Source organism: Podarcis filfolensis (genome assembly GCF_964270895.1).
Source record: "Podarcis filfolensis genome assembly, chromosome: 7".
Classification (NCBI taxonomy): Eukaryota; Metazoa; Chordata; class Lepidosauria; order Squamata; family Lacertidae; genus Podarcis; species Podarcis filfolensis.
Genome location: NC_139603.1, coordinates 39,111,731 through 39,241,482, shown reverse-complemented (window position 1 = coordinate 39,241,482; position 129,752 = coordinate 39,111,731). Strand labels below are relative to the sequence as shown.

The following is a 129,752-nucleotide window of genomic DNA, read 5'->3' as shown; positions in this document are numbered from 1 at the left end:
CTTGTGACCTTTGCCTCTGAGATGGCCCTTCTTAAATAGGACAACAGTAGAATGCATTGGCTACAAGGAACAACAATGGCATTCTTTCCTTTTACATCAGATGAAATATCCAAGGGCTGCAACAATCTTGGCCAACATAAATTTAACTTTGCAATGTACCACCGTGAGAGGTGCACAGTTATTTTGATTTAAAGAGATGAACAGACTCCAGTTCAGAAGCAGGCAGAAGCAGTGCAAAGACTTGGCTGTAACTTACAGAGTGTTCAAAACTGTGCAACATTTCATCCACTTTCCCCATCATTTATGTTTTATCATGCTTAAATCAGATGACTATCCTTGCTTTTAATTTCTCTCTGAAAGATCTGATTAAACCCTGCAATGAGTCCTGATTGGAGGCTATTTCCTGCTGAGATTTATTTCTTAAACGTTCAGTCCCATACAGGAGACCGCAGTAAAACTGCAGTTTGATAAGAGATGTGCCTTAAAACAAAGGGCTGTAGACAAAGCCTTAAAAAGTTAAACAGGAACATCTTCTTGCTAATGTTTTGCTCAGAAAGAAAGCACTTGCAATCCCAGTGACAACACTGGTTATGTATTGAGAAGTTTAGATAGACATATTGCATCAAAACATGGGAAATTACCTTATATTAAGTCACTGGTCCATCTAGATCAGTATTGTCAACACTGGCCAGCAGCAGCTCTCTTTGGCTTTCAGATGAGGGCATTCCCAACTATACATAGAGATGCTGTGAAATGAACCTGGGGCATTCTGCATGCCAAGCCATTGAGCTACAGTCCTTCCCTTGTTTTGTTCCCATTGTCACTCAACAGATCAGTGGTGCCGAGTCTCTGGCCCTCTACAGCTCCCCATGTGGCCCAACAGGCCATTTAGGACAAACCACTCCAATCTGCTGCAAGAAGATCAAACCTATCCATTCTTAAGAATATCAGCCCTGAGTGCTCACTGGAAGGACAGATCGTGAAGCTGATGCGGCAATACTTTGGCCACCTCATGAGAAGACTCCCTGGAAAAGACTCTGATGTTGGGAAAGATGGAGGGCACAAGGAGAAGGGGACGACAGAGGACGAGATGGTTGGACAGTGTTCTCGAGGCTACCAGCATGAGTTTGACTAAACTGCGGGAGGCAGTGGAAGACAGAAGTGCCTGGCGTGCTCTGGTCCATGGGGTCACAAAGAGTCAGACATGACTAAATGACTAAACAACAACAACTCCAATCTGCCCTACAGCTGTGAAGTGTGAGGCACATAGAACATATATTTTGCAAGTGCAAACGGTCAGCTGATGGTTGATTCTTTCAAAGTGCTGTGCCATCACAGTGATGTCAGTTGACTGACAGGTCGGCAGCCATCCCCACCTGTCAAAGCTGGCCGGCATGGCATGGCGCAGATAAGAGTGCGACCCAGATGCAGTTCTCCACCCCTGCTGCAAACAGATAAATGGCAATTTACAAGAACCTGCTGATTGATTCGTTCTACACAAAACAAAATTTTTCCTTTTGTCTTCAGAGATGGATGTTCTATCCTTACCCATTCTTCAAAAACTCATCATAGACTTTATGAGCCCTTATGGCAGTTAAGAGAATTGTGTTACAAGACCGAAAGGACAAATAGCCACCATCTACTACTCAGTGCTCAGATCTCACCATCCTTTTCTATCTTCAGACACATGACTTGTACATATCAATATCACTTGGATATATGTTTAAATTTGAACTGATGGAATATTCTTCTTGATAATGTCAGCTGACAATGTTTCAACTTTTCAATGAATGTGAATTTATTTAAGGATAACTATGAAAAATGTTGGATGGAAGTGAAAAGGATTTAGAAATATGGTCAAACCTGAAGCTATCATTGCTAGGTCGAATTGCTGCGATAAAAATGAATGTATTGCCAAGGACGCTGTTTTTGTTTCAAACATTGCAAATTTTGGATAAAATGGAGTGTTTCAAGAAGTGGCAGAGAGATATTTCTAGATTTGTCTGGCAGGGCAAGAAGCCTCGAATAAAATTCAAGATATTAACTGATGCTAAAGAAAGAGGTGGATTTGCCCTGCCAGACTTAAAACTTTATTATGAATCAGCCCCTTTTTGCTGGCTGAGAGAATGGATGCTTCTTGAAAACACAGACATTCTGGACTTAGAAGGTTTCAATAATGTATTTGGGTGGCATGCATATTTGTGGTATGATAAGGTCAAAGCACATAAAGCGTTTAAAAACCATATTGTCAGGAAAGCACTGTTTAATATTTGGATAAGATATAAGGACTTGCTTGAAAATAAAACCCCAAGGTGGTTGTCACCAATGGAAGCGAAGGCTCAGAAAAAGCTCAATATGGAGGCCAAATGGCCGAAATATTGGGAAATTTTGGAACAAGAGGGAGACAGATTAAAACTGCAGAGTTTCATTATTACCAGATAATGGAGGCATATAACTTGGATAAAAAAAATTGCTTCCAGGTGGAAAAATCAAAATTGGAAACAGAACTGCTAGATCCTAAAATTAAGAATTTGTCAAGAATGTATAACTTGCTGTTGAAATGGAATACTCAGGATGAAACGGTGAAATCTGCTATGATAAAATGGGCACAAGATGTTGGACATAATATTATGATGGCTGACTGGGAACAGTTATGGACCACAGGTATGAAGTTCACGGCATGCAATGCCTTAAGAGAGAATATAATGAAAATGATATACAGGTGGTACATGACACCAGTCAAGCTTGCAAAAATCTATCATTTGCCCGATAACAAATGTTGGAAATGTAAAGAGACCGAAGGTACATTCTTTCACCTTTGGTGGACATGCCCAAGGATTAAGACTTTCTGGGAGATGATCTATAATGAAATGAAAAAGGTATTTAAATATACCTTTCTGAAGAAACCAGAGGCCTTTCTCCTGGGCATGGTCGGCCAATTGGTGCCAAAGAAGGACAGAACTTTCTTTATGTATGCCACAACAGCAGCAATAATACTTATTGCAAAGTACTGGAAGACACAAGATCTACCCACCCGGGAAGAATGGCGGATGAAGGTGATGGACTACATGGAACTGGCGGAAATGACTGGCAGAATCCGAGACCAGGGAGAAGAGTCGGTGGAGGAAGATTGGAAGAAATTTAAAGACTATTTACAGAAACATTGTAAAATTAATGAATGTTAGAAGGATGTTGGAATGATGTTATGTGACTTTAGGAGGAAGGATGTAAAGGATTTGGGAAAAACTGACTGTTAATTGGTGAAAGGAGGGAAAGTAAAGCTACATTATACTAAGATAAATTACAGGACTAAAATTTGAAAAGATGGAAAGGATTTGCTGAAATAGATAATCGATCTAGAATACAAAAAAGGGAGGTGTGAGGAGGTCAAGGAAATAAGCTAATGAAAGATAAGTAATGGGAAGATTTGTTGTATTTTTCTTTGTTTTTTCTTTATTGTTTAACGGATTTTATTTTTCTGGTTTTTTTTGTTTTTTTCCCTTTGTATTTTATCCTTTTTTCTTTACCTATTGTGATGTGTTGTATTGTTTTTTTGTTTAAAATGATGTTTTTTACTTTTTCTTTTTGTACCCCTTAAAACTTTAATAAATATTATTTTTTTAAAAAAGACAATGTTTCAACTTTTCTTTCTTTTTTGTTATACTGTATCTGCAAAATTTAAACACCTTTTTAAAAAAATCACCCTCAGAGCTCTAAATGTCTTGAGATCTAACAATTGGATTGCAGAGGGAATAATTTATTATTATTATTATTATGCATTTAATGTATTTCTAACCCAAGATAAATCTTTAGTGAAATTCTCATGGGGGTGATCAGGGTGTTTTATTGTGTTTATCATACTTCCAAAGTGGCCAAGGCTTTCATTCTACAAATTATTATCCCCAGTGATCTGCACTGTGCAGCCTTCCCAAGTGCCCTTCCTTGGTGAAAACTGTGGGACATGCAAGGCTGGGATGTACTGTAAGTGTAGAAGGCAGAGATTCTGTTTTTTAGTTAAAGTCTGTTTACTTGCAAAAAAAGGGTATTTTTTTAACTTTTAAAAAAGAGAGAAAAGAAAGGAATTCCCTTAAGACCAAAAAAAAAAAAGCAAGCACACCAGCCTCACGCATTATGTAGACATCCACCCCAGCTTCCCAAATTTAAAACGGAACTTGGGGGAAGACATTGTGAGGCAAGTCCTCCCATGGGGCTTTTTCAGATCAGTAAGCGTGAGAAGCCAGGGTGGCTGCAGAACTTTGAAGAAAAGTTGAATGGAAAGAAAAACACGCATCATTCACAGCCCCACATCTACAATAAAGTAAGTTCAATCCCACACCCACTAAAATTATAAACACATTCTAATTTGTTCCACACAAGAGATAGAAAAATGAAAGCCTATTTTACAGCCGAAGAAAAAAAAAAATTTTTTGGGGGGGGGAATGGAGTGCAGGCTTTGGCATGACACTCAATATTACAAAACACATTTAAGTAAAGCAGCATTCTACCATGGTTATACTCCTTAGGGATGAGAAATTATGTCCATTACAGTTTCTATCAGTTTCTCATTTTTCTACTCTTAAATTCTTCATACTTTGTGATTTGTTTTAAAGAAGTCCACAACAAAATACATTAACATTACTCCTAATATATGTAGTTTTGCCTAATGCAATTCATTTTTATATTATTTTCACTAAAATTGCATTTTTATGCATACTTTCCCCTCATATATGCATTTTTTTACACATTTGTTTCGTCGGAGAATTGCACTGAAAACTTCAGAGAAAAGTGTGAATTTTGAAAGATAGCTGTGTTTCTGCTGTGTATTGTTTTGGAAAGCGCAGATTAGATGGGGTCGCACTTTTAATTGGGAGAACCAAATTTCTCTCCCATCTGTAATAATCACAAGTGATATTTAATTCGCTATTTGATAACTGTGTGTCATCCAGCTTCATGGAGCTAGCTGCCCTCTTTATTTACTATATTTCTCTTCTTTTCTGCATGGAACATTTGCTGTTTGCGCTATTACTGTTGCAATGGATGGATTATCGTCAGATCTGTGGTTTTCACAGAGCAACCCACACATATTTCCTCTGTACATGGAAATTTCCTCCACAAGATGCAGAATATAGCTCGTTTTCACAAAAGAACATCAGAACTTGCCATTTGCCTTCTTAAATTAGGAACCCTGGCAAAAAGACAACAGTAACACTATATTGTTTGTTTGTTTCTCTCTCCTTACCTCTCTCTACTTTCAGTAAAAAAAATATTAAAAGCTACAGTTTAAAATGAGAGCTAATAAATTTTTGACCAGGCACCAAAGAGGATAGAAATGGGAAATTAATGCTCCGAAACCAACTTCCGTGTCAGGTAAAGATGCTGAATATCTCACCTACTAACTTACAAACATAAGTTCACGTAACCACACTTCGGGAGAGGGGCCATGTGTGCAGACAAGAGTCCAAAAGATGCAGCTTTCAGAATATGCTACACAGGCAACAATTTTATATCTCATTTATCCATAAACCCCAGTGCTAAATTCACAGGGAGCCCCAATGAACCTCGCCGCTTCATACAGCCAGTCTCCAACTCATGGAAAACAACAGAAATGGCATTCCAGGGGGAGCAGATCTGGTTTGGTCATTCCCATGCTGTTGCCGTCACTACCTTCACATACATGTTTAGTCAGCTCAGCTTCAGAATGCCTAGAAAGGGCTACAGCTTCCCCCTGAAATGCCTCCTACTGAAGCACCCTGCGAAATCTCTTCCTTCCGTCATGGCACTGATATTAGGACCTTGCCGCGCTCACTACTGAGATTACCTGAGCCTCCAGTGACAAAGATGGATGGAGGAGCACGTATGTACCTGTTTCTTCAGAGGGGATGCAAACCCTTGGAGAATCAATGACAACTCCCAGACCTAGGAACCACTCGCCTTCTTATTAGGATTCAGTCTCAGTATGTTGGTCCTCATCCATTGCACCTAGGCATCAGTTCAAAACAGTCTCAGCCTTTCCAGATTCAGATGGCAGTATTCTCTGAACCCGGCCCTGTACGTAGGCCATGCTTGCTAGGGCTGTCAGAAGTTGTAGATCAGAAACACCTAGAGGGTCAAAGGTTCCTCACACCTGATATATGGAATACTTAGAAAGGGCATAACCAGAATATTTTAGCAAATTAGAATTGATTTTGGAGTAAGCTTTATTTCAGTTCCTAAAACTCGTTAAAAATCTCAAAAGTGCTTTCAATTCCTGTACCAATCCAAAATTAGTTGGGGGAGGTCACCCATCTCTCATTTATTTAGAGCCATAGGATAAGAATCTAAAATATAAATCTAAACAACTCCTGAACACACAGATGACACAGACATTTCCCTCCATTTTTAAACCTGCCATCTTTTGAGAAGTATCACTCTTACAATGATTTTCTCAAGTTTCTTCCATAGTACTTCACATTTCCTCAAGTACACTTTTCTAGAAGTACTTTTAACAACCAGATGTGACAAAAATCTAGATCTAGGTGCAACACATTTTTCAGCTGCCTGAAAAGACATTTAACAATATCCCTCCAAGGCCTTTCTTCTCATTTAACACTCTATTTTATTAGTTTCCACTTACCTCACTGTATGAAAAGGATGGTGAAAGAAGTGAAAGCTGGAGTGGGAGGAGGGGATAAAGAGGTAACATTTATGGTACCTAGTTATTTGGCATGCAACCTAAAAAATAATACAAACAAAGCCATGAAAGTAGAATATGGATTTGCAGTTGATGTTTGTTTTGTCAGAACATAGGGATGGCGAACATCTGAGACAGAACTGCCTGCTGGAGAATCAAAGGAAAGCTAACTAACTATTATGTGGCATTGTTGCTATGGACACCAGTGATTCAAAACCTACTCTGGACAGATCCAAGACAGGCACACAATACTTAATACTCCTGAAAGGATTCTTAGTCATCGACACTTTGTTCTCTAAAGCCATTTGGAACATAACATAATAAAGGGAAGCTGCACTTCAATTTTTTTAGAATAATATGGAGAGTTAAAATATAATTTATGTTAAAAATGAGACCCTCATAAACCTCTTTAAAACCTAAATGAGAGCATGAAGAAAGATGAGTTTTATGCTCCCTTGGTACCTTGATCTCCATTTTGCCAAAAGGTGAGCTAGTACAGGGCTGTTTAAAAAGGAAATATTGTATTAAAAACATACACTAGCCAGTCCTATATGAATGCTGCCCATGTACTTATTCTGCCTGTCCTGTTCTTTTTCATTTATTCATCATGAGGTGCATATCAGAGCACACACAACTCTGGCTTGTCATCTCATTGCATGTTCTATCACCTCAAAATGCTACTTTTTGCTGTGGAGAATCAGGATGCTTCGCTAAAAGGTTCCAACACTGTTTGGTATACACGTGAGGGAGGGCCTGGCATGTGAGAAACCCCACAAGCAGGATTCAAGCATATTCTCCCCTTCTGTGGTTTCCAGATAATGGTATTCAGAAGCATCACTGTCTCCAACTGTGGCGGCAAAGCACGGCCATCACAGCTAGTAACCATGGATAGCCCTCTCCTCCATGAATTTATCTAGTTTAACTATCCACAGCTTCACTGAATGTCCACAAGTTCTAGCACTATGAGAAAAAAAACTTTTTCTATCCACTTTCTCCATGCCACTTCTATCCACTTCTATCATGCTCTATCATGTAGAGACATCACCTTGCCAACAAAGGTCCGTATAGTTAAAGCTATGGTTTTCCCAGTAGTGATGTATGGAAGTGAAAGCTGGACCATAAAGAAGGCTGATCGCTGAAGAATTGATGCTTTTGAATTATGGTGCTGGAGGAGACTCTTGAGAGTCCCATGGACTGCAAGAAGATCAAACCTCTCCATTCTTAAGGAAATCAGCCCTGAGTGCTCACTGGAAGGAGAGATCGTGAAGCTGAGGCTCCAATACTTTGGCCACCTCGTGAGAAGAGAAGACTCCCTGGAAAAGACCCTGATGTTGGGAAAGATGGAGGGCACAAGGAGAAGGGGACTCTCCCCCGGTTGCCCTTTTCTGAAATGAATTTAAATGGATCTATGGTAGAACAAGACATGATGTTAGCATTTTGCAGCCCAAACTTTTCTGAAAGCCTTTGGCTAGCACTGATCTCAGTGGCTTTTCAGCATCTGCTTCATGAGGGAGAGGTAACACAGCCTGAGTACATTTCCTTCCGTATCTAGGCTGAATCACTGTACAGTAACAGCCAAGAGGCAGTCCTCCTTTTCTCACTGCAAGTGATAGTGCCAATCAACATTTTGGTGACATCTTTATTTATACAAGTTCAGACATTGTGGAAAAAATGTTCTACATCATTTATATTATAAGTGCTATGCCTCCTTATATATAATTAATACGCTTCAGCAGCGTGTCTTCTAAAAGCAAACATGTGTAAAGACGCTGCAAAAAGTGTGTGTAAAATGTATCAAAAATAAAAATATAATGTACATTGTTAAAAATCCATGCTTTATATTCCATTCTTTCCTTTGCCTCTTATAGCATCAAGGCACTGGAACAGGGTTGCCACAGACAAACACATTTTGTGGAGTTTCTGTGGCACAGGATCCTCAGTACAAAGAATTAACATAATTCTTTAGTGGTAGATTTCTTCCACTCAGTGGATTTAAGATTCCATTTGGGTTCTGGTGTCCTTCAAAAGGGGAGGGAACCAGCTCTGCAACACTGCTACTGTTAGCTATTGAGAAGCAGCACAAGGGCTTCCAGGCATTTGAAGTGATAGGCATCTTGCTGGTTTTCTTGTTGTTGCTGAAGAGCTAAAAGAGAGAGAGAGAGAGAGAGAGAGAGAGAGAGAGAGAGAGAGAGAGAGAGAGAGAAGAGAGAACCGCACACATCACATCAGGTGTTTGCAATTTATCTATCTGATAATTAAAAGTAACATTAAAAAGGCAGGTCCTTCTAAACTTTTGTATTTTTTTTAAAGCAACAATCAGTTCTAATAAGCCTTTGGTTTCAGAAAGCATACTACCATAATTGGTTTATAGCAGCACATGCCAGATCACTGATTTATCTGGCTCATTGAGGTAGGTCTACACTGATTAGAGAGGCTGGGGGTTCCCACCCCTGGCCTATACAAACTAGCAGCAACTCTCCAGGGTTCTAGAAAGTGAGTGTTTACCAACCTTGCCTGATGCCAGAGACCGAACCTGGCGCCTTTCCCATGCAAAGCATATGTTCTAGTACCAAGCTAAACTCTTCCCCAAATCGCCCAACAATAATTTTATATAACTAATGCTGGAAATCACATTTGAGATCATGACTGGCCCCCTTGATCAAACTACTGTAAGCAGAGCTCTCAAAAGCAGGCTCTGTGAAAATGTTTATGGAAGGAACTTTGGTCTAGTGAAGGCTCCCACTGGAGTACAAGGAGACTCAAGAACTACCACTCATGCTTCTCCCCTGGGCAACCCAACCCTACAGAGCAGGCTTCCATGTCCACTAAAGGAAGCTTAGTAAGGGTCTAAGCCAGTCTGAGTCTTTCTCAGAATTAAACTTAATATGCTCATGACATGCAAGATTCTATTCAAAAGGCTAATTTTGACTGTGCCTTTTCTCTAAGATTTTAGGCAATATGCAATGGGGAAAAGCTATGGCAAGTACACAGATATATCCAATATTCAGTACTAACACACTAAGCTAGTTCATGTAAAAAGGTTTTTCTTTTTTCTTTTAAGGCACATTATGAATGTCAAAAGTACAGTCCAAAGAACACAAAGCTTCAGGAAGTTTGTTGACATTGCTGCAAACCTGTGCGCACTTCCTTTTGGAGCAAGCTCCACTGAACTCAGTGGGATTCATTTACAATAGTACTGCATACTATGTGTTTGTTTCTGTGGTCCACACTGAATATTGATGAGCTGTTTGCAAAACAATCCCCGCATCAGCTGCTACTCCTTTTGAGATGGAAAACCAAATTTTCTCTATTAAAAACGTACTTTTCTTGACTGAAAGGAAGGCGTCGTCTATTCTTCTTTTTATTGATGGGTTCTTCAAAGTCACTTTTGCCTGTAGCACAAAGAAAGAATAATCCAATGACTGTATTAACTCCCCCGTGCCGATGCTCTTAAGATCATTCCTTCTCCTTGGCAGTCATTTATTGGCAGCAGGCCACAAAGCTATGACATTCAGAAACTTAAGAATGCAACATGTGAGCACACCATTGTGCATAGCGCTGTGGGGCAGAGGAGGGGGGAAGAGACCAGAGTTCAATGAAATGCAGCCAATAAAAGGAGCCACAATCTCCCTGAACATGGCTGTTTGCAAAGCTCAGCATAACAGAAAGTTCCTCTTTGAATATTAAGATGCTGTGTGACACACTTGCCAACTTCTTGCTGGATGCAGTGGTGCTGGAATGAGCATAGGGCTGTCTGTTACATGACAATAAGGAGCGTATTTTAAAGCCATGCATCACATAACCTACAATAAGATGCATTATGCTGCCATTTATCAGTGATAATTTGATGCATTATGTACCTCGCAGCTTGCATTCAGAGGCTGAGAGCGGAGGAAGAATATGTGCTTTCAGAAACAGACACCATTTCCTTTTTAATAGCATTTGGAGTTCCACTAAGTGTAATTGGGTGCAGAACAGAAATGTTTTTTCATACTCTGGCATAAACAGGAAAACGGAACCCAGAACAGGGTTCTGAAAACAGGTAATTACAGTACTTAGTTCTCAAGGATTCTGTAAGCTTCAGGGGTGCTTAACAGGTGAGGGTGTATCAGAACCACAGAGCTGAAGAAATTATTAAAATGCTCTACACTTCTGCATCAAACTTCTTGAAGCTTTAAAGAGTTTGAAATGGTGATCTTAACCTTATTAGCTGCCATGCAGTGGATGCTTTCTTAGAGATCACTGACCTGGACTTCCTTAAACTTTGGCCAATGGCTTAAGATGCATGATGCTAAGGAATACTCACAAACACTCCAACTTCTCAGGAAGAAGTTGTCAGAAACAAAATGGCCCTAGGACCAGTTTCTGTGAGAAGGCAGTTTTCAGTATGGCTGGGATTAAAGCATCCCACACGCTAGTTCTACTATACTGGCAGGGCAAGGATGGATGGGCAAGGTAAACACTGGGAAGCTAACTGGTAGGCAGAAGGTAAGCACCCTTGGGGAAAGATTGTAAGTATGGCAATAGAATAAAAAGAGAAAGTGGGATACAGGCTGAATGGAAAGAATCCCAATGTAAGACTTGCTATTTCATGGGAATAAGGAATTTAACAATTGTCAAGATTAGATCCTGTGCTTTTATGCAAAACACAGAAATGAAGAATTTCTCCAACTGTGGCCTCTCTCATTATAGCAGCATGTTGATTGGCAATCCAAAGGGGTCATTGACTTGGGGGTGCTAAATATGTATTAAATGACTGAAGACCTGCCAATTTTGCTGCAAGCTTTCATTTTTAAAAATGATGTACAGTCTTATTGACCATGCTAATGAAAAGGTAAGATATATAATGTAAAACATAAGAAAAAGCTACAAAGCTTCGGTGAATACATGTCAAAAGAGAGACATCCAGTCTTTTTTTTTAAAAAAAAAAAAAAAACAGAACCCAGAACACTAACCTTCTGATAATTGTGAAGCAAAGCCCAAAGTGCAGATGCTCCTATTCTTCGAGCTACAGGATTATCACTTTCTAGACAGTCAGATAGCAGTGCAATGGCTTTATCTACAAGGAAGACAAAAGACCACACATGCACCAAACAAAAGGACATTATATCATCGTTTCAGCTTCTCCAGTTCACTCCCGTGGATAATTTGTCTCTTTTTTCTCTGGTAAATATTACAACTGTACGTACAGTAGGTTTATATCATCAGAATAATTTATTTTCAACTAATCACTCCTGACTTCTGCCATTAGAAAGTGTTCTTTGTAAAAATAAATCTGAATTAAATTTCATGTAAAGCCAAGAAACTGCAGGTATCTTAATTATGAAGCAGGCATTCTAATTAGCTAGGAGACCCAAAAATTGTGGGAAAGAGATGGGTACATCACTGCTTTTATTACAATCAAGCAGCATATAAATTCTGTTAAATAATAAAAAAAATAGTATATGCTTTAGTAAAAGCCAAGCGGGTAGGAATTAAGACACTGACAATCTTAACCCACCTGCACTGGCAAAAACCCATTATTCTGCTGCTTCTTGCACATGCTTTTCTGTCTTCAAAACGTACCTACACACTTGGCATTCCATTATCACCATGTTCAGAATATTAGGATTCTGTTCTATTATATTTAAAGCAGATTATGGAGCTGAATAATGATTGCCTAAGAAAGGTTTCCAAGTATGAAGGTAATTGTAGATCGAAACTGTTAAGAGTTCTGTTAGAAAGTAACATGTAGCTTCATCTGTTGCCCCCTCCCCCTATGAGAAACCTTGCAACATATAAAAAATATGTTTCATTGCATTGCTTCCACTACATGTGTGTACACACATGCACACACACACCATATGATCACAAAACATGTGCAGGTTTCTTATGGATCCATTTAGCTGGGGTCTAATTTGCAGTGACGTAAGAATGCTTTTTCCATTAAAATGCTAACCCCTATCTAGGCACAATTCAAAGTGACTATCTATGACAGGCCTAGGCAAACTTGGCCCTCCAGATGTTTTGGGACTACAATTCCCATCATCCCTGACCACTGGTCCTGTTAGCTAGGGATGGTGGGAATTGTATTCCCAAAATATCTGGAGGGCCGAGTTTGCATATGCCTGATCTATGAAGTCCTAAACAGCTGAGGACCAAGTTATATGAAGGACTGTGCTGTACCACTGCACTTCCTAACCTTGGGTCCCCAGATGTTATTGAACTACAACCCACCTCCCCTCCTTGAGCACTGAGGTTGATGGGAGTTGTAGTCCTACAACATCCAGGGAACAGAGGTTGGGAAAGGCTGTGGTAGAGGACAGCCCTTATTATCACATGAGCCTGCCTAGTCATTCTGGGTGTTCCTCACCAAACATAGGCAGCAGGTGATTCGGTAGCGATGGTCCACATGTGAAAAGCTGCCTGATGCCAAGCAAAGTACTTTATAATACAAACACTCAGGCATTCCAATATGTTTCATAGTAGGATGTAACTTGTTTTTCTAGCTGGGTTATTTTTTTCTAATTTTACAGATTTTATAGCCACTGTAGTGCAACTTTATGCTATTCTTTCACTTTTACTGTACATGTTTTCTGATTTTAAGTTGCACACAATTTGGAGCTTAGCACTAAAGGGTAGTGCCTAAGTTCTTTAAATAAATTATTTGTTGGCATGCCACAGCATATGATAAATTTATTTCAGGAGTGCCCTAGCCAACTCCCTGCTCTAGAGTTCCAAAATGCTCAATTAGCAACTGTATAAATTTAATTAACACACAGTTCTCAATCAAGTTTAATCATATATAAAATCTGACATACCGTAGATTCCGGTGTATTAGGTGACAGGGCGTATTAGACGACCCCCCAAATTGGCAGCTGCAATTTGGGGGTTTGTCATAAAAGCCCAGTCGCCTAATACGCTGGGCAGCTCCACGCCGGGAGAAAGCCGCCCGGCGCGGAGCGGAGCCCGCCGCCACTGCTGCTTCGGAGCCACCACAGCAGCAGTGGGAGGTGGGCTCCGCTCCGTGCCACCTATACCCAGCGTATAAGACGACCCCTGACTTTTTAACCTCTTTTCCAGGGTTAAAAAGTCGTCTTATACGCCGGAATCTACGGTACTCACCAAGGTTAATATATATGGCAATTTATCATTACCATAAAATAGCATAGCTGTATCATGGCAACACTTTAAACAATCAGTACCTACCATTAGCCAGTATCTTGGATTTGTTGACTGGGTTAAAGCAGGTGTTGTGCAGAATCAGAAGGATCGTATATGGATGGCTTCGGTGTTTGTACTTGGCCATCTCTATAAGCTGATCTAAGCTACCATTCAGCTTCACAATCATTTGCTGCCCATCTTCTCCAAATGATAAATTCAAGAGGAGTTTCAGCCAAGCAACAGCCAGGGGACCAAGGCTTTTGTTTCCTCCTTTTGGCAATGATAGTGACAAAAAGTTCTGCAGAAAGTTACTCTAGAATATGACAGGGGCAAAAGCATACCACGTTATTGAAGAACACCATTTCACAGTTCTTCTGTGAAACACATTTCCTCCCTCAAATAAGCTATTTCTCCAAAACCTTTGATCTAGAAACACTGTTCTGCAGTTTTGATAAATTAGCTCTTCCTCCCAAGTGACCCTTCAAATCGTAGCATATTTTCATCTATTGCTTCAGCCTGACCATCGCTTCAGTGAATGACCTCAGCCTACACAAAACAGAACAGAATGAACATACGATTTGCCCAAACTTCCTGAAATTATGAAAAATGCAACACTAGCCTGAAACTAGAATGCTGTTTTCATAACAGATATTAATAATGCAGTCAGTAAAAATAAATAAATAAAATCCTCCTCTTCCTACACTGTTCAGTCAATCCAGTTTATGCATTATACTCTGGGAACATTATTGCCATCAGATGTGTTAATACTGAGCTATACTCAACCCTCATGGCAGACAAGTGTCATTAAGCAGGTGATTAGTACATACTAATTTAAGACTTAGTTACTTCAGCAAGCTTAACATATGAATCATTATTTTTTAAATAACTTTCTGATCAGCTGACCCATTTTTGTATTTCTGCCTCTTTATTTTATTCTGTTACATTTCATTTGACATTCTGTAAACCGAATTTTTGGTATAGAAATCAAGCAATAATACTAATAGCAAAGTCAAAAGTAGTTTTAAGTGTGGAATGCTGTACTATGCCAACCAACTTATCGAGACCAGAAGGAAGGACACAATCAATTCCCATTTCTGCTCTGCTTGATGGGCAAAAGGAATAGAGACTATTATTTCCTTGTTCCACTCATTGTCTTGCTCTAAGAAGCAGTAAAGATCGTGAGCTCACAGATGAGGGAGGGAATTGCCCTAATGATTAAGTGCTTTATAGTTTCCGACAGCGTTCATCAAGCATAAGCAGGAAATTACTGTATTATTCAAAAGAGAATTATTGCATCAAAGCAAGCCAATCATTTCTGGAAAAAGGCACATCCCATGCTTTTCATTTTTGAGATAACAATACTGACATTTTTTTCAAAGCAGCAAAGAATGTAAATGAAGATCAAGGGATAGAGGCCCACCTTTTTACAAAAAGCAATGTTGACACATGACAAAGTATATTGACAGTGCATATAATTAATGTCTAAATGTATTGGAGCCGTATGCAAATATTGTCCTAATTATTTTACTTTACGATGTGCAACATAGAAAACTGGTGAGTAGGGTACAGCAGTTGAAACAGCAGCTAGGAAAACAGTGTGCACAATATAGCAATGAGGAAGCAATCCTATAGCAAGATATTCCAGGATAAGGGTCCATTAATATCAATCCATTAATTTCAATGGATCTACACTGAGCAAAGTTAGTTGAATACAACCCATAGTCTTTAAATTAGGCTTGTATGCAAAATCAGTAACTAAATTATGCCTATACTACAATTCTTTTCTTTTTTTAAAAAAATAAATAATGTCCTGTGACAAAAAAATCATGTATAGTAGTTGTTGTTGTTTTTGCAAATTGTCATAACCAACAATTAAATTACATGGATGAATAATAGAAAACAGCTTTTTTTTCAAAACTTCATTGTTGTTGATGATAACTGTATCATCTTACAATCCCTATATGTGGGCTTTTGAGGAGTGTGCACTAACATACTGCTTATTCACTTTAAGCCATAATTTAAAATAAACTATGGTTTAATGTGATGTATGAACCAAGCCTATGTTTGCTATGCCTTTCCCCATAACTTACCCTCCAATTCATCATCCTAAGCATCATTCTTCTGTTCACAAATTTTTGCTTGGTTCAGATCACATAATTGTCTTAACATCTTCACTTGGGTTTGTGCAAAACCTAAACTTTTTTGTGAAGTTTAGAAATAAAATGTATGCATACCTTCTGAAGAACACCCTTGCAGTCATGAGATACAACGGCGTTAGCCAGAAGATTAAAGGTCATCTGCTGGATTGTGCTGTTCTCGGCTGGGGTTTGGGCAGCCAACTTCACAATGCTATGCATTAGAGAGTTTCCAGCTGCTGTTCGTTGGGCTGTTTGAAGAGGAGACAATCCACTGCTTGCCAAACACAGAGAACCACAGCCTTCAAAGATGGAACCACAGTTGCATTTAACCATCAGGAAAAACATATACATATACAGTTTCCATAAATACATGTATCCTTTTCGTATAAAAATGTAATCTTATCAATTTCATTATGATTTATGAAATATGTATTTTAAAAACAACATACCAAGACCTATGAATGAACCATTGAAGTACTTATACAGCCTTTTTTATCAGCTTTCTACTAAAATTATTGTAAGTTGATCAGAGAAGAAAATTTATGCTTCAAGCTTCTTCTCAATAAGAAGTACATTAAATTTGGGTCAGTTAAAATAACCAGAAACGGTTTGTGCATGTACATATCTAGATACACTTCCATACAATAAAGAATTACAAATAGGATATTTAGTTTTCATGATAATACTGGTGATTTTGTAATGTTTCTATCACATTTGCTTTTATTTTCTTTCTTCGGGTTAGAAGTATTCGGACAGTCCATGGACCAATAATACCCTATTTAAAATGTCTAGATGTCTTTAACAGAATTCCGAGAACAAATTGTATTCAGTTTTTAGAAGATGGTCCTTCAGAACAACATTGCTGTTTGTCCTTGCCTTCTGTTTCAGGGGATCAAGCCAGCTGCTTCCTGCAAGCAGGGCATTCCATCACATCCCCACTGTTTCCTAAATCACTCTTCCCAGTAATCTGTGGCTACAAAACATGATCAGTTCTCATCAGGCTACTTAGTCCTCTTAGGGTTTCTTCCCCCACCTGCAGGGTTCCCCTCAGCATGTTGATATTTCCCTTCTCCTGTTCCAGTGGCCCCAAGTCCTTTTGGCACACACCACCTAAGTTTGGTGTTAGAGGGAGCAAATCATGATTTTAAAAAGTAGCACTGGAGGTGGAGAACAAGTGCTTTTACAATTGTATAATTGTAACTATACAATTTACTGCCAGAATATTTAGTAATGGGATTAGACATTAGAGAATAGATATCCCAGATGCTGTTAGATGGGGCAGCTAAATGTTCTCAATGTCCAGAGGCAGTTGTCAGGTGCTGGGGACAAACTGGGGTGGGTGGATGGGTGATGTCTTCATGCCGTTTTGTGAGTACTCCTGAGACACCTCTGCACTGCCACTGCCGCAAACAGAATTTGGACTAGGTGGAAAGTTGGCCTGATCCAATTTTAAGTGCATTTTGGATAAAGCATATATTAATGCAATCTACAAATTTTATTAGTGGCAAATATAATTTATCTTCATAAAACTCTTGACATAAATGCATTAATAATTTTCCACCATCAAATCTTGGAAATCTAATCACGTAAAGCTTGTTAAATAAAGAGCTGCAAAGATGAGCCACTTGAGGCTTCAGTGAGAGGCAACAAATAAATTGAAAACATAATAAGACTTCTTAAAGAGATCACACCCACTTAATTTTTGCACTGTTTGAGCATGAACATTGTTTAATTATAACCCAAACAATTTAGGATGCTGAAACTCACTATTAGTGGTTTCCTGCCCACACAAGGGTCCTTCTGTGCTTTGTAAGAGATTCTCTTTTTAACTGGTAACTGCCCCCACAGTACTCCTCAAATCAGTTTAGAATAAGCAGAGCAGTTTCTTCATCCCCTTCCTTGAAACCTGAAAGCCTCTCAAGTTATTCCCAGCCAAATTGACCCCTGGTGTACCTCTGGATTTCAGGAAAACTGAGAAAACTACATTTCATAATTGCTCCTGATGCTTGGATTCCTACCACAGCAGTATCAAGCCCTGGAAGGGTGTGAGGGGGAAAACAACACACAGAGAACAGATCTCTCCTTCCCACAACCAGTAAACTGGTGGGTAGTTGGGGACTTATAGATGGGTAAGATAAAGCTGGAGTGAAGTTATTTTCTGAATCAGATTAAAATCCAAGCCAGAGAAGAACCTGAGGGTCACAATACTCATCTCATATTTGAGGTGAGCATTTTGAGTTGCCAAGGAGTTATAAAATTCAGAGACATCTCTAGTAGTAATAGTTTTGCACTGGTGCACTTTTGCACAGGAAAGGTCCCAGAATATGCCTTGAGGAACGTAATTTGGCTTAATGTATGAATAAAAATTGGTTTGCAGACATGGGCTCCTAGCCATGGCCATGACCCTAAATGCTATTGCAAGCATGCTTAAGGTAATGGCCTGCCCAGTTGAATTGAAGTATTTTCTTTGAATATGCTCTGCTGCATTACAGTCTGTGTTTGAGTGTCTTCTCAGTTTAGTTTGAAAAACTGAAGGCTGTTGTTTGAGAACATAAGTCTAAAGCCCACCTCAGGCATGCAGAACCTTGGACATGCACAGCTCTTCATTGCAATGTCTAGAAAGATAATTTAAATTGACTTAATGTTTTATAAGACTACCAGGAAATTAAAGCTACTTCTGTAATGATGTGCCTAGAAACCAGTCTTCAGAATCTATTCACAACAGAAATGGAAGGTTGTGTGTCTTAATATTTCAATTGATGTTACTGTATTTTGTATGCTGTATACCACATTGCTGAATTGTTATGATAGTGTGGTTTATTTAATATATAAAAGGCAAGGCTGTTTTTAAACAGAAATGCATTCATCTTCTATGACAACAGATCAAAATAAAATTTTCCACTCTTCCCAATCATGCTTTCAATTTAGATATATTCATACAAAAGTTGTCATAAATAGAAATATAAGCATCAACCTCATAGATACTAATTATAGGTTTATGTGGAAAACTGAACCACAGGAGACAAGAGTTCCTCATGTATTCACATACTTTAGATTCACTGAGCACATCAACTCATCACCCACATTAGAAAGTCAATGCTGCTATATGCAATGAAGTTCACTGTCCTTCTCCTCAAAACAATAGATGTCTGAAACTTTCATAGCCTGGGTTTCCTCCTATTCTGAAGCTATGCAGATGCCTACTCATGGTATTCTTATTTCCTGTAATGTAAAATCTAGCCATGCTAGGTGTAGGTATTTAATTTAGCAAAAATTATTTGGCTCTCCATACAGGTTCAGTCAGTGTACATCTCAAAAAAAGTATTATGAAAGGTATTGCTGATTGACAGAAAATTTGGTTGTTAACAGAATGTACCTATGGATGCTGTGTAGACACACTGTGCTTATATTACTATTTTGTGCTTATTCCTAAAATAAATTTTAAAAAACTGCTACGAGAGGAGAAAGTGGGTAGAAAAAAAGAATAAATGATATCAAAGGGTAGCCATATTATATACAAACACAGGGCCATAGTCAACTAACTTCTATACATAGTAGACCTACTGAAATTAATGATCATTTGGTCCATAAATTTCAATGGGTCTACTCTGAGCAAAAGTTAGTTGACCAAAAGTCAGCTGATGAAACAATCTCCCGGCATGCTATTGTGGGGTTCTCCCAACCCTCCAAAGCGGTGGGGGGTGGGGAGAAGGGGAGGGCCTGTTGCACTAGTGGGAGCCTTTGCACTGGGTTCTGTTAGCAAACAGGGTTAGTTGATTCCACTTTACAATATCTACCTATTCCTTTAAGGAAGTAGGCGTGCATGTTATATAAGTTTTCCAGTCATGTTTAGTAGGGAATTTGAAGAGGACTTTCACTTGCATAGCACAGGGACAGTAAAGGATAATGCACAAAACAAATGTTAACTGTAGTTTCCCCCTCACAGCTTTTGCTTGGATTAGTATTTTCTGGCGATTGTTCCAGTACAAAATATACCCGGTGGCCACACCACCAACATGTGCCCTTTGCCCTGGGAGGCATGGGGGCTCCCATCTCTGTCTTTTAAATGCTGAGGAAGACATTTTTATTACCAGCAGACTTTTCCTTGCAGAGGACTTGAGGTGTTGTTTAACTGTGATGTTTTTTCTGCAGCTCTTGCCTCTGTGGCATTTTTGGTTTTATTTTGAAGTGTTGTTAGCTGCCCTGCATAGCGTACAGGCACTAGAAGGGTGGAACACATATTTATATACAAATAAAGAAGTAAACAAAAGTCTGACTCGTCACCCACCTAAAGGATAGTTTGCCGTGTAGACACAGAGCAAATGCAGAGCTGTTTGCATCAGTGAGTCATCCATTAAAAGCCACGGCCACAGAGCGTGCAAAACAGAGATAAGGTGAGTTCCAAGGGCTGCTGCCTGTCGGACAGAGACAAGAGGACAGTGTAATACTGAAAAGCTACTTTCATAAGAGAAACTGTGAGTAAAAGTTAAAACCCTCACAACTAATGAATAGAAGCAGTGAGATACGGTACTAAAAGGCATACAATAATGTTTCATCTTGTGGCTAAGGAAATCGGCAACTGCATATTCGACCAAGCGGAGTATAGAGGCCATTTTGAGCTTACCACACTCAAATACAACAAAAAGTGTAAGTTCAGATTTACTGGGGGAGGGAAGGCCCACACTGCAACTTACATTCAGTAAAGAGAATCACCCCCCACCACCACCATACATCTTGGAATTTGTTGAAATTCCAGAAAATGGAATCCCCTGGATGTAATAAAGACAGAAGGAAGATTGTTCCAGAAGCTTCTGCTAGTGCTTGGAAGAGGTGCCTCCACCAACATTTTCAGCTGAAAGTTGCATGTGCCCCCACATCTCTTACTTTGCAGGATTCATTTCGAAAGAAGCAATTTCTTAGGAGCTGCATGACAAGCTTTATTTCTTTGCTGAGGTTATTATCATCCTAGTAGAACAAAAAGAAATAAAGAAAGTGATTTAGCATCAATATCTAACCAGAAACTGCTTTATATGACATATATAGCACCTTTTGCTTCTGGACTTATTTACCACACTGGAATTGCACCTGACCACCTTGCTTTCTAAGATGCTGGCATTCTAACTGTCTGTGGAAAAGATTATTGAATTTCAATAAGCTCATCTAACGCAGAAGAAGCATTTCAGCTCTACTGAACATAAAGGAAGAGCGATACAATATGGAATCCATAATGGAAGCTACGTTTTCAAACACAGCAAATTCACTGCATGGCAATAAAAGGGTTTGCTCTCAAAAGTGCAATGGAAAGGAACGAAAGTAAGGTGATAAACTGGGTAGGGGAAAGGACAAACAGCAACTTTCAAAAGGGCTCAACAGAAGTCTGCTCTTGCTCTTCTCTTTACATGTAATAAAAATGTAAGAATGTTATCAAGCAAGACCACACTGGGGGATTTGTAGTGCCACATCACAATCTTGGATTTCTATGAAATCAGGGCGGGGTGGGGGAGAAAAAGTGAAGACAGGTTGTTTAACAAAAGTGGCAATGGGGTGAGAGCTAAAAGGGAGAGACAATGAAAAGGATAAAGCATAAAACATTAATAGAATTTTGAGTAAAATTGACATGAAGGAAACTGAGAGGAAAATGGTGGCTTTAAACAATGGCAGAAGCTTGAATAAAGTACCTTCATTGTACAAAGGCACTATTTTATTTATTAAATTTCTATAGCACCCATCATCCAAGGATCATAGGGCAGTTTACAATATAAAACCATGAAAAGATTTAACAGAGTAACAAACAAAAACAATAACTCCCCCCCACCAGTTTAAAAGGCCACAGATTGTTTAATTAACCAAAGGCCTGGTATAAGAGGGATGTTTTCTCTTGGAACCTAAAGATATGTAGTCCCCAAATAAGCTTCACGGCCGAGTGTAGATTTGAACTCAAGATTCTCTGATCCCAGACCAACACACTAACCACTATGCCACACACTCTTTCTTAAGCCCCAAACACATTTACTCAGGAGTAAACCCCAATTACCATAGTGGGATTTACTTGTGCATAGACATGCACTGGATTGTACTCTGCAACATCAGTAGGAGAAACTCCAAACTTTTAATATCAATTTTGCAAATTTTCTTTTTTAATTACCTTTTTCCTTGGGACTGCTTTTCCAGGCCTCAAGGAGTCTAGGTTCAGTTGTGCATGAATGTGCTTTATCTGTTCCAAGCAGGTTTCTATTAGGTTGGCTGTAATGAAGAATGCACTCTATCAACAAACCTGCCTACACTCACATACAATGGTTATTCAGTTACAAACACTTTGGGTTACAAACTCCGCTAACCCAGAAGCAGTACCTTAGGTTACAAACTTTGCCTCAGGATGAGAACAGAAACTGTGCACCGGCAGCACGGCAGCAGCGGGAGGCCCCATTAGCGAAAGCGTGCCTCAGGTTAAGAACAGTTTCAGGTTAAGAACGGACCTCCGGAATGAATTAAGTTCGTAACCCAAGGTACCACAGTACTTGCAAAATGTGGAAGTATCAGACATTCTATCAGTAACCAACGAGTCACATTTTCTATTTTATTTTATATTGATGGAAGTACATTATATTATTTCTAGAACAACAACAACAACAAAATGTGTTCAGGTGACATACTGCATGCAAAATGACAAGCTTAAGTACCCAAAGCCTAATTAACATTTGAAGTTACTACATTTGAATTTAACTAAGCAATCAGTCCCCCTAATAGCAGACTCTAGGGAGGCATCGTCATTCTCAGGACATCCTGGCATTTGCAGATGGGTGGGAGAGAGAGTTAAAAAAACAAATAAAAATGGGGAGCCCCTCCCTAGTCCACAAAAGGAAACTAGACCATTGAGGAATGAGCATGCTCAGGGGCCAGCAGGAACTGTAGACTGTCCAGTGGAAATCTGTTTGCTATAGCCCCTAACAGCTTATAGCATCTTAGAGAAAGGTATGGCTAGCTTGCTGGATAAATCCTGTTACTTTGGGAGCATTTCAACGGGCAGTTAATATGTCTCACTTATTTTACAATTAGCTCATAGTTTAAAGAGTGTGTCTTCAATGTACAATTATTTCTTTTCTACGGAGTCAACTGACCAAGACACAACGGTAGGTTGAGAACCTACGCAACTCAGGCTCAAACCATTCACATCTTCGGCCCTGACATGAAAGTTTTGGGACTTGTTTTTTTTTACCACACATCTGGAAAGGGATTATTAAGTAAATTGCTTTGGTTCTGTAAATATGGATGTTATTGTTCTGTATGATTTTTCTTTTTAGAGACACTATGTAATATTTCGCTGGCTTTTCCTTAAACATGCTATCCTTATCAAATATTTAACCATACAAAAATGACATCATTAATTATCAGCAGGTACGCTGCTCAGTGTTAGGTTTCATTCACAGTGGAGTGAGGAGCTAGTCGCAGTGTGTAACTTTTTTTTTTTTTACCAATTCCTCCTTGCAGCCTCCTGTAAAGCCCCTTTGGCAGGAGGGGAGACCCTCCAGGACATGGGGAGGTGGTACAGGGGATCAGTAAAAACCATCTTCCACCACCCCCTTTCCTCCATTGGGGAGCTCTGCTGGGTCCTGGTTCTCTCTGTGAACTGAAGGAACCCATCCATCTGCAGAGGCACAAGTTTGGAACCAACCCACAAGGAATACCAATAACTGCTTTTATTTTGTTCTTATTTGCTCACTTGCAAGCAAGAGGAACGGCAACCCTCTGAGGTTGCTCAGGCATCAATAAATACTAGATCTTCCTGCCTGAACCTTAACATTGGTGCCACGGGAGACCTTTAAAATGGTTCTTCAAGTTTCTGAAGTAAACAGAGTGCTAAAATACATGCCGACATCAACCTTGTGTTTTCCCACCTAGACTGTACTGTCTAAATGCAAGGTTCTCCACAAGGGATTTACTCCGAGGCTCTCATAGATTCAAGGGCATTCAAAATGCACTGCTTGGTTATGGTGTGTCTATAAACAGGTTATTCAGGGCCAGGAGAAGATAATGAACACTTACAATTACAAATATGGATACGATTTTGACAGACTTTTTACATACAGAAACACAAAAGACACTAACGTGCATAAATTCAGAACTTCTAAAAATATCCGTCATTGAACCAGAACCACTTGAGCAGATAAGTCTGTTTAATGGTACCTATAAATGCATGACAAAATGAAAGCCAACTGTTGTGGTGCCATTTCTCTAGTAATGCTCATAACCAGCATGTTCTAATGTTGATTGTGATCCTGCTCTTGGTTTTGCATGTCACCAAAAGTAGACCTGGGAACACTTTTTTTAAATAAGATGTGTAAGGCTGTTTTTGCATTCCCTACACAGTAAGGACAACCTCAGTGTGTGCTATAGCAAGGCAGCTCACCTTCCAAAGCACATTTCTGGGCACTTTTACTGACAGCCAAAAGGGGAAGCAAAGCACTGGCAGCAACTCGCTTCAGCACATCCTGAGAGGATTTTCCTTCATAGCTCTACCAATAAAACAACATTGGTTACCACATAGAAAATTCAGAGGAATTTCCTGCAGGAAATTGCACGTTAAATGTCTGCAAATTCCATTTACACATTTACTTACCGGTTTTCTAGACTGTCCTTCATCACACATAAAATGCATTCAGTACAACATAATAAAATTTAAATCTCAATGAAACTTAGCATCACAGGAACCCTCCCCCCAAAAAACCCGAAATGCCTCAGGTGGAATCTACACATATATAAAAAAACATTCTGAAAATGCTTTTAAAAAAATTAAAGTAAAATACACTGAATTTTACATAATGCTCACCATCGCCATCTAGTGTCACATTGTATATTGTACTTGAAACACACTTAAAACATTTTATTTGCAGCTGTATAGCGGAGTCCTCAGTGTTGTCTGGAATCAGGCACAATTTGATGGCCTTCTTCCAATCCACTGGCCGGGCAGGAGGGTGTCACTGAATCCTTCCCTGCCCCACTTTTTCCCCCTGGAACGTATCCACAGCAGCTTCTCTCTTGGCAAGGAATACTCCCCATCTTACAGTCCGCACCAAGTCTGGGGGAAATGGCTGCAGTACCCCTTCTTGCCTTTAGTACCCTCTCTCTCTTTATAGGAGCTCATTAACATTCTAACACGTGGACCTTCAGCTGCCGCATCTAGTTTGCCCCTTGGCAATATCTGCAAATTAACCCAATACTTCTACAGAAGTGACTGGATTGACAGGTTCTTCCTATTTTAAGTGGCCATCCTTTTTATTCCTGCTGATAACCAGTGAGTGGAAAGGCGATGATGAGTTATCTTTTTGTCATGACACTTATCAAATCTTCAATGTAGATGATTTCAAACTATTGTTCCCCTTCTCTAGATGTGAACTTCAGGCCCTCTTTGGTCTCCTTTGTTCAATATACCTGGCTCTTACATCAGTGCCTGCTTTGATTTTGCTACTCTAACTGCTTTCTCTGAAATTACATGCTTTTTTAAAAAGCAGCATGTGAATCCAGCCACTGCAATAGTGTCACTTGCCCTTTTCAGGAAACTTCTTTTACAGAGACAGAGTTATTACCAAGCTGTCAAAGAACCTGCCAGCCAGGTAGGCTATATTTTCATTCCACCCTCAAATTCCCCCCTTTGACCTCTGATATCTCTGCCTCAGTGGAGCTGTGGGTAAGTCTGCTCAGATGTCATAGCACAGGCATAGGCAAACTCGGCCCTCCATATGTTTTGGGACTACAACTCCCATCATCCCTGACCACTGGTCCTGTTAGCTAGGGATGATGGGAGTTGTAGTCCCAAAATATCTGGAGCGCCAAGTTTGCCTATGCCTGTCATAGCAGATAGGTTAGCCACAGTTCTCTAGCCAACTGGATACTAAGGGGAACTTTAACACCAGATGTGAGTTCCAAGGCACAGAAGCTGAAGAACTAGTGATGTTACATGGGTTACATGGTCACATAGCAGGGGAAAACCCCAAGTTTTCCAGGGACACCTTAAAAAGATTTTAAGATTTTCATGGGAGCCCAACATGGGCTCTTCTCTTTCCCTTAAGCTCTTTTCACTCATGTTCCAATTTTCATCTGTGCTTTCCTTTACTACCTTCTGTGATAAATACATACTTCTTCATGAGTTTCACTTTTGAATATGTGTCTGTGTGTTCTTTTTAAAATTATTTTTATTTGCTTTTCTGTTTTATCTTATCGTCAACACATACTGTGTTACAGTCAGACACAGGATAGCAGGAAAAAACAAAAAGAAATATACAACATATATATATATATATATATATATATATATATATATATATATATCCTTATGTGAAACTTCTGAAACCCTCCTCCTGTTAGTCTATGGATGAAATTACTGACTATCGCAAGCATTTTGTCTGCACAAGCATATCAGCTTGCTATTTGGAACAATTCTGGTGTTTTCTCCTGACCCTCCAGAGCCAAAATTGGGGGCATGCGGGTGCACAGGGGGATAATAAGGGGTAAATCTCCTGTTTTATGTATGTAAATATAATAAATATTCTTTTTAAAAAATCATTTTGCTGGATATGCTGTTATTTCGTTATTTTATCACTTAAGAAATGCAAGCAGAGAGAGGAAGCAACACGGCAGAGTGGAAGAATGAAGAGGACAGACAAACAATTGAACGTGCACATTTTAATTCACCGAGTGCAAATAGGAAGTAGTGCCTACAGAAAATAAAAAGATGCATTCCCAATAAAATAAACTGGATCCGGACCTGCTGCCTCAAGAACATTGATTCCCATTAAAATAATCTCCTCCTCCAACACAATTAGGATCATCGTTAGACTGAAGATAGCAAACACAGAATGGGTCATTTGAGAGGAAGTTATTTTAGCTTCATTTAAACTGAAGCAGGTCATATTAATGGAAAGAAATTGGAAGAGGAACAGGCTTGAGGCCCTAGCCAGTTGATGAATATAACATCCTAAATAAGATCTGCTTATCTTCTGACTTCTATTTGGTCCTAGACAGTAAAGGTCTGGTAGATTTTTCAGACCTGTACTTGAGCAGAAGTAATATTTTCACCAGAGTCATCATCTACAGAAGAACTCACTGCAAGAATAAAAAGCTCAAAAGAAATGGGTTAGAAGCCCAGTCCGCTGGGTAACAGAACTATAGGCATTGACTTGGTAAAAAAGGGAGCTGAGAATAGCAAGGCATGAAGTGCTTCAGTATTTTACTGCTATTCCATGGCTTAAGAGCATGATTTTGATGGCAGTAAATCAAATAAGAAAGAATTTACACAGGGAAATAGAGAAGTAAAATACTTCAGGAATTGTTTCTGCAAAGATATCAATCAGCAGTACGCAAGAGAATATTTTACCAAGGTCTCAAAGAAAAAGAAAAGATGGTGCTTATAGATAGCTATAATACCATTAACAGCACTGTGGCTAAGATGGGATGGGATTATCCTGTATCTGATGCCAAGAGCCTTGAGTCCATAAAGCAATCAAATTTAGAAGACACTGGCTTCAATATTTTGAGACCACTTGAATATTGCAGTTAAGGGAACTAAAGCTAAGGCAAACACACTGCCATGTCTCAGAGCAAAATTTCATTTCAAAGGGGCAAAAAGGGGTGGGATAACAAAGGAGATTTTCAACTTACATTTAATAGGAAAATAAACTTACATTGAAAGCCAAATAATGTTCCTCCACACCCCTAGCTTTAGCAGATATTCTGAGGGCTTGATTCAGACTTAGCCTGAAAACCTACACTTACTGGCAGTATGCTCCACTGAATATTGTGGGATTTACTCCATGTAAATACAGGACAGTACTGTAATTTATGAAGAACTCAATAGTCACGTGTTTTAATATAGTATTAAAATGTGCCACAAATATATGGGCAGGTTAGAATTAGAATAGAAAAACCATTTATGGATTCAGTTCTTCTTTTTCACTTATGTTTAATAAGAGAAGTATGCTCAAGAGTGTGTAAAATAGAGGAATTATGTGGTCCCAAACAAAGTTTAGTGAAACTGATATGCATCTCTGGAAGGAGATGCATCTCTAGAGACAGCTGCCACCAACCCCTCTTATTTCTTCCTTTCTTAACAATCCCTCTTATCAGAGCCGGCATCAGCACCTCAAGCAGCTGCCATAACCCCAATGTCTTGGTAGGGCCCACTGCAGATGCCTTCCCTAGCCCCACCCCTTAATTCCCACCCCCCTGGTCCAGCATTAGAGTAGCCCCATGTGGTTGGTTCTAAGCCAGCCTTTGAGTTTCCCACAAGCCTTCCTCTGGACATTTTGGGAAACAAACAACAATAACAAAAGCACAGTTAGGCCCTGCTGTTCAATGGTGCCTCAAACACTTCCACAGCTAGGAAAGTCCACAGAGCCCACAGAAAGAAGAATGGGCCCACCAGAGGGTTACCTCAAACCTGGAGCCAGTTCCGCCTCCTCCCATAATCTTATTCACACTATTCTTCTGCCTTTCTTCAAGAGCACCCATAACTCTGACACTTCTTTTCTGCATCACCTTCCCTTCCTTTCAGATTTTCAACTTTTCCAGTCAAATTACTACTTGCTTTATCTTCCCCCACACGTGCTGACACCATGGCAAATATCAATGATACATAAGAACAGGGGTCAACAACCTAAGGCCCATGGGCCAAGCGGCCCATGAGGGTCGTTTAACCAGCCCATGCACCCCCGCGGCCCACTCGGGGACCCCCACGGCCCACTCAGTCGGCTCCCATGCGCCATGCTAAACTGGTGTGGAGCAGAGCAGAGACCGCCTTCCGTGACGCTGGCCGGCTTCCCATTGGCTGCAGGAAGCTCCTGCAGCCAATGGGAAGCTGTGTACACCTCCTTCGCACCGGAAATAGCGTTTGCGCATGTGTGCGTGCGCACTCTGGCCCACCGCGGCATCTGCGGGACCGTGAACCGGCCCAAGCCACAAAACCTTTGCCGATCCCTGCATAAAAAGAGCCTGCTGGATCAGGGCAACGGCACATCTAGTTCAGTATCCTGTTTGCAGAGCGGCTAACCAGATGTCTGTGAGAAAGCAGAATGCCTGCACTTACAGCGTCTTTACAATTAGTTCCAATGTCTTTACAATTATAGTTACTTAGGAGCACAGTCCACTGAACCAATAGATGTTACTTCCAAGTAAGCAGGTGCACAACTGGGCTGCAACTTTTTAAGCTACCCTGGAGGCTCTGCTGCATTAGCCTCACAGGCTGAATCTTTTCATAGAGTCCCTTCCCACTGAGAGGGGCAAAAAAAACCCCCACACATTGTTTTGATTAACTTAAAATGAATAAGCCAGCAAAGTATGTGGGATAGATGCCCATGTAACTAGTAAGACTTAAATGCACCACACTGAAATTGGATTATTATAAATTTCTACCTGAATTATTAATTCACAGAGTTTGGCCACAGAATCTCGGCTCCTCTCATCCTCATCTAGAAGGAAAACCACTGTTGGGTGGTAGCAAGCATTCTCTTTACTGTTGAGCTCTCTTTTCCCCTCTTCGGAAAACAAGACAGCAAGGAACTGCAAGCAGGCCACACACAGGTCAGGGTGTCTGGCGGAGAATTGCATACATTCACATATTGTTTCTAAAATACAAAAAAAAAAAAAGATAATGCGTTTTATGTTGCAGTATTTACAGAAATAAATATATTTAACTATATATCATGGCACTGGGTTCAAAAAAGCATATGCAAGGCAATGGGTAAGAAAATTGCTTATGGTTGTTGTACATAAAAATATCTGGAGGGCCACTCATGTTCAAGTTACACCTGTCAGTAGTCCTTCCTCTACACAATTATTAAAATATACAGAAGTGCTACCCTCCTATTTCATTTGGTCCTCATGCCACTTTGGGAGAGGGAGGAGAAATGGCACTGGGCCAGTTCATCCCATTATCACCAAGGACTAGAATCACTATAGAAGCACACAAATACCTAGGTTCATCTCTTTATGAGCTGAAAATGAGTTCTGTTGAGCCCCGAACATGGCAGACAAAAACAAATAAGGAAACTTACAAGCATGCAATCAAATACCAGCAAAAGTGGTTCCAACACATTCCTTTGAAAATTTCACATTCTGGTCTTAAGTTATCATTATCTGTGCAGATATCAAGGCACCTGAAAAATAGGTCTTACCGATTACTGGAATCCAATGCTTTGCAAGAGCTGCAGTCACAAATGGCAGAGAGACATGGCCACATTTTCTTAACAGAGTAGTGAGAAGGCTGAATGAGTCTTCCCAAGTTTGGTGAACTGCAGCAGTTATCTCTGGCCCTGCCAATTAAACATACAAATAAAAAAACCCATAGTTCTGATCAGTATAGAAAGTACCCATATAGAAAGCGAGAAGGGATTACTACTTTCGGACGTTGGCCTTGTTCACATGCAAAGCTAAGCCAAAATATGGTTTAGCATGAATGAGCAAGAGTGCTGTTGTAGTGAGAAAATATCAGTTGCTTCACTCCTGCTGTGTTACTTGAAGCTAAGCCATGATCTGACTTAGCTTTATGTTTGAACCTAGTCTCATGATTTGTCTCACTCCAATATGTGTAGAACATAGCACTTAATTCAAGATTGGAGGGCGATAAGAGGAATAATAGAGAAAGATGGGTATGACTCCATTTGGTCTCAATTTATATCATTTATTTACAATAGTGCAGTAATCTGCTTACCGCCTCAGTCACAGCAGCCACTATAGAGAAATGATCTTAATGCTCTAGACTGAAATATACCCTGTGGATGTGAGTTTAATCTGTAACGCAAAAGATTTCCCATGTCTATTTTGATGCCATGTGGATGACTGAATACAATACTTAGCATCTGTATTTCCTCTGGAAGACAACACTTTATGCTTGGTCATTTTTTTTTAAAGAATCATTAAAATTTGTAATAAAACAAACAAACAATGAGTGGTAAACCAAGAACAAACCATGGTTACAGCTTGCGGTTTGTTTGAAGCAATAACATGAACTTCCCAGGTTAGGAAATATAACTAAGCCAGACCATGGCTTGGTTCCCTGTAGCAGGGAAGCAGCAAAGCAGCCATATATACAAGCACACTAAGCTGGGAGGAAATCTGGCCTGGGGCAGCCCTTTTTTGCTGTATGACAGTCATGTAAAATCTCTGTTTCCAGGCAATAGGACACAGAGATGATATTGCCACTGCTAGGGCCCATCAGCAAAATATAGAAACAAGATTTCAGGGATCTAAACATCAAAAATAACTCAACTTTGAGATCTACCAAATGACAGATCTCATGTTCAAAGCATTTCAGTAACATACTCCTTATCACACAATTACCTAAGCCATCCTTGCAGCCAATGGAAAGAACCACAAAGGTATGAGCCAAGAGAGGTGTCAATAATGCATCTTGCATCACCAGGCGAGTGTTTACCAGCAAGCAAGACTGTAGCAGTTGGGACAAAGATGAAACAAACTGCAGTAGAAACAAAACCTGTTTGAACAACAACAAAAAGATTTGGCTCAGATACTTGTAGTACGTTTCTGCAGCAATTATTTTTGACAATGAAGTTTTTTTAAAAAAAAGTTAAATCAATATAAGAGATAAGAAATTTATAAACTGCATGTGAAATATATGCAAATATTTCAACAGTAAAGATGCAATATTCTTAGAATGCAGTCCCATGACACTCACCTGGATATAAACACCATTGCATACAGAACAACTTGCTTCCAAATAAAAATGCAAAGGATTACACTGTTAATATCCAATTGAAGACTGTAGCCTGCAATCCCAAGTGCCAAGTATCTGAAATTAAGTCCTACTGAATTTTGTAAACAGTCATGGGGTTGGGTTATTACGACATTTAGCAGAAGGTTGTGTGGTATTTTGGGTCTCTTGTACAGAAAGCATAACCAGAACCACATATTACCACCGCATTTCTATTTCACAGAAAGCATGATGAGAACCAGATATTACTATCTCCTTAGTGACTTTGCAAGTTTACAAGGAAAGGTAGAAACTGAAGGCGTTAATAGGAGTAAAATCCAAATAACTGTCATTAGTCACTAAGAACAAGAATGGTATTTTAAAGCCAAGGTCCATTCCACATGAGAAGCAACAGTGCCTCTTTAATAATACTGGTACTATTACACACTTGTAATAGTAATTGTCTTCTTGCTTTGGTGATTGATGTGCAGCATAAGGTGTCAAGAATCTGATGGCTTACTTCCTGTGGTTTTAGTAAGTGCTGTGCTGAAACCAAAATGTTTCTTCTCCTGTTGAATGAAGTTTTCAGTTTTCTGCCTCTTTCTCTTTTGAATTTCCTAACAACTTTGGTGGGTGGGTGGTTGAGCTGACTTTATTTCTGCAGCTGGGGCTTTACTTCTTCCTGTTAAACATCTCTCCAGCCCTAGGCAACCTCAGGTCTGCCCACGCTTCCTGATCCGAAAAAGCCTCATGGGAGATGTTACCTCATGATGGTTTTACTCTAACCTTTAACTGAAACAAGGGGAGCCAGGAAGGCTGGCTACTGAATGCCTGCAATTAGTACACTGATTCCTTTAAAAAGAAAAATACTGTGCTTAAAAAATAAAAATAAACAGTTGTTAGGCACATAGGCACCTTCCCATGCTTATAGGAAAGCCTAGCTGAGCATATAATGAGATTTTCAAGAAATCTGGGTACCTAGGAAGGCTGCAAAAGGCAATCCACCAAAGAGATGGCAATTTTCATTGAGACTACAACATGCAAGGATGGGAGGTTTGACTCTTCGCTTCTCAGTTCTGTTTCCAATGGACAACCAGTCATCCTGGAGCCCATAAGCAAGTAAAGAAAGGAAAGGAGAGAGAGAGAGAGAGAGAGGGAGAGAGAGAGAGAGAGACAGAGAGAGAGCTGCACCCTATGCACTGAGTGTAATCTGCACCATGACCCTTGTTCCATTTGCTCCCGAATACTTGCCCCTTTGAGAGTAGTTTTGTTCCTTTTCACAAAATGGGGCTAGAAAAGGAGAGGCCTGATTCATTATGGGTTCAAGGAAATTGTCCAAAAACCACCATACCCATTTCAGTTCTGTACTATTTTCTTATTTGGTATCTGTTAACTTAAGCACACATACTCAAAGGTTTCTTTCTCAAGGATCTAATGATAAAACAATTTTCAATTGCAGCGCAACAGTTTCAATATATGGCATTTCCCATTTACTTCTGAAAAGCTAGCGGGTAGTCATCGTGTGAAAAAAAAAAGGTGATTAAACTGCAGTTGATGTGGCACATTATTGATCTAGCTCGCACTTTATCTTTCCCTTCATTCACAAAAAGATTCCCATGGAGAAGTGAGATCAAAGGAGCTTTGATGCCACTGCTCACGTTCAGTTGCACAGCATAACCCAGTTACCGGAGTTTTACGACTACAGAGCACCCAGTCAAGGCTCCAAAAGTTCCTGAATAATTGACGGAGATGAGCTTTCACGGCACGTGGTTGTGCAAGCACACCAGCTCTCTCAGCTACAGCAAGCAAGCGTTCACATGTCTTTTGGCAGTGTGTGGATGTGTGTGAGAAGCTGTTGCTACCCAGGGACACACACCTTTCCATTCTCCATCTACTAGACAAACATGAGGCATTATCACAGTTCAAGATCCCATTCCAGCAAGGAGGACATGGAGCAAGGACAGTGAAAGACATGTCCTAGGACGACAAGGGTCCTGGAGGACCACATTCAGCTATCGGGCCTGAGATTCCTCACCTTTGTCTTTCATGATTAAACCGCCATTGATTTCTTTCTAGCTGAATTTGCTCTGGTAACTGAAACCAACAGCTGCTAATCACGTATTTTTAAACCTCAGTTCTGACCAGAATTGGTGAGCTTTGAGCTAGGGTTGTGCTCCAGATTCAGCCACAGCCCCAATCCTGAAATGAATTTGACTCATTCGAGCAGAACTGGGCTTTGGTCGAGTCAGGTCAAAAGAGTCCTGGACTGGGTTGCCCGGAACAATCTTGGCCTTACTAGCTTCACCCTCCCAAACCATTTCAGGTCTGGATTTGTGTCAGGTATGCAGAAAAATCTTGAGACTACTGTTCTTCAGAGTTTCTAGCTTCCCAAGTATCCCCCAAAACTTACATTGGTGTCAGAAAGGTGTACAGAATCCAATGTGGCTATGAATTAGGCTAAAGGAGGTTTAAAAGGATTGTGTGTTGGAGGAGGGTTGGCCTAAATGCTTTACTAAAAGACACAAAAAACCCAGAAACATGATGTCAAAAGGAGAGAAAAAAATAATGGGGAAGGAAAAGAAAGCAAGGGTTCAAACAGCTGCTCCTTCACTGGCCAATAAGATGGTACCATGTTGGTCTCCCCCTTGACCCTCTTCCTGGGAGCAAGGGTTAGAGCCTCCCAGAGGAATTTGGTCTTCTTGCTGCTGGCTAAGGCCAGAGGATGTTTCCTTTTGACTCTGTAGGCCCAGGGTGACTGGCAGAAGGAAGCCAAACCTGGAAACGACTGCTGCTTCTCCACTGCAGCAGAGAAGTGGTCTGTCTGAGCCACAACACTTGTCCTATGGCTATCTCTTGCTTGTTACCTTCCAGATGTTTTGGAATATAGCTCCCATGAGCCTCAATCAGCATGACCAATGGTCAGGTCTGATGGGAATTGTAATCCAAAACATCTGGAGGTCACCAGGTTGGGGAAGGGCTCGTTAGGAGTGGAGTAGCATTCAAGGAGAGAAGCTGGGAGATTAAAAGGGGAAAATGTTTCTTCCACTTCACCCTGCCCCCTTCTGTAACTCCCACCCCCTCACACACACATACATGTACAACCACTATACAAAATGCAAAATGCTGTGGGTTTGCATTTTAACACTCCCACTAACACCTTTTCTTTCCGACAATGAGTTGTACGTAACTCTCTTACTCAATTATAATTGTTTTCCCTTAAGCAAAAACACATTTTTCTCAAACAAAAAGAAGCAGCACCTTTCATGGGGTTCACTGAATCAATAAAATGGATTATTAAGGATGCAACCCTACAACTCACTGACTTGGAAAAAAACACGCTCCACTCAACTCAACAGCCTTAACTTCAGAGTTGATCTGTATTTTTAAAGCACATTTAGGGTGTAAACCTGTGCCTTTAAGTAATTAAAACATGTGCTGCATCCTACCCATGCACTTCAAGAGAATGGAATAGAAAAGAAATATGTATGCCACCAACCTGAATTTTTGTGTAGTCCATATGAAAAGGCTGAGGAAGAGGCGCTTTCATTTCCAAGATACATCTCTCTATCAAGCTGGAATTTACTAGACTACCATGAAACAAAGACAACTGTGTTAAGGACACAGGCATTAACTTAACATTTTGACACGATGTGGAACTGTAGCCTAGACCATAATACCCTTCATATGCTTTTGGACATCAGCTCCCATCATCCTGTGCCCAGCATGGCCAATGACAGTGGTGATGAAATATGTAGTCTTTAACATCTGGAGGGCACCACATTGGCTACCCCTGGCATGTCTGAAGAATGTGTGAGACAACAGATACTTCAAAGATAGTAATTCCCACCCTCAACACTTTGCCCTCACTCATATGTTACCTGGGCTCCTTGCCTTGCAAAAGCCTAGTGCACCTCCTTCCCTCCACTATAGAAAGGACAATGTAAGTGGGTTTTCCATGTTAACATGATAGGCTGGACATGCAAAGAAAAGCAATTTCTCTCCCTTTAGAAACAAACAAAAATTGGGGGGGGTGAGGTGGAGAAGACAGGACAAGTCACACAAACAGGATGTCTAAGTCAGGGATGGAAAACTGCAGCCCTCCAGATGATGCAGGGTTGCAACTTGCAGGAGCCACAGCTAACACGGCCATTTATGATGGATGAGGGGACTTGTCCACAGGTTTCACACTCCGGCTTGAAGTGATTCAATGTTCAGCTGGAGGCTGCAGTTCACATTATGCCATCTGCCGGAGGGAGGAGAGCACAGGACTTCTACCCACTAGTGAAAGTCTTAGGTAAGACATGACTGGGAGATAAAATAGCCCAAAATGACAGATGGAAGTAGGGAAAGTGGTGTGGGGTTTTTGATCAGGAGCGTAAGGCAGGAAGAGACAATTAAATCAGTCCAAGTCCCAAACAAAACTGGTACCCTGCCTTCATCACAGCTCGTGATCATTCCCCAACCCAGTTAACCCTTCCTTAACCCGCGGAAATCTGGTAGTCTCCCATAAAAGTTTGTTTCAGTGATGTTTTGAAAGGTTCAGCCTGCCATCTTGATTCAAAATGGCATCCAGTTGTGTCCAAACAGACGAAAGCCTGTATGTGTACCTGAGGAAATGTCCACATACATAGTGAACATTCTAGAAGATGTGGTAGGTTTAGCAGCCGCAGCAGCCTATTTAAAAGTCTAATTTAAGCTAGGATCCTAATGATTCCACCTCTCATAGTCCTCACTCAAACGATGTTGACTCTTAAAAGGCTGTCCTACGCTTATTACAGAGAAGGGAAGTGCAATACACTGCAGTCAGCTGTGGGATGTTGTTTCCTTGGAGACAAACTGTAAGTTGCTACAGTTCAGCCAGGATGATAAAAATAGCAATACTCCTAGCATAAAGGCTTTAGGTCTTCTCACAAGTCTGTGCTCAGTGGTAGATTTGAACTGGGAACTTCAGAGCTATCAGCTCTTGGCATCTGTCGCTATGTTATTAGCAGACTAAGCAACTAAGGTTTCTCTTGTCCCTCTTGAATAATGATGCTAATAGGGTATAAATAAATCACAAGCACATTTCCCATACAACACTTGTTTCACTGCCTATAAACACCTTAAAGATTTACACCAATGTATCTGCCAGTGCTTCCAAAGTACACTCTTTTGCAAGTGTTCCAGTTAGCATGACTTATCTATGCTTGTAGCATGCAATCCGAGGACTTCATCGTCCACCGTAATAAAAAGACAAGTTACCGCTTGGCTCAAAAGTCCAAGTAAAGTAAAAGTAGCTGAACTATAAAGAGATTTCAAATCTGCTCTACTTTCTGCAAAATGCTGCGGTTCTCCTGGTTCGATTTTAAAAGGATAACTTTGAATTCTCAGAATACTCAGCGGCTCGATCAATATCTGTAACAAAGGCTTTGGGTAGCGCTTGTCCCATTCAGTCTCTCGTCTGTGACCTCAATAGCTATTGATCTCTTACCTACTGAGAGCAGTTAGTGTCTGTGCTTGCTGAAGAGCAACGCCGGTGTCTTTGGGAGTGACAATCAGCAGGTTGTCCAGCAAGCCGCACACCGCTGACAGGAGAGGGGGGGTGACCACCGCACACTGATTGGGTCTGATGGTAGACTGCGGGGAGTCATGCGTACTTGAAGACACTGTCGTTGTTGTTTCACTCTGACCTACAACACACAATTTAGAGAAAGAACAAAACAAGCAGGTAGTGTTGCTACTTGGAAATGGATTTACATAAAACAAGGCGGTATATGTCTCATCGGACACGAGTTGAGGAGCCGAGCAGGAGAAAAGGCAGAGCTCAGTGGCAGAGCACCTGCCTCGCATGCAGAAGGTCCAAGATTCAATCCTCATCATGTCTATGTAGGGCTGAGAGAGAACCCTGCCTGAAAACCCTGGAGAGCTGCTGCCAGTCGATGCACACAGTACTGAGCTAGATGACTCAGTGGGTTTGACTTGGTATAAGGCAGCTTCCTATGTTCCCATCAGTTTCGTCTGAAATCATAGAAATGAAAATTATAGAACTGTAGAGTTGGAAGGGACCCTGAGGATCATCAAGTCCAACCCCCTGCAGTGCAAGTATATGCAGCTGTCCCATATGGGGATCAAACCTGCAACCTTGGCATCATCAGCTCTATGCTCTAACCAACATCATATGTGAAACGTCACACAAGACCTGCTGATGTGCTATTGAACTGAATGCCTCTCCTTTGGGATAAATATGAGCAGTCCAAGTTAGAGGCCACAGGAGTGGAGAGGACAGGGTTCCTAGATATGGGTGGGACGCAATACAGTTTATAGCAGAGGTTCCCAATTTAAGGTCTTCAAGCTTCATTCAGGTGGTCCGCAGCATGTCCACATCAAATAGTCACAGTGGTTTTAAACTGTATTTTTATTGCTTCCTTTATTTCTTACATTGTATTTTATTGCATTGCAATTTGAATTCTATGGCATGCAAATTGCCGTACAATAAAATACAATATGTAAGAAACAGAAAAAGCAATAAAAATACAATTAAAAATCATATAGCGTCTAGCACAGCACAATTGCTATAGACAGAAAAATTGTTAAGTGGTCCACCAAGGCCTTCAGCAATTTTTAAGTGGTCCATGGGGGGGGCAGGGAAATTGGGGAATCACTCGGTTTAGAGCTCTTCAAAATTAAACTGTGCAATCTTGAGATATTTGAAGGAAGACCTGTGCATTCAGCTATTACCTTATCATCGTCTCCACAGCTTGAACACTGTGAGACTTGCAAAAGTGAGCAACAACATGGGGCTGAGTGGAGGTTACTGTTAGGTAAAAGATAAAGGCAAAGGATCCCTGGACGGTTCAGTCCAGTCAAAGGCGACTACGGGGTTGCGGCGCTCATCTCGCTTTCAGACCAAGGGAGCCGGCGTTTGTCCACGAACAGCTTTCCGGGTCATGTGGCCAGCATGACTAAACCGCTTCTGGTGCAACAGAACACTATGACGGAAACCAGAGCGCACAGAAATGCCATTTACCTTCCTGCCAGAGCGGTACCTATTTATCTTCTTGCACTGGCATGCTTTAGAACTGCTAGGTTGGCAGGAGCTGGGACAGGGCAACAGGAGCTGACCCATCATGGCGATTGGAAACGCCGACCTTCTGATCGGCAAGCCCAAGAGGCTCAGTGGTTCAGACCACATTACCACCCATGTCCCTGTTAAGTTACTGTTAGGAGTGGGTTGGTAGGAAAGAGCCCCTGGCATGCATCAGGACCATGGTTAGTGATTTGTTCCAAATGAATCATTTTCATTACATCTTCTTACCTTGCGCCATGAGCCGATTAAGTGGCACATCACAAATTCTAGCTATAGGTGGTGAGGTGGGCAGCTGCAGTTCCACAGCACAGCCTGGAGATGGCGATGAGGAAATGATCTAGGAAGCAGAACCAATAATTACATTGCCTCCTGTTAACAAATGTCCATATATATTCACAGAATCAGGGTTGGACGGGACCATGAGGGTCATATATTACAACCTCCTGCAATGCAGGAATCTCTTGCCCAACATGGGGATTGTACTCACAACCCTGAGATTGAGAGTCTCATGCTTCTACTAATGGGCAACTTTCATTTGCTGGAATCCAAAGAGCGCCATGTGTGAACAGAAGAAATTGATGTGGGGGGGGGAGGGGGGAGGGAAGAACAAACCAAATTGTGTTCACTGATCTCCGAAATGCAGCCTAAATTTAAAGCAATTACCTCTATCACTTCAATGGTTAGGTATATAAAAATAGCTGGCTCTGCCCAGCTTGTGCTGTTAGTAATTTACATAATTAAAAACAGAAGGATGGGATATAATAAACTGGATTTTTTAGGCATTTTTAGTGAAAAGGACTTACTCCCAGAAAACATCACAGAGATACAGAGTTCTTTATTCCTAAATTGTGCTACTTGGATGTTTTGGATTTTTAGAGTTCAAGGGAAACAAGGTCTTAAGATACATAAAAAATCAATAATAATTTCAGCTAGTTATAAAAATAAGTCTTGTTAGCTTCTTGCACCAGCTAAGCCTTTTCCAATAATGGCTTGCCAGTGGGACGGAGGCTGAACATAGAAATTTTCCAGTATCTAAACCAGAACACTCACAATACACATGCAAATTCTTCGCACCACTGGTGAATAAGAATTGCCTCCAGGCAAGCAGGTAGAAAGGATTTTGGAAACTGGGTAAAAATGGGTTTTTTTGGGGGGGGCTCTCGATATGTCATATATGACACAGCAGCCTGTCTATGGAAGATCAAGCTGTTTGTGGACATTTTTTTTTACAAGACAGCAACACAGTTAACACATTTTCAGAATGAACTATTTTTCAGGATGAAAGGGCCTTCCTCACATACCCTTCCTCACAGAATTACTGACAGTCATAGAAGTCACAGTAAGTTGTGCAATACTTCTATTATTACCTGGTGAAAACCCGTAGCTTTCAATTTGTTAAAATTGGAACAAACACTAGGTAAAATAAGTAAGATTAGAAACCGAAAAGGAAACATGAGGAGGGGTTATGTGACTAAGTGCAGGTAACTTGCATCTTATGTGAGGTTCATGTTTCCGGCCATCACATGCATCAACAAAACCACATAAATCTACAACGACCCCCAGAACAGCCCTCGCCTCCCAAGATCTGGCTGTTAAGTCCTCCAAGCTTGCTTCCTAGGGTCTTAGGAAGCACATAGCTTCGCTTCTTCTCCTTCCCTCATCCTTTCTCAATCTTTTGCCAGCTGCTGAGGCCTCTCCTCCACCAACTCCTGCTGCACTTTCTGTTCTCCCCCTGCAAACTTTTCTCTCTTTTTAAAGAACCTCTCTCTCCAAATTACCCCAACTGCCCCACTCCACTTTCTGGGTTTTCCTGCTCTCTTTCTATTTAGAAAACTCAACTCAGAGGGAGCTGTTATACCCTCCAGCTTGCTTACAGTACCGGACCTCTTAACAGGTCTCTCTCTGTGTGCTGAGTTTTCCTTGCTGCTGCTCAGCTGCTTCCTGTAGCTGCTGCTGCCGCTCTCTCCCCCTGAACAGAGGAGCCCAGTCCAGCCCCACAGAAAAGCAGAGAAGGAAGGTTGTAGGGAGAGGGGGCCTAGCTGCACCCAGACCACCCACCAGCCCTTCTTTTGCCCCCCCCCACCTACTTTCTATTTTATTAATTGTTCCCAGCCAAGCACACAAAGCTGCGGTTGTGTAAGTGAAATAAGCAGCAGAAACGTGTTACCTGGAAAATGGGACCTCTGTTTTCCCAACAATCCAATTAAACAGTATTGAGCTCCCCGTACAGTGGTAACTTGTCATTTTAGAACTCACCACAGTGTCAGAGGTTGACTGCGAACTTGGAGATTGACTTTGAGTAGATACAACTCTCCAGAGAGAAAGTGAATCGTCAAAATCTGGAGGGGGCGGGGAAGAAGAGAGAAAAAGGCAGCCTTTTAAAACACCTTTTACCAGTGGTTCTCAAAGGGTGTGATGCACCACACTGGTATGGCAGGAGAGGATGGCAAGTGTGGCAAGGACAATCAAAGAAACATTTAAATATTTCAGTGTAGTATAGTTATCTATCTACCTCTCTGTCTATCTATATATACACAGAGAATATAGAAGGCTATATTTTCAAAATCAAGCTCTGCTATGATTTGTTTCTTTTTGTTTTCTGATGAATTTCTTATCAATTAAAAAATCAAAACGGCACAAGCAATTTTTTATTCTGAAAGTGTGGCCCAGAGAAAGAAGTTCAAGAACCACTATATTATATGCTCACCTCTTGCTTTGCTGGTGAATCCATTAGCAAAGAAAAATGACAAAAATCCCTTTGTTTTTTTAAGAACAAAAGGGAGGAATCTCTCAAACATTCCACAAACTGCAAAACACAGATATTTTGCTGTAGAACAGGGCAGACAGAAGCCATTAGACAACATAGAACTATGCTTCAGAGGGGGGGAGGGGATGAATACATATAGCATAAATCTATGTTGAAACTACATTGATTAGAGTGATTTTGCAAATTCTCTGTTCCATTTATTAATCAATATGACTAAAAAGTGTGACAAGTAAGCTGATGGGTTCCAGTTTGATCTTATGAAGTGATCAGGTTCTGGAGCCACAGGAAAGAACTAATCAATCAGTAACTGAGAACTGTCGAGTCCTTCTTCCCACTGCTTGCCTCCGCCAAGCTGCAATAAACTGTCCTGATTTTTGTTCACATCCAATTTTTGTGTTATGTTTCCCAGCCATAAGGGCTAGAAATAGGCTTCCACATTTTTTGCTCACCATGGCAACTGTGCCCTCGACCAGCCTTCTTTTCAGCCTTAAAGCTTTAGAAAATGAGCAGAGATTATTCTGGTCGTTGCACAACGAACCCTGCTTCCTCGCCAGCTCTGAGAGGAAGAAAGGCTGGAAGTGGTATCTGGAGCACCTCGGCCACAGAATGGCCACTCTGGCAACTCTTCAACCACTTCCTAGTAAGAAAGATGGTAGGGAGTTCCTTGGGCAGTGATGCTAAAGTACCTGGAATTCCCTGGCTGCAAATCTGTCAAATCAGGTCCAACCAATGCCAATTTTGTGGCTTGGCTAGCCAAAAATGGCTGACCCGTAGCTATAAAAACTTGTTGCTTGTTTTTAACAACAGAAATAAAATAAAATAAAATAAAATAATAAAATAAAATAAAAATTGACTGCAAGGCATTCCACATTGGAATTCAATATTTTTCCTTCTAACTACTGGCGATGGGGGGAACTGAAGGGCAACCCATAAATAAATTTCAAGGAAGCACTGCTTTCTAATCTAGCTTCTTCCTCTCAGCTTTCCCCAATGCTTCAAAATCTTAAGTGCTGAAGCTCAACCGTGAATCAGGCATCATAAATGCTCGCATAAATTCATCCTATGGGCCTTATTAAGGAATCAACACCCCCACTATTCTTTACAAGCATACGTCCCTGATATATTGATTTATGCAACAGCTCACTACTTCCCATCCCACCACAGTGGAAAGAAAGCTGTTTTTCAAACTGAGCAAAGCAGCAAAGCCAGAAGGCTCACGCTGCTGTTGCCCCACGTGGCATAGCAAGAAAACCAGGGTCACCACCAAGTGGGCCCTCCACAGGGAGTTGCAGCCAGTCTGGTTCTCTGAAGAGCGTATCTGTAGGATACATATGTTTCCAAGCACCCACTTCGCTGCATTAGCATTTTCTATGTTTCAGCACATGAACTTCAAAACTGTACCTATGAAGCAGACTTCATTCCCTATGGAGTGTTGGCAACGCTTTCTATGATCTGGAAGTAGCCTGTTTCGTTATCCCCAATATGGAATTATTCACAGTGCATCACTAAGACAACCGCTTAGAAACAGAAAAGTGAAATGCTTGCACATAGTCGTAACAACCCACGTACTGCCTTTTACAAATTCTTACCATTGTACTGGAGATTCATCCTTCTTGATGTTCTAATTAGATTTCTGTTTTCTTTTTACATTTCTCCTATAGCCCATTATTTATCCTTCACTAAGGAAGGAATGGGCTATCTCTAATATGCTTCTTCCACCTCCGACTATGAACACATTTAAAAACATCATAATTGCTTCTCGGATACTGAACCAGATGATGTGGTATTATATTTTCAAGAGACTGGCTGACTATTTTAACTTTGAGACACAAAAGGATAATACTTTTAGAAGACTCGCACAGAACAAAACAAAAAATCACAAGGAGAAAATGTATTGAGAACACATAGAACCGCAACCGAAATTTAAACCAAATGAATTCTTTGAAGTGTCACTTACCATTTATGCTACTCTTTTCGGCTGCCTGGCTGCCTCCCAAGGAACAATGCAGATCAAATGTATATCGACCTAAGTAGCACTGTTTCACCATCTCATTCAAATGCTCGTAGAAGCGACAATGATATAACAGAGCCTGCAAGGCGGTTTTTCCAGTGAGAGATAGACCAGATTCTTCATCATGTACACAAGGTCCCTGGAGGAAGGGGGTAACATATATAAAAATATATAGTCATTAAAAAGACCCTCATAACATTGGTTCCCAACCAATGAGAATGAACACCTCTTCCGTCAGAGCAGGAAATAGCAAGGGTTGATGCCATGAATCCATGAAAATGCAGGAAAGCATATCCACAGAATTCATCTCTGAGAATCTCAGCTTCATTTTAAACAACAAAATTGCTGCCAACTTATGCCAGGAGAATTGGGACTCAGAGAAGCTGCTGAACAGGGTTTCAACTGGTCAGAGGTAGGACATTGCTTGTCATGAAAGATTTGCACATAATACTAACGTCTGGGAGAAATCACGCAAATCCTGATAATTTATACAGTTTGCATAATTCTTTCCCGACACTCCTACCTTCACACCTGATCATTTGTGGGGCTGAACGCAGTGCAGGGTAAGAAAGAACTTCAATACTGGTTTGAGATGAAATGTAATCAGAATAAAAAATAAGTTTTATAACTCTGTGAAGTTCTTTTTAAGTAAACTTGCATTACAAGATGGGAATCTACATGCAGAAGATGTCAGTAATGTGCATTCATTGACTCAAGCATGACAACTACCTACTCAGGGAATTCTGCTGACTTCTAAGCGTGATGACATTGAGTCAAAGTTTTTATATTCGGCCCCATTGATGCCAATTTACAATTTCTATGCCAAGCATTTCACAGCCACAGGGGTGTGCTAAAACCCACTGGAGTCAGTCACACCTTATAATCTGTGTGTGCAGTGACTTCAGTCACCTTGAAAGTACATAACATCTTGTGATCTGATGACTTGGGATTACATGTGCTGATTTATTGACTGCAGAAAGGATTTCAATTTCAAAAGCAGGGAAGCTAAGAATCTACTGAACTGTGATAACAGAAAAAAATAACTGCTGGGATGGTAAAGCAGTGAACATTTTAATCTCCTTATCTTGTGTACTATTTGGTATACCACTAAATAACACCATATAAAGTTCCCTTCCCTTTCTGCAACATTCTCCATGGAGATAAGTGTAGTCTAAACTGGCTTAAGCAGAGAACTATGATATATCTACCTTTTTATTTTTAGCCAAATCACTGCATAGTTATCAATGTTAATCAACCTATTTAAACAAATACTGAAAAACTGAGGGGGGGATAAATTATATCAGATTTCATAATCTCTCTTACAGACAAATAATTTGTTTCTTGTAAAATCATCCTAAATACAGGTACACATTTGTTTTACAATTACGGCGTTTGTATCAACACTTGTTCCAGACCAACAGCTCCAATGAAAAATTGTGTATGTTCAATCTGTGATAAGATTTAAATCACTGGATTTACTAAAATCTATTCATGTTTTTAAACTGTGATTTCCCATGGAAGTCTTGAGCCAAGTGGCCATAGATTATAAATCAATATAAGGAAATCCATTCCTTTCACACCACAGAGTGTCAGGGCGGTTTACTACTAAATCAAGAATATAATAATATTATTGCTTATGCCAATAAAGGCCAATATATAATAAAATATATCTGTAAAAACTTATCAGTAAAATATTAACCTGAATTACAATCATCAAGGTGCTAAAAATGGCCAGTTTACAGGAATGGCCCGGGGGGGGGGGCATGCCAAGCATAATGTAGCACCATCTACCCCTGAAAGACTAATCAAAAATATATCGGCATCTTTTGAGATGTCTCCCACAATAAATTACTTATCAGAACACATATATGGTAATTCCATTGAAATAACTTGCTTAAAATTGAATGAGTATAATTATGGGTAGTTTAGTGCTAAACCTTAGTGCGCGTAATCTCATCTCAGCTACTTCAAAACTGTCCAATTATCTTCTAATCTCCTTTACAGGAATGTAAGGGAGCAACCCTGAATATATTCTGTTATTAAAATAAAGAAGAAGAAAAAGCAGGAGCTCCTTTTGAACCACCCCTTTCTAAGACACTTCTGGTATATTTGAAAATCCTTTGAAATACATGAACGGCATCTGGGAAAAATAGATGTGCCTGGATATAGCAGCTCTAAACTTCACACCTGAACTTTACACAGAAATACGCTCCCCGACCACCCATGACAAACAGTGTTCACTGAGTATATTGAGGTTGTACACTGATTGTAGGGATCATCCCCACGAAAGAGAGCAAAGTAGCATTAGAGAAGGAATCCAACAGAGACTCTGCAATGCATTTGATCCTGCCAATGTCTTCCAACTTCCCAGCAGCTTGGATCCCAAGATAAGTGAACGCAAAGTTCATGGAAGGAGTTTTCCATCCACTTCTCCTCCCTGCAGCTCCTGACGTATCAGAGAGGCCTTCTGGACAAAGTGGAGTGCAGGGAGCTGCTGGCAGGAAAGAAGAGTAATCCAAAATCAGGTAGGGACACCTTCCAGGCACTTCGCCATATTCACTTATCTTAGGATCCAAGCCACTGAACATGTGAACTTTTCTGTGCAATCAAGTTAATTGGTTATATCAGACAAGCTACAATGCTATAAATAGAACGTATATTAAAATATATTATTTATATTATTCAGATGTCACCTAATATAAACAAGTCTCTAGGCAACCTACAAACAGAATAAAAATACAGTTAAAAACAGCAATAATTAATGCACTAACAAAAAATAGAATTACATCAAGAATAGCAAATGGCAAAAACATCAGCAGTCTTAGGCCAGGATAACTCATTACACTCCATCAAATGCCTGGGAAGGTCTTAACCTGCTGTCAAAAATATGCTTAAAGTCAGCTCTGGACCATAAAAAAAGCCCCCAAACTCATTAACTGCATGAATTATTTGCTCCCGGAAAACTCGCTTTTGTTGATGATGGTTCTTCTTCCTTTTTCTGCAATTGGAACTCCATTAAAGAAAAACCTATGTCAGTTCAATAGTATCCCATGGAGGTATTTAATATAGGTTTTCAGAACTATACTGATCTTCTTTCAATGTTAAAATAATATCTATCTTCACTCTGCCAGAACAAGTAGGTTCTAGAGATACAATTCACATAATTATGGATCTACTGTACAAGACGGAGAGTGGTCTGCTTGTTGCAAGAAACTCCCGGGGAAATAGGTTCTAAATAACTCCTGCCAAGTTTATCCTCCTGCCTTGGCTAAGCCACACAACAGTATCTAGGCCACAGAGAAGTGTTTGAACTTAGCATCCATTTTAAGGCTAGGGCTTGATATCTCCTGCTCACAGGAGGATTATTTTACATTTATTTTAAAGCACCAAGTGAGGATGAAATGAAACCTAAAGATGTCCCTCTTCTACTTGTGCGGGTCTTGCAAAGCTGTGAAAAGTGTTATTAGTGCCTGACCAAGTGCTGGTAGACCACACTGCCAGTGGCTATTTCCTTTCTGCTCATGGTTATTTGAATCCAATCCATTTTTTTAAAAAAGATCAAAAGGATACATTTACTATTGAAACAGTTCTTTTTAAAAGCATTCACAAAATGTTTAAAAGGTATTTCACAAACCTATTAAAAACGCTTTAAGATGCAGCTTCAAAAGAACTGACAAGCTCAAATAGGCAGTTTACCAATTTTTTCTGTACTAATCCGTGCTGGCATCGTTCCCTCCTATGAACAGGAATTTCATTTCCCAAACTAATCTTTTTGGGTCCCTGAAGCTGCTATATAGGGATGCTTTAAAGTCAATTATTCCAAAAGCTCTTTAGTACATCGAGTACCTGTAAATTCCTGCTTCCCTTTGCTACCACTACCTTTGAGGGGAGCATTGCCAGGAGAGACAGCTGCTGGCCATCAGCCCATGTGAGGAAGTCCCGCCCCAGGGAGACCAAAAATAGGGTGTTCTATTTCCGACTGAGTCCCATTCTTCCCACAGCTGCTGCCGAAGAGGCTGGTGAGGCAGCAACAATAGCAAGAGGGCTGAGGAGCGGACTGAGACCTCCTCCCCCAAGATGCCCCACAAGAGTTAATGCCCACAGTGACAAGGGCTGGGAATAGCTGGCGCCATCTGCTCAGACTCGCAGGGGTCAGCAAACTTTTTTGGCAGGGGGCCGGTCCACTGTCCCTCAGACCTTGTGAGGGGCCGGACTATATTTTGAAAATAAAATGAATGAATTCCTATGCTCCACAAATAACCCAGAGACGCATTTTAAATAAAAGCACACATTCTACTCATGTAAGAACACGCTGATTCCCAGACCGTCTGCAGGCCGGATTTAGAAGGCGATTGCGCTGGATCTGGCCCCTGGGCCTTAGTTTGCCTACCCATGGCTCAGAGCAACAACATCTGGTGATCTAAGAAAAGGGCTCCAAACAATTCCTCTTCCATAGTACCTCCCATTTTCTGCCTCTGACTTTGAGGGAGGAAGAGGCAGGAGCCACATGGCACCATCATTTGATCCCACGATGGCACCTGGTATTCTGCAGTCAGCTTTAAAGAGGACACTTGTTTCTCTCATCTCAGGAATTCTCTCAGACAAGCAGGACAGCAATATTCCAGAAACATTTTTTTCCAATGTTTGCATGCACCTTATTGGTTCAGGGTAATTGTGAGGGCAGTATCATCAACCAACACATCAGACTTTGCTGTTGTGAACAACTCTTAAAACCATCATAGTTGAAAAACAAATATTGTAAATAAAATGCATCAACAAATTACATCCATCATCTCTCCAAACATAAGTCACACACTTTGATCCCATTATGGTAATGGGAAAAAAGATTAAACACATCCCTCAAATTAAAAGCAAGTGAAATTGGCAGTGTTCTTTAACTAGCTGAAGCCCTAGGTTAAGTTGCAAGTCCACTCTGTAAGGCTAGAATAATTTGAGAACGATGATATTTTGGTTTTATCCAGTAAAGAAAGAATGTTGGGGAAAGAATTGTTTTGCTTGTCCCAATCTTTACTGAAAACAGGGTAAGAATGTTCATTATTTTCACTTCTAAAGTACATCTAAAGCAGCTTGTACCCTTTTCTTTCCTCTAACAAGGATATAAAATATTGGACGCAATTATATTGATGAGCAATGGAAACTCATCAAGTCAACTAGTCACCTGCCAAATAGAGTCTTTAACCTCTTCAGTGGGCAGTGGAATCACCAAAAGATTCTGAAGAATAAATGCAGCCTGCAAAAGAAAAATCAAACATCAACAGTGCCACCTGGCTGCAGCTAAATAATTGAAGACAAGAAGGCTGTTTCAGATATACACTATTATCATCAAAAGTAATGTTCAGGCCACTTTCACCTTCTATTTTAAGGAATTCAGAAGCTATTTGGATTTTGATTACTCAGTGAGTCATTTAAAAAAAATCAAATGTTATGCTGTCTTGTCAAGTTGAGGGAGGGGGAAGTGCCATTTTATTTTTAGGATAAATTTTCACTGAGGACAAAGCATGAATAGCTGAAACATCCATTACACAGAAAATACACAACTACATGTATTTGACTTATTTTTAGTATAATTTTCTTCAATTGCTAAGATTTTCTGAAAATTGATTTCTACGTATTACTTTCTTTTCTATCATGTCTAACCTTGTTTGTTTACATAGTGCAGAAACAGTAGGCTTCCACTGTGTTGGGAAAAATTAAGAGAACTCATGTTTGTTCCTCTACGTTTCAGTGAGGATGTCTGCTTTGAATCACAAAATAAAGAAGTGTGACCAATAGCTGAAGAGCTTCTTTAACGAAATTTAAAAAAGAAAACGCCGAAACATTCAGCATAATAAATTCTATCTGACATATCTAAAAATGCCATTATAACAGCAGGAATGAGGAAAACCTTTTTTTAAAAAGAGCAAAACTGAACTGAGTTTGGGATTCAACTGACCTGTTTTGAAGTGACCATCAATGTAGGTTATAAGTGATATTCAACTAACCCCTTTCCTCCTGTGTGTGCCCCACAGCATCCCCAGATATACTCCAGAGGGCTGGGAGAACCCCCATAAGAGATTTAGGGGAGTGGGGTGGGAGGAGGAGAGGGGTGAGAAAGATTCATCATTCCATATGTTCACCATAGTGCTACAGCAGCTACACTGAATACAACCCTATGAAGTGTCTTAAGCCAATCAGGGGACATGGTACTTTTAGTCACTGCTTCCAGGCACACCCAAACAAAGCACGCTTTCTACCACTTTGCCTTGGCATACCTAGATACACTCTAAATAGTGTTAGAATGATGGTCTCTCAGAAAGAGAACCAACACTATGCAAGATTGTACTTCAAAGGGGTTGAACAAGGCTGTCCTGGCCCCCGTCCAAAACCAGGCAACAGAGGTGTTTACTTGTACATAGAGAAGTAAACTTTTATTATGGCAGTCCAACAAAAGAAATTCTGCATCTACGAAAGAGCAGAATCTAGCCCTGGTGCTCTTATAGGGTGGATGAATAGTTTCCCCATCTTCCTGCCAAGCTTTAAACAGAGGTGGAGAAGGATCAGCTACTTGTGCAACTTATCTGCAAGCATGCCATCCTCCCTTCATTGAGGGAGATGAGTCTCTACTTTTGATGTGCCATCTCTCCTTGGGAGAGATCTTCGGAACTATTCTGTTACAGAAGTCTGAACTCTGCTCCTCCATCATCCTCCACAGTCTGGGAAGGGGCAGCCCCTGGGTCTCCCTCCTTTGAATTCTGGGTGCAGGGTGGGGGTGCTTCATCAAGCAGGCTCTGCTGCACCCCTCTTCCCTTCTGACTCCCCATCCTCAAGTGCTCCAGATCAGAATCAAAGCGCCCAGGGTGGACCATGACACTGACAGAGGGAGAACTGTTCAAACTCAGTTTAAGAGTCTAAATGTGAACCTGCCCTAGTTTCACCTAAATTGTAGTTAGGTTTCAGATGACAAAAGCAGAAAATATATGTGTACGCAATCTTGTTTTGCTGATGTTGGGTATTTCTTCCTCCTCTTCATAATCTTCAGTACTCAATACACAGGCTCAAATGGGGAGTGTGAAGGGAGAGATGATACACATTTATTGGATTCCATGCAATTTTACAAGCACGTCAAAGTTATCTCGAAGTTTCCACAATAAGAAAATTACAGAACAAGTCAAGTAATGCTTGTTCCGAGAAAGTGACATAAATGATTGCAACCTTGTATCCACTTATCTTAGACTAAGAGCTATTGAACTCAATGAGACTCACTTTTGAGTAGACACCTAAAGGAAAGGAGTGTGCTGTAAGAGAACTTCAGAGAACTATCACAGAACAAACCATTTTTACAGGGAGCAGAATTTACATACTTCTCTTCGGACCATGCTGCATTCAGACTGGTCCAGAAGGATGTTAATCACTGTTCCCCACAAGCCTCCTGATATGTTCTGGCAGCTTTCAGCCAACGCGAAGCAGCCTACTTCGAGGGATGTAAGTGCTGATCCTATGGCGAGGGATGTGAACTTTACCTAGAATTAACGAAAATCAAAACCATTTACACATTAAAATCCAACTTTTCTCCACCCTCCACATTGCATTTTAGACCATGTTCCCCACCATTTAGAAGTTTATTGAAAACCCGCAAATTGATTCTTAAAACCAATAATCTGGTTTTAAAACGTTTTGCCTCAAGGCTGATATGGAATATTTTTAATAAAAAGTTAGGTCACAAAGACCTAACAGTTTATGGAAATGTAAAACTCGCTCATAAAAGTATTTAGGACAAGCAAAGTTTTAAAAGGTACAATACGGTAATGTTCGATACAGTAATAGTAATGCATGTAAGGTGAACACAAAACCATTCATTCATTTACTGAATCGGTAAGACTAATAAAAAAAAAACCCCACACCTTTGCCCTGCCTTCCTTTTCCTCCATACTATTGTTAAGATAGCATGGGGGAAAATCTGTTTCTTGACTGAATTATTCTGAGATCAAGAAGGAAAGATAGCACCCTTCATTCAAGTTCTGTTGAAAGCCGCCCAGAGTGGCTGGGGAAACCAGGGCGGGGTAGAAATAATAAAATTATCATCATCATCATCATCATCATCATCATCATCTCAATAGAATTTGAGGGTTTGATTTTTTTTTATTTATTTTTTTGAGGGGGGTAGAAAAACTGAACAACTGTGCATGCATAGATGCATTGCTACGTGGAAGAAAATGGAATGCCTGGTTTTTCTTCCCACAAACAGGAGATTACTATGCTTAGGAAGAATGGATGAGGAGCCCCTTAAGGTGAACAATGACACTGCCATCTGCGAGAGGTGGCTGGCTTACACTGCAGCAAAATATGCAAAATTCCTTTTGGCAGAAATAGGCAATGTATTATAGCAGAAAAGGTGAAAGAGGCTTTTGTTCTGCAGTTCATGTTTCTCATATTGATCCTTGCACTGAAAGGCAAAAGAAGCTGTTAACAGCAGCTATTCTCTTGAATGCCAACTTAGTTTATAAGTAGCTAAGGTACTGTTGGAACGGAAGAAATTATTTCACCTCTGCCCTCCCCACTTTTCTTGTCTCTTGGAAAAAAAACATATATTGCTATGAAAAATTGATATTTTCCTCTGCTGTCGTCTCCCTTTTCTCCCATGTTCAATTTACCCAGGGGACAAATGTTTCAAGAAGCAAAATGTAGAGCCTTTAGCCTTCATTACCCATTGTTGTTATCCTCCAGGGTTGAGCAATTTGTTAAGCGCCAAAAGCCGCATCAAAAATACTACAGGTGCCAGAGGACAAAAGAAAGCTTATATGAGTTAACTATTAGCTGTGTACAATTAACAAGTTTGCATACAGTGTTCATTAATACTGACAGATGCCATAATACAGCTTGTCAACATGTTGCAGTTATTCAGTCAAGTCCTTTGGGCATCTCTACAAGTGGGACTTGGGAGACCTGCTGTAGTACAGGTGAGTGTACAACTGGTTGTGAAGCTCCTTGGTGTCAGCTTCCTACTATAACAGCTCACGTTGAAACCACAAAGTAATTCCAGTCCCCAAACAGTCACCCCAGCCTTCAAGTGGGAGGAATCCAAAGGGAGAGAGGGATAGTGGGGGGAAATGAAATGGTTTGAATGTCGTCCTTGATGGAAATCAGTTTCCCTACTCCCTGCTATACAGGAGGAGAGTTGGACATGAGGCAAAGCAGGATGGGTGCAACACTCCTTGTACTCCAGTGGAAGCAATGCATGGAATTTTCTCCCAATTTTAGCACAGCGCAATACACCTTCCCTGCCAGGGCTCTTATGACACCAGAGGGCAGAGCATTTCACTCTGTACTGAGCATCCACTAAATCGCCACAGAACTGCTGGGACCATCTTCATCTGCCTCCACACCTCCAAGGTTGGGAGGAAAGTTGGCTGCTCAAACTTGCCAGGCGGCAACGGTGCACTTGCCATGAAAAATGCAGAACTGACCTTGTGCGGATTGGACAACATCATCATATTTGTTGTATTGCAAGCATGAAGCAACAATTCCAACAGTGAGGGTTTTACTGACCTCTGGATCTCTGTCTACCCATAAGGGAATCAGCCAAGCCAAGCCTTGCCGAGAAACAACTTGTTCTTCGCTGTTATATGGCAAGAACCAGAGAGGTATCCAGTCCTAAAAGATAAACAGATGAATCCTTAACCTTAAGGTAGCCTTCGTATAACACAATCTAGTCATTATTTATTCCAGCATTTAAAACTGTGCATTAGTGTACACTTTTACAATAAGGAGCAAAGACAGGAGACTCTATCCCAATGGTAAGGGCACCATAAGGCACAGTAAGGCCATGTGTAATCTGGTAATGATATCTTGGAAGGAAATTAAATAAATAGTCCTCAATTGCTTCTTGTTGGTTACAATGCAGAATTTTCATTTGACATACAACTACCTATTCAAAGTTTAAACCTGTCTGAGCCACATGAATGCCGAGAGTCATTTGAGCTGCTCGGGCTGAAAAGTCACTGCTGAACAGACTAGATTGGAAATACAATTTCATGCCAAGGGAAGAGTAGAAAATTGCAAGGAGCTGAAATGCTCAGCTGCTCTAGCCTAACTTCCTCCAGTATAGGAGTGACATTGCAGTGGGAACAATTTTCCTGTTATTTATTCCAAGTCTTAATTGGGATCTCAATATTTATTTCTTGGGGGGGGTTAGGAGCTAGACCCCTACCAGGCCATGTAGGGGTTGGGAAACACCAGGGTTTCCCAAACTTGGGTTTACAGCTGTTTTTGGACTACATTTATCTTCATTCCTGACCACTGGTCCTGCCAGCTAGGGATGATGGGAGTTGTAGTCCAAAAACAGCTGGAGACCCAAGTTTGGGAAACCCTGTACTAGTTTCCAAGGTTTACCCTTTCCTACTTCCACACCAGTGGATTTCAGTATAGGGCAAAGAACCCATAAACTACATATATTAAACAAGTTGTGCCCCACATTCTATAAATGAACATTAACATCACCAAGTATATAATCAAACCCTCTTCTGAAAAACATTTTTAACACACCGATTCTTCTCCTCCCTACAACCGTTATGACCTCACTTGGATGCTACTGCAGCAACACATTCCTGTCTGGAAACTAAGGATTGTATTTTGTTCCATGAACGCACTTGTGTACAGCTTGAAGAAGCAAAGGTTGACCATGGTGCTCATGTTAACACTCAGACTTACAATTGTTTACCAAGGACCCCAATAACAAATGCACCCATTGAAATGCAAATCCGCTATCACAGAGTACTGGTGGTGCACAGAGTTGACAGCTAATTAGAACTGTCAGTAACTGCACGTTATCCGAGTAGCTTAAGCTAAGAGACAAGGGCCGCTGTTATTCCTCTTACCGCATTTGGAGCCTGAGACATCATTTCATGGGACAAGTGAAGCAAACAAAGGATGGCGCTCTTTGTGACACCTTTCCCCATGAAAGACATGGCATTTCCTCCCCATTCGACATAAAAAGATGAGATGACCTGGAAAGAAAAACACAGAACGGCAGCTTAACCGCAAACTATTGATGTATGTATGATGTATATAATCTGAATTGCAGATGTGAGTCAATGGCACCCACAAAGACAACAAGTTCTTAACTTCACTAAATAGACACTTTCCCATGCCGTTTTCAATAGCAGTTTTATAAGCAGACATTTCTAAATCCTGTTCCTGTGTCAAGCAACTCTCGTTCACACTTTATGTCATCTATCTCTTTCTTCTGGATCGGTAATTCCCCCATCTTACTATTACATTCAACAGGTCTCCACAAAAGAAGCAAAATTGTAACAAAATAAGGTCAGCATATGCAGGGGGTGGGGAAATCTATTACCTAAGTCAGATAATATTACAATATCTATGGCTGTCTCGGGCACAAACATAATGAAGCAGTATGTAAGGTTCTGGCACGATAAAGACTACAATTCTGTTGCTAGTTACAGGAAGAGTGAAGTACATATGTTTAGTGTAGGAGTGCTGCACTTCAAATCTATATTTCTTATGAGAAGTTTGATATTGCTTCTTGGCTAGATACTTTGGCAAGAGACTAGAAGGTTATTTTCATGACAAAATCCTGTTGTTTCATTTCTAGCTCGGCATCACACACACTGCACTAAGTAATTTAGGGTTTCAATAATTTTTAGACTATTTGTGGATTGTACAAATATAATACAGAGACGCTCATTAATTTTTGTCATTTTGGGGATATGTGAAGTAAACACACAAATTTGCTTTTAAAGCGGTTAAAAGCCTGTAGTACAAAAGCAGAAGCAGTCACCATCTGTTCAGTGACCATTTCAGATGGAAAGCTGTGTAAGAGCTACTAGCTTTCTTTGAAAGAAATACAAAGCAGACAAAAAAAACCCCTCAATTAAATGGCTCCAATTTCAGAAGCCACTCTACATTGAGATCTCATCTGATTTAGTCACCAATTATAGATGCATCACAGCATCCCATCCCATTTTTAATTTATGTAATCAGCCATCAGCAGGACTTCCACATCTGCACTCCGTTCGGTGCTAACAATTACGTAAAAGGCCAGCCCTTTCTAGAAACAGCCCTGTTATTAGCCAGCAATGACATTTTAAGAGCTGAATTTAGAAAGAAAAGCAGAAGTCTATTAAATAATATTTTATTTATACTTCTAAGTGACATAGAATCCAAAATCAGATTTAAACTCCCACTTCTTCCCCATTTTACCACAACAGATTATCAAAAAACATTAAAAATGTTTGTTACATAATGACAGTAATGGCAACATTTCTGCCCTAAAGAAACTCTTGCTTCATAATGAAAACCTCCAAAGAGTTTGGAGACCTAAAAGACTAAGGAAGCCCACATGCTTTATTCTATTGCATTACTTACAAACTTCTGCCTAGCTTTAAATGCCAGAAGAATTGCTGTGGCAAAAAGACATCAAAAGAAAGCTACAACCAGCTTTTATTGCTTCTTATCTATGGGTTTATCTATCGTCTTTCAAATGCAGCCTAACAGCTTTATTGTATAATGAAATGAAATATTCTTTGCTGTACAGTATGTCAATACGGACTGCAAGAAGATCAAACCTATCCATTCTGAAGGAAATCAGCCCTGAGTGCTCACTGGAAGGACAGATCCTGAAGCTGAGGCTCCAATACTTTGGCTACCTCATGAGAAGAGACGACTCCCTGGAAAAGACCCTGATGTTGGGAAAGATGGAGGGCACAAGGAGAAGGGGACGACAGAGGACGAGATGGTTGGACAGTGTTCTCGAAGCCACCAGCATGAGTTTGACCAAACTGTGGGAGGCAGTGGAAGACAGGAGTGCCTGGCGTGCTCTGGTCCATGGGGTCACGAAGAGTCGGACACGACTAAATGACTAAACAACAAATGTCAATATAAACGAGTTCATTCAAAAGTTGTCCCATCAGTGCTGTTTGTGGGTGAGCAGATGGGTGATGGCAATTGTAGTTCTTCTAGCTTGCAAAACTTCCTTGCCTGTTGGTATCTTTCCTGCCAAGAGTTCACAGTCCATCCTGTGGTTTTTCTCCCTAGCCCCACTTCCTCAAGTTCTACATCTTATTTTGCAATACTTGCTGCACTGATGCCTTTTTGAATAAACACATACTTTCCCAATAGCTTTACAGTGTGGGGAGTTTCATGGGGAGGAAAATAACCCATGATCCTGTGCCTGGATGTCACACTAAGCCAGGGATTTATTGCTTCCAAAGGAACAAAGCAGCAGCCTCCTGTGTAATCATTATAAGCTATAATTTTATAACAGTATTTTTAGAAGTTCCATATCCATTAGTAAAAAAAAAACCCATAGACGTTAATGCATAGGCTTGGATCCAGACTTCCTGTGAGCAAAACGTTGCTTACAGCGTAAACCCACTGAACATGTGTTGAGGAGGGGGTGTTGGTCATAAAATCAATCCTTCCTCTTGAGGTTCCAGAAAAGCTGCTCTGAAGGACTGGAGGATGCATCAGAATGGCATAGGAGGAGGCTAGAAAAATCACCTCCTCTTCTACCTTGAGCGGGAGCATCTACTGGATCTTACTTGCTGCCACAAACAGAAGCAGCCCTTCCATTTGTGGAAAGGGCATTATGGATCCAACCCACTGCATTCTGCTTACCGGTCGCATTGAGATCTGTATTCATAATTCACTAACCTCAAGAAGCCCTGCTAAGTATTTCTTACAAATGGCGAATGGCTCCATTGTAACAGAGTATGAACTCCAGCCTGGGAGTGCAGTGACATGAACCATGCCTCTTAATGTTCTTTCCAGAGAAGGTAATCCATAGAAATGGGGGGCATCTGTTACTCGTAAATACTGCAGAAGTTTAAGAGCGAGTTCTGTTCGGAAATAGCCAGTAAGCTCTAGGTCTTTCCTGTAACAAAATGTAAGATTCAAGGTTCTAGCATTATATATTAATTAATTAGTTCACTCACTGGATAGCAACAGTGACTATTTAAATCTATAGTTCATATAATTTAAGTTCAGATACACTAATGTACTAGAAGAAGAAAGGGGGCATGCAAAGGAGGTAGATATGAATGATGGCAGAATATGGAAGCCTCACCATATTGTGGCATTTTATGTTGCTGGATATAACAGGGACCTCACTATAACTGAGAAAATGCTTGAAGAAGCTGGAGAGATGTCCAGCCAATACATGGCTGTAGAATCTCCAGAGCTTCAGCCCTGGCATTAAATAATGTACGTAAGGTAAAGGTAAAGGGACCCCTGACCATTAGGTCCAGTCGTGACCGACTCTGGGGTTGCGGCGCTCATCTCGCTTTATTGGCCGAGGGAGCCGGCGTACATGTGGCCAGCATGACTAAGTCACTTCTGGTGAACCAGAGCAGCGCACGGAAACACCGTTTACCTTCCTGCCGGAGCGGTACCTATTTACCTACTTGCACTTTGACGTGCTTTCGAACTGCTAGGTTGGCAGGAGCTGGGACTGAGCAACGGGAGCTCACCCCGTCGCGGGGATTTGAACCACCAACCTTCTGATTGGCAAGTCCTAGGCTCTGTGGTTTAACCCACAGTGCCACCTGCTGATTCACAAATAATAACTCCTACTTGCAAACAGTGGGAGAAGAGGAGAAAAAGCAGACAGATTAACCTATCTGCCACAAAACAAGAGTTCTGTAGCTTGCATTCAAGCAGAAGGTGCTTAACTGCTACAAGAATTTTACAAGCCAAAATATTGGCGCGCTCTTCCTTCTAATAGTTATGAGCAGGCACCTTACTGTCCAATCTTCAGTTTCGTCAGGCATCATCCTGCCTGTGAGCCTTAAGGCATGCAGTTGACTGCAAACATATTGGCCAAGTTCAAAAAGTCTTTCTTACTTTTCATCAAAGCTCTGGCCCCTAAATCACCAGTACAGGCCAACAGTTTTCAACCTGTGTTCCAGAGAGCCCCAGGGTTCCTCAATGGAAAGATCAGAAACAGCTGACAAAACTTATTTATGTAACAAAGATATACCTTGCTCTTCAGTCTGAGAAACCCTCAAAATATGGCTTACAAAGAATCAAAACAGAACAGAAATAATAAAAAGCAGCAGTAGCAAACAACCAGCATACATTAAAAGTCAGCACAACACAAAGCTAAACAGAAAGGAAAAAAAATCAGGGCTGCTTCAAGTGGGGTCACCACTGAAATGATACCTGCCAGTCTAATGGACCTTGATGGAGGACCAGAATAAAGTAAATCCAAAGCAGAAATCAGGCAGGCAGCAGCAGCAGAAATGTGTTGGATGTGTTTTAGGGGTCACTCCCAGTTCATGCAGGTCAGTACTTAGGCCCAGCTGGCCATGTGAAGTGACTGCACATTTCATAAAATGCTTTGGGGTCTCTTCTGCCCCCCACATCCCAAGCATCTCAACAGGTCAAGATGGATCCTGCATGAATGTCAAATACTCTTCTTCACAAACATGTAACTTTCCAGTAAAAATGAAAGCTGGTGCTAACAGAATTTTGGAAAAAGAAAACAAATTGGGGGGGGGGGTCACATTCCATGCAGCATGACCAACACCTGATATATTAAACTACCTCTCCATGCTATATAGCAACAATATTTTTAAGAATAAAATGTCTTATGGATAACTCTTTTATGCTGTACCTGTCAGTAGCGGACATGAAGCTGAGCAGAAGTGTATTCAAGAAAGCAATCAATTCTTTCTGCAGTTGTTGCCTGACAGCAGTCTTTAGGTCATCCATTTCATCTTGTTGCTGGGATTCTGGCTGCACTACAAGATCGAGTAGAGACTTTGGATTCTGCAGAGAAGATCAGTGAAATGTTATCAGAGCAGGTATTTCATTATTTATTCTCCACCAGAGCTGGGGAATCGGACTGTCATACAGAGGAGCATTTCAAACTATGTTTTACTTAAAGAAAATAGTGATAATGAACTGTCCAAAACAAGCTGAGGAATAATTAAAGTTGTTCCATTTCCAGTAAGGCATAAATTTCAAATAACTAGATGGTGGCAAGACTCCTGGCACAGACAGAAAGGATTAGAGTGGCTTATCACCTGGAACAGCTTCTAGGGATATCACTTTCCCGACACAACAGGTATCTTATTTGGGGGGGGGGGGAGATCTTCTTTTTATGATATAAAAACTTATCTGTTACTCATTCACTGCAAGATGCTCAAGTATCTTGCCAATTCTATAGTACACATATCATATTTCCCCAGAACTTAAAACTGCAACATTTTGTTGCTCGGCATATGAACTCTGTCCCCTAATTTGTATCTGTGTTGGGACTGTTTTGTAGAATACGACTGTGCAGCCTGAGCAAGAGAATGGCTTTGCTGCTGTGCCTGCAACATCCAAGCTCCTCACCAGTTCCTATATTGCTTACCAGCAGAGACACTCAGCAAAGGGAAGCCAGGTGAGCAAAGGCACGTCATCTGCTACTGAGCTTCTCTCTTTCCTGCTGTTTGAACCAAATGAATGAAAGAAGTTGCCTTAGACCAAGTCAGACTATTGGTCCCTCCAGCCAAGTGCAGGCAAATTCTCAAGGTGTCCCACAGAGGCGTTTCACGCCACTGTTACCTGATCTTTTCCAGCCTCATCTGGAGATGCCAGGCACCTTTCAAACCTGAAAATGTTTGCCTCTAGCACTGCGCTGGTCACCATTTGTAACTTGTTAGAAAATTCAACTGTGCCATTGAAGTCTGGAAATATGATGGTAGCTGGACCAGCTGAGGATCCAGCAGATTGTTAGCCAGGTAAGCTCCATTGCCCTTGATGACATGCCTTGTATATGAAGACAGACACCTCTATCTCATCTAAACTCCCTCCAGTGTAGTAGATTAGGAGGGTTGGATTGTTCTGCCTGCTCCCCAATTAAAAAATCAGTTGTTAGTCAGGGTCTTACATGCTTTAGGATTACATCCAGGATCCATTTTAGATGTTCTACATCTGACATAATCTTCTGTTCCTTAAGAAACTTGTTTAGGAAACATACGATGTCAATCAAGAGTTTCTCATCCTCTGAAGAAGCTGGAAGCACCTGAAGAAACCTTCAGTATAAGCAAGAATTTAGCATTATCACAGGTGTATCATAAGCTTTGACTGATATTTCCCATTCCATCTTTCAGGCTTGAATAACAGTGGTACCTCAGGTTACATACACTTCAGGTTACACACTCTGCTAACCCAGAAATAGTGCTTCAGGTTAAGAACTTTGCTTCAGGATAAGAACAGAAATCGTGCTCCGGCAGTGCAGCGGCAGCAGGAGGCCCCATTAGGTAAAGTGGTGCTTCAGGTTAAGAACAGTTTCAGGTTAAGAACGGACCTACAGAACGAATTAAGTACGGGTACTTAACCCGAGGTACCACTGTATACAGATACACTCAGATATGTGAAGAAAGCTAGCAGTAACATACAGATGGCAAGTGAAAATGCTCAGCACAAAATGCCAGCATGAAAATGTTAAAACTTGTTTTGACTCATCATGAGCTGCAGTTACGAAATTTCATGTTGTCCACGTGACAGTTTAGCAGAGGAGAAAGCAGACCACCCACCCCTTTGTCTATCCCACTGTCTCTGTGAGATACCTCTATGTGCACTGACAGACAGACCTGGAGACACCAACAACAACAACCATCTAACTGCCCAAGGATCTACTTGCGTCCAACAGGCTGGCAGGAGGTGCACAAGGTTGAAGGGGGAAGGAGAAAAGGGGCAAACCACTCACTGTTCAGCCCAAGCCATTAATGCAAGCTGATCTCCGATTATCTGCTGGGGGCTCTGATTAGGTTAGTACTGTACAGGGATGAGAAAGCAGCCAATGAAACTGAATTCATTAGCTGGGGGAAATTCGTCAGATGTGGGGGCAGCTGATTACTATTTTTTAATAGTAGATATTATGGGCAGAGAAAGAGGACCGTGACTCAGTTGCATGCGTCCCATTCTATCCTTAGTCAGGCTATGAATCTGAGCACTCTCCCCCTCTGCTTGCTGCTAAACACAGATGGGTTTACCACTTTAAAGGATGTTTATTCCAGTGCCAAATGCTTAGAAGGACTCCAAAGAGTCTGGATATCTTTGAAACTTTCAAAGCCAAATCTACTGTGACAGGCGGCTTTGTAGCCAGTTATGCACCTTGCACTTACACACTGACCTGCTTAATGCTGTTTGCCAAGCCAAGCACTTCAAAGTGGCCCCACAAGGGCCACTGCTGCAGATTAATGCCAGCCTGTCATTCAGAATGTAAAAATTCATTCTCGTGACGGCGGCACGAACTTCCCTGTGGGACACTGCTCGAATGATGGAATTAAGACAATCTTGCAGCCCACTGGTTGCATGAGTTATCTTCAGGGTAATAATATCCTCCGAGGAGAGCTTTAATGTGTCTGGAAATCTGAAATGAAAAAGGAAATCAGCTGATTGTTGAGGATTTCTTTTTTTACAAGAGACTACTGAATGAAGCAAAACAAACATTTTGTCTTCTCTGATCAAATTGGCTTTGATCCAATTATTTTTTTCTTGATTTGAAACTTTGGGCAGCATGTGTCTTGTTTTAAGAGGCTGTCTGCAAAATACAAGATCTATCACTGAAAGTACATTTCATTAATTAGCTATTATTAATAAAGTAGTATTTCACAGAAGTATTCAGTATCTTCTTTGGGAGATCCCAGGATATATAATTAATTATAGCACTCAAGCACCCTCATCCTCTATCTGAATCTCAAGTCTAATTTACAAGGACTGAATCAAACTGGATTTGGAATCAGGCTTAGTGACTTCTCCCATCAATTGCCTCTCTAGTGTTCTCCTTCCATTTCCCAAACTTATCCCGTTGTGCGATGGTGTTAGTAGAGAGACCTTTGGATGGCAGAGGTCTTGTCTTTAAGGAACTGATATGGGAAAGCTTTGGGAACTATATCTCTACGTTTCGTAGCCTTAATGGACATTCCTACGACATTTGTGGGACCATCCATACTTTTAACACAAGTGGTTCTGCTGTAGGAAGACTTTACCACTAATTTCCCCTCTTTGGAAAAAGTATGCAAAAGGCAGGCTAGACAGTTGGGATGGCTGGTTGACAGGATTGGTTGAGCTAATGGCTGACTGAGAGCGACTGCACTAATGTCATGCACATGGGGTTCCTCGGGGGCAACTGGTTGGCTACTGTGCGAACAGAATGCTACATGGGCCTACAATCTGATCCAGCAGAGCTCTTCTTAAGTACTTATGTGCTTCCCACAACTTTGACTTTGACTCCCACAGTCTCATTGTACTAATCATACATTCTAACTAGAAGCAGCATCCAGAGTTAACCCAGTTTTGCTCTCCTTACATTTACAGTCAATGGAAAGAGGATAAGACTGTACAGTGCTGGAGGAGACCCAATCCTTCACCCAAAATAGTCTTCCTGCTCCAAATTCTAGCACATGAGGGGATTCAAGAGGGAATTTTCAATGAAGGTGAATAGCTTACTCTTTGGTTCCTGTCTCATAATCAGTGAGTTTCAGTAAATTATCCACTCCATGGAACCAAGACAAGTTCCAAGCCATTTTAAGCATGTCTGACACCGGTTTTGAGGCCCAGAGTTCACAAGGAAATGGTAACACCACTGAATTGGGGCTCACAGCATGATGAGCTTTGACTCTGACAGGCAGATGATACCTTTAAGGAGAGAAGGGGGGTATGGCAAAAGTTAAAATAGTTCTTTATCATCTGAAAACTTAATAAATCTGCTAATCTTCTGGCAATAACTGTTAATCTGTATGTATATGGCTTAAAAGAAACTTTAGGTGTTTCTTCTTGTTATAATGTTATCCCAGTCTTACACACGATCTACTGTGGTCTCCTATCCAAGGAACTGAAGGGCCCACATCTTCTTTGCTTCCACAACACTGTGGTGTTAAAATGATCCTATATCATTCGCTAGGCCCTAGCTTAGAAGCGACTTAGAGTAGAATACAAAAATTGCATATTGCAATTCCTGAAGATACACTCCGAAGACCTTGCTGCTACTTATTCCATCAGCTGAAGAATGCTTCAGTATGAGAATATTCACACCTTTCATGATGTGCATATGAAGTGGCTTCCCTAGGAAGTGGTCTGTTGGTGGCACTTCCTGGTGAGGCACTCCACAACACCAGGGATACAACTTTCTTAAAGATGCAGAGAGGAGAGTCTTACCGTCTAACAACAGAAACAGGCAAACTAAAGGGAAGAATGCTGTAAGAGTCACAGGGGAAAGTATCAGCCCTATGAAAAAGAAAACAAGGAAGATAGCTGTATTAAAGAAGCACTCCATGGGTTAATCAATTAATTAACTGCCCTGTCACTTAAACGAATGCATTGTGATATGACACAAGGGCCTTAGTTTAGAACAAACTCACAGTGTGCTGATCCACACTGCCAAAATTGTAGCTGCTTCACTCTTCTCCCATTACCACTGTCCCAACTCTCCAGAGCTGGTTTTGGAGGGCACCCAGGGAGCTGGAGGGGGCAGGAGAGGAAGCTCTGTTGCATAGATGGAAGTCAATTGCACCAGCAGAGCTGCAGCACTGGGCGCAGTTTTAAAAAAACAATTCACTTTTAAAACATTTTACTTTTGAAAACCAAGCAAAAGATACCAACCCCTTTTGAGAAAGTGTGTGTGTGCATAAGTGAAAAACAAATTTATTTTACTGAAAAAGAGCATAAGATACTCTTTAAAAATGGAAAGTTTAGATCAGGCATAGGCAACCTCGGCCCTCCAGATGTTTTAGGACTACAACTCCCATCATCCCTGACCACTGGTCCTGTTAGCTAGGGATGATGGGAGTTGTGGTCCCAAAACATCTGGAGGGCCGAGTTCGCCCATGCCTGGTTTAGATGGCTCTAAAGTTGTTTACCATTAATTGTTTAATAAATCAAAACATTAGTCAAAAAGGGCTTGTGCAGTATCACCAACAGTAAAAATTCACAACACATTATTCCTAACAATGCATTTGACCTTTGAGATCAAACTCCAATATGTATTAAGCTACTAAAAGCTTTGTTAATGCATTAACTGCTAGTGTAGGATCAAAACATTGGGCATGTGTTTTAATTCTGAAATTGATTACAATGGTCTTTTAAAAAAATCTCACTACTGTATGTACCCTATAAGGCTATTTTGGTTAAAGCCTGCCAAAAACTTCAGTTCATTTGGGCAAAACACTTAGTGGGCCGTGGACTAAAACCTTAAGAGAACTTCTTGGCATTAGGCTTCCAAAATTAATGGGCTTAGATGCTAACAAAGCTCCAACCAGCGGGAGCATCCTGTGAGAAGAGTTCCACTCATAGGACTTCCCTACCAACAGAAGGGCAAAGAGATGTGGCTCCCTGCAGTCTTCGATTTATAGCCACTAGGCTCCTCAAAGATCCTCTTCAGAGTATCAGGGGACTCTCTAGAGCTGCAGCGTCAAGTTTCAACCTTTCTGCCACGCCTGGCATCGTATCAAACATAAGGTGCAATAAACTGGATGTGGTTTGCCCCAAACGGCCCGGTGGGCCAATCTTCATGACTTGATGAGCCTAATTAGACCAACGGGTCAAATATTGCTCAGTTCTTGCTTATAATTTACATTTAACTTTGCTGGAACAGGGAGAACAAATACAGTGGTACATCGGGTTAAGTACTTAATTCGTTCCAGAGGTCCATTCTTAACCTGAAACTGTTCTTAACCTGAAGCACCACTTTAGCTAATGGGGCCTCCTGCTGCTGCCGCGCCGCCAGAGCACAATTTCTGTTCTCATCCTGAAGCAAAGTTCTTAAGCCGGGGTACTATTTCTGGGTTAGCGGAGTCTGTAACCTGAAGCGTATGTAACCTGAAGCGTATGTAACCCGAGGTACCACTGTATTTTGCTTGGTAGAAAAATAAAGGAGCATAAAAGCAGTCACTATAAATCCACCTACCACATCTCTTTTCTTGATGCCTCATCAAACAGTAGTAGACAAAGCAATGCTGCTGCTTCACTCATGACAGCACCATAATCTTGGAATAACAAGCAAACTAAGAACAGAAAAAAAGAATTAAAAATATTTCTCCAAGCAGCATTACCACGGGGTTATACAAATATTCAAGTCTGCTGACGACACAATCCCATGCATCTCTACTCAGAAGCAAGTCCCATTGTTCAATGAGATTTACTCCCTGTTAAGCGTGCAAAGAATTGCAGCCTTAAAACTACTAATTACAGTAGAACTGCCAAGTTTGGATTTGCTTTTTAAAAGTAATCCATCTCCGAGAAGTACAAGAAATATTAATTCATTATATATAGCTGCAGGCGAAGTAATGAATACATCTTTAAAGTTTTTGGAAAGAAAATGCTAAAACGAAACAGCATTTAGAAATAGCATTTCTCCAAGGGCTGATTACTTATTCAGATGTTTAATCTGAGGTTCACAACAGTGAATCAGCAACCTCAGAACACAGTGAATCAGCTCAAAATTGTTGACAGAGTTTTGGAATTCCAGACCATTAGTAATCGTGGCCAGTGGTCCTGGGGTCAAATAAATCAGGAGGCAGCAATTTATTTATAAGACCAATGGAGTTGAATTCCAGTCATCAAAAACCATTCAATGAGTATGTATATGAGAAACTGGTACTTAAATTACAGTATTCTTTGAAGGAAACAGAGGCTGCAGTCCTAAGGACTAAGGAGCAAGTCCCTTTAAAACAGAATAATTTGTTTCCAAACAAACATGTGTAGCAGGAACGGGGAACCCATAGTTCCAACACTTAGAGGGCTACGGTTCCCTGACAACTGGCTAATGGGGGCTGTAGCCCAACATCTGGAGGTTTCACAAGTTCCCCATCTCTGACGTGTAAGATTGTGCTGTACAACAGAAACAGATTTTAAAATAAAGAAACAGGTCCACGTAACATGATAAATCAATTCTATGTAATTCATTAAAAACTAGTTTAAAAGTAAGCTTTTGATCAAGGTGTCTCCCCTGCCAGGTAACACTTCCGGAGGCGGCGCGACCGGTAATGGCTGCCTTCTCCGAGTAAGGAGAAGGGAGCTCCGCTGTAAACGGGTCGTCCGCTACGGCGAAGCGGAGACCCATTCAGGAAAACCACAGGTGGCAGAAGCCTGTGGTCTCGGGACCCGGCGGGCGCCAGAAGCAGCCCCCAAAACGCTGAAGGGACCCCGTAAGGGGCTCCGGATCGCGGAGGGGGTAGCGGCGCTGTGGGTCGTTGCGCAAACAGCGAAGTGAAGCCGCGTTGCTGTTGCCGGTCAGCGCTGTCCTTTCTTCCTGCAACTTTTCTGAACTTTGGAAACTACAACCCGTGAGTAAATTTGGACATTGAAAACTTTCTGAAACTTTTGTCAACTTTCTGAAACTTTTTGAGAACTTTATGAAACTTTTAAAACTTTTTTAAAAAGTTGAAATCTGGCTGAAAACGGAGTGAGGATAAGCAGGAAGCCCATCTCCCGCTATACTGAACTTTAAGCAAAGAGCAGGAGGAGTGGAGACAAAAAGTTATGCGTTAACTAAATGCTGGCACCCTGTTAAAGCAGTTTTCTGAGTGAAAGACTTTGAGCTATTGACTTTTGCTGGTCATATTCGGGGTGCATTGATATCCTTCTTCTGTGGCACCAGTGGATTATAAAATAAATAAGAATCTCTGGTGCTGGAGCTGCCTGGATGAGCACCAGTTTGCAACTTTGGATACATTGAATTCAGGTTTTGAAACATTCTGAGTTGGAACTGGATACTTTGAAACTGTTGCAGTCAAGGCACTGTAAGAAACACTGTTTTGCTTTAAGTTTTACTCTGCTAAAAATAATACATTGTGGAGGCGATAGACATGGATTTAAATTTATAAGTTTAACTTGGATTTGATCTTTTCCCTGAAGACGTATTAAGCTCCCTCTAGAGGATTTTGGACTTACAGCAGTGACTTTGTTTTACTTTCCCTTTCCCGGCCTCTGTTTGACTATTGTATCTGGGACTCTGCTTTCTCATGGGAACAACTTGGATTGACCTTGGATTACAGATAACTTTGGAATGAGTGGCGCAAGGAGAAGAGGAAGGACTAAACAAACAACTCTAACTTTATCTGCAGCCTCACAGCGTAGATCTTCTGTGCCGGCCTTGCCTTCCACTTTGCCTCCAGACATAGAGGCGGCCTCCCTAATACAGGCAGGGGAGGGTGAGACAGAGGAGCTGCACCTGGGAGATATGGCTTCAGGGACAAGTAGCTCTGTCTTGGAGAAAATTTTGGAGAAACTGGAGGCTCTGGACAAGAAGGCTGATTTGCATACAGCTAAAATTGAACAGAACACAGAAAGCTTGAATAAGCTGACTGGACAAGTTGCACAGAATGCCCAGTCTATTGGAGAATTAAAGGAGGCTGTAGGTGAAAATCGTAAACTGGCTGAAGATACTAGTCAAAGATTGGAAGAACTTGAGAAAGAAGTAAGACCACTCAGCAAACAAGTTGGAGAACATCAGATTTACTTTTTGATGACAGAACTGCGAAACAGGGAGACCAACTTGAGGATACGGTCAATACCAGAGGTGGAAGAAGATAATTTTATTGAATTTCTAACTAAGGAATTTGCCAAGTTTTGGAAGTTAGAGGAAAAAGACTTTAAAATTGTATCTGCTTTCAGGCTTGGCAGAGTCAGAAGGACAGAGAAGCCCAGAGATTGTTTGATAACACTGAGATCAAAGGAGGAAAGGGACAAGATTTTGGGCCTGCACTACGAAAAGTCACTAGACATTTTGGGCAAGAGAATTGAAATCTACAAGGACATTCCTAAGCAGTTGCTGGACCTTAGATCTAACTACACGGAATTGGCAAGACTGTTGAGAAGCAACGCAATTATCTTCAGGTGGGAGTTTCCACAAGGATTATCCTTTACCTACAGAGGGAGAAAGATCAAAATCAAAACAGTGGAAGATAGAGACAAGTTTTTGGGAGCACACGGAGAAGACCTCCACAAAGGACTTGGATTGCCAGCGCCAGAACTTCCAGGGGAGCCCGCCCCCTCGGATCCTCAAGGACCGGAGAACAAGGTACCACCCCAGAAAGAATAACCAGACCTATCCAGGATGTCTCTGCAGCTTTTGAGCTGGAACATAAATGGCTGTAACAGTCCCGAAAAAAGGTCTAAAATTTTTCATATTTTAAAAAAGGAACAATTGGACATTATATGCTTACAAGAAACACATGTGATTAGGCTCCATAGAAAGGTGTTAATAAATAAAAGGCTTGGTCAAGAATTTATATCATCGGATACAGTTAAAAAGAGAGGTGTAGTGATCTATGCAAAAGAGAGCCTTTCACCAAAATTTCTCTTTAAAGATGAAAGTGGAAGAATCCTCGCAATAGAAGTACAGTATCAAGGAGAAAAAATTTTGATATTAGGAATTTATGCTCCAAATGAAGGAAAATCGGATTTTTATAAGAAGTTGCACGAGACCATGCTGGATTATCTGGATTACAACAACGTCATCATGATGGGGGACATGAACGGGGTCGTATCAACAAATATGGATAAGTCACAGAACCAGAACATTACTAAAGAGGGAAGACTACCTAAGACCTTTTTTGAAATGACTGACAATATGGACTGGGTTGACATCTGGAGAGTTAGAAACCCCCTGGGAAGAGAAGGAACATTCTTTTCTGAAGCTCAACTGATTTGGACACGAATCGACCAAATATGGATAACTAGAAGTCTGGCACCTAAGGTGAGGAAGGTGGAAATCTGCCCCAAAACATGCTCCGACCATAACGCCTTGAGAATGGATATGACATTGATCCCAATCGGCTCCTTTAGATGGAAGATGAATGATGGCCTGTTTAGAGACCAAAGAATTGTAAAGAAGGCCCAAAAAACCTTAAAGGACTATTTTGAGATTAATTTGAACACTACGGTGGAAAAAAGAACTATCTGGGATGCAAGTAAAGCTGTGATGAGAGGGTTCTTGATTCAACAGAATTCCTTAAAGAAAAGACTGCAAAATGAAAAGAAAGATAAAATTCTGGAAAGTATCAAAGAGTTGGAGAAGAAGTTAAGATCTAACCCGAAGTCCCAACCGATTCTGAGAGAAATTAAACTTTATCAGGCGCAATATTCCAAGCTGATAAATCAGGAAATAGAATGGAAGATTAAAACAATGAAACAAAAAACTTTTGAATCGGCAAATAAATGTGGGAAACTGCTAGCTTGGCAGTTGAAAAGGAGACAAAGATTAAATACAGTAACAAACTTAGAGGTTGAAGGAAGGAACATTCAGAACCCGGGAGAGATTAGAAAGTGCTTCCAGAGGTATTTTAAAAAGTTATATACTTAAGGGCCACAAGATGAAATAGAGATTACACAATTTTTGGAGAGAAATGGATTAGCAAAGCTGTCAGAAGAAAATAGAACAATTTTAAATGGCAAAATAACACGACAAGAGATTGAACAGGCCATCCTGAGTCTGAAACAGGGCAAATCACCAGGGCCAGATGGACTGACCTCTAACTACTATAAGACATTGAAGGATTATTTGATACAACCTTTGTTGGAGGTCAGTAATGAAATAATGGAGGGGAAGAAGGCGCCTGAATCGTGGAAAGAAGCATTTATCACATTGATTCCAAAGTCAGAAACTGAAAAGACACAACTCAAGAATTACCGTCCCATCTCCCTTTTAAATGTGGATTACAAAATATTTGCAGATGTTTTGGCACGAAGATTTAAGAAAGTTTTAAGTGAGATAATCCATAAAGACCAGGCAGGCTTTCTCCCGGGCAGACATATGTTTACTAACACAAGGAACATCATAGACATATTGGAACTTTTACAAACAAACATAAACACTAAAGCAGTTTTAATTTTTATAGACGCGGAGAAAGCCTTTGACAACATATCTTGGAAATTTATGAAGGGGAATTTAAAAGAAATGGGAGTGGGACGGGGGTTTGAGAACGGGATTGAGGCAATATATTCAGAACAAAAGGCTAAACTGATAGTTAACAATGTGGTTACAGAAGAGTTTAAAATTGAAAAAGGTACACGACAAGGCTGCCCGATTTCCCCATTACTGTTTATTTCGGTTCTGGAAGTGCTCCTGAATATGATTAGGGGGGACCGGTTGGTGGAAGGGATTCAGGTCGGAGCGAAACAATATAAACTTAAAGCTTTTGCAGATGACCTAGTTCTGACATTACAGGAGCCGGAGTCTAGTTTGAAAAGAGTACTACAACTGATTCAAAACTTTGGTCGAGTGGCAGGATTTAAGTTAAATAAGCAAAAAACTAAAGTTTTGGGGAAAAACGTGACAGATATTGAGTTGGAACAGCTTCAGAAAGAGACAGAACTAAATGTGGTTAAAAAAGTTAAATACCTAGGGGTAAACATAACAGCAAAAAATCTGAGTTTATTTAAAGATAATTATGAAAAATGTTGGTCAGAGATTAAGAGAGACTTGGATAGTTGGTCAAGACTAAAACTTTCTTTGTTAGGCCGAATAGCTGCCATCAAGATGAATGTATTGCCAAAAATGTTATTTTTGTTTCAGACACTGCAGATTGTAGACAAGACAGAGTGCTTCCGGAAGTGGCAGAAAGATATTTCTAAATTTGTCTGGCAGGGCAAAAAGCCCAGAATCAAATTTAAAATATTAACAGATGCGAAAGAAAGAGGGGGCTTTGCCCTGCCAGATTTAAAGTTGTATTATGAAGCTGCAGCTTTCTGCTGGTTAAAAGATTGGTTACTTCTTGAAGATACGGATGTCTTGGATTTGGAAGGTTTTAATAATGCGTTTGGATGGCATGCATATTTATGGTATGATAAAGCTAAGATAAATAAGGCCTTCAAGAACCATATTGTCAGAAAATCAGTTTTTAATGTCTGGACAAAATATAAAGACTTACTGGAGAATAAAACTCCGAGGTGGCTGTCACCCCTGGAGGCTAAGGCTCGGAAAAGAGCCAATATGGAGGCCAACTGGCCAAAATATTGGGAGATAATAGAAAAGGATGGTGACAACTGGAAATTGCAGAGTTTAGAAAAGATGAGAGACAAAGTGCGAGACTGGTTACACTATGCTCAGATTAAAGAAGTGTTTAAAAATGACAAAAAGTTAGGATTCCAAGTGGAAAAGTCAAAGTTAGAAACTGAACTGTTAGAACCTAAGACTAAGGTACTTTCAAGAATGTATAACTTGCTGCTGAAATGGAACACACATGACGAAATGGTAAAATCAACAATGATAAAATGGGCGCAGGATATTGGGTATAATATTATGTTTGAAGATTGGGAAAGGTTGTGGACCTCTGGGCTGAACTTCACTGCATGTAATGCGTTGAAGGAAAATGTGATGAAAATGATGTATAGATGGTACATGACCCCTGTTAAACTGGCTAAAATATACCATTCGTCTGATAGCAAATGTTGGAAATGTAAGGAAAATGAAGGAACATTTTTTCACCTCTGGTGGACCTGCCCTAGAGTGAAGGCCTTTTGGGAGAAGATATATAATGAATTAAAAAAGGTGTTTAAATACACCTTTACTAAGAAATCAGAGGCCTTTCTTCTGGGTATTGTCGGCCAGAGTGTGTTAAAAAAGGACAGAACATTCTTTTTGTACGCAACAACAGCAGCAAGAATATTAATTGCCAAGAATTGGAAAACTCAGGAGCTACCCACTGTGGAAGAATGGCAGATGCAACTGATGGACTATATGCAATTAGCCGAGATGACCGGCAGAATTCGAGACCAGGGAGAAGAAAGGATGGAAGAAGACTGGAGGAAATTTAAGATTTATTTACAAAAATATTGTAATTTGGCTGAGTGCTGAATTGGATGCCAGTGCAGACAATTGTCTACCATTAAATTAGATTTAAGGCTGAATTATATGTCAAACCAAATTAAGATTATTAATTAAGATGAGTTAAATGATAATTTGTTTGAAATTAATTTAATAATGATGTAAGTGTATGCGGGAGGTGTGGGGGAGTCCCATGTAACAATTGAGAGATGTTAAATGGACAATGATAAGTGGTGCTTATCTAATATATGCTTTATTTGAAAACTTCAATAAATATATTATAAAAAAAAAAAAATAAAAGTAAGCTTTTGGGGCCATCCTAGCCTTTGAAGCAACAATGTGATGTTGGATATTTAAGCCACTAACCGAATAAATAAAATGCGACCCTCCGGTAAAAATCCTACCCTCTTATAGCTTTTGCATTTTCCTCCTTAATGGACCGACAAGGCTATGCGCAGTTTTAGTTATAATTCTGTAAAGTTACCTCTAAATAACACCAGCAAGACAGATGGCTGGTTGGCCAGGGAGAGCCGCTTAGCTGGATCTGCATATATAAGTTTCCGTAACAGGGTAAGACATGGCAACATCATACACCCCATAACCTGCCAAAGCCAGAAAACGTTTCGTTAGCATCGATGCATTATGCCATCTGGCACTTTGCGTACCTTCTCTCTTTTTTCCCAACCCTCTCTGCTTCCCTGGAAACTTAAAAAGAATTCAAAAAGCCTAAATAAGCCCTAATTTTTTCACTTTTCTTTTAATATACAGGTCCATTGTCCCAGGCCTAGAGGACCAATGACCATTTTTAAACTCATGCTTGAATATTCAGGTGTAAAGGTATAAATGGAATGGAACGAGTTGTCTCTTCTTGCTGTGGTGGGGAGTCTGCAACTGGGACGTGTCTCAGTCACAGGGCAGAAAGCAGACATAACCTGGTTCAGTAGTAACATCTTGGGTGGGATAATTATTACAAGGATGAAGTAAGACTACTCATACCTTTACACTTGTTCCACTCTAAACAAGGAAGTTTGCAAATCTGAATGAATAGAAGCCTCATATATCACTGGTGCAATTAACCCATAATCCTAAACAACGGTTCACATTCATATCCCGGTTCTGATAACTATCTGTGACTCGTGCAAACCACGAAATACTTTCCCATATTTTGAGGAAAAGGGAACCTATGGTTTGTTCAAAATTGCAAGACAAAACTTCAAAAGTTCTCCTTTCACATGCAGAGGGAGGAAAGCACAATGTGGCTAGTGACCACACCAGAAAAACAAAACCTGTTACTGAGACTTTGCAGACTGTTTATGTCTGATTTTTTTTATTAGATTACGTTTAACTGGATTGTATTATGCAGTATTTCATTGTATTTTTGCTGTTTTGTACATGGTTTAGCGCCCAAGGATTACAAACATAGTGTTTCTTCTTCTACTATATGACAAAGCCAAGAATGAACATTCTTCAAAATACTTATTTTCCCTGCTATACCTAATCAAAGTCTAAATAGTATTTTTATCAGATTTAAAAAAAAATGCCCACCAAGAATATTGAAGGCACAAACCTAGAAAGTTATTTGATAAAACTATTGTGAATTCTTAAATTGCAAGTCTCTTTCCCTAGATTCAGAACTATGGTCATTGGTTATTTTTTGTTGTTACATACAGACTGATGATAACAGGTTTAAAGAACAGGAAGTTAAAAGATATCTTCCAGTGAATTGCATGTGCTTAATCACTATGCTAAGGTAAGAGCCAAATAACTCAATTAGTTTTGCTCATCAAGTGGAAATACTAAAGTGGGGTGTTCAATTGCCTATTTTTACAACTGAATTTTTAAAGTATCTAATTCCTATATGAAATATTTTTTATCAAACATACAGTAATTTGAGATGGAAAGAGGAGGCTGAAAAAAGTCACATCCTGTTGTTATTCTGTTTTACCTTGCCATCCTGGTCAACACATTCAGCAAAGTAGGAAAGTATTTTGTCTATGATACCCATCTTTTTGATGATTTCATGCATTTTAGAATCTAGAAAGGGGAGTAAGACAGAAATTAGCAGGCCTCAAATGCTGGGCACATGTATTATACACATGTACTGATAATTTAGCACCGTATTTTGAAGACACTTGTGGGTTGCCATATTTCAAAAAGTAAAACTCAGGACACCCTGAAAGCGTGCCTCTTCCCTGCAATCATTAAGCTAGAATTGGCTGTTATGATAACCATATGATTCCACTGAAAACAGAAGCCTTGCCTCTACTGCTATTACTCACTGCCTCTAGTTTACATCACCGTTGCCAACTTTTGGGGATCTAGCAGCACATTTGCAAACTGTGTGAACACCAAACAACCACTGCAACCAAGGACATCACTGCAACCTAGTCTACTGCCCACAACAGTCTCATTTTGGTGGGGGAGGGGACCTGTGGGTGCCATGTTGGAAGCCCCTGCTCTGGACCACGCAAAATGTACAACATCGCATCATCATTATAAGAGTGATCCCATTCATTAGTTGCTACTCACAGTGAGGGGAACACTCAATTGCAACAAAGCCATGTTCAATGTTTCAGCTCAGCTAGGACCAACCTTGGCTCCTTATCCCTCCCTTCCCGCAACTGAGTATTCTATCTGAGCCACAAAAATGTGTGTAAATTTTATAATGATTTAGAATTACACTCTAGCTCCCAGTCCCATGCTGATGCCATTTTACCTCTCTAATAGACTCTTTCAGGTAAGACAAGTACCACTAGTTGAAGGAAAGGCCACAGTGGAAATCTCAGCTTTGGCCAGAGGGGCAGAAAGCTACCATTGTTGAATGCCCCACCAGGCGTAACAATCAGAAAGTATGAAAACAGGGTGTTTCAGAGAAGGATGTGGCACCTTTATGCCCATTGCAGTTTGGGCCCCTCAGTTACATCAGCTCAGAGCTGCCTAGCAAAAAAAGTTACAGGAAACCACCCCAAACATCCTCTGCCCTAATCAGTGTGAACTGGCAGGGTTTGGGATGTGGTAGTGGGTCTGCAGCTCCACCCCTCCATAACCTAAGTTACAATTGCTTCTGTAGTGTCTGAATTCGCTTGTTTTCTTGTTCCCTGCACATCCTTTTTGCTATTGTGATAATAATATCAAAATATTGTGATGATAATAATATCAGTCAATGGGGTGCATACCTATTACAATTGTCAGAATAAATCATTCATGAAATAATCAATCCAAGTCAAAAGATTACCTCAAAAGGGGTTAGATGGAGTATCCATCTTAAAACATTATGCCAAAACTACTCCCAAGGAGGAAGCAACTCTGTGAACTGCTGCTGGTAAAAGTATGTAGGAAAAACACTTTACCTTGCATAATTACAGCTAGCTGCTCAGCTGCTGACTTCCTCAAAACTAGATCAATTGTGTCCGAGATAAAGATATCATACAGCTTTTCAACAGTCTCAGCCTAAAAATAAAATGATACATACCATTATCTATCTGGAAAAATATTTGCCTTCGTAATCCCACCAGGGGCAGAGACACCTTCAGCTCAATTGTATAAGGGTTATTTGATCAGATGTTTCATTCTGCCTAATGTTAAATGGCTAGAGGGGATCGTTTGGGCACAAACACAGTATCAATTTAGTGTATTTTATACTAGGGCAAGGGAACATGTTGTTGGACTCCAACTTCTATCGTTCCTGATCAGTGGCTACACTGGTTGGGGCTGATTGCACAGCAATTTGAGGACAAGAGGTCTTACAAAGTCCCTAAAATGTGGTGAACGTTTCGCCTGCCAGATGTTGCTGAACTACAACTCCCATCATCCCTGGACATTGGCCACGCTTGCCAGGGCTGATGGAAGTTGTTGCTCAGCAACATCTGGAAGGACAAAGGTTGTCCATACCTGCTCTTAAAGTACTGATGCCAAGGTGTTCGTTTCTGCATATGCCACAAACTCCTTCTTTAGCTTTGCTCTACAGGCAAACTGTACAACGTGGTTGTACAGAAACCTACGGTCTGCAAATAAAAACATCCTGAAGGTCCTGAAAGAAACCTACGGTCTGCAAATAAAAACATCCTGAAGGTCCCAGGCCTCAGAGAGGTTAGGCTGGCCTCAACTAGAGCCAGGGCCTTCTCGGCTGCGGCTCCAATCTGGTGGAACGCTCTGTCACAAGAGACTAGGGCCCTGCGGGACCTGACATCTTTCCGCAGGGCCTGCAAGACAGAGTTGTTCCACCAGGCCTTTGGTCAGGGCGCAGCCTGACTCCCTCCTCTGGTAACCTGCACAGAGTTTGCTTAATGGTTGCCATCAACTTGATTTTAATTAATTTTTATAGTGAAATATTTTTAGAATGTTGTTTTATTTGATTGTTTGATTATTTGAATGTTGTTAGCCGCCCTGAGCCCGGCTTCGGCTGGGGAGGGCGGGATATAAATAAAATTTATTATTATTATTATTATTATTGTACGTTTTGCTGTGCTTGGGGCCTCATTGGAAGTAAATTTAGTTACGATGTACAGTAATATAAAAAGTATAAGAATCCCAGGTGGATACCAGTGCCTAATTCTGCACCAGATCTCTTTGCCAGCTGCCAAGACAAGCTTGATCCTACGCTTGGTCATTAATTAACCATGGTGAAAACAAAAGCCTCTTTCTTGCCTCAACTCACACTGTCTTATCAATAACTATGGACATTCCTTAAGAAACTCCTTTACCCCTGCTTTGTACAAAGGAAACTTGTCACTGATTCCCAGATACGATCTGGACTAAGGACACTTTGCCCCACTTGGCTCAGAACCTTCACCTTTAAGACCACCCAAACAGACTGAAGTTAGAAACATGGACTAACATATTTCATTGGTTAGCATTACCCGAAGTATCCCTCAACAAGTGCCAGTTGACTGACCTTCCGCCTCAGGAACCCAATTTTTTTAAATTGCTTATACAGTCTCCCTGGATCTCTTCCTCACTCAGGCCGTTCCATGCTTCATTCAGTCTGCTCGATCTCTGTAGGACCCCATGACAGCAGATTCTTTCACCCCACAGCTTGTTCTCTCCTTTAACCTGTTCCTTTCCCTCCTTTCCATATCTATCATTTTCCTCTGGATCAGTCACATCCCTCAGGTCACAGTGACTACCAGGAAACCCACGCTTCTCCTCAACGCTGGCACAGAATATTTTCAACAGCATCTTCAACACTAGAACCCTCTTGCATTGGGGGATACAGCTCCAGTTCAATGCTAGCAATCTCTGTTAAAAGGCTCCTTTGTTCACCTTAAATACTGACTCTCTTGCTGAATCTCCCAGCTTGAGTTCAACAGTCTTTTCCACAATAAGTAAGTTAGGGATGCTTGAAAGGACACTACTCTGTGGTAGTGGGTGCCTCAGGGTTGCCTCTTCTTCAGTCGTAAGATGAAACATCAAATGTTTGAGCACCGTGGAACGGACTCTGAGGAAATAAAATGTATGCTTTGAATTTTCCCTAGAAAACATTTCCTGCTCTTCAGTTTATACCCAATGCCCTGAAATTTTAAAGTAGACACATATATGCAGAAATGCTTGGTGTTCAGTCCCCATCCCCTTCTAAATAGGATGCAATGTTTTCAGTACACCTGCTACTTGAATTTCCCCAATATCTTATACCACACTGGGCTGAAGTAGTGTTTGAATATATAAAGAACCAACCAACCAGATTTAAACAAAGAGTCTCTTCAGCTGCTCACTCTACTTCAGTGGCACCTAACTATGTCCCCCTACTTATTTGCTCCTGCGCTTCAGTGTGGTGTAGTGGTTAAGAGCGGTGGACTTGTAATCTGGTGAACCGGGTTCGCTTCCCTGCTCCTCCACATGCAGCTGCTGGGTGACCTTGGGCTAGTCACACTTCTCTGAAGTCTCTCAGCCTCACTCACCTCACAGAGTGTTTATTGTGGGGGAGGAAGGGAAAGGAGATTGTTAGCCGCTTTGAGATAAAGTGGGATATCAAATCCAAAATCATCATCTTCTTCTTCTTCTTTAATCAAGTGTCTGGAGAGCTACGGATAGGCCTAATTTATTTAATTCTGAGCATTTTGATGGTGCTACTTTTCTCTGAGAAAAATTATTGAGTGGCAGCATTGTCCCTTACATTTCCCCCCCTTTCCTTGCTTAAAGTAGTCCAAATTAAATTTCCATAGAAAAATTGCTATTGGGGTGTCCAGTACCACCTGCACTTGAAAGTCAATCTAGTTCATCTAGAATTCTCTGCAAGAAGCAGGTCATAATGACAGATGTAATGCCAGTCTTCCTCATACACACACAAAAAAATTGCAGATATACTCACAATGGTTTTTTTGAGAACAGAAGACGCAAGGCAGCTTTAAGTCTTGTAGTTCTGGGGAGAATCCCTTCTTTTTCAGCATTTGTTTCACTCAGTGAGAGGATGCAACTACCCAGAGCGTCTTCTGTGTCTGCATAGCCCTAAGTGTGCATTTAAAAGTTCACATCGGCCATTTAACAGAATAATAAGTCATGCATTGTAATAATTTTCTTGGCAACAGTAAATTCACCCTGAGTAATGGGCAATTTCAAGTTTGTAGGCCAAATTCATTGGATGGGTGGTTGCTCAACACCATCAACACTATATGAACAAGTGCTCCACCAAATTTTCGAGAGGTTCAGTTATAATTTCAGAAGACTGGAAATGTTTCATTATTTAAAAAGAAAAAGAAAAAAAGCCTTTGTACATTTTTCATACCAGTTCACAACCACTGTTCCCTTGATTGGCTGCTGCATCAGAGGGGAGTATGAAAGGGTATATGGTTCCATTGCCCCCCATCAATCCTGATTTGCCCCACTGTTCTGGCAGTTTCTTTATTTTATTTTATTTTCAATTTTCAAAAGATCACAAACACACACGTTCCAAACTGTTCTGGCAGTTTCACTACACACCAAAGCTGTGTGGTAAACCTTTCACCCCAATTTGTATTTCATGAATGAGTGAACATGTATGCTCACATGTTTCTTAAACGTGACCTCTGGTGTTTCGGATCAGCACTACTATTCTCATGGTCATAAAATGGCTGGGATTAATCTCATGAGATAGGAGGAGCAATGATTCTACAGCAAATTGAGCTACCAAGAAACTTCAAGATATACAAGGAAATCTATAACTTGTCCCTCGAGTCAGGATCAATGTGGATTTAAGATGGTTAGGAAGAATAAGGTTCTGAAGAACTATTCAGAAAAATGCTGGATAATCCATTTGAAATTAAGCTTTCCCATTTCGAAATAAGCCTAATGCTACATTGTTGTCCAGCATTCACTCAGAATATCCAATGAACAAGTATATTGATTGCTCCTCCATTCCTTATTTGCCTGGCCGTCATGTTTATAAATATCCATCTTTCCCTATTGTGTAATGTCATTGCTGCTCCTATTGGCAAAGCAATTAAGCTTAGTTCAAGATAAACTGTGCTCCGAGAAGTCGAAATTACCTGAAGAATTGGAACAACAGGATAGAGGGCCTCAATAAACTTGTTCCAGGTCACTGCTGCCATCATCAATCGGCCCTGAAGAAGATACATCAGCATAAAAGTGGCGGCTGAGCACACCTGTTTTAATGAGAGAAGGCAAGGTAGCAGAATAAAGAGTGGTCAAACCAATTTGTTGGCGCCATAAAGGGAAATTAGGCTGTGCCTTGGAAGCTTTAACATCAAATAGTTTTGTGCTTTGTTTTAAATCCAACTGTGGTGAAATACTATCATGAGCCTACTGTTATCAAATAGTCTTCAAGTAGAGTGCAAGACTCAGCTGCCTTGTAGCAAGGCATCCACCCAAAAATGGCAAAAAGAGCTTCCGTGCCTTAAGGTTTAGGGCATGTTTTACAACTGGTGGTTGGCTTTGCTTACATCCCACAGAGCAGACTGACTGCAATGGGGGGATAAATCTCAGCACAATACCTGAACTTTATTCTATCCTTTGAGTACATGTCAACAAACCTGGTACCGAATCTCTGGTAAGAAATCTCTGATCTGAACGTTTCTCACATTCAAAATGAAGAACGAGCTTGAAAAGGTATGGAACCATTCCCTGAAGGCTCAGAAACCCAACAGTATGATGGTAGAGATTGACTGTGTCTCCTTCCACAACTCAAGATATAGAATAACATAGCTGGGTCCCAGATGCATGACAACAAATGTACTTTCCCACACCAGTCTACCTGAGTGCCTAGACCACTTCCACATAAGATGGACTGCATCTTGTCCACATTTTCAGGTTGAAAATACTGGATGGTATTCAAGTCAGTTTTACTCAAGAGTTAACCTATTGAAATTAATGAATGTAACTAATGTTCATTTATTTTAACGGGTCTACTCAAAGTAAAACTTACTTTAATACCACCCTTTGAAAATTATCTATGACCTGACAGTGCTCTGAACACCTTTACAGACACTAGCAGGTACACTGTCAAAACAAAGATAGAAGAGATTTTATTCTAGTAATGCCTTGCAAACTTGTCACAACTGTTCCTCTTACTATCAACACACCACCTTATTCTCTATATACAGTAGCTGCCATAATAGAATATTTCCTCTGCCTGAAACAACATAGTGCTGCTAGAAGCAGTTGTGTGTTGTTTTTGACATGCAACATAAAGCATAAGCTCCAGATAAGGAGTCTTCAAGTTCAGAAAGCATGGTTACATATTAGCTTCAGTGAAACTTCATATTAGCTTCACTGAAAAACAGCAGGGACAGTTAACACTATGAAGAAAAGGGCCACTTGGCAAGGCCCCATTTCCCAGAATCCAAGTCCCTTGAATGGGAGAAGAGGTTATGATGACATCCTTGGGCTACATGAAACTTAGTCACATAAAAAAAAAAATACAAGGTCTTCTTCAAATTCCCCACCATTCTTATGACTCAGTTGAAACATTCTGAGGTAAATTCCACTAATGAAAGAAAAAACTTTGGACGTTTAGAAAGTCCTTTGGTGTATGCAATACCTCTCAACATACTGATTAACTAACAGAGGATAAGATGAACAAAATGTAGTACCTCATGATGGGAATCTTGAAGGCCAAAACTACAGATTTCATAGAGAACTTTGGGATGAAGCAGAAAATGTATTCCATAGCTGACTGAAGAAACAGGTTTAGTGGCATTGTGAATTCCTAAACATTCCTAGAAAGAATACATGAAAGACAGCTAAGTATTGTCTTGACAATATTGAAGCCATGCACAAACAGTCAAGCTATTTCCAGCAAGATAATAATGACACCATTAACTAAAATGGATGCTAAGGGCTGGGCTGTTGGCTCTGTTTATCTGCCTTAAGCGAGCAGCTTTTTATATACACCAAATGAGAAGAACTATAATAAAGTATGATTTAGCAGGTGGACAGGGAATAGAGACAAAGAAATCGTGTAGACACATCCCTCTCCTCTGTGAAACTCAGAAAAATCTGAACGTGCTCAGGCATAATTCATGCCAAGCAAGCTTAACAATATACAGCAAAACGCTGGGTTTTCAGCCCAACACGACTAAGGCAGCTTTTGAAACAGACTGTTCCTATGAGATTACTAAATGGTAGGGAAGAAAAAGAAATCTTTCTTTAGCTTGGAAGTAAATTGCAAGCCATTTTAAATGCTAACCTTAACAGTTTTGAGGCAGTAGCGATAGGCTTCAGTTCGTATATTCGGCAGAGGATGGGACAACAGATGGAGGAGAACCTTCTGACTCTCTGCCTGCAGCAACGGGCTAGCTTGGGCAGACTTCCAGCTACAAACAGAAATAATTCAATACGAAGAGAAATTAATTGCTCTGAGACATGGGCAGCCAATTCGTTAAGCCTTGGAGTGCAGATTCCCCCTAGCCAAGGCACTCGGGAGCTTACAACTAATTCAGTTACTTCCTCATCTTTTGTAGCTGTATGGTTAATTGTTAGGCTGTCGACTTTGGCCACCTCCACACCATACATTTAAAGACATTGCTTTAATGGCCCCGGCATCTCCCAAAGAATCCTAAGAACTGTCATTTCTAAGGGCGCTGGGAACTGTAATGTTGTGAGGGGCTTCCTAGTAAATTTCCGCCTCAACAACCCTTAACAAAAGTAGAGCTTTCAGGATTCCTTGGGTGAAGACATTACTTTAAATGTATGGTGAGGATGTGACTGATTTCTGAAGAAACATATGCTACAGTGCACTTTCCTGTGTCAATATGGGGACAGTGGTACGGTGTTGGGAGCACAACTCTGCCCTACCATACAGGCTGCTACTGCTTTATACAATTTAAAGGGTGCCTTTTAACCAACATTCTTAAGGCGGACTTAGGGATGGCGGGATTCTTGAGCAGGAGCCTCCTTCTTCGCATGTACGGCCCTGCAAATCATCCTGTGTATCTATGGCACTACGTAAGACAGGACTGCAATCCTATACACACTTACCTAAGAGGACAGGATGGCAATCTTACTTCCAGATAGGAGTGTATAGGATTGTGTTGTAAGCCAGCACTTACTACTGGCTAAATTTATTACAGACAGACAGCGTAACAATTTAACTATAGCCCCATACTTTTAAAAATAGCCCTGTACTCTTGTCTCCAGCATCATGACATGGGGCTTTTTTGCAAGTTAAGTTGCCATATGCTTACATGTCTGAGCAAATGCTGAGGAATTCCTGAAGTAGAGGGAAGTGCTGATGATATGGGAGACTTTTTAGGGCCTGTTCTACCATCTCCAGTAGATCAAGAAGATTATTTTCTCCCTACAAAAGAGTACATATGAATCACAGAATTTAATTTTTTTAAAAAAATACTGAAACAGGTCACTTAAGGGTTAATGAACAAGCATTATCTTTCAAACAAGTAATCATTTTTTAATTACAATGGATGCAACTAGGAATAGTAGCCGTCAAAAATGCAACACGTACACCCAGAACCAGTCTACAGCAGACCCATTAATACCACAATGTAATACACTTAAATAACACAAGACTAAATTTTATTGGCAAGTAGGACCAAGGATAGATCAAGCCTGCCTAAGCCTGCCCACATTGCAGCATGATTTCACTAAGTCGTACAATCCAAGAGGAGTGTACTATTGAAATACCATGGGGCAATAGATGGTTCTCTCAAAATACCTCCAATAACCTTAGTGCAACTCATTCTATGGCAGGGTGTGTGGCACTACGGGAAGATCATTTATGTCAACACAGCTAAGAGAACTTCTAAGGTTGTTCATGAGTAGCAACGTGATTATTTTTCCACGCAGAGGGAACAGTAGAGACAAGGAAGTGCTTTGGATAGCGATGGCAACAAGTAAATAATATAATCTGTAAAACACAACCAACTGACATACCCATTATCATCATTATCTTGATACATCTTAGAAACTAACCCTATTGTGAACAGGGCTAGCTCTTGAGATGTAACAAGCATATATAAGATTAAAACAACTTGATGACATTTTTACCCATGCATCAGTCAGGCCAAGCTGTCCTCTCTCCCCCAAAAAGGACACTTTCTCACACTCCTCGCTACCCAAGGATGAAAAGAACTCAGAATGGTAAAACGTAGACCTTCACCCTCTTGCCCTTATTATGGAACACTGATGAAATAATTCTTCAACAAAGGCTATCACCCCATTACACAGTTTACACTGCCAAATCACTGAGGTCTTAAAGAAAGTCACTATTTGTGGTTCCCCATGGTTCAGATGCATGGCCTGTATCCACCAGGAGCTTGGCATTCAGTACTGTGGGCCCAATTTTATGTAACTCCCTTCCAGCTGAGGTAAGACAGGCTCTCTTCCTGCTGGTGGCTACTGAGACTTTTAAAACCTACGTTCTGATTTTATAGTTTTGACTGGAGTGAGGGGGAGAGGGTTGCACCGAGATACTCATACACTGCTTATGAGAGCATTATAATTAAGTGGTATATAAATTGTCAAGAACAAATTATTATTATCATTATCATCATCATCATCATCATTATTATTATTATTATTATTTCATTTACGGGTCGCTTCCCATGAAGCATCCTGAGGTGATTTACAATACAATAAAAACACACAGAGCAACTGCATATATAAGAACAGCCAAAACATTTGCATATATCAAAACAATTTTAAAACTATGTATATCCAAAAGCTATTTAAAAGGACACCACCACAACATATATGAAAATCAACTGGATTAAAATTCCCCACTTGGGTCACTGAATTCAATGTTTCCTACCTCCTTGTGGACTTCTGCCATAAAGTTACAGGTACACTCAACAGAATAGGCAGCCTCTGCAGCTTGTTTATAGATGCTGTAGTTTTCTGAATTCATTTGTTCCAAATAAGCTATGACAGAGTCATGAATACTTGGATATTCCAAGGAGAAAGGCATGTCCACGGAAAGGTCAAATAAAGCCGCTAGTAAACTCTCTGGTAAAACATGGTCAGCCTTAAGAAAGGGAGGACAGAACAGACTGAGAGTCTATTTGAAAATAAGTACAAAAATTAGGTATTATTTTTATTATGTTATTTATTTGTAAATAATTTTTAACACAAACAATTCCCTCAAAAAAAATGAACATTTATCTGCAAGTGTGCTAAGCTAATGTTTTCATTCAAAGCGATGTGTCTGGTCATGAGGTGGTACCTATAGAATTTGAGCTAAATAACAATGCCGAAAAGTGATCGACTGGCCAAGGCAAAATCCTATATGAGCTTACAGTTGCAATCTCTGAATTAGATAAGGCTGTGTATTTTGAGTTCAAAATGCACTGCACAGGGAACAACCCCTAAAACCATACAGAAACTGCACAAAATTTGGCAGCCCATCTCTTAATGACAGAAGTTCACCAATATAACACATGGCACTATCAGTGAGCTTCTGAGAAGAATTTAAGGCTTTTCAAATTCTGGGCCTAGCATGCATTACTCCACCTCCTTTATTACTTCTCTTCAGGTCATTAATCTGAGGGTATCAGATTCTACACATTCTGGTGTAGCAGGAACTGTTAAGCGATGGTATCCTAAGTACTGAACTTCCCCTCTAAAAAGGGGAGAGTGCACACACAATATTCTGAACAAGACCTTTCTTACTTCAAAAAAAATTATTGCAGAACCCCCGGTATACATGTTGTAGCATTGCCTTCCAGATGTTCTAGACTACAGCTCCCATGATCCCTGAGGATCAACAGTAATCACAGTCCACCAGATCTGAGGACACCACATTGGCTATCTACTCCACCCACAAGTTACCTATTTTAGAAAGTACAGTGATACCTCTAGTTATGAACTTAATTCATTCCGAAGGTCCGTTTTTAACCTGAAACTGTTCTTCACTAGAGGCGTGCTTTCGCTAATGGGGACTTTTGCTGCGTTCTCATCCTCGGGCAAAGTTCTCAACTCGAGGTGACTCTTCCAGGTTAGTGGAGTTTGTAACCTGAAGCGTTTGTAACCTGAGGCATTTGTAATTCGAGGTACCACTCTAGTGGCTATGACAGCTAAAGCTTCTGAACCAGCAAATAGCTGTTTAGGGTGGGACATACAGCACCTGAATTTACAGCAGCTGGATCCACACAATGTTCAGCCAGCATCTTTGCTGTGCTTTTGCAGCTACAGCTATGCTTTTATTGGCCCTTACCATTATCAAGAAGCAACAAAATTAAAAGAGAAGGCCCGCCCCATTCCCCATCAGGGTGGGTATAAATAGAACTAAGGCCTGCTTCACATGATATTTTAAGTACGTAAAAATTCTCTCTGTGCAGGATACATACTGTGTGCATCAGCCCTAAAGCACATCTGGATTAACTTGGATGTAGGCTGAGCAACGTTATTTTCTTTAACCACCAGATGGCAGACAGCACACCTAATCCACATTTTAAGATTTACTGTTCCTTTATAATGCTCCAACACCAAATACTTTAAGACACAGCGGGGTGCTAATGTTTTATCCCAGCTTCATGCATGCATAATCTGCATGAACAGCACAGTCTTTTGATAGTTAACCAATGTAATAAGGATTTCCCCCCCAAAAAACGGAACTCTTCAGAGTCACTTCTCTGTACTGAATAAAATCACCAAGCACCTGCTGATCCCATGTCAAAAAAACCCAACCACACATAAAACAATAGTATCAGCTAATTATTGCCTAAATGCTTTCAGGAACTAGGGAGAACATATTATTTGGTTATCGCTAATGAAATTTTACCTATTGATATGATCTAGCTTAAACCACCAGCTTCCGGGAATGCATTTTAACCTTTTAAAATTAATCTTGTCTACAAGGAAGTATTTATGGAGCACATTTTCCACTTTTTTCAAATACAGGCAAACACATACGCACATACAAATTATCAGATGTCTGGTACTGACTGTAGCAGACTGGACACTTGTCATTAGGGAATAAAGCAGGAATTAAAGTTCAAATTAGATGCTTTCATTTTTTGCCCCAAGTGAAGTTATAGCGCATATCACTCAAAAGAATAACTACACCACATTCCGCACTGATTTTACTGATTTTCTTAATATGTATTGTGTATTTGTAATAGATCTTTATTTAATCTGAAGGACCATATAAATCTTGAAAAGTACTTTCTACCCAAGTAAGCTTTTTTTTTTTTTAAAGTAGTCTTTCAAATAGGGAAGAGTCTCACCTTTTCCACAGGGATAAGTGAATGCAATAGTCGAATGGTGAAAAGTGAAACACTAACATACGCCATTCTGTGGTGGATGATCACAAGCTCAGGCTGCTCTGAGCTTGCATTATTTTTGTGGTAGGACATGGTTTCACCCAGGGTATCTAGGACTCCAAGCAGTTTTTCCTTCTGCAAATTAAAAGGAAGTTCATCAAGTTCAATATTTATGAAAAGTATATGACAGGGATGTACTCAGTCATTACAGGAGATACTCTTAGAACAAGATAAATGACATCCAGTGAATTTCACACATGTGCTCTCATCTTTTTAAAGACTTTTTCAGCTTGTCCTCATGCTGTAAGATGGCTCCCTATAGCTCTTTAGAAATACGGTATAAAGTTATTTTAGTCTCCTCAACTGTTACAATTTATTGGAGAAGTCTGTTGCACAAAGGGATGTGGTACCTCATGGGGGGGGGGGGAATGGGAGGAATCCTGTGTCTACTCTCCCCCAAGGACTTCTCCTCCCTCCCCCCAAAAAAATCTGTTTCTGCTGCCTTCAGTTTTCCACAAAATTTCCATTTTTTCTTGCATGGTTTCAAAATGTTCTGAAATTTTGTTTCTCTCCTGCCTCCATATAACTTTTTCTGGAAAAGTAAGACCTGCTATAGCAGGGCTCCCTCAGGGGTGGCACCCCCACTGTGAAAACTCCTTCTTTCCATAAAAGTCCAGCAAGCCCATATGTTATCTGCTTCTCAAAAACAAGTTTATATGTTTGATTCAAGCAGAGCATTCTTACACAGATTAATTGATGAATTTCTGCTTTAAGAATGTTCAGCTATTTTGGACTTCTAAGGATTTGTCAAATTATTATATTACTAGCCAAAATTGGGGGGGGGTATAGTTTCTTAAAAAATATATGCATATGCGGCCCATTCTAAATTCTAGACATAAAATGGACTAGAAACCGATATAAAGGAAATGGAGGTTTCTAAGCCATGTCTACAAAGGGAGACTCACAAATCCAAGACACAGATATCAGAGATACTCACAAGTTCCAGCCCAAAGAGACTGTTGTCTTCCCAAACATCTTCAGACACAGCATCAGAAATAAGCAGCAGGTCCTCAGCCAGACACTCCAGAACATGCATGGTCACTTTCTTACTACCTGAGAATTTACACAGGTAAAGGTAAGGTATCAGAGAAGGCTATTACAGTAAGGAATTTCTATTAATTAATTTGGTTATTGAGATCCACTACAATCTGGGTTAAGACTCGGTTTCAGAACTGAATTAGCCATGAAAACCCTGATGGATAGCCTATATAATGCAAGAGACAGGAGAGCGTCACCCTGTTACTTCTGCTTGCTCTCTCCACAGGTTTTGATACTATTGACCATGGTGTCCTCCTGGAACAACTCAGTGCGATGGGCATCAGAAGCATCATATTATCTTCTGAGCTTTAGGGCTATGTTCAGCACTGGACTGAGAGAGTAGCACTCCTCAGCCTTCTGGCACTTGTAGTCCATGCTATATCATTGTTAAAACATCTGCACTTGGTTGCCCATCTACTGAGCCAGGTTCAAGGTACTTATATTAATCTACAAAGCCCTGAACAACTTAGGTCTAAGGTACCTTAAGCACCACCAAAACCCTTATATCCCAGCTTGATCATTGTGACCATCCACCAGAGGTTGGTTGTCCCCCCAAGTTGGGAAAGGTCATTTGACATCAGCCCGAAAGACACCATTTAGTGTCATCGACCCAGTCTTATGGAACACTCTGCCAATAGAGATACAGCAGGCACCTCCTGTTTCAACCTTTTGTTCCCTGCTGAAAACTTTTCCTGCTACTTGCTTAGCAAACTCACTTAGTGACCTTGGTGAAGTCACTCGCTCTTGTCTGGCATTTATTTGGTTATAGTGGAAAGATCACTCAACTAGATGGTCAAAGCTATAAAATGAGTGTAAAGCAGAGGTGAGGTCGGTAGCAAACACAGAAATTGATTTCAAAAGAAGTTTGCTTTCATGATGGCTGCTGGACACATTAATAAAATCTAAGTTGCTCAGATTCCTAGCAAGAGCCCACAGAATGCACAGAGATTCACAGCAGGTAAATATGTTCAAAAGCCTTCTGCCGAGTATCCTCGTTTCACGTATAAAAATTATATGTGCATATATATATATATATATCTTAACATTTTGAATGAATAGAAACTTCAGCTATAGAATACCTGGCCTATTATAAGCCCATAATTCCTTTTTTTAAAAAGAATTACCTGTTCTTAGAAGAGGCACAGCATATTCCAAAACGGCTACACAGAACTGAGGAAGGCTAAGCTGTTGGAATTGTAACTCTAAAGTATCCTCATTCTCCAGTTCTGGCAGGTCAATATGGCCCATATCCAAAGGTGAGTGAACTCTTGAATTCGCATTAGCATGAGAACTGCTTCCACTGCAAAAAGCAAACAAACAACCTTATTGATACACAATACAAATTATCCTACTATTTGTAAGTAGCAAAAAGCAAACTGCATAGGAAATGTTGCATGGCAAATGCTGTAACTGGAGGACTACTTTTAGATGTCTGGTGGCACTTTCTTCTACCTTCTCAATCCACACCTCAAACCCAACATACCAGTGGTGTAGTCTTCTCAATGCACCACTGTGATGCACGACATAGGCAGAGTGTTCCTTTTACTCAGCTTCTCCAACTTTTGGTGAAAAACCTTGCCCACGTTGCTTCTATAATCACTGCATAAATTGGGTGGAAATTACCAGAAAACTAGGCCAAGCTATCACAATACTGCAGCCTTCAGATAGAAGAGGTTGAATACAAGAAGTCGAAGGTACAATCACAAGGCTATGTCCCTTTACCTTTTTTTAACAAGATGGCACTGCATCTCTTTGCTGGTTTACAGAGCCTGGTGTGTATTACTTTTTTTGGAACAGGAGTACAGTGAATATGTATTCTTCATATTTAAAACGAAACACTGCAATTCCAAATACTACATTTTGCATGCTGTCTGCCAAGGTAATTTGGGACATTCAGAGTTGCGTTGCTTCTTGACTAAGGGTAGTGATTAACGAGCCAGTCATCAAGTCTCTGAAAAGAGACACGTTTTCTTCTACCTGCTTATTAGCTCTGCAGTTATTTTCGTTCTTGATGAAGACTTGCTTCACACAGGAGCACTGAGCACCCTTCAGGTGAATTCGCAGCTATCAGTTACAAGACTCCAGCTGCTCTGGGAAGCCCATGCCAGTTGGCATTCATTCATTCACAATAACAGTAAGCAAAAAGAAATGAACTGAATTATGTGGTTCATTCAGCATGCATGACCCTCAACCTATTATTGCGTTAACCCTGCATGTATGGGGATCTTAACATGTGGTTTTCTCAATCAGTTCTAAGAAGACGGCTCTATATCTGCACCCCTTTGCCTATGCACTGCTGTCACATACAGGAAGTCATGGTCAATACTTACAGTGCTGTCTGACATTTGTAAAGATTTCTAGACAGGAATAATAGATTTTAAAGTTTCAAGCTTCGTTCTATAACACATGAGGCTAGTAACACACATTTAAAGTACAGATGCTCCAATCTTTAATTTGAAACAAACAAAGGCTACCGACTGAAATAGGATAACAAGGATATGGTATACAACAAAAATGTTACTGGCCAACCTTGAAGATACTGCATCCCAGTCTTGACCATCACCTCTGGGACGCTGACCTGTACGTCCTATCACGGAAGGTCGAGGACTACTACTTCCAGGGGATGCATTCTGAGAATGAACGGATCTTCTAGCATCGTGGCCATAAGACACTGGGGAATTCTGGGAAATGGTACCTTATATGACATTAATGACAATCAGGCTTTTGTGTGCAGCAAGCACGTAACAAATAAGATGGACAACACTTCAAGAAATTTACAATGTTTTCTATCCAGTAGAATACAATTGAATATAAGCCAGAATTTAGGTCAACATTCAGAATGCACTTCAGACCAACACTGGAAAGACTGCTATTTTTGCTACTAAAAAATTATCTAGAATAATTCTTATTTTGGTAGGTTTCCTTCCACTATATATTTTTTTAAGCAATGGAAATGTTTTTTTAAAAACTTGTAAAAAGACTTGCTTTAATGAATTATGCTGTGAACTTTGATCAAATATTTGTCTTCAGATGCATTCCTTCTATATTCAAGCTTACTTAGTGAACCTAAAAACTTGTAAGGCAGAGACAGGAGGCAAAATCATGCAATAGCTTGAGCTGTGGATCTGCCAATTTACACATCAACAGCTATATTAACATCCTATGTGAGGCAAGCAGAACCAAACTAATTATCTTTGCACTATTTGCCTCAACAACTCTCTATTCTCTGTTGCATCTTTGTGCCAGTGCAACTATGTATCAACACTAGTTGGATACACTATCTCTTGGGAGTCTGAATCTCTTACCAACTACCTGTCAGTAAATACTTTGATTCCCAGAAAACACACTGTTGTTTCAAACAAAACTCAGGTAAATATGAAAAATATCTAAGGAGGAACAGGCTTCCTAGCTGCAGGAAGCATAAATAATATCGGAGAGGGGTTATGGTTTTGTTTGTTATTACGTTTTGTATTTTTGTATTTTTATACTGTAACCACCCTGTGATCCTCAGATGAAGGGAGGAATATAAATTTAATAAATAATAATAAAATATGCAAGGCAAGTCTAAATCCTGACCACCTGTGTTTTCTCTTCCTTATGTTCACCCCACCTGGTATTAGCAATGTGGACTGAATAGCAGTCTCCAGCAAACAGATAAATAAAGCATGTTATAGATTGGTATAGTTGGATACCAGTAAACATTCATCTATATATATTGTTTGGGACAGCGTAAGATAATGGAATCATCTGACATCTCAACTTGTTTATTGCCATGATTTCTCACCACCACCGCATCTGATTTATTGTTACAATGATATAAGTCAGAAATGTATTCCACTATGTCTCTCAATACTTGGAAGATAAAAACATGAAAACAATAACACACACACAAAAGAAGTGTGCAACATTGTGGTAGAAGAAACCTGAGTGGCATCTAATGGTAACTTAACTGCTTTATGAGATGTATTCGTATGATACATTTGGAGGAAGTATGGGGTTAAAAATGCAAACAAACAAACAAGAATGGAATTATATATACAATTTTTACTATAACTATAAATTATTTAATGGATAGAGGGGGAGAGAGAAACAAAATATTTGGCCAATGTCTAATCAAGAGTCAATTTATCCTGATTTAGCTATATCTTTTTGTTGCCTATCCTTTTCCGACCAAGTAGGGATTTTTAGTCCAGTCTGAATCTGTGCTGAACTGTGCTGAAGTTGGCATTCTTTTAATATGTGTTTTTATTGTTGATTTGTTTATTATTCAATTGTTTCAGGAAACTTTATGGGAAGCAATTCATCAATGAAATGAAAGAGAGAGGGCCGGGGGGGGGGGGAGAAAGATACAAACCAGTTTCACTTGAGACAAAACTTGGATCTCTATGGAAGTTCAGTCTGTTTCTTAAGAAGGTACATAATTGCTGCAGACATAAGACAGCTTGTAAGGCTAAACGGTGTTGTCCATCTCTTCCAAAAGCCAGTGTTGTTAGTGACAGAAGACTCTGAGGTAAATGAAAGTCATCCATTATTAGAACTTAGGCCTAAACATATATGCAAGCAAGGCAAACCAAAAACCGCTAACACTTCTAAATGAAATATTTTAGTTAAAAGCATTTCTAACCTGAACAATCCTTGGTCTCTGAAGAAATATCTCAGCAGGAAAGTCTTGCATGATGACATCTTGTAGAAGCTCACAGGTATTCCAAATTAAACTGTGATTTTTGCTTCTCAGAGAGCTGTGAAGTACATTTGAACTTTTACTAGGAACTTGCTTTACAAAGCTATAGTAATCAACTCTTTATACTCCATCAGTGGCATAATTTTATATCTGATTATATTCCACCCTATCACCAAGGCTCAAGGAAACTTATTTTTTAAAACAACACACACACGCTGGGTGGGTGGGCAGGGAGGAGAGGAGGCAAAGAGGTAGCGCTTTCATTAATAATTCCGTGCATTGCTCCAGAACAAAAGAAAACTGCCACAGTTCTTATAGAACTTGCACTTTAAAGAAGAAATGTAGCAACTTTTATTCCCTTTCACAGAACACAACAAAGCTACAATTAATTTCACATACCTTTCACTTGATGAAAGAACATGTCTATCTGTTGTGGTCAGGGATAACCATGGAAATGTAGAAAATTTCAAGGATTTCACGCCATGTTTCACTGAGGATGGAAGAAAGGCTATTTTTACTGTGTGCCATATACTGAAACACAGAGCAAACAGGTATCATTCAGTCATTCCATTGTAGAAAGTGATAAGCACTCCTATAGGGATGAGTCTTATCTCATTTCCCCATCCCAATATACCTTTTTCATTGTTTGAAACCTACAATGTCCAACGCTAATTTTCAAAGGCTTAAATGGTAAGAAATATGAGCTAGAGTATTGTTTGTTTTGCTTCGCCCTGGAGCCATTTTCTAAATGTAAACCAGATGGGGGAAGCTAGGGATGCAATCTAAAAGATTATTAACAGAAGCCTATCAGAAAAGACTAGTGATGTATGGAAGTGAGAGCTGGACCATCAAGAAGGCTGATCGTCGAAGAATTGATGCTTTTGAATTATGGTGCTGGAGGAGACTCTTGAGAGTCCCATGGACTGCAAGAAGATCAAACCTATCCATTCTTAAGGAAATCAGCCCTGAGTGCTCACTGGAAGGACAGATCATGAAGCTGAGGCTCCAATACTTTGGCCACCTCATGAGAAGAGAAGACTCCCTGGAAAAGACCCTGATGTTGGGAAAGATGGAGGGCACAAGGAGAAGGGGACGACAGAGGACGAGATGGTTGGATAGTGTCTTTGAAGCTACAAACATGAGTTTGATCAAACTGCGGGAGGCAGTGGAGGACAGAAGTGCCTGGCGTGCTCTGGTCCATGGGGTCACGAAGAGTCAGACACGACTAAACGACTAAACAACAACAACAACAATCAGAAAAGACAAACTGGTACATTTTCGACGAAACCATTTTGATCCATGGTTATATTTTGGGGGGAAAAGAATACTGTAGCTATTAGTTCCACCTGCCAATTAGGGCTAGTATCCAAGCACTTCCTTCTGCTTGCATAAAATTCCAACACTGGTATAAAACTTACTTCTAAGTTGTTAATAAGTTCAATTGCTGAAGATCCCCTCCTCCTGGATTAACTCTTTCTCGGGTGTTAGTTTTTCTGCCTCCCCCTGCCCCGCCCCATGCCATCTATCTTTTCTTATACACCTGATTCTCAATCCGTTGCCCAGGGGCATAGCTAGCTGCCCTGGCCAGTGTGGTGTAGTGGTTAAGAGTGATAGACTCGCAATCTGAGGAACTGGGTTCGCGTCTCCACTCCTCCACATGCAGATCTTGGGCTAGTCACACTTCTCTGAAGTCTCTCAGCCCCACTCACCTCATAGAGTGTTTGTTGTGGGGGAGGAAGGGAAAGGAGAATGTTAGCCGCTTTGAGACTCCTTCGGGTGGTGATAAAGCGGGATATCAAATCCAAACTCTTCTTCTTCTTCTGGCACCCAAAGTAGCAGGGGCGGTGCGAGCTGCCCATGGGGGCAGCGCAGCGATCCGCGCATGGGGGCGCCACAGAGATCCGCCCACGGGGGTGGCATGGCGAGCTGCCCACGGGGTCCGCCTGGCAGACGGAAGCTGCACTCTGCCATTTCGGGCAGTGCAGGGCCCCAAGCCACTACATCACTCCCAGAAGAGACGCGTGGCTTGGGCATGCTGCAGACCAGGCCCTGCAGTAAGTGCCGCCCCCGCGATGTGCCATTTTGTCACCCCCTCAGGGATGACACCTGGGTTGGACTGCACCGCCCGCACTCCCCTTCCTACGCCCCTGCCATTGCCTAGTCTGTACCTTTCTTTCAGTCACATTGGCTCTGGGATCCTCTCCCTTAAGCTCTCCTACATTAAGGATCTTTTCCCTATCTTCATCCTGCTGCACAGCAAGGCTAGGCCTATCTTTCCCCTCGATGTGAGGTTTTAATCTTAGCCAGACTCACAATTTGCCAAGGAATCAGGTTCCTTCCTTTTATCAATTGTCACCTGGCAACAGCTATGCTATTAGTATGGACATGAGAAATCCTTGCACCCAAATTTCCTTATTTTCTCCTGACTTCCAATCTACTTTTCTTGAGTGTTTTGTCTTTTAGATTGGAAGCAAAGGACAGAACTTTTTTTTTTTAATGGCTCTATAAGGTGCTCTGGGAGCCTGCTGAAAAAAACATTAAAAGTCTTAAAAAATAAATACGTATTTTCCCCTTCCTTCACCCAACTGAAAACTTTGTTCCCCCAATTGCTCTGAATGTTCATAAACATTCCATGATATATCAGCTCATCTAACTGGTGTCCAAGGCTTCCACCACCATAACCACAATACAGGTGGGTTTACCTATTTAAAAAACACCAGTAAAACAAAAAAGGAAGAATCTTTAAACAAGGTTGAAACTTCATTCCTTCTCAATGGTGTTCAACCACACTAACAAATCTAGAAAACTGTCCAACACATGTTTACTTCATTTTTATAAAGTTACCTACCAGATAGCTGTTTTGGTGGTATTCCCATCTCTTGCAAATTATTTCCCCCTTGATCAAAGTATCCAGCATTAGCTTCTTCTGACAATACTTAAAAATATAAAACCATAGTAAGTAGCAGCATTAACTGTATTAAATAGCTTCATTTTTTTTAACTCTATGAATCATATACAGTCATTTTTCCTTTTTAAAAGTAGATCTGTTTCCTTCCAGTATTTTCATTTTTGAAGATTTATACTTTCAAATCGCCAATTCTCTCTCTGAAAATCACTGAAGTCACAAACACAGATACCATTAACAAAGGTTTAGCATCTGGGCTAAATAACTTGATATTTTCAATTGCAAAATAAAAATAAAAATGCTGTGTATAAGGTGTAACTTACCTATATTAGTCACTGCTGGCAAGGGCGTTTGATAAGACACTTCCTGATAATCAGCAGAGATTTCTGAAGGCAACACAAATAGCCCATCCAAAATCCCATCAATCACAGCCTGTAGGTTTGGATCCACATTTGGACGAAGTTGAGTGAAAAACTCCACTGCCCCAATCCCAACCAATTGTTCCACAGCAGACGGGTGCTAAAATTAGAAAGATGATATGAAGTTAAAAAAACGAAATGGCAAATTCTCCAAGCTTTTATTTATTCAAATGTGGCTTGCAGGAAAAAGCCCATCCAAGGCAGCATACAAAAGATAATTAGTTTCATATGCTTCTAACTCCTGGACCCAGGATGGATTCAAAATTCTGGAATGGCCAGGCTAGCTTGCTGGTGAGGTGATGGCCTAGGTACGGGTTGTTAAGCTAACAAAGCAAATGGTTCCATGTTAGAGAGCAAATGGGTGGGCGCCACACCCTTAAATCGCTGGTAGGTAGAAAGACAAAGGCCAGAGTTGAGAGTTGAGTTGTGTATGTGAGCTAGAAGGTAGAAGCAAGTGTGTAGGGTGGGCAGCTGAAAGACAGAGCCACGCTTGATTTCTGTTGGAATCCAAGGCTATAGCTATGGGAGAAGCAAGAACCTCTTGGAGTGTATATATGTGTAAATAAATCATATATCATAAAGACACCACAGTCTCTGCTGTTCCTCATTCCAAAGGAAACACAAACACTGGGTAAGGGCCTTTAACCCCTGGAATCTTGCATTGCTCAGAGATTGGGGTGGTGTGCAAAAATCATTCAGCTTCATATGCATAGCAGAGGATCTCAGAAGGAGCTGTATTTAGAAGATAACCATGTACTGAGCATCTCATTCAAGTCACCTTTCAAAAGAAATACATCATGGCATATCATTTTGCTTTCCAATGTTCTTTTAATGCCAAAGCAGCATTATATTAAGTGGGGTAACATGTAAGTACTTTTCAGCATGGATATGGACTGTAGATGGTTTGCCGTTTTCAGGAACATATAACAAAACAGATAACTGTACCTTCACCAGGTTGCTCACTAAATTCAGAACCTCTTCTTTCATTGGTACTACAGGAAAGTTGAACCACTCCAGAAGACTGAGAAACAGGAGTTTTTCTTGAACCAAGTCATCATATGTAACCAAGTTGTGATCCAATTTACACAAAATATTTCTAAGAGCACGTTCTCTAATTTCAGCCAGCTGATGACCTGTTCATAAAAATGAAATGAAAATGGAAGAAGTTTCAGAAGTTCAGCTGATACTTTAAATCAGATGCACTGGTTATTCCCAGTAAGTTCAGTTCAGAAACCAGCTTCCCAAGTCTTTACTCCCAATACGTGTTAAGAAGAAGGTGGACTCTCCTCTACTTCATGGGAGGTTTTAAAGCAGAGGTTAGATGGTCATTTGTCAGGGATTCTTTAGTTGTGGTTCCTGCAGTGCATGGGGCAAGACCCTTGGGATTACTTCCAACTCTACAATTCTATGATTCTAAGACTTTAAACCTTTAAACAAATAAATCAAGAGAGGCAAAAACATTTGGTAATGGTACTACACGGAAAATTTCAGTTGATCCTCTACTCCGGACCACAAGACATACCATATTTTTTGCTCTATAGGACTCACTTTCCCCCTCCTAAATAGTAAGGGGAAATGTGTGTGTGTCTTATGGAGCGAATGCAGGCTGCGCAGCTATCCCAGAAGCCAGAACAGCAAGAGGGATTGCTGCTTTCACTGCTTGCTGTTCTGGCTTTTGAGATTCAGAATGTTTTTTTTCTTGTTTTCCTCCTCCAAAAACTAGGTGCGTCTTGTGGTCTGGTGCGTCTTATAGAGCGAAAAATACGGTACATATCTGCTCTTCCTTTCCATACCTCTGTCACTCACATACTGTTTCCCCCTTCCCACCCCCCCACCCCATAAACCATTTTTTATCTTTCTTCATGAGCAACAGCAACTTGATTTGACCTTAAAAGCTGCCACTCAGAAACTAATCTTTTAACAAAACAAAAAAAATAAAACCAATAGGTTTACATATGCCTAACTCTGCATCAAACTGGAATATATAAGCATCATGGATCTAATTCAGAAAACTTTTAGATGGTAAAACTATAGGTGAAGACCAGCAGCATAGTGTCAGTTGTAGGCCACTGGGGTGGGCGCACTCTGGGCAGCAGGCATCAGCCTAGCCCTCTCTGCTGAAGTGACCCCACCTCCACCAAAGCAAAGCAGGGCATCCTGAACCACCTGCACAGCCATGCAGAGAGGAGCCCAGCTGGCCAATGCAGCCATTGGTGGGCAGAGAGGAGCATCAGGCCACACTGGGGGTGCCTGGTTTGCCCCAGACCTCCTGGCACTCCCCACACTATGACCCTCGTGAAGACTTTGATTATAAAACTAAACACACTTCCTACAGTGCCCTATTTACTTCAATGGTAAAAATGCCTAACGAGACGCAGGATCGAGCTGGGTATTCCCTAATCAGAGTCGCTGGGATGGGATAAAAATAATAAAATTGTTGTTGCTGTTGTTAGGTTTGTTTTCAAACACAACTCAATAAGCACAGTTATGTAATGATCTTTTGCTCACTGCATCACGCTGTGCAAACTCCTGTACACAATTTGATTTAACTCAAGTCATCGCATGGGGATGAGGCAAGAAGAGAAAGCTAGTGAGCATTCATTTAAATGAACAGCACAGAAAATACGCTCATCAAATTTACAGATGACACCAAACTGGGAGGGGTAGCCACAGAAGACAGAATTGGGATTCAAGAAGACCTTAACAGATTGGAGAACTGGGCCAAAACTAACAAAAGTTTTTTCAATAGGGACAAATGTCAGGCTCTGCACTTAGGCAGGAATAACCAGCTGCACAAATATAAAGATGAGGGACACCTGGCTTGCCAGCAGCACATGTGAAAAGGATCTAAGGGTCTTGGTAGACCACAAGCTTCACATGAGTTAGCAGTGTGATGCAGCAGCAAAAAACCCCTAATGCTATTATAAGCTACATCAGCAGATGTATAGTATCCCAATCAAGTAGTACCACTGTATTCTACTTTGGACAGACCACACACAGGGAGAACTGCATAGCATAGCTAGGCACTGCAAGGGGGCTCAACAACTTTGGAGAGGGTTTCGACCCCACTGGAGAACTGTGTCCAGTTCTGGGCACTACAATTTAAGGAGGATATTGAACAGCTGGAACGTGTGCAGAGGAGGACAAGCGAGAGGATCAAGGGTCGCTTGAAGGAGCTGGGTATGTTTAGTTTGGAAAAGTGGAGATGCGATAGCTATCTTCAAGTATCTAAAAGGCTGTCACACGAAGTTTGGAGCAAGCTTGTTTTCTCCTGCTCCGCAGGGTAGGACCAGAAGCAACGGATTCAAGTCACCAGAAAGTGGAACAGCCTCCCCACAAGGGGTTGTGGACTCTTCTTCCTTGGGAGGTTTTAAAGCAGAGTTTGGATGGCCACCTGCCAGGGATGCTTTAGTTGAGATTCCTGCATTGCAAGGGGCTGGACTAGACGACCCTCGGGATTCCTTCCAACTCTACAATTCTAATATTTGCTCCTTAGAGAGTGAATTCCGTGTGTGTGTGTGTGTGTGTGTATATATATATAGAGAGAGAGAGAGAGAGAGATTCACTCTCTAAGGAGCGCGCGCAGGAAGGCAGACTCGGACTGCAAGCCCTGCGCGCATTGAGCACGGAAAACAGCAGCTGCGCTCTGGAGGAAAGTTTCCCTCTGCCGCTTATCCCGGCGCCCCTGGAAGCAGCGACTGCGGCGGCTCCAGGGCGCTTGTCTCCGCTAGCCAGAAAGGGAAGGGGGCTTCCACCACTTACGGAGCTTCCGGACGAAGGGCGACAAGGACAGCTCCGTCGGAGGAGACGACGCGGCGGCGGCGGAACGCGCTGCCATCGCCGCCACCGCCTTCCCTGGGCGGCCCCACATTCAACCACCGCGCCGCAAGCGAGCGCGAACTTGCGAGAGGCGGGGTTGGGGAACGGAGCGGCGGCGGGCCATCTCGCGAGAGCAAGCGGCGAGAACGGTTGCCCAAAAGGAGCCCCTGGGAGCTGTAGTCCGTTCTCCGTCTCCCGTTCCCTCAACGGCGTGCGGGGGTGGCGGAAGTGGAGATTTCTTTCGTCGGCCAGGTTTGCGTTCTCGCGAGCCTTGAGCCGAGGCTTCCGGATGGTGAGGGTTTGCCGTTGCCTGGGAAACAAGCCGCTCAGTCTGCTCGCCCGCCGCCGTTGCTTGAGCGGCGGCTGTGTCCGAGTCCCGCCTCTTCTCCCGCGCGTAGCTCCGGGGCGGAGAGGAAGCTGCGCTTAGCTTCCAGAGGCTGCTGCTGCCTTCCCGTCCCCTGAAAGCGCGACTCCATGTGTGATTATTTAGACGCCAGTCCTGCTGAGTCCAGTGGGACTTCGGCGCAAAAGTCACGAAGTGTAGACATGTTAAAAGGAAAGAGTCGATTCACTGCTCCTACTAAGGCTACGCTCCTAACTCCGCTTACTTGGGAGTTGTGAATTCACTTTTTAATCAGTCAATCTGACAAACCAATAATAATAAATAAATAAGAATGTGCTGTGCACCCCACGATCGAGACCATTCCATTGTAACTATCCAACCTCCCAAAATTTCAACACCCCTTGTGATGGTTTGACCCCTTTCCGTTCTAACAGCGCAAATTCTACAAACACCTTCAATATCTGCTTAAAATCATTTCTCTTGCGTATTCCCCGTCTTACCTTAATGGCACATGTTAATTTATCATTAATAGCTTTATTCCACACCTTTTTATACCATTCTTCCGTTTTATATTCTGCTTGCCCCCTTCCACTTCCTAGCTATCATAATCTGTGCAGCTGTCAATAAATTTGTGAGCAAGTCCTTCACAGCCTGCGAACCTTCCACCCCATTGCAAATTGATACTAATGCTACCTCCTATAAATTCACTTCTGAGTAGGCACAGCTAGGACTGCTGTGTGTTTAGATTGCACATGCAACCTCCGCAAATGGCTCTGCATTTTACACTGCTGTCTACTTGCTACCATTTTGCCCTGCACTATACTGTATAGTCAGCTGTCTGGGGTAACTCAACTCTCTCTGGTCCGTTTGGTGTGTGTGGCTTGCTTAAAAAGCTGACTGACTGCATGTAGTCATGTCATTGAACCAGACATTCCATGTGCAGCTGGATAGCTTAGTTGGTTAGAGCACGGTGCTGATAACACAAAGGTTGCAGCTGCATATCCCTACATTACAGGGGGTTGGACTAGATGATCCTCAGAGTCCCTCCCAACTCTATGATTCTGTTTTGTTTTACAGCCCAAAGCTTCAAGTTACAGACAAATATACAACCACAATCCGCTGACCTGTGGAAAAGCCACTTCTTGCAGGGAATGGAAAAGTTACAGAAAGCAGCAATTAATAGACAATAATTTCTTCACTGTTATTATTTATTTAATTAATTTTTCATACCGTCCTCAATCCAAGGATAACAGTGCAGTTTGCAATATAAAAAACACAAAAATATGTAACATAGTAACAAACAGAAACATTACCCCACCACACACAGAGATAGAAAACACTGCAGATTGAAACATCTGGTTCTTGCTGGAAGCAGCTGTTCCTGATTCATAGGAAAGAGGTTACTGAACTGGAACAACATTGTGGTCTGGTATGATATCACGTGGCCAGAAACAAGTTAGCAAATGCTAAGGCTGTTGTAATGATCTTCTGTATGATTGTTACCCCAATGTCCAAGACTTCTGTGTGGTTTTGAATAATAATAAAAAAAGGTTTATTTGGATATGTTAGAAGAAAGAGGAAGAACAAGTAGTAAGTCCCTTGCGTGGAGAAGATTGAGAAATGCTTTTGGGTGACAGAGAGAAAGTAAAATTGTTCAACACCTACTTTGCCTCTGTCTTCACCCAAAAGGAAAGCAGTGCCCTACCTGATGATAACAGAATAAAATATGCAAGGAGGGAACTGCCGCTCAAGATAGAAAAAGTGATGGTAAGGAAACACCTAGCTACCTTAAATGAATTTATATTTCCAGGGCCTGACAAGCTGCACTCAAGGGTACTAAAGGAGCTTGCAGGTGTAACATGAGAGCGTCTGTCTATAATCTTTGAGAATACAGTGGTACGAACGCAATGCGTATATGCACGTGCGCTGGTCACGACTCGCTGCTTCTGCGCATGCGTGAGATGTCATTTTGAGCATCTGCGCATGCGCAAGTGGCAAAACCCGAAAGTAACGCGTTCCGTTACTTCCGGGTCGCTGTAGAGTGCAACCCGAAAATGCTCAATCTGAAGCTACTTTAACCCGAGGTACTTGGAGAACAGGTGAGGTCCCAGCAGACTGGAGCTGGACAAATGTCCCAATCTTCATGGGGGGGAGAGAAAACCCAGGTAACTACTGATCAGTAAGCCTGACATAAATCTATTCTAGGGCTCTTTATAGACCACAAGCTTAACATGAGTCAACAGTGTGATGCAGCAGCAATGAAAAAAGCAAATGCTATTCTAGGCTGCATCAACAAAAGCAGGGAAGTAATAGACCCGCTCTGTTCTGCCTTGGTCAGACCACTTGTCCAGTTCTGGACACCAAAATTTAAGAAGGATACTGACAAGCTGGAATATGTGCAGAGGAGGGCTACTAAGATGATAAAGGGTGTGGAAACCAAGCCTTCTAACAAATGGTTTAAGGAGCTGGGTATGCTTAGCCTGGAAAAGAGAAGACAGAGGAGATATGATAGCCATATCTAAAATGCTGTCACATAGAGGATGGAGCAAGCTTGTTTTCTCCTGCTCTGGAGGCTAGGACCCAAACAAATGGATTCAAGTTACAAGAAAGGAGTTTCCAACTGAACACCAGGAAGAACTTTTTGACAGTAAGAGCTGTTTGACAGTGGAACAGACTGCCACGACAGGTGGTAGACTCTCCTGGGAGTTTTTTAAGCAAAGGTTGGATGGCCATCTTGCCTGGACGCTTTAGCTGAGATTCCTGCATTGCAGGGTATTGTACTAAATGACCCACGGGATCCCTTCCAACTTTACATTTCTATGATTCAAAGATTTATTTATTTTTTAAGTTTATTGTATTTGGTGACCTCAGATTCTGGGTCAGCTTTCTTCTAAACAGCACCCTTGGTATTTCCACAGAAGATGTGTAAATAGTTTTTATGCCTTTCATTATTATATAGGATAAATAGTAGAAGAGAGGCATTTGTAATGACAGTGAGGATTCTGACCAATATAGGTTTCAACTCGCATTCCAGCCACTGTTAAGTAGGCTTCTTTAGCCTTATGTATGAAAATGCCCTAATAGACTATTTGAGAAAGTTGTTCAGAATATCAGGAGCAGACATTTCCTTTTAGAAGGAACTAAGAAGCACCATTAAATAAATCAAGAGAAAAGAATATCCAAACTATCTCATAACATTGTAATAAGGGGCAAATTGTAATAAAGGTTATTGTTCCTCTCATTCCCCCCTCCCTTTGCAAGGGTATGCTTCTTCACTTCTTTTCCCTTGTTTCTGACTTTCTTCATTTTGATGAGCTTGTTGTGTGCTATGCCCTTTCAGAGTGAGGCTGCAAGCCTACACCAACTTACCTTGGAGTTAGGACCTACTGTACTCAGTGAGAATTATTAGAGTAGACATGCCTAGAATTGTGCAATGAATGCAGTGCTTTTTTCTGGGGCAGGGCATGGGGGTACACATACCCCTAAACATTTTGTGAATCTACGTTTGGCCTCATTGAGGGGCAGTATTTCAATATGAGTAGGAAAATGAGAGTACGCCTAAAAATATTTTTTTTTAAGAAAAAAAGCACTGTATGGATGTATTTGCAATCATCTCTCCCTTGTTTTCTATAAATAATAGCCAGGAACAAAAGAAATGTTTATTTCTGTATGGTCAATATGGTTTTTGGTATGTTTATTGAACAGTAGCACTCCCTTTATGCTGCATGGCAAACTACTTTTGAATACAAAGTGGATTTCAAAAGTGTGTATGGTGTGCAAAGGGTGTAAAAATTAAAATATCTGGGCTGACCTGGTTTGCATGTAGCAGTAAGTCAAACCACCGCTTACCTCAAATGAACAAACACTCAGGTTCCTGGAGAGAAGACTCTGGCCATTTTGTTCCTTCTTTGGTCTTGCTGCTGTGAGCTAAGCCATGGTTTGACTTAGTGTTGCCTCCGATTCCAGGCTTGTGGTTTACCTTGTTCCAGACAAGCCCTGAGCTGTAGCCAAGTTTGTTCTGTGGCTCACCACCACTTTTGGTTTGCCTGGGGCCGATAAACCACAACCCCCAGATTTAGACACAATGCCGAGTCAAATCATGGCTTAGCTCACAACAGTGTGACAGCAGCAGTGTCTGGAGAAACAAAACAGCTACAATCTGCCCAGGGGTCCACACATTTGCTCACTGGTGCTAAACCATGGGTTGGCTTAGCGTTATGAACTGGGCCACTGTCTGGATTGTGGACAATTAAATAAAAGTTTTAGAAAACACAGTTCAGTTTCTGGATAAAAGAATTCAAAGGAATAGTAGTGATGTTATGATGCAATCAGTTCAGTGTTCCCTGTTCCTGTGCCAACTAGGGTTTCAGTCTTTACTTTCAAAACTATTATAGTAGTTGAATATGTTGAATATGGGAAAGTACACCACATCCATGCAAAGAGAGTGGAAATACTAACATATTAATGTAGTGCAGATTTTAGATAGTAGGGGCTGAGTATTTGTTGACATGAATTTACTGCCCTGTAGCAAAAACAGAAGCTGCAATGGACATTTGTACTAGAAGATAGAACAGAAACCATCACAGCCCCTTTATACTTCTTTGTGAGTAATGGCTATTTTATTAGGAGCACTGTAATCACATGTTCTTGAAGCAATGCTCTGTTTGTCAGCTGCCAGTCAGATGATGATTCAACCAGACCCATGGTTGGAAGCCAGATCCAACAGAGAATGCTGGAGCCATAAGACAGCACGAGTCCTGCAATTCCTTTCCCTAATTATCACAGACGAGCTGGTTTTTATTGTTGTTTTATAATCTGCAAATTATAGTTGACTGCCAAAATTACTGCTATAAAAGACAAGGTAAGTCAAGATGCAGAGGCTTATGATGGTAATATAATAGTATCTGCCACTTTAACCATTTGTGGTCTGCAGTATGTGGCTTAGTTCAATATTGACATATGCTATACAGCTCTAGGCCTAGTTAAAAAGTGGCTTAAGACACTTTGGATGCAGTCCTGCACACAGGCTGCATTAAATATTATCAACTTCAATGGGATTTAAACAGACTTCTTATCTTGCTTGCTCTTAATATTTTCTTGAGATTCCACCCTCCTCCGGTTTATCCCTCAACTAAGAATCACTTTCTGAATTAATTGTCTAGAGTTTGTGGCAGCAGCTACCAGTTAGCTTCTAGACTTAATTAGATGTGCTGGATTGACTCAAAGCTATTCATGGCTGGGAATATGTGCATCTTAGTATATTAGGCTGACCGTTTGGATTACCTTTGGGAATGGGGAAACTGGGTGCTACACATGGAGCAGCCCAAATTAACAAAACCTCACAGATGAAGAAACACACAAGCATCTACCTCCTGCAATTATTCATGAGGATTCCACATCCTGTGGAGTCTTATTGGCTACACTGTGGAGTGCTGTGGGTGCGGCTCTTTGTTAAGTGTGGACAAACTCTTGCAATAAATAAATAAATTGGCATACAGTGAACCCACAGCTTACAAGGGGGTTATGTCCCGGGGACATGGTCTTACTGTATTTGTGAACCCTCAAACAATGTGAGGACTTGTACCTTCAAAGCTTGGTTTCAGTGTCTTAACATGACATAGCATGACAAATAAATAGTGGGTTGTATACAACACTGCAGCTCCACTCACACTTTCATTGCTTATGCAATGAAATTCACCCCTCCTCTCCTTTGCAGTGCCCCATGAACACTCCAGAGGGTGGAGGGATCCTCTGGGGCAGATTTTTTTGGGTGTGAGGTGAGAGAAGATGGGAAAGTCCTGTTGCATGAGTGGAATTCTGCTTACACAGCATTTGATAAAACACACCAGGGCCAGCCCAAGCCATTTTTGTACCTAAGATAGATCCCAAAATGGCACTTCCCACTCCCTGCCAGGGAAGAAGGAGTGAGGAAAGACCTACGTACATCAGGAACAAGAGGGAAGAAACACTGACATTGGGATTTGGTGCCCCAGTGAAACCTGCCATCTGAGGCAGTTGCCTCACCTTGCCTCAAGGGTGGGCCAGCCCTGCAATCCACAGTTTCACTATGTAACAATCTTGGTAAATTGTTTAGTTTTGTTTACATGTTATAGTAACTGCTGCGGACTCTCATTCCCATTGTTCATGCCCAAACAACAATCATCCCAGAGAACTGAAATAGCATCACTGCAAATGCACTGCATGACTAACAAAGAAGAGTAGTGAACGCTCACAAGTGGCATTGTTTGTTAATTTGTAATGTGGCACTCACATATAATGGAATCTGACCTCTAAGGGTAAGAGGAATTGCCCATATGCTATTCCCAGAACCAGAAACAAAAGATCTACACATAAACTGAGACTGCAGCTAAATGGCTGCTACAAAAAGAACAGCTTGTGCTTTATTTCTTTGTTTATTCGAGGAATCATTTCCCCCAAAACTCAATTACAGTGGACCAACAAAATTATCACAATTGCTTGCTCTCTTATGCAAAATACCCAACTTGCCCCTGCAGGCCAAAACAGGAAAGACTAGATAGATGATAGATAGATAGACAGAGATAGATATAGATAGATAGATAGATAGATAGATGATTGATAGACAGATAGATAGATAGATAGATAGATAGATAGATAGATGATAGATAGATGTGACATGAAACTCCCTGGTCATACAACACAAACTCGGGTAAAGATAAACAATCTGTATGTCACCAAGAGAGAACTGAAATCTATCCTGTTTGAAGTGTTTTTATTATGGACTTAGAAAAACAGTTTATATGGGATGATCCTACTACACATGCAAGAGTACAATACTCTTACAAAAGCCCGGTGCCTGTCCCTCTCTCTGCCAAGCTGTGGCAAGAGTGCATGGGATCTCAGGCGCCCACACAGGGTCTGTGTCCCTTTTGAGAATAGAAGACACGGCGGAGGCTGTCATGCTTTAAGAAATAGGGTTTATTTGCCTATTCACACATTCCATCTGCACGAAAGGGTCCAGATCTTACAGTATGGTCCACAGCAGTGCAGGAAGTCTTTCCTTCACCCTCACCAAAATGGATCTACTCTTTTCTTCCTGTTTCTTCTTCGCAGAAGCCCCTTGCCCTCCCCCAGAACAGTTATCCAGGCAACCTTCCAAATCTCCAGTCTCTGGTCACACCTGGGACAAGGAGTTGTTGAAGAACCTCAGTGGCTCTCTACTGTAATGCTAGCAAGCTCTGCCCTTCCCTCAGCCAGCCAGAACTGTTTGTGTAAGGCAGCCCAGGAATCCCATTGCAGCTTATATTCTCCCTTCATATCACAAAGAACCCAAAATCCTAGCATTTATTAATTTCTAGGGTTTACCTCAAATCTATAACAATACCTTCCACTGCCAGATGATCAACTTGTATGTGAGAGAACAGCTTCCCTCATGTGCTTGTACAGTAGCTCACTGTTGTCTGCCTATGCATGTCTGGGTCCAGTTTAAGGTGCTTGTGGTTGTTTTTAAAGCTCTAAATGGCTTGTGACACAAATACCTAAAGGAGCACCCTTTCCCATGCCAGCATGCTTGTTGTCTTAAGAACTTCTGAAGAGCTCCTGCTCCAAGTACTTCTTTGTTCAAGGCATGCTATGTTTTCACAAGAAAGGGCCCCAACTCTGGAATGCCCTCCCTAAAGTGGTATGTCTGGTGCTGACGTTGCGTGGTGAGGCCCTGGGCCCTGCAGTCCCCTCAGAAATAAACACACAGACACAAATATATTGGGTTAATTGGGATAAATTAGGCCACAACTTTATTGGTTACAGATGTGAGCGGTTTGGCTTAGGCATTTGGGTGAAGCCAAACTATATCCTGACTCTTGCCCGTTTGCAGGAAGACTCTGAAGGGTCAACCACCAATAGGGGGAGCCCTATGATATACATCAATTAAGAGCACCCCCAGGGTCACTGATGGGGTTGTGGCATGGTCCTAGCCTACGCCTAGGCTTCGGACAGAATCCACACCCCCAGATCCCTTTTACGGGATTCCCTTAACGAGGATAGGCAGGCGGAGGCAACAACTTCCCCTCCCGTAAACAAGACTTACCCAGTGCCTAAACTTACAAAGTTGTGACGATTGCTACAAGGTAAGCGAAAACCAAATGGCTGGTGCCAATTTGCCAAGTGGAAAAATTCCTACCTGGTCCCAACAACCAGGAGACCGACATTAGTCCATAGTAAGGCCAAAGTCAAGCAATGCATAAAAAGAGGGTGGGTAGGCTGGGATATCTGACAAGAAGGCAAATGGAGGTCACCCCCCCAGCCGTGCCGCAGTTTAAACAGCATTGGCCACGCCCCCTGGCTAACCCAATTGGTCAGCCAGGGGGTGTGACATAGTTGGAAGTCCTAATGACGTAGGCGGCATCCCTCCACCCACTGCCGGGTCACTGGGAGGTCCCAGATGCACGCCCGCAGTGCCACCCCCCCCCCAGAAGGGGAGTGGTCTTACCAGCTTTTGGGAATCTAGTGAAAATCTTCCTATTTCCCCAGTCCCTTTAGAATTCAGATGATTTCTTGAATTAAGCTCTCTTCTGTTTTTAGGGTGTGTGTTTTAGTTTCATTTCATTAAGTGTTTTTGTTGGTTTCAAATTGTATTTATATGATGCGTGGATTAATTTTATAAACACTTTTGTACATGGCCATGCAAGCTCCTGATGAAGAGTGGTTAAGAACTATTTTAAATAAAGGAATTAATAAACAACCAAGAATGTATAAAGAACCACCTGATTATACAGCCTTCACAATATGTCTCTGAACCCTTAGATATACATTAAAGCCACTAGATAGATTTCAGTTAAGCATTGCATTTAATTATTCAAAGTATATAGAGAAAATGCCAATGAAAATGTCCTAAAGTAATGGCAAACTGATCTTGCAGTACTATAGCTGAACTAACACTTCCCTATGTATTTATGATCCATTCCACCCTTATAGAAGGTTTTCAAAAGCCTTGTTCTTTTTTTCTATTTCAAGCTAAAGTAATATTTCTTTGCAAGACCCATTTCAGCTTTGCAAATCATTTTTGTGTGCTGGCTTGCACATAAATAAATCATGCACACATCACAGGCAGTAGACGATGGTTCTCTTCAACCCTATTCTTCATGACTTCAATGCTACCTATCTTGAATAGCAAAACATGCTAATGCCCAACTGAAGATGCCTAGCCATTTCAATACAAGCTGGCAAATGGATGTTCAGTGAGTTATTGTCTAAACAGCTTCCTCTGAACAGTTAAGTCTCACGTTGCCAATTGCTCTCTGCATAATGAGCTTTACTGGGATGACACTTCTTTCTTTGCATATTTCATGCTCGCTAAAAAATCTCTTTGATCCAATTCTAATGTGATCCTTCAGCTGCAGGGTTCTTTTTTGAGACTAGGTAATGGTCACATTATAAACATATGGATTAAATTTTAGTGAGTTTAACAAGAAAATTAGTCTTTGGAAAATAAACATGGAATTGGAATCTTAAAAATAAGAATTGTATGCAAACTGTATGAAAAATTTTGGCCAGGAGAGACAAATGAAGGCCATCCTGAGTTCAGGAGGCCTCCTTAATTCAAGAAAAATAATAATCTCCAAATGGAAGTATAACAAGAAAGAAAAAGATAGCTTGGCCGACAGCGATTCTCATGCTGAATTTCATAACCCTGGGGCTTGAGGGACCATGCCCATGGAATTATTAATTTGAGATATATATTTTTAAACCCAGTAACACAAATGGGTAAGCATATTGTCATAGTTGAAAGTGTGTTACTCTAAGCACACTTCCTTGGAAATCACTCAGAATTTTGCAAGATTGGGGTATTGGGTGGAGGGGAGAGCACAATTACAATTATACGCTAAACTTTAATTCCCAATTTAATAAGAAAACAATGAACTATAGGAGAATATTGCAAAGCTGAATAGTCTCAAAAGTACCACAATCTTGGCTTCTGGCAAAGCTCTATGCTTAAACTGAATATAGCTCTGGATTCCTATGGATGGCTGCTCTTACCTTACCATGGGCACATATACCCTGCCATGCCAAGCAGAACAGGCACGTATCGCAAGTTAATAAACTTGTGCCCATGAGTCAATAGTTTCTCTGTGGTGTTCCTCTTCACACAGAAATGCCTCTGGCCGTTTTCCCTTTAGTAGCGGACAATGCTGGCTTTATCTTTGGAGAGGCTGTGTAGGAAAGTCTCACACTACATAGCCCCATGCCAGGTTCTTCTGTGAATTAAATGCAATCTAAAATTATGAGTATGAACTAAACGTAGTGCATGTGATGCTTTATAAAGCTGCTTTAAAGACGCCGTCATTCCAAACATTCTGCCCATCCTCTCATGCTACAGCAGTGAAGTATCATATGCAAATGAAGCTTTGATATGAAACAGTTCTCTTGAGAGCTTGTAAAAAAAAATTCCCCCCATATAAACAAAGTATGATGCCAATGCATTTATTAACTTCATCTAGCAATTTGCATATGTAGGCATGCTTTTCCGAGAAACTTCATTCACAGTTTATGTTGAATGCCCTCCACACCTCCATGAATCGACACTCTAAATACAACAGAAAAGGCAGCAGCTGGATAATGCAGGCAGAGGAGCAATAAAGCAATGGCATCTGGCAGAACCAGGAATGAACATTGCACATTGGTTGCTTAGCCACTGCCCAACCATACTGAAAAACAGAGATTTAAGGGCTCTGACTCAACATGTCACTTCTAAGGTAGCAGATTCCATGATGGGATGAGAAATCTGTGGCCATCCAAGTGCTGGACTACAACTGCCATAATTTCACATTGGCCATACTGGCTGGATCTGATAAATACAAGAAAATCTGGAGAGCCACTACTGCCCTCTGGATTGTATCACTAAAAGTTTCTGTCCCTACTGAAATATGTTTTGTTACTTGGCCCAGTTCTCCAGTCTGTTAAGGTTGGCACCAATACAGCTTCTTGCCAAGGGCACAAGGGACCCTAGGTATGCCTCTGTCTGGCAGCAGACAACAATTCTTCAAGCAGCATGGAGTCAAAAGTCACAAGGTCAGCCCTACTTGAAACGCATTGCTTTTAGTCAATGCTTCAGGTTATGAAGGTGGAGATGGTGTGGTACAGATTATTTCATTCCAGAAAAAGATGCACCAGTTTCTCCTTTGAAAAATATTATATTCTTGTCATTTTGTGGACTCTCCATTGCGGCATTTATCAGTATTGACCCAAAGATGGTATTGCCATCTTTTTGACTCAGTTTGGAAATAAAAACATGTGGTAACAAAACATTCATTTCTGGATTTGCAGGCATTACCCAGACATATTTTGCTTAGTATATGCACATCTCATTTATGAAAGGCCAGCCTTTTCCCTAAGGCACCCAGTACAATTCCAAATTCTATGCTTAAGCTTACAGCACCACCAGCTCTGGGATTAAGTATCAAAATTGAGGCTGCATGTGAAAGAGTGGATATTACCAATTGCTGACACCGCTCTGTTGGGAAAGGGGATGCAGCACAATTGAATACTCAATCATTTGAAAGAACCTTCCTATTAAATTGGCTTTTATGCATTTCTTTGCCAGCTAAACAGCAACACATTGGGCATTCAACTTTTCTCAGCTTGATACTGGTATTACTTTATACTTTATTCCCAGTGTTGTACAGATATATTTATCAGTGTTCCAGAAAACATTCAAAAGAGAGAATGAAAGACTTTTGTTCACAATATCTAGAGCATCACGTGGAAAATTTGCTATAACAATGAAGAAAATTATTACTTGATCAGTTCAGTGTAGTGGAAATCAGAGATCTGAACTGCCAGATGAAACAGTCTAAAATTGAAAAATGTGAGCTGTGTTTAGTCTGTGTCTGGGACTTAAAAGACACTAGCTACATTGCCATCTTCACCAAAGAATTCCAATATGACTTGAAATAAATCATCTGGCTTCTTTTGGTAAAATCCTTATCTACTTAAGTCAATAGACTGCATTTCCTTTTCATTAAGGCTGCATCTCCAACCCAGTTCTAAAAAAAAAAAGAGGAAAAAAATTGGCAGTACATAACTGTCAGGGGCTCAGGAGCAGGAGCACAGGGGAGAGAGGAAATGGAGAGCGAAGGGGAAGAATCCGAGGGCAGCGTAGGGGAGTATGACAGTGGCCCGAGAGATTCCATGAGCTTCTCCAGCGAATCAGAAGATTCCCAGAAGGGGGCGCCGATGGTCAGGGCAAGGGGGGTCCCAGGGGGGACGCACCAGAAACAAGGAGCCAGCGGGGAACCCCGAAGCAGCAGCGGGGGATCAGGACCAGTTTCCCCACCAGAGCGTAGTGGGGGGGGAAGAGTCACATGTGTCAGGGCCAGCGTCTCCTCCAGCGGGGAGAGAAGGTGAGTCAGGGCTGACCACGCCTCCAACGGAGGGGAGGTCAGTTGCAGCTAGCCTCCCCGAAGGGGGAAGCAGTGACAGCAGCAGTGAAACGGTCAGGAGGAAAGTTGCTGGCTGGGCGCGTGCGCCAAGTTCAAATGTACAGGCGCGGGGGACAGCAGGAGACCCGGATGGGGAACCAGCTCCTAAAGCCCGCCGGAGGGAGGGGGAAGGCTCAGGGGATTCAGCGTCAGAAGAGTCTAGAAAGGGCGAGACCCCAACGGACAGGCGGAACCAGAGGCGGAAAGAACAGAGGAAGAGGTGGAGTAAGGCTAGAGTCTTAAACTGGTGTCTGGGGGGAGGAGACTCAGACGGAGCATCAGCGGTCTAAAGGTTGAGACGTAGAGCTGCACGCTGAGGCTCTGGAAGTGAAACTGAACTTCAATAAAGACTTTCGTATTTAACAACGAAGTGGCGTTGGTCCTTTGTGAGCTGGGACCTCGGGCAGCTCTGACAATAACATACCGGTACATGCATATTGCATATACAGTCATACCTCGGGTTGCGAACGCTGCGGGTTGCATATTTCCGTGTTACAGACTGCGCCAAACCCGAAAGTACCAGAACGGGTTACTTCTGGGTTTTGGCGCTCGTGCATGCGCAGAAGCACTAAATCACACTTTGCGCATGCACAGAAGTGCCGAAACACATCATGCGTGTGTGCAGATGCGGCGCTGCGGGTTGCGAACGTGTCTCCCACATGGATCACGTTTGCAACCTGAGGTTCCACTGTACATGTATATCATCTCAGTGCAACACAGATCTTAGTGGCTTCAGATCTTTGAGGGATATTGTAATATGATATCAGTCCTTATCCAGCAGCCTACTCCCTGCAAAACTAAAAAAAAAAACCCTGGGAGGAGGAGAAATGTGGAAGAGCCAGCAGGATAAGTCTTTTCTTTCTTTCTTTCTTTCTTTCTTTCTTTCTTTCTTTCTTTCTTTCTTTCTTTCTACAAATAGTAATGCAAGTGGTGAAGCAAGGACCTATACAGCAATGAGCTGCTGAGGCCTCTTCACTCACAAAGTGCCCCTCTTCACTTCCAAAACCAACTATATAAAGCTAGGAGTCAGGAATTTTATCTGTTCAATATGTATATATTTGTAGGAAACTTGGTTAAAGGAAGAAACTGAATAATTTCTGTATTATGAATCAAGGGCTGTACTTGCTTCGTAGTGCTATGGACTAGTGGGAGAACAGGGATCCCCCAGATCCCTGAGTGCCAGAATTCCCCCTCTAGATTCTTGGGTGCTGGGGTTTAATCAGAGCTGACGGGCTGAGTTAGTTTTATTGCCAGACAGAGGGGCAAAGGGAGATGCAAGCCCTGCCATTAACCTACAGTGGTACCTCGGGTTATAGACGCTTCAGGCTGCAGACTCCGCTAACTCAGAAATAATACCTTGGGTTAAGAACTTTGCTTCAGGATGAGAACAGAAATCGTACGACGGCGGTGCAGCGGCAGCAGGAGGCCCCATTAGCTAAAATGGTAACTCAGGTTAAGAACGGACCTCCGGAACGAATTAAGTTCTTAACCTGAGGTACCACTGTATTTCAAAAGCCATCAACAAGTAACTGAGGGACAGGGAGGTTGTCTGGGCAACACAGAGCATGATGTCACACACACACACACACACACACACACACACACATTGTCCTTTTACACAGGGTAAGGGGGGTGTTGACAAGGTATTCTGTGAACAAGGAGGAAGTGGGAAAAACTCCATGTAGCATAGGCTGGAGGAGGCTAAGTGCCATGTCTGAGGAGCAACGAGGGACACTTGGGATTTAATGTTTCCCCCCCCCCTCCACAGAAGGCTTTAGGTGTAAATATGTTTAAAGTAAACCATATTTCTTAGAGACAGTAGTCTCTGCTGTGACTTGATTTCCCAGTGGAAACACAACCCTGAGTAAGCACCTGGAACCTCATGGAAGCTTGCTACTGCTTGGCAGAGATTTTGAGTGCTGTGTAACAATACTCATTAAGGAGTAGGTGATTGGCAGGGCTGGTTCTACCATTCGGCACAATGAGATGACTGCCTCAGGCGGCAATGTGGAGGTGGTGGCAGTTCCCTGGCTGTTCCTTCCAAGACCCCTGGCTGTACACTTGTGCTGGAAGATACCATATGCTCTGTGTCCTGCACTAGCCTGCTGCCCTCAGGCGCAGTGCAGAATGCTTCCCTGGGCTCCTTTAGAAGGAATGGTGGGAAGGAAATCTAAATAATCTTGTTGCCAGTGTTAGGATTCAGTGTCCAGTCCGGCTGGTTTCTGTTTATGGAATGAGGGTGAAGATACCATCTTGTTCTTCACTTCAAAAAGCAAAATGCCTTGCACCAGCCCTAGTGATGAGTGGCAGCAGTACAGGGGTACCTCGGTTTAAGAACAGTTCGGTTTAAGAACGATTTGGTTTACAAACTCCGCAAAACCGGAAATAGTGTCTTGGTTTGAGAACTTTACCTCGGTCTAAGAACGGAATCTGAATGGTGGAAGGGCACCGGCGGCGGGAAGCCTCATTAGGGAAAGCGGGCCTCGGTTTAAGAACGGCTTTGGTTTAAGAACCGACTTCCGGAATGGATTAAGTTCATAAACCGAGGTACCACTGTACTGCTTTTCAGCAGACCAAGCTGATGAATACTTTTCTGTCTATGTTGGTTGATAACTCACAAGGAAAAATTCACAAACACAGAGGATTAAATATTTACTTGTCCAATGGATAATGCCTTAATCCTGAATAAGAAGCTTTCTGAGGACACCTAGCAAAAATGTACTTTATCAAATACAGCAATTGATTTGTGTTCTAAAACTTGTCTATGAGATAACCTAGCACTTTCCTCAGTCAATAAGGGTCAAATATTTTTGTGTTCGCTAAATATTTTATAGTACAAAGAGCCAAGGCAATAACATTTCTCCTTTCTGAGAGCTTAGTGTGAGTGCATTGTATCCAGCTAAGTCATTGTCATGGTAGATCTGACGAAATCAATGTACTGGAGTTAGTAACATCCATTGATTCAGTAGATCTACTTTGAGTATGATGCAGTTGAATTCAATCCATTGTTTGCCAATGGCAGATGGAATGTTTATAGTATTTATTATTTCATAGATTTATATCTTGCTTTCTATTAGAATCTTCATAGCAGGTTTGTATGATCCCCTTACCTATACCATCCGTAGGTCAGCTAAGATGCGGGTGATTTAGGAAAAAAGTAGCACATGACTAGAAAGTAGTGAGAATATTGCTGAGGGGGTTGGGCTTTTTAAACAAAAGGAACACAACCTTGGATAAATGGATGATGTGATAGTGATACCAGAACGGTAAACATGCCCCCCGTGTACAAAACTGGAGTTCAAAATGTTCAAGGAAGTATTTTGTTAAAATATTGCATGAAAATTCTTTGTATTTCCAAGTAAGTGTCTGGAAAATTAGACAAGTATCCTAATAAAATCAGTACTCCTTTACTACCATTGAGGAACTTTTAATTGCTTCTTCTGTCATTATGCATAAGTGTAATATAGCAGCAAATAGCCTAATTATTTAAAAACGAGTCAGAGAACATAAAAACGTTATAATGGCAGAGGATAACAAATGCAATTTCCAACCCATACACAGCATAAATGGAAAAAAATGAGAATTTGAGGCTAATTAAGATCAGCATACATTGCTTTGAGGACCAAATCTACTAGATTTAAATTTTTATTACATGAAATTAAGACAATAATAACCAGTGTTAATGTTGCTTCTGAAAAATAATGGTATGACTTTGATATTTCTGGAATGTGATACATATTTGTATGATAAGAAAACAGTTTAAGCAGTAGGCTTTGACTATATTGTTCATTTGAGGAAGCCATAAAAATCTGTATTAAGGGGCTTGTATTGCTGGCAGATAGCCTCCTACTAAGGCTCATTGCTTCAGGACATAGATCTGTATTTCAAGGCTACAAAGGCTTGATGAGGATCTGTTGACAGCGGATGATGTGGAAAACTATTCCCAATAACACATGGATTTTGCCATGAAATCATTCTACACTGAAGTCATTTTATAGCAGAAAAATTGTTATGCAAATTGACTATCATGTTCGTTATGCAGGTGCAGGTGCAGAGATACAGTTATACAAAGTACTGTATTTCCACCCTGTTCCGCAGTGGAAAGAACCACCACAGAGGCTTGCATAAGATCGATAAATAAGACAATTCCTGCTTGCAGTCCGAAAGACACTGCACAAAAAACACAACACATGCCTTGATCTATTCATTTAAAAAGTCAAATCAAGTTAGTATGAATAAAAAAAAAAAGCCTGCTTGAAGAAACATTTAGGAGAAAAGACCCCCAAGAATTCTAAATACCTTCAAACTATAACTATATCCACCACTTCATTTTTTGACTGAAAGCACTGCAAAAATATTCTGCAACCTGCACTTCATCCTGCCTCCTGTACCCATATTTTTATCTTCATAAGAAAGCACTAACTTTACTGGAGTACACCTTGATATATGACTCTCTCTTTTTTTGGTACTACATCCTTCCCCCCCCCCCCAATTATCTTCTACTTCCTTCTTTGCTACCAAGCATAAGAAGTCTATTTGTCTAAATGTAGCCTCAAGTGGTCAATGCTACTTCAGTCCTGCTTTTTAATAAAATTAAAACAAAATTCACATCACATTCCAAACATTCCACTTTTATCCTCACACTCTAACCCCATTGCCCCCCTGTTGCAGAAGCCCAAAGGATGCCATCTTTCAAAAGAGGGCCGAGACACTTATTCTCGGGTTTATGGGTTCAAACTCCACATTGGGCAAAAGACTCCTGCACTGCAGGGAGCTGGACTAGATGACCCTCATGGTCCCTTCTAACTCTACAATTCTATGAAACCCATGAGAAAGAACTATGGTATAGCCCATATACGAGGAGTGGAGAATCTCTTTTGGGACTCATTATCTCATGGGCAACCTATTTTTTTGGGGGGGGCACATTCCAGTACAGTGGAACCTTGGTTCTCAAACTTAATCTGTTCCAGGAGTCTGTTCAACTCCCGAAACTGTTCGAAAACTAAGGCGCGGCTTCCGATTGGCTACAGGAGCATCCTGCACTCAATTGGAAGCCATGAAAGCCACGTTGGACATTCGGCTTCTGAAAAATGTTCACAAACCGGAACACTTGCTTCCGGGTTTGTGGTGTTCGGGAGCCCATTTGTTCAGGAACCAAGCTGTTTGAGAACCAAGGTACCACTGAAGTATGGTGGAACAACTGTTGTTGCTCTTACCAGTGTACAGTAAAAACCAGAGGTTTCTACATACACCCACACCACAAAGATACATCTCTCTATCTAGCCTCATCCAAGAAGAGAAAAGGTATTGCCACAGTTCAAGGATATATCCCAGCCAGGCAAAAGTGCTGGAGGGCACAGAGCAGGACCATTGAAGAGCGTAGCCTGTGGATAAGAGGCCTTGATGGGGATGATGTCTGGCCCATGGACCAGATATAGAGCTCTGCCATTCACTGCCAACTACCATCAACAGCATTAAGTCTCATTGAAAAGTCTACTGGTGAGGCAGAAGGCAAATGAATAAACATGAGCCAGGGAGCATGGTGTGCGTGCCACACACAACAGAGCCGACAATTTCAGTGACCAAAAACATGACTTTCCAGTTCTAGCATTTTCCAGCAGGTCCCAATTTAAGATTCAATATTAAAAGCAGTTAAAACTGACCTGATGGACCTGACTTGCTTCTCAATATAATGTCTCCTTCGACAACAGGCTCAATGCCATAGCTCAGAGGTAAAGCACATACTTTGAATGCAATAGGTGACAGGTTCAATGCCTGGCATCTCCAGCTAAATGGATCACGTTGCAAATGATGCAAAATGCTTTCCCTGCAAGCTGATGACAAAGAGCTAGATGTAGAAATGGTATGTCCTATATTAGATAGTTGCCTGTGTTCCTTACCCTCACCTCCCAAGTCAAACTCCATCCCCATGTTCTACTTCTTTCTTAACAGTGGTGACCTGGTCCACACCCTCAAAGTTCAACTTTCATTATCACATGTATTCACTTTCCCTTCTTGTCTGCTTAGTCAGACATGGGATGGCCCCACACAGAGTCACTATTTTGTGAGAGAGGTTCAAGCACTTACTGAAAATTTAGCACTCTGTTACTCTGGTGCAACAAATCAACTTTTCTAAAAAAAAAAGCAGACTTTTAGCAGTTAGGAGAGTCAGACATGCACTGAGAGGTGTGGGCTGAACAACTGATAAATGGGAAGGTTTATCAACACCACACAAGCAAATCAGGCTGAAAGCTCATTGCTGTATAACCAACCTACAAACAGATCAGAACTCCATGAAGCCCAGTTATGGCCTAAGCCATGGGTAGGCAAACTAAGGCCCGGGGGCCAGATCCGGCCCAATCGCCTTCTAAATCCAGCCCGCAGACGGTCTGGGAATCAGCGTGCTTTTACATGAGTAGAATGTGTGCTTTTATTTAAAATGCATCTCTGGGTTATTTGTGGGGCATAGGAATTTGTTCATATTTTTTTCCAAAGCAAAGTCCAACTCCCCACAAGGTCTGAGGGACAGTGGACTGGCCCCCTGCTGAAAAAGTTTGCTGACCTCTGTCCTAAACTCTGCTTAAGCTTTATGCAAACAGATCTGGTTGTCTGAAGGAGTCCCTGGTCTACACATGCATTACTACCCTAATGAGGTAAAATATGTTAGTTCAGACTAGAGATTGTGTTTGTGTTTGTTTGTACCTTTTTTGAACACTGACCTACGCAGACATCTTCCAGCAAGTAAAAAGCTAGCATACCAGGAGAAAGGTATCTTGCCACCTCTGTTTTAAACATCCAGGAGTTATTTATTTAGGAATACATTCATCACTGTGATACTCCGACCCCTCTTGAGAACTTGGACAACCCCTGCCAGTTAATAGTTCTGACTCTCATTATGTTGTGTGTGTGATCAGGTGCGTAATTTCACCCACCACAAGAACCTTGGGAACTGTAGTTTGTGAAGAGTGTTGGGAATTTTAGCTCTCTGGGTGGTAAACCAGAATTTCCAACATTCCCCTGTGGGAAAATAATATGCTTTAAATTTATGGTACATATGAAGCTTTAGTATTGGAAGCTGCCCAGAATGGCTGGGGCAACCCAGATGGGTGGGGTACAAATAATAATTTAGCAGCAGCAGCATCCCACAGTAACATCCCTTCCCAGGCCACTTGCTACAACAAAAGAAAAGCCAGTCAAATCTTCAGCCAAGGGAAAAAAGTTGCAACGGCAGACAGCTCCCCGCAAGTTCGGTGCCCAAAACTCTCTTGTCCCCAGCTCCACGTGTCTGCTCCCCGACTTCCTGCAAGCGTTCCCTACCCGCGGCCGCCTGGCTACCTACGGGCATTTTGTAGTCTTCCCAACCCAGGCAAAAGCGCCGGTCCCTTCGGCCGGGCCACCTTTCCCTGCCCTCCCTGACTCGCCGTGCCGTCGCTTCGGCAGAAGTCAAGTCCCAAGGCGAGTTAACTTCCGAGAGAGGGAGAGAGAGAGAGACCTGGCGACCCCCAGCACATTTCGGGGTCTCCCCTAGGCTGGGCGCAAAGTGCGCGCCTCTCCGCCCGCTGCCCGGCCGGAGGATGGGGCGCGAGCTGCTACCCCGACGGGAGAAAAGGCAGGCCGGGCAAGTTGGAAGAAAAGCCTTTTGTGCCCCAGGTGAAGAGCCGGGTAAGTAAAGTGAGGAGGAAACTGCTGCGTGAAGTGAGCCTGGCGCCGGGAGAGAACAAACAAAAGGGGGGCAAATGTCCGCGGGGAGCAAGAAGGGAAGCCGAGTTATGCACGGGGAGGGGGCGGCCGTGGACAGCGAATAGGCGGCCGAGAGGGAGAGCGCCGGCTTGGGCTCTGTACCCCTCAGCGGGGCGGGGGGGGGGCTGCTACTGCGGGGGCGCGCGGAGCTTCCTTGCATGCGGGCTGGCGGCGGCCTCGCTGCCCCCCTCGCGCCCCTGCGAAGACGGGGGGTGAAGGAGGAGGAAGGAGGAGAGGAGGCGGAGGAAACTGCAACGCCAGGAGGAGGAGGAGGAGGAAGCGGCGGCGGAGGCGACCGACGAGAAGGGAGCCTGGCGGAGGCGGAGCCGGCGCTCGAGCCCGGCCGGCCTGCACTCCGCGCAGCACGGCCGCCGCCGCCGCCGCCGCTATCGGCAGCAGCAGCAGCACCACCAGCACCAGCCTCTCCCGGTGAGTAAACATGGCCTGCCCTCCCCTCCTCCCGTGTATGCTTCGCAAGGGGACTCGAGGCCTCGGTGGAGATTGGGCAGCCAGGCCCGGAGTTGCGAGGGGAGCTGCGGCCTCCGCGGAGCAGTGGCCTGGCGCGGCCCCGCCGGCTCGCCCTGCCCAGCCCCGCGCTCGCCTTTTGTTCCGGCTGGCGCTCGGGCTGGCGCGGCCGGGGCCTGGAGAGAGAGGGGGACGGGGAGAGAGGGTGCGCCGCGGCCTGCAGTGGGGCCGGGAGGTGGGGAGGCAGCAGCGTGGGAGCCTCGCGCAGGGCACCCTCCTCCTCCTCCCCGCGCTCCCACCTCCGCCTCGGCCGTGTGTTGTCATACGGAAACCTCCAAGGAAATGCCCGAAGAACGGGGCGGCGTTTGCTCCAGGGCCGCAAGCAGCGTGGGCATCCTGTGCCATTCCCCGATCCTAAACAACGAGCAGCTCTGTACCCGGATCACTTGCCTTTCTGTACTTTAGCTAAGAGACCCTGGTCGTAAACTTTTTTTTTAACAGCGTTACGCCCCTAAGCGGTGTTTTGTTTGTTTGTTTAGTCTTTGCAAACCAGGATCCTAAATTCCTCCCCCTCCACGTACACTGCCCAGCTTCAGACGTTTTTTGGCTTTCTCCCGTGTAGTTTTTTTTACTTTCCTTTCAGCTGCAGAGAGTAACAACAAGCTGGGAGAAAGGGGGGTGGGGAGACTGAGATTGACAGTGGGAAGACCCTAAGAGCTCTCCTTTTTATAACCTGTGAGACCCATACCCTTTTCTTCTTTCTGTCATCAGAAACAGTGAAGTTTGCAGAGAATTGTTTCTGTTTTGAGGTAGGCCTCTGAGTTTCGCAACCAAACCGAGTGCAATGATTTTCTCTCTCTCATGTAGCCACTCATTAAAAGAGCACATCATTGCATCCTCCACCTCCATCTTGAAAAGTGTCTCTGGCTTTTTGAGTACTAGACAGTAGCTGTCATAAGGGTCCCAAAGTGTAAAAGATTCAAAACAGTTACGAACTATACAGTTTGTATAGGAGTATGCAAGATTTCCAGTTTCACAGAGCTGTTTGGGCAGTAGTAAAAATATTATTATTATTTAAGCATTTTTGAAAACAACGGCGACGTACTTTGTATTTCAACTTTTGCTAAACTTATTTTATCATATAGTTTGCTTTCCTGTCAGTTCTAGTAATATATGTCATGCATCAAGGTGCACAGAATGACAAAGTTCTGATAAAGGAGAAACGGACCATTAATCAAAATGGGACAAATTCAACTGAAGTCAAGGACACTTGCTTCCAAATCAAGTGTTTAGGATTGGTACCTTTGATTCCAGATAGAGTACTAGCCAATCAAGATTAATCTCTGTATTCTGAAAAAATATTTCTATACTCTCCTCACCATGTTGACACAAGTAAAATATGAATCCAACTTGAATTTCAATAAAATAATTACTTTTATTTGAAAATGTGATCTTTATTGAATTGAAATCTTATGTAAAGTAACCACCGTGAGATCTTGGGATGAAAGGTGGCATATAAATCTAATAAAATAAATAATAAAATTTGTAAAGAAAAGAAAAGAAAAGAAAAGAGGACAGTTCTGTATAACCGAATAGTCTACAATTTAAACAAAGGTCAGTGATAGTTTTGTTCTTCACCCTACCTCTCCTTTCTCAGCACAATGGCCTAATTTATCAGTAGGGTGGAGTAAATCTGTTTAAGATTCTGTGCTTTTACTATGTGCTTTGAAGGAGTTTTGGGATATGGATCTCCTGACACAGACTCTGATTATTCTGAGCTTTGATCCCTTTAGCAGAGAAGCAGCCTACAAAGAACTCTTCGTACATAAAATCTGATTTTGTTCTTGGTGCTGTAGCAGCATAAGCCCAGACCAATGCTAATAAAGCAGCATTCTATCCTGTTTCTACAGTGAGAACAGCAGATGGGGAGGAATCCTTTGTTGCAAGATGACCTGTCTGTTTGCCTTCCTTGTGCTGTTTAAATTGAGGTGCATATGTAATATAGCACTGGAGCGAAGAGCTGTACAGCCTAAAACTGAACATTAATCACACAAATAAAGGCTCAATAAATGGTGGAGCAATTTCACACATGGGGAAGGTATCATGTACGTGAGTGTTCACGAGATTCCCCTACCCCACTTATTTAAAATGCTACGTTAAATGCTTCTGCTGCTGTGGTACAGTGTTGAGGGCTCAGTCTCTTTATACAAAAGAAACAAGCAAACCTCAAAACAAACCAAGGGAATTTGTCACTTGCAACCAGTGGTAGCATGGGTGCCAATGATGTTTGCACAAGCGCACAGTCTATAGGACACACCAGGAAGTAATGAATGAGTAAATCTGAGAGAAATTACATTTTTTCTGGTGATTAAATATAGCAGTTTTGTTATTTTGCAAAAAATGTGTATCTAGTGTATGATTATTGCATAAAGTTGCAATTATATTAAACATTCTGGAGCTTCTCTATATACAGCTCTACTGATTTAAAGAGAACCTTTATTCCACTACATATATTTACAGTGGTACCTCGGGTTACATACGCTTCAGGTTACATACACTTCAGGTTACAGACTCCGCTAACCCAGAAATATTACCTCAGGTTAAGAACTTTGCTTCAGGATGAGAACAGAAATTGTGCTCCGGCTGCGTGGCAGCAGCAGGAGGCCCCATTAGCTAAAGTGGTGCTTCAGGTTAAGAACAGTTTCAGGTTAACCTGAGGTACCACTGTACAAACATTGCATTCCCTTCCTCCCTCAGAGTTACTGCATATAGTAAAAAAGGAATGTTATCCTATATGTAATTTCTCATGCTCTGTCATGGTCTAGTCTGCCATATGAATTGCTTTTTCTTTATATAATCAACCTTCATAATTTTCTTCCCTAAATTTTCCTGTTGAATCTTGCAGTTCAATAACATAGGACACTTGTTGACTTCTTCCAATTGCAAATATAGAGATAGAAAGCACACAACATATTGGCAAACCTAATCAAACTTCAAAGAGTAAAGGTACTCAGATATACCAAATAGCTGTTTTTTGGAAAAGCTAAAGTTTTATGCTTTTGTAGCTTAAGATAATTGGAAGGATCTGATTGCATATATATTGATTACAAAGTCCATATTAGGGCAGTAGTTTTTGAAGCTCACCAAAATGCCATAAATTTGTGTGCAAGCTTTTGATTTCTGGAGAACTATTCATCAAGCTAGATGTTAAAACTGCAAGGGCTGAAGGGGACAGGAGGGGCTGCTGGTGTTAGTTAAGCTATCCATGTCTACATCTGGCAAGTTTTAAGGCGGAGCATGAGAGGAACTAGCAGACATTCAAATGATTTGCATTCAGGTTTCATGTTGCACTGTGGCCGCCTGAGAAGAAAATGCATGCATAACGACCAAGACACCATCTCTGCAAATATAACAACCAGCTGTAATTCAGTTCTGCTTCCATTCTTTGGTGAAACATACAGGTTCTTTTGGTTATGGGGTTGATGAATAAGGAGAAATGAGGTAATTTTTATATAAACAGAGGGAGATATTAATTTTACGTGTGCTAGATAATAAAAGTACATAGAATCCAAATTGGTTATTTTTATCCATCATGCACCTTCAGATAATAAAGTCCCAGCTTTAGGTGGCACTTGATCTCCTTGTGGTTAGGAAATCCTGCTTTTGTAAAGTTAAATTAGGTATTTCTCAAGTTTATTGAGTTAGTATGCTTTGATTGTGTTCTCGAAGCTACCAGCATGAGTTTGACCAAACTGCGGGAGGCAGTGGAAGACAGGAGTGCCTGGCGTGCTCTGGTCCATGGGGTCACGAAGAGTCGGACACGACTAAACAACAACAAATGCTTTGATTATATTCTTTCAGTTAAATATGAGACTGCCTATTGGTAAATTTGGACTTAGGAATTCTATCTTCCCCATTTCCATTCAGGAAACCAGAAAATTCAGGATTCATTGTACAGTGGACCCTCCGGATGCGAACTTAATTCATTCCAGGGGTCCATCCGCAACCTGAAAAGTCCGTATCCGGAGGTGCTGCTTCTGCACACATGCACAGCACGATAGAGTGCTTCTGTTTATGCACACGCTGCGAAACCCAGAAGTATACACTTCCAGGTTTGCCACATTCACAACCTGAAGTTTACGTATTCAGAGGGATACTTAAGTAGAGCTACAACTGTATAGTATTAAAATTTTTGAGTCTGATCGTATGTATTCCTTACTGACTAGTCAGACTTATCAGTTACGTGAGCACAGGATTGCCTCTTTGGTTGTAATCTGTAAAAGTGTGGCATAACAGAACAGTTATGTGCACACTAACCTGCAAGTAATGTACATTGAATACAGTGGGACTTAAATCTGAGGATGTATGCTACTTAATTGCACTCTAAAGAAGTAATGTTGTGTAAGCAAAACTATTGTCAGAACACAGAAATTAAATAACCAGCATTGTATGGCTTTTGATGGCACTTCAGGAAAATTCTGTGTCTGGAGGAAGCGTTCGTAGATGGATTTGGTTTGTTCTCTACACACTTCAATTGAAGTACATAATGCATAACATGTGTAATTGCATCAAGTTGTAAAGATACATGACGTTAGCCACATTTTTCTTTAATGTAAGTGACTTCAGGTGACAAGATATGTGTGCCTCTTTTTAACAAAGCATAATGATGCTATCAGAAGTCGTCTCATTGAGATCTTGCAATGGAATATTCATTAACTGTGTTTAAATAAGGCAGCAATGTCATTGACAAAATGTATGCCTCTGATCTTCCAACAGGTAAATGTTATGATGTTGGGCATGTTTTATTTCTTTCAAGTATTAAGAGGAACATTCAGCAAATTCAGCAAATACATTACACAGTGGCCATACTTTTGAATAGAGCAAGCATAGGAGAGCCAGCCCACCAACAGTAGATACACCTGCTGATTTGCTCCTGCATAAACTGTGACATAAGCAAAAATTCCTTAATTCCTCTTTCTCTAGTGAACAGTAAAAGTGGCTTTGGTAGAGCTTCTGTTACTTTTAATGAGAGGTCATCAAAGAATCCTTTGCCATAATGCTAGAAGGAGCAGCTGAGGTGCACTATGAGGGGAGGTTTCTATCAAAATCATAGCTACCCTGGTAAAATGAAGCTAACAAGTCCTGTGACAGAGGGCCAGTTCGTACATGTATGTATATTCTTGATTCTTCATTGTATATTCACTTAATAGGTAAAGGTAAAAGGTAAAGGACCCCTGGACAGTTAAGTCCAGTCAAAGGCGACTATGGGGTTGCAGCGCTCATATGGCTTTCAGGCTGAGGGAGCCGGTGTTTGTCCACAGACAGCTTTCCAGGTCATGTGGCCAGCATGACTAAACCACTTCTGGTGCAACAGAACACTGTGACGGAAGCCAGAGCACACGGAAACATCGTTTACCTTCCCGCCGCAGCGGTACCTATTTATCTACTTGCACTGGTGTCTCTACCAAATTCTGAGGTGACATGAAAGTTTTCTCTCTGGTGCTTGATATATGATGGCACATTAGTCACCAGATGCTGAATTATCTGGTAATTAACATACATGTGTGAACTGGCCTGCCTCAGCTTTGTGGGAGAAAAATCAAAGTATGCTATACTTTTGTTGCTTTGATTCTCCAATCAGTAGAAGCTGGAAGAATCAAGAAATAGCAGGAACTATTCCTTTCTAAATTTGTGCTTTTACATTTCTGTTGCTCTAATGGGTTAGAGAATTCAAAAAATAATACATAGGTATTATTGCTGCAGAAATCACTGAATTTTTATTTTTTTGCCTCATAAAATGCAAATGTGTTTACATTTACTGGGAGAAAAAACATTTTGCTTAATCCCAGTGTTCTGGAAAATTTATAGTAAGTTTTTTAAATATTCCATTTTGGCAAGGTGCCTGAGTCCGCAGCTATAGGTTTTCTTAGACTCCTCTCAATCCAGTGTTAGGCCCAGTTTTGGGACCAAGACAGCTTTGGTCTCCTTGGTGATTTATACTGGGAACTGTACAGGATAAATGCATTTTGTTAGTTCCGTTGGACATTTTGGCATGCCATCAAGCATGGTATTCTGAACTGGATATCTGGGATGGGTATTGCTACATGGTGTTACGGTGGTTCCAGTCCTTCCTGGAGCACCAGTTTTAGAAGGTAGTGGGAGGTCTGTTTGATGCCACAGCCTATGGTGCCCTTTCGAGTTTAAGCTTGTTCCCATGCTATTTAACATCTGGGACAGATCAGCAGAAGTTTGGTGTCATCCAATATGTGGATGGCACAACCAACTGTGTTCTCCTTTCCCTCTCATTTAAGGAAGCTGTTTAGGTCCTGAATTGTTACCTGGAGGCAGCAATGGATTGAATAAGGGCAAATGTATTGAATCTTAATCCAGGCAGAGATGCTTATGGATATTGATCCAGGAATTGGGATTCAACTGTGGTTGGCACACCTATTGAAAACTCAGGTCATAGCTTGGGAGTTCTTATGGACACCCTGGATGCTAAGTTCTCATCTGTGGCCAGAAGTGCCTTTGCCCAGCTGAGATGATGCATCAGTGTCTGTTGCTGTGGAATTCAGATCTGGCCATGGTGACCCATTCCATAATTGCATCACATCTGAATTACTGCAATGCACTCTCCATAGGACTTTCTTTGAAGAGTGCTCAGAAACAACTAGTACAGAATGCAGTAGCTTGGTCATCAATAAAGGCTGCAAAGAGGGTGTTCCTAACTCCCTTCCTGAAACAGCTGTAGCTAGCTTCCTATCATGCTGGACATATCATCTTGCTGATGGTAATTTTTAAAGCTACAGCGTTTGAAACTCACCAGGTTCATTTTGCACCTGACTATCAGCCACTTGTAACGATGCCTGGGCACCAGGATGACATCGCCACCATCTGGAGGTGCATGCCTGGGGATCCTTGGATCTTGACTGTTTTCACACATCCTGTAGAATTCTATCTGTATCTGTACAATCAGAATTAATTTCAGGAACTAAAAAGTCATACTGCAAAATATGACTTTGGAGTCATCTGGCCCAAAAATGGCAACTAGGCATTTCATTTTGGCAATTGTAACTCAGGTTTAAGGAGCCATTTGGTGCCTAGCTTATATATCAGAGTTTCTAACACTGAGATGTTTTAAATAAAACTAATTTGCCTCCCCAAATAGTTGATTAATTTGAATCAACTTCAGAATTCAGCCCAGGTCCCAGGCACTCCGTTTATCAAAAGATCTCATTCAACATTCCCACTCATGCCTTCAACTACCTACAAATGCAAATAGGCGCATTTTGTTGTTGTTGTTTAGTCGTTTAGTCGTGTCCGACTCTTCGTGACCCCATGGACTAGAACATGCCAGGCACTCCTGTCTTCCACTGCCTCCCACAGTTTGGTCAAACTCATGCTGGTAGCTTCGAGAACACTGTCCAACCATCTTGTCCTCTGGCGTCCCCTTCTCCTTGTGCCCTCCATCTTTCCCAACATCAGGGTCTTTTCCAGGGAGTCTTCTCTTCTCATGAGGTGGCCAAAGTATTGGAGCTCAGCTTCACGATCTGTCCTTCCAGTGAGCACTCAGGGCTGATTTCCTTAAGAATGGAGAGGTTTGATCTTGCAGTCCATGGGACTCTCAAGAGTCTCCTCCAGCACCATAATTCAAAAGCATCAATTCTTCGGCGATCAGCCTTCTTTATGGTCCAGCTCTCACTTCCATACGTCACTACTGGGAAAACCATAGCTTTAACTATACGGACCTTTGTTGGCAAAGTGATGTCTCTGCTTTTTAAGATGCTGTCTAGGTTTGTCATTGCTTTTCTCCCAAGAAGCAGGCGTCTTTTAATTTCGTGACTGCTGTCACCATCTGCAGTGATCATAGAGCCCAAGAAAGTAAAATCTCTCACTGCCTCCATTTCTTCTCCTTCTCAGTGAAACATCTCCACATCAACATACGTAGGACAAAGCTGTGTATTTATTAGAGCACATTTACTAAATGTGGTGCACTTGTTTCTTTGCACACATTTGGCTCCCCTTTTGTGTTCATCATTGCGGCAGCTAGAGGAGTAAAAGTGTGACATTTGGTAGTAGACTTCGTTGTCCGTATTGAACTGACCACATGATCCCACCATTTAACAGCCACAAGTTCAGTTAGGAACATGTCAGTAGCAATCTTCCCCAACCTGATTCCTTCCACTCCCATCAGTTTCATTACCATACGGCTGTTCTAGCTAGGACAGAGGAATTTTACTCCAAAACATTGGTAGGGCACCAGGCTGGTCAAGGCTGGTCAATTTCTCAGTTTACTGAGAAAGTACGTATGAAATAGCCTCCCTTTTTAGAACTAAAACCTTCCTTTATATATACTTGAGATTTCTTTACACATGTTGTTTGTCCATTAATATACTTCATTATTTTGTTCCAGTCAAGCTTATTATATATTGTAGATAGCTATGAAATGTGTTCAGTGGGGCTTACTCCTTATCAAGTGCTTAGAATTATAGCTATAGGTAAATAAAGGTCAGAAAACTAAGAAATGACCTCACAATTGGGAGCATTAGTGTAGTGTATTCCCAGTGACTCATCTCAATCAGAAGGTGTTTTCCCCCCTGCATCCATCACAGCCCCACATACAGACAGCCTTAAGGTTATACAGGTATTAAATATTCAGAACAGGGGCTTTATAGTAAATACGTCTGATTCAGATGGTTGAAGAGACAAAGTTTGATGCTGCAAATTGATTTGGTATAGGATCCAATTATACAGCATCCCAATGAAATTGATTGTGCATGCAGAGTCACAGGGAATTTTTGGCTTGTGTTAGTTGGCTGTAGAATGAAATCTTTTGGCCAAATCTGCCATCTATCTCTGCTGTAATGTCACTCTTACAGATCTTTGCAGGCATTTATAGTAGCAAAA

The 129,752-nt window shown here is 41.4% G+C and overlaps 2 protein-coding genes across 4 annotated transcripts in view; one reads left to right on the top strand and one right to left on the bottom strand.

Annotated features, from left to right (window-relative positions):
* Window positions 1-8,295: 8,295 nt before the first annotated feature.
* On the bottom strand, window positions 8,296-100,249 carry RTTN (rotatin). Its single transcript, XM_083622448.1, has 49 exons — window positions 99,786-100,249; window positions 96,969-97,156; window positions 95,928-96,123; window positions 95,548-95,634; window positions 93,099-93,189; window positions 92,643-92,757; window positions 92,373-92,523; window positions 90,548-90,713; window positions 89,143-89,318; window positions 87,918-88,033; window positions 86,885-87,055; window positions 84,472-84,684; window positions 82,889-83,001; window positions 81,892-82,018; window positions 81,296-81,421; window positions 79,733-79,849; window positions 78,580-78,716; window positions 77,535-77,709; window positions 75,623-75,722; window positions 74,218-74,306; window positions 72,757-72,874; window positions 65,412-65,508; window positions 63,665-63,733; window positions 62,957-63,145; window positions 61,638-61,877; window positions 60,390-60,534; window positions 59,127-59,281; window positions 57,167-57,386; window positions 54,370-54,498; window positions 53,042-53,146; window positions 50,857-51,015; window positions 48,675-48,746; window positions 43,442-43,634; window positions 40,974-41,056; window positions 38,946-39,054; window positions 37,122-37,320; window positions 35,148-35,238; window positions 31,282-31,435; window positions 30,117-30,254; window positions 29,356-29,567; window positions 24,359-24,464; window positions 22,097-22,194; window positions 20,836-20,916; window positions 20,240-20,366; window positions 16,048-16,250; window positions 13,859-14,126; window positions 11,626-11,729; window positions 9,993-10,062; window positions 8,296-8,813 (listed from the first exon to the last, which is right to left on the bottom strand). Exons 1-49 carry the CDS (start codon window positions 99,892-99,894, stop codon window positions 8,731-8,733), a joined length of 6,780 nt encoding a protein of 2,259 aa, XP_083478574.1. The 5' UTR covers window positions 99,895-100,249; the 3' UTR covers window positions 8,296-8,730.
* A 19,735-nt stretch (window positions 100,250-119,984) lies between these two features.
* Window positions 119,985-129,752, top strand: part of SOCS6 (suppressor of cytokine signaling 6) — a 24,948-nt gene continuing 15,180 nt past the window's right edge. The window contains exon 1 of one of the 3 annotated variants that reach the window (XM_083622611.1): window positions 119,985-120,302. The gene's annotated coding sequence lies outside the window, so the exon portion shown is untranslated. Of the gene's footprint in view, window positions 120,810-129,412; window positions 129,490-129,752 lie in introns of those variants that run through there. The other 2 variants (XM_083622609.1, XM_083622610.1) reach the window with 2 other exon arrangements.

What these genes read in the sequence shown, in the direction of transcription:
- RTTN (XM_083622448.1), bottom strand. Translation starts at nt 99,894, where the DNA reads ATGTGGGGCCGCCCAGGGAAGGCGGTGGCGGCGATGGCAGCGCGTTCC. An exon ending in TAATCGGCTCATGGCGCAAG is followed by an intron (nt 37,321 to 38,945) that starts GTAAGAAGATGT and finishes TGTGTGTTGTAG; the next exon opens with GTCAGAGTGAAACAACAACG. An exon ending in ATCCAAGATACTGGCTAATG is followed by an intron (nt 11,730 to 13,858) that starts GTAGGTACTGAT and finishes TCTTCCTTGTAG; the next exon opens with ATAAAGCCATTGCACTGCTA.